At 39.7% G+C, this 144,179-nt stretch overlaps 7 protein-coding genes and 3 long non-coding RNA genes across 12 annotated transcripts; 3 read left to right on the top strand and 7 right to left on the bottom strand.

The window, feature by feature from the left end:
• Positions 1–12,718: 12,718 nt before the first annotated feature.
• Positions 12,719–14,720, bottom strand: fam43a (family with sequence similarity 43 member A). The gene is made up of 2 exons (XM_085383067.1): positions 14,647–14,720; positions 12,719–14,529 (listed from the first exon to the last, which is right to left on the bottom strand). Coding segments are annotated over exons 1-2 (1,071 nt in total). The 5' UTR covers positions 14,648–14,720; the 3' UTR covers positions 12,719–13,459.
• A 5,787-nt stretch (positions 14,721–20,507) lies between these two features.
• On the bottom strand, positions 20,508–21,383 carry LOC146653216 (uncharacterized). The gene is made up of 3 exons (XR_014907734.1): positions 21,044–21,383; positions 20,875–20,931; positions 20,508–20,772 (listed from the first exon to the last, which is right to left on the bottom strand). It is a non-coding gene; the product is annotated as an uncharacterized LOC146653216 (long non-coding RNA).
• Positions 21,384–22,574: 1,191 nt separating this feature from the next.
• Positions 22,575–23,977, bottom strand: LOC146653215 (uncharacterized). The gene is made up of 2 exons (XM_085381321.1): positions 23,902–23,977; positions 22,575–23,182 (listed from the first exon to the last, which is right to left on the bottom strand). Exons 1-2 carry the CDS (start codon positions 23,975–23,977, stop codon positions 22,575–22,577), a joined length of 684 nt encoding a protein of 227 aa, XP_085237447.1.
• A 13,842-nt stretch (positions 23,978–37,819) lies between these two features.
• Positions 37,820–38,695, bottom strand: LOC146653214 (uncharacterized). Its single transcript, XR_014907470.1, has 3 exons — positions 38,356–38,695; positions 38,187–38,243; positions 37,820–38,084 (listed from the first exon to the last, which is right to left on the bottom strand). It is a non-coding gene; the product is annotated as an uncharacterized LOC146653214 (long non-coding RNA).
• A 1,191-nt stretch (positions 38,696–39,886) lies between these two features.
• On the bottom strand, positions 39,887–41,289 carry LOC146653213 (uncharacterized). Its single transcript, XM_085381322.1, has 2 exons — positions 41,214–41,289; positions 39,887–40,494 (listed from the first exon to the last, which is right to left on the bottom strand). Exons 1-2 carry the CDS (start codon positions 41,287–41,289, stop codon positions 39,887–39,889), a joined length of 684 nt encoding a protein of 227 aa, XP_085237448.1.
• Positions 41,290–54,444: 13,155 nt separating this feature from the next.
• On the bottom strand, positions 54,445–55,320 carry LOC146653212 (uncharacterized). The gene is made up of 3 exons (XR_014907729.1): positions 54,981–55,320; positions 54,812–54,868; positions 54,445–54,709 (listed from the first exon to the last, which is right to left on the bottom strand). It is a non-coding gene; the product is annotated as an uncharacterized LOC146653212 (long non-coding RNA).
• Positions 55,321–56,511: 1,191 nt separating this feature from the next.
• Positions 56,512–57,914, bottom strand: LOC146653211 (uncharacterized). Its single transcript, XM_085381262.1, has 2 exons — positions 57,839–57,914; positions 56,512–57,119 (listed from the first exon to the last, which is right to left on the bottom strand). The coding sequence occupies exons 1-2, from the start codon at positions 57,912–57,914 to the stop codon at positions 56,512–56,514; spliced, it is 684 nt and encodes a 227-aa protein (XP_085237388.1).
• A 4,773-nt stretch (positions 57,915–62,687) lies between these two features.
• On the top strand, positions 62,688–71,346 carry lsg1 (large 60S subunit nuclear export GTPase 1). The gene is made up of 14 exons (XM_085382578.1): positions 62,688–63,115; positions 63,625–63,751; positions 65,889–66,009; positions 66,106–66,192; positions 66,349–66,435; positions 66,540–66,600; positions 66,781–66,957; positions 67,130–67,492; positions 67,769–67,870; positions 68,141–68,288; positions 68,383–68,502; positions 68,781–68,860; positions 69,224–69,397; positions 70,756–71,346. The coding sequence occupies exons 1-14, from the start codon at positions 63,017–63,019 to the stop codon at positions 70,933–70,935; spliced, it is 1,926 nt and encodes a 641-aa protein (XP_085238704.1). The 5' UTR covers positions 62,688–63,016; the 3' UTR covers positions 70,936–71,346.
• Positions 71,347–72,940: 1,594 nt separating this feature from the next.
• tmem44 (transmembrane protein 44) lies at positions 72,941–80,052 on the top strand. Of its 2 annotated transcripts, none has more exons than XM_085383192.1 (10): positions 72,941–73,224; positions 73,304–73,430; positions 73,517–73,607; positions 73,863–74,044; positions 74,172–74,258; positions 74,338–74,508; positions 75,216–75,377; positions 75,680–75,748; positions 75,878–76,003; positions 79,810–80,052. In XM_085383192.1, exons 1-10 carry the CDS (start codon positions 73,040–73,042, stop codon positions 80,002–80,004), a joined length of 1,395 nt encoding a protein of 464 aa, XP_085239318.1. In that variant the 5' UTR covers positions 72,941–73,039; the 3' UTR covers positions 80,005–80,052. The 2 variants fall into 2 exon arrangements, with proteins under 2 accessions (XP_085239318.1, XP_085239317.1); XM_085383191.1 differs by having other exon boundaries at positions 75,875–76,003.
• A 13,307-nt stretch (positions 80,053–93,359) lies between these two features.
• Positions 93,360–136,664, top strand: atp13a3 (ATPase 13A3). 2 transcript variants are annotated; one of them, XM_085383362.1, is made up of 34 exons: positions 93,360–93,555; positions 103,400–103,480; positions 111,499–111,585; positions 111,950–112,123; positions 117,949–118,191; positions 118,383–118,453; positions 118,699–118,782; positions 118,982–119,051; positions 119,500–119,634; positions 120,385–120,457; positions 121,269–121,400; positions 121,526–121,708; positions 123,636–123,793; positions 124,123–124,311; positions 124,465–124,526; positions 125,761–125,911; positions 126,365–126,484; positions 126,696–126,713; positions 126,975–127,128; positions 127,498–127,618; positions 127,802–127,926; positions 128,379–128,539; positions 128,974–129,102; positions 129,191–129,270; positions 129,506–129,548; positions 129,640–129,749; positions 130,333–130,429; positions 130,516–130,588; positions 130,681–130,858; positions 131,542–131,720; positions 132,454–132,542; positions 132,779–132,859; positions 133,596–133,688; positions 134,695–136,664. In XM_085383362.1, the coding sequence occupies exons 3-34, from the start codon at positions 111,535–111,537 to the stop codon at positions 134,890–134,892; spliced, it is 3,825 nt and encodes a 1,274-aa protein (XP_085239488.1). In that variant the 5' UTR covers positions 93,360–93,555; positions 103,400–103,480; positions 111,499–111,534; the 3' UTR covers positions 134,893–136,664. The 2 variants fall into 2 exon arrangements, with proteins under 2 accessions (XP_085239488.1, XP_085239489.1); XM_085383363.1 differs by lacking the exon at positions 133,596–133,688.
• Positions 136,665–144,179: the final 7,515 nt, after the last annotated feature.

Raw genomic sequence — 144,179 nt, 5'->3', positions numbered from 1 at the left:
TTGAGGTGGACAGGTGGGTGGAGGCATGTGACTCTTCTGCAGACAGATCGCAACAAGATTTGAGAAAAATTCAAAGAAAACTATCTAAAGATCTCAGTGGGAATTTTTTGAAAAACACCAGAAATAAGCAAAAATGGGACAGAGTGGGGGCTGTATTAACCCCGCCCCTCTTAGTTTGGCCTGGAATAGGACGGGTAAGACGTGTCCCGGGGTGACCTATGAACAATAACAAACTTACTCTAATATTTGGTGCTATATATATAATTATATATATAAACATACATGCATAAACTAGGTCTCATAGCATGCAACAGTAAAATTCTGTCTTTTTTACTATCTTGTTTTACACAAAGACGAACACCAAAAACTGCACCGTGGCATACTTTCACATGTACCCACACACAGAGAACTACAATCCTATTTAATCACAAGAATCCTGACTGGGAGCATTCCTGTCACATGCAGTTAGCACCATTTGCTTATTAGAGCAAACAATGGTACCTGTCAATTTCATTTTCACGAGCTCAGAGATTACAGAGCAATGTGCTTATCCTCTCTATCCAGTTCAGCGCACCGCAGTTTCTCTGCTTTCCCACGTCTAAAGCTGTACGTGAGTTAAGCAAACTGGTTGTCTGACGTTCTGCTGATCTTTCCCACTGAGCGCTGCTGCTACATAAACTTGTCCCTGAAACAACAAAAGAGGTCGTATGTAATCCATCCGCAGAGGACAGTTCTTGTTATTGTTCAGTGGCACTTTGCTTAGCAGCGTCACAACAGGGGGCACTTACTCACATTCATTTATTATTGCTAAGCTATCACAGAGGAGCCTCCATTCTGACCAGCTTTTATAACCCGCTCTACCTGAAAGTCTGCAGGGTTTTTTGCCATTACTAAATATACGCTGACTCAGCTTTGCAAACTCAGTGATCTCACTTGTAAAATGATTAATGACACATAAATGCACAGTATGCTTATGTAAATCAAAAGTTATGTGTAATGTGATTCTAAAACAGTTTGAAAATTTAGTGCAGTTTGCCCGAGCACTGTTTTGAAACTAAAGACACAAATATAAACCCAAAACAAACCGCTTAAAATGTGCTATATATTGTATTTGCATGTCGAGGTGTATCTACGAATATTAATCTGCTGTATATGTAGATCGCCGCTGCAGGGCTGGATTAGAGGGTGCTTACAGCTGTTTCTGTGGAACTCATGCACCTGCATTGTGTTTGTGTGCTTTTGTTTATGTTCAAAAAGCATTTGCATATGTGTGGAGAAAAGGATTGTATGAGCTTGTTTGTGCAGCATCTCAAATTCTTTGTGTGTGTGTGTGTGCATTTCCAGGTGGAGGAAGGAGGGGGCAGTTTGCAGCAGGAGACCAGAGAAAGAAATGAAGGAAACGGGAAGGAAATGACGAAGGCTTGCTCTCTGAAACAGCTAAGCTGCCACTCTCTCTTTATCATCCTGTATGGAAACCTGGAAAAACACACAAACACATAGGGTGTTGTTGTTGACTGCCATACAAAACACAGGATCTCAGGCACAGGATGATAAACAAAGAACATGGAGAGCAAATAGAATTGAAGAGGACACAATCAGAGAGACAACAGGAAAAAAACACTGTTGTGCCGATGGATAACAAGTGGGAAAGAGTCACAAAGAAGGAAGGTAAACAAGAAGTGGTAAATAACTGTTTTGATACTTGTGTTTTCTACACACAACAACCACAACAGCTGATCACTTCAATAATTTCTCCTTTCTTTTATTCAGAGCTCATTTTGTCAAAGTCTGCATCTCATTTTTCAAACAGCTGTCACCTCCTTCTGCAAGTAAGCTCTTGAGCATCAAGAAATTGCCGAATGGGAGGTTATGCACACACACACACACACACACACAGAGAAAAAGAATTGCAAATTTCATAGCTGATCACATGCCAAGGAAATTATTTCTGCGCATTCACTTAGGCAACCGTAGGAAGCCAGTTATTCCACACTGATAACCCGGAGGGCAGCGAGCAGGACTGGCGACATAAATATGGCTGTCGCCGTCAAAACACGACAGGCTGGGATCAAACAGCACCCGGAGATGTTTCCTATTGTTGGCCCGAACAGGCCTATAGCCCGAGATCAACAGTTAGAATTTCTCGTTGACCTTCGTGATCGAGAGAAGGATGATTCATCTGCAGAAGCCGACACAAAAACAAGACAGGAATGCCACAGGAAGGGCAAAGGTCACTGCAAGAATGCCACTGGCTTGTTTGTTATCATACTTTTGCATAAATGTGCTTTACACAACGTTTCTTAAGCAAACACACACACTTGACGGTTTCTGAAATCTGAATAATCTCATTACTTTGTATGTGTTTAAGGTGTGTTAGATCCTGTGCATAAAATGTTGAAATGTTACCCAAGGGTTTATAAAGCCTTTCAGCTTAATGAGTGCTTTAACATACTTAGCAGGAGTGTAAAGTGCCTGTAGCACCTACGACAACTGAGGAAGTTCAGGGTCTCTCCAGTGATCCTCAGGACTTTCTATACAGGCGCTGTGGAGAGCATCCTCACACAGAACATCACATCCTGGTATGGAAACAGCTGTGTCAAGGATAAAAAAAGCTATTCAGAGAGTGATCTGTATGGCAGAACGCTGCTGCAGGACTGTTCTCCCTTCCCTACAGGACATTTACGTCAAGAGATGCTGGACTAGAGCAACTCAGATTTTGAAGGACCCGTCCCATCCCAGCCAGAGAGGCTCAAGAGGAGTTTTTATCCTCAGGCCATTCGTGTGTTGAATCAGTGTGCAGTTAACCAAACAGCAGTTGCGTTATGCGTAGCTGCATTCAGTGTACTCCAAAATAAATATGCACCTGGACCTCGAACAGAGCAGAGAGGTCCAGTTCCTGATGCCATTCAGTAGCCATGCAAAGTTTAAACTATAAAAATGTGCACGGGTGACTCAACGGAGACTGACTTGTCTTTCTAGCCAGCTTTAAGCCACCTGCATTTTTTTCCCGGCTTGCTTGTCTGGTTTGCATGTTTGCATCCTTCAGTCAGGCTGTGTTTTTGTCCTAGGACACAATTATCCTTTTAATCTTCATCTGGGTGTGGCACCAGCTAAACATAGTACATTTTATTCTGTGCTATAATAGCAGTACATTTTCTGCCGCGTGAATTTTTTGGCACACAATAAAAGCCTTTGAATGATAAACTGTAGAGAACAACAAGCATTTTAAATGAGCCCACAGATAAATTGACACCCTATAATGGTATGCGCTGGTTGTCTAATAGTTTTAAAGTGAAAATCTGCTCTCTTCTACCAGTTAATAAAAGACAAAGTTCAACCTTTTCAGAAAGAAAACTTGCTGGTCTAAGCACACAATGTGAGGTTGCTCTTTCACATGAAAAATCCCCTGATGAAGAGGAAGTGATGGAGTTTTGTGTTCTTGGCAGCTACAACAGGTGATAAAATGAAGAAAAAACGTATTCATGGGATGATGAATTACAACCCTGGCTGCCCTTCAGTGTTTCAACAGTAATACTGAAACTGTAGTTATAAAAAACCGTAAAATTTGCGTTTACTGGCAACGTACCCAAGTCAAAGTTCACATTCACGTATTGCGGCTTTAAGGTTTACCTTCAGGCTGGCCAAGCCAAGTGACAAACTGGACATAGCAACAGGCAAGGGCACTGTGCGTTTCCTAGACTGTGTGTGGCTCGTGAGACCTGACGACATGCTAATTCCATGGAGACAGCGTTGTAGGGAGGGGGTGGTGAGATTACCGTCTAGCCATCGAAGTCCAGAAAGGTTGCTCTGCTGTTTCCTGCAGCTCATGGGCTGTCCTAAGAGGTTTTAAGAGGCTTGGAAGAGATGAGCTGCCATCTGGCTAAATCTTGAACGGCTAACCACACGTGGTTGGTTAGGAATATGTCGACACTGCTGATGTGCCGTGATGCAGCAAAGGACTGCTGCTGACTCAAAACGAGGTTTCTTTTACCTGCTAGAAGAATGGAGTCTTCTGAACTAGAATCTAAACAATATATAAAATGTATGAGTTCATATGATGGCTCTTTATTTTTGTTTCCTTCCTATTTATAATAATAGCTGTTCAAAAAAATAAACCAGCTATAAGTACATAGGTAAGCACACTGGTGTTTTGATGATGGTGGAGAGCAATAAGCATACATAATCTCCCAAAGCTGTTAGTTTTAGTAGAGATCTCGAGACTTCAAACACCATACCATATGATTCACATGGATTTCATACACATTTAGTCACTTCCATTTAGTGGCATCTCTTATCCGATGGATCTGGGCATTATTTGTCAGCCTGAAAGAGACTGGTGGGACAGATGGTTTCAAACTATGCCAGAAAATGCCCCCCACAGCTCAGCATAGCTACTACATCCCCTCGCTGTAGGGGTCATGTACACAGTATGAGTTATTTGTAACAAGTAGTCCCTGGAAAGCAGTGCTAATGGGTGTATCTGTGTGATATGAACCACATAATCTGACATCACTCTTTTCTAATGAGCTTTTAATTATGAAAAATAAATAGAAAAGTTAAATTAGTTGTAGTTGACATTACATTGAAGAAATCAATCAATAGAAACTGTGAACCACAAACAGGGAATTTTACTGACAGTGCTGCCAGGTTGCATCATCAGGTTTGTAGGGTTGTGTCTGTTTACAGTTTCACATGTCACATCACTGTCAAGCATGGTCCAAGCCCTGCAGGGAGAGAGAAAGTGAAGGCACGCAGCCTTCACCCTACCAGTCTGCTCACATCTCTCAAAGAACTACGCAGTTTGCAATCACTTCATTTTGTCTTTGCTAAGCTGTTTATTCTGGTTAACAGGTGAAATGATAATATTACTAGGAAAGCTACACCCACACTCTCAGTCAATTTCCTGCCACCAAGGAAAGCAGACTATGAGTCAATTACAGCAATGAGCGCTTTTCTGATGGCTCGATATGTGAAGTCCAAAATCCGTGTGACATTCTGACATCAGCCTTTACAAACCAGCACAGCACAGTTTACAATATCACCTGACTGTTTTGTGGCTTTATGTTGCATTCGACTTGTTTTTATTTCAGTGCAATATTAAGCCAGGCCTGGGCAATTAATTTTCTCAAGACGCTCAAAGAGAAAATGGGCCTATTTTGGAGAGCTCAGCTTAATGATGTGGCCCTCTATACTAGTCCCAGTTTCTCATGTGACTGGTTTCTAGTCAAAGTGACAACAGAGACTCATTGCTGGAGTTTCTGTGAACAAAAGACTCAGTTTTCTGCACTTCCTTCTTGCAGACACATGGTTTGGGCAGTGTGCCCACAGCAGAGATACTTAATGACGCTCTATTCATGAGGTATCTTCTGACCTCTTGATCATGAGAATGGGGTGAAGAGGTTAGTGATTACAAAAGGACTCAACCCCATAAACTTGTGGCATCAAACTGATGCATGTAGGTGAAAGGCAGTTACTTGGAATGTGCTTGTGAGCAAGGCGTTCCTTCCCCCGGTCCCAAGATTGATACTAATGATGACAGTTTACTATATGATGCCAAAAAGTGAAAGTGTGTCTAATATTTTGTCTATAGTCAGTGATGTAAATTGAGTATGCATATATTACCCCTATGCATCAGGTCCTTTATTTATGACACCTTTATCTTGACAGACAATAAACCCATTAGACCTGTGAGCACGCCCAGGCTGTGTATTGATCAGCTTTGAGCTGTCTATAGGATCCTTTTGGATGTCAAATGAAGAGGCAATGATCCCATCTGACAGCCCTTCCCTGTCAATACCTGGTGGCAGCATGCCTTAACACAATGCACTGCAAAGAATTGATCTAAACACAGAGCTCAGGATCTATTAGTGGTGATGGGTATTTACAGATCACATGTAATCAGTTTTGAATGATCAGATTACAAAACATGAGTAACTATACGGGCTAACCATGACACTGAAACTACCTGCCTGTTGCCACTGTACTTTTAAAACAGCTCTAATCCTTCGCACAGGACCAGAGGTGTGTCCTGTGGTATCATGAACAAAGATGCTCCAGCAGATCCTTTGGTTCCTCATGGTGGATAGCAGAACTCCGTGGATCTGGACAACAATCTGCAACACTGCATTGTAAAAAGATGCTGTTATTGTATTTGTCAGGGGCGTAATCATCAGGGTAACTATGTGCTGAACATTGGGGGGGTCAAGATCTCTGTCTAAATAAATAAATAAATCTGGGCAAATTCCCAGATGATTAAACATGCAACTATTTTGCTGGCAATACCTGAAATGAGTAAAGAAAATCAACAGCCTATTTATGCAAGATAATTCATAATTTTATTGGGGGGGGGGGGGGGGGTTATTTTGGTTGGGTCCGATTATTGGGGGGGTCATGACCCCCCTAACCCCCCCTGGAAATTACGCCCCTGGGCTTAATTACCCCAAGATGTGTAACTGGATTTTATTAGCATTAGCAAGAACTAGCTAATTTAATCTGAAGATACTGATATTAGAATAATTTTTTAAACTCAATGGATTGCATCAATAATTACAAATAAATCCCATGTACTGTTTATTCCGACAGGGAGACTTTTTAGAATCTTTTATGTGCAGCTTAAAGAACGAACACCTCAGCACAAAGGGGGCTGGAGCTTTCATAATGAAATGTCAGGTTTTGAGATAACAGGTATTCATAAATATCCAGCTAGGGCTCAGACCTTTACGCTTTGAGGTGAGCGTGAAACATATAAATACATTTATGCACTGTCTTCCACTGATATGGCACTGGTGCCTGAAGAGTTCCTGTCAGCAGATAAAAGCCGAAAAACTCACAGGTGCATGCATCCACACAAAAACACATGTGCGTCCTATGGGACAAAGCCTGAGAACTGATATTTTGGACACTGCACCTGTTTCCTGCTTGGATCTGAAACAGGAAAACTACCCATGTGGATTTCACCATAGTTTCCTCATATTTGGAGAGACCTGAAAAATCGTCTGCAGTATCTGGTGAATAAAGTTTTGCAAAACCTACTCACCATCCTCTTTGTTCAGTGAACATAAAAGAAGAGGAAAGCAAGAGTTCAGTGGGGGGTAGATGTACCTCCCTCCACACAAACCACACTGATGTGTATCTCATTAAAACACCCAAAACACTCACAAATCTCATACTGGATTCTGATTTTCTGCTCTGACAGCGCGCCTGTCTGAGGGTCACCCCGTGATTTTTTTTCTCCCTGTCCTCTGTTATTATTCCATTTCCTCCCTGTGAACGGAAAGACCAAAATAACCCTGCTGAAATCTGTGGCTCTCCAGGGGCAGAGCCTTTGTGTTGGAGCAAGTGGAAAACAAGAGCAGCGGTGGCTGAATGGGACACTGCGAGATCTAGAGTTTCAAGGCCTCCTGGGGCTCGGTGCATAGATACAGACACGGGTCATTACATGATCAGACTGTATGGAGACCAACTGGGAAGTGTCATGCGAGACACTGAGCATGTACAATTCACAGAGGAAACTGTAAGCTGGAATCTTATCTGAGGCTGAATGACAGGGTGCAGATGAAATAATAGTACCTGCAGCAGTGCATGTGGTGAGCAAAGGATGGAGCGGTTAAGATCGTTTCTCAGAGAAATAAATGAGTCACGCAAAATCTTTTCTCCCGTGCAAACAGTGTTTACCACCAAGTATCCAACTATACAACTGAGATCACCATTCCTACACAGTGTTTCACAAATATGACAACAATACCCACACCAAGATTCCCGCCATCCTCAAATGCCCTTTCTGCCTGCAAGCTGGATTTATTGGACATATCTGCATTTCCACTGTGCCAAAGTATTGGCTTGCAGCCTCTGGTTTGCACTAAACTCTAAGTTCAGTCATTGACTTTAGTCAAAAGAAGATTCTTTCCATTTGTGACGCTTGTATGGGTTTGATTTGGTAATTTGCACATGAATATCTAACAAGTTTAAGCTGGGGAGAAAAGCAGCAAGACCCCTCTGCAGAACAGAGCAGCTATTTAAGACTACAATCAAGTCAGGCAGTGTGTAAAGGAGGAGCTGCAGTGGACGTGGGTTGCAAAGCAGCTTGCCGAGACAGTAACTGTAGGTAGGCTAAGGATCTTAAACAGCACAGCTATCAAGTTAATCTCAGATAATCGGATATTTGCATATTTTGCTGAGCATTCAGCTGATGTGGAATGATTTTGAGATCAGCTGTTATCTGCAGCTGGATGAGCTTTAGTGTAAGTGCTTCATCTTGGGCTATATAATCCAAACACACTATAATGCATCCAGGTTCTCAAATATTTATTAAAGCATATCTGTCTTTGCCCCTTCTACACTAAGTCAAAACATAAAGCATTTGTAAATTGGGCAAAGACCAAAAAGTGCTAACTCACTGGGTTAACTTGCATGCATAGGCACACACATCTAAACAGCTCCTGGAGGGTTGCTATCAGAGTCAAACTAATGAGATATGACAATATCATGACAGTAGATTTCTTTCTCTGTTGTTGTCTATCTGTGTCTACCTTTCTAACACACTCAGCCATCATCCTGCACATGCCATGGATGCAATTGGACACTGACTCTATCTGACATTGTCTACCTGTAAATACGGCAGTCAAAACACATCTTGTCCAAAAACAGACCAACAAAGTTTGCCACAACTCTGCCTCAGTGCCCACTGCACCTAATTTTATGTTGTGCTCATCCTGACCTTCAGTAGTGGTTGCTGTAATTGAAGAGTGTGATAATTATACACCCTTGTACTACAAATAGTAATCTCATGCATCCAGATCCCTGTCTCTTGCCTGCAGTTCTTAGATACAGTCTACATGCAACAGCTAAAAATGAGCTGTGGGCATGACGGCTCATGTTCCTCCCTGCCGCAAAAACTTGAGATGTCGTTCATGTGTTTCCACCAGCAAGCAAAGGTCAGCATGGCTCTGCGCTCTGATTCAACCCGTCTGACGTCTCTCACGCCGCTGGTGTAATCAGATCCAGGCCCACTATCTAACAGCGCTGATGCTTTCCCAGCTCTTCTCATGCATTATAGATGAATGGATTTTGTAGCGTGGTTCAAAATTAAGCCGTGTGGCGGTCTGGCATCGGTGGTGATCTGGTACAGGGATGGCCTGCGGTGCCATTCAAATAGCAGATAATTGGGAAGCTCTGCTCTTCTGTGTGTGTTTCAATGCAGACCCAAACTGCCAGATCCATTTATTATTTGTCTGCGAGTAGCTGGGGGTAAAGGTGTAAACATTAAATTATATTATACACGCACTGCATTATCCCAGTAAATTATAGAGTGATCAATTTTGATGAAGGGCTTTCATGTGCTGACTCTACCGCTGCAGAGAGCAATACATGTCATGCACCCACTGAACCCTGTGAGTCACTTCTGGATACAGTGCTGGAAAACAACTTTAGTCAGATATTTGGAAGTTTTGTGCTACTTTGTGGTTCTGCTGTCAGAAATAATGATGTGCTTTTCACTGTGCTACATGGCATTGCATTTACTTTATGCACAAAACTAAATCTGGGTTTATAAAATAAGATTAAACCACCTAACAATGCATAGTATAGCTACGAATAGCTCCACAGCTTCACATCAGTGATAATAATTGTATAAACTGTGTATAATTTACAGTAATATAACACATGTAAGGTTCCCTCTTGTGGGATGCATTCTTGTCTTTTATACTAAAAATCATCTGTTAATTGTTTCATACTTTTACTCAAATTATACTCTGATGCAGACTTGCAAAAAACTGATATTATAATGAGGAAATCTGATTTCACTTGAGTAAATAAGATGAATACTTCAGACAATAAATTGTTGATAAGTCTATTATTCAAACAGTTGATTGACAAAAAAAATTATTTAGATTATTGGAACTATTTAAATTACAATGACCTTGTACTTCTAAAAATTTAACTTTCTTTGTTTTGTGTGATAATAAATGGGATGTTTTTCTATTTTGTACCATTCACCATTCAAATCAAACAATTTGATTACTTTTGGGGTATTTGTAACTAATATTCCAGTATCCTATTACACTTACTGAGATAATGATTGCAGGCTGCAGCCTTAAAAAGGCTCTTTTTTTTTGGTCATTTTGGTCGCAGATATGAGTGGTTAACACTGGTCCCCCACAGAGAGTTTGGGGATTGACCGCAGACAGGCTGTATGTTTGCATGGTCTCTATCTGCTTGTGCTGGTTTCCACTGAGAATCCTGCTTCCCCCACTATCGAAGGGCACGTCAGGTTCATGCTGCTTATCTTGAGGACACCCAGGATTCAAGAGAGGTGCTCTATCTCTACTTTCTGATTAGAAGGCAGCTAATTTCGGCTGCTCTGTTATTCACACAGGGTCAACACAGCAGGTAGCTCTACACATTTGATTTGTTCAAGATTTGTTTTATCCCTGGTGCATTCCCAAAGAGATTTATATCTCCTCCCGGGCTCAAACCAGGGATCTTTTCCTTGTTAGGCAAATGCGTTAACCTCCCCGCTATTAATTCTTGGTTAAACAAAAATGAATCAGTGAATTGAGATAGTTATGTTAAACTGTCTTTAACTGCCTGAGACAGAGTAATGACATTTCAATTATTATAATCATCTGTCCAAAAAAGAACATCAGTCCATGCCTCCATTTTCTTCTGTTTATACTATTATAATAAAATCTGCACATTACAGTATACATGTTTGCATATTGTAACGTGTGAAAAGAACAGCAGCCATTAATCTACTGAGACCCTGCATCCTCATATGTGGACATCACATTTACTCTCAGCATCTCATAATAACGATAATAATAATAATAGTTGGTAGGTCAAACACCTGAGTGCTTGTTCAAAGGAAAAAAGTGGCAAGTGAACATGAAGAAGACTTTTTTGCTAGCTCTCCTCTAAACAATCAGAAGCTCAGCTTTCTCCCTTGGCAGTGTGAAACGTGTCCTACAACCTCTTGCTGTGAACAAAGACTCTCAAGCCTTTAATTGTGCGGAAGGGCTGGCTTCACAAGTGGCTGATTTCCAGGTAACCTGGGAGATTCGGGGAGCACAACTGCTATAAGAGAGATGGAACACAAGAATGGTTGTGTGAGAATGTAGGTCAGAGAGAAACATCCAGACATCCATAAGCAGACTAAGCAGCTGCAAAAGGCAGGAGCGTCAGACAAATGGCCTTTTGCTCCGTCTCGTGTGTTTCTGTGGTCACAACGCTGCGTCTTCTCTAATTACATGACGCTGGGCACATGATGTCATTGTGTCTTTGCAGAGTAACAGGTGATTTCCATGAGAGTGCAGCTGGTGCAAGCAGCCCATCAGATTGCATGAGGAAGAGAAACTAACTATATGGGTTTCTGTACTCTGTTCCTATTTCACCGTTTCACAGACCACAAATAAAGCACCCACAGTCTCAATTTAGTGTGTGTGTGTATTTGTGTCCCCTGAAAGCACATCAATTTATAATGAGACACTGGAAAGCTTGTTTTATGACTCACCAACCACTGACGGAAATACACGAAGCAGTTCTCTCTTTCTTCCTTTATTTGTTTTTCATCTGTATGTTCCTATCTGTCCATATGACAATCGACCACCTCTATACCACGGAGAGCTTGGGTTTTTGCTCCTCGTGTCTCACTCTGTCCCGTTTGTGTTCGCTAACAGTACCAGTGTCATTAGTGAGAATGGAGAGCTGTTCCTCCAGAGCATGCTCCATGGGACTAGAGTGTTCACCCTCACATGCAGGCCCTCAATACCGATGGCATCCGTGCATCAGTATCTGTGCTTCTGAGTTTATATGCCGATCTGGCTAACACTGGGAAGAGCTGTGTGGCATCAGCGTGGGCCTGCTGCTGTCTCTAAAATGAAAGTGACGGTGATATTTAGTAACACATCTTCCACATTTAGAACTGCTGGCCCAGTCATATCCTTCGCTGACCACAGATCACATCAGGTGATTTTGTGTCTTTGCTTCTGTGAGTGTTACATGTTAGGCTGAGTGCTGTGCCTTTAAGAAAAAGATGTGACTCCATCTTTTTATCAGTCACACTTTGATTTAGGTGACACTTTAGCAACACACCAAAGGAACAATGTAGATTATCTGATTTTAGTGAGCTGAGCAAATATGAATGAAATGAACCGGGTGACTCAAACGCATGAGTCTATATACCCGTCACATATTGCAGCATATAAATCTGTAATGCTCTGAATTCTATCTGTTGTCGCTCAATAAAGGCAAACTGATGTAAAAGTAAATACCAGCTAGAATATGCTGCTGAAGAACTTCTGGTGCTACTTCTGCCATGTGATGTTCTCACAGCTTGTGCTACCGGTGACGTCTGTATGTGTGGCCTGCCTTCCCTGAGGCCAGCTACAATGAATGGGCCTTCAGTACCTTAACTAAATAACTTCAACAGCCTGAAAGCAATTTGGGAAAAAAGAAAAAAAAAAAAAAAGGTGGTGGTGGTCGGGGATAAAGATCAATTCAAGGCTATTAAATGAAATACCCATTTACAGTCACACCAATAGCTTGGTGGTAACAGATAATATTGATGTGAAGTTTAGGGTTGTGCTTTTTAAGCCTCCATGTGACTTTTATTCAGCAGTGCAAATCTGACCTCATTTTGAGCCTCCCAAGGTAAACCCGCTCATATCAGACAGTGCTGAAAGAAAAGATGTCCTACTTGTATTTCAGCATTAATTCACATAAAACATTCATTTAATTCCTTTTTTATTGCTAATTCTTTGAATTTCACATAACAAACCACATATATATTTATATTTTAAAAAATAACATATTTATACTTAAAACATCTTACTTTACATCTTAATACATAAAAGGTATTTTTTTCTTTTGCACAGCAAAGATAAGACACTTATGTTTCAGACAACATACCAGCAAACGTATGTACATGGTAGTCAAAATAATACTTCAATGAAGTCGCAACAGTGCAGAAATAAAAAGGTGACGAGCAGGCGCCCTGATGGGGATTGTAAAGGAAGCCTGATGGAAAACAAATCTGCTTTTGTAAATGCTTTTTAAGGAATGTTTGGGAGCTTCTGGATCTTGATGATTGGAGCATGTTACAGAAGAAACATGACATTTTCAAGTGAGGAAAAAAAACGTCAAGTAAACAAGCTCGATGCTACAGCAAATCCTCTTAAACAAAAGAGATGGAATTAGTGCCGTGCGCCCTGAGGCGCGCTGGGAATTTGCCATTAAAGTTGTCTCTCAAATGGGTATGCCTTTTTTTTTCTTTGTTTACACAATCTTTTAACTTAGTTCAGTAGCCTAACTGTCTGTCTGTTTTGCCCCCAAATTACGTTTATGTCTTCTCAATTATTAGTCTCAGTGGCACATGTCAAACAAGCACTTTGTAACTGTTTCTCAAGGAGACATCGTGGCTCAACAGAACGGTGCGCTACAGGTGCCCAGAAATGCGCAAAGTTTTTTAGGCAGTTTCTTGCACCTTTACCTCATCAAAGCCATTGATTAGTGGTGGCGGCTCCTGGTTGCTTTCTATAGAGGATTCGCTCCCTGTGCTCTCACCAGAGAGGAGTCTGGTGACTCTGAGGTCAGCTTTCAGCGTCTGCACGTCGTTTCCTATGCTCATCTCTCCCAAGTCATTAATAATTTGAGTCAACTCTTGTTTGCCATTGGCAACACAATCATTGTCCGTGTCCAGAATGTCCTCACACTCAAAGTGCATTGCTTTCTCCTCCTCTTCCTCCCCCACCAAGTCCTCCGTGATAGAGCCCAATTTTGGTGCACTCCGGCTGCGCTCCACCGGGGGTTTGTAGTAGCACTGTCCGTTCAGCAGCTTCCTGAGAGGCACCAAGGGGATGGTTTGTTCCCCTATGAGCTGCTGCTGCTGGTGCCTGGCATCGTCCCTCCGCTTTAGTCTTTTAAACTCAGCCAGGGCTGTTGCCGAGGTCTGGTACAGCAGCAGCGCCATGGCTTTTGCCTTCTCCGGCTTGGACACCAGCACTGCGTGGCAGCGCAGCATTACGGCCTTGTGCTTCATCTCGTGCCTGTAAATCCAAGCGAAAATCTTGGGTAGCCGCGGGTCCGCGACGCAGTAGGTTATCCGGTGCAGCAAGTACAAGTGTCCCGGTCTCCTGGCCTTGTCATCCACATGCACCATGCGGATGCCCTGGGAGCTGATGGTCAGCCTCATCTTAGTGCCGTTCTTGCCCATCTCGCTTTTGCCCCAGATCTTGCTCACCGCTACGTCCGTGCAGCCGTCTCCTTTGGACTGGATCGTGGTAGCGTTCCCCAGGTAAAGCACCGTGTACGTGGGATCTTCGCTGGTGATCTTCAGCTTTTTCCTCTTTGACTTGAACATGCTGCCCACCCTGTTGAGTGCGCTCTCGGGGCAGGACTTGGCGAAGGAGGTGAGCGCCGAGTAGTTGAGACTCACCGCATAGCCCTTCTGCTTGGACTGCTTGTCTTCCTCAATCAGGTCGAACTTATTCTTCTTCCAAGGCAGCATCTTACTGCTGTTTCCAGTCAACAGCAGCACTGAGAGAGAAAGGAGAACAACTTTTTTTTAATTACTACTAAATCCTAGAAGCGTTCTACTGCCTGTCAGCTCATGTGTGAGCTACTCTACGTGAACTAAACGCAAAGACACCGTACTTCATCTGTCCATCCTCTGAAGTGCTCCTGTCCATCGCAGCATTCCCGTTTTATGTCATTGTAGTGCTGAGTACAATCTGCTGTGACAGCACGAGATTCACCGTTTATATGCAAGGGCAAACCATTTCAGCATGACTGTAGGGGGGACTGAACCAAGTGAAAAGATACAGTTCCTGTTAGTGTAAACTGTTCTTCTTTTCTCGTGGTTTCTTGGTTTCTTGTGCTAAAACACGAATGATTATAAATAAGCGCAAACATCTATAGATATCTAAGTTATACTCAACAATTATGCAACATTTAATAACAGAGCTCTATAAAACTCGGTTTAAGAGTCGTCTGTTAGTATAAACTACAGCTTCATTTTTGCATTAAAGAAGAGTGAAAAGCATTCCTGGAAATTCCTGGAGGAATATATGAATGTAAAGTGAAGATATAAATACATTGTTCTGTTATAAAATGTCAACTGAATGGAAAGAAACAAATCCGCATATTATTTATTGTCCCGTGACTTGTTTTTTTTTTTCTTTCTGGAATTTCTTAAGTTTAAAAAACCTGTTCCTCAACTTTTGAATTTGTTTGCAATGTATGTTTAAATTGATGGATTAACCCATAATTAAGAGTCTCATAGAGGACAGCGGCGTTTAGGATTTGTCAGGTCCAGGTTAGTTTGAGTCACATCAAGTCTCTTTAAAACGTCTGTTACATGCTGCCCCCTTTTGGCTCTGTTCGGAAGTGCGATTTGTTTTTTGGTGTATGGAAGGAGATTTATGTTTTACTTTTATTCATGTATTTTGCTATTTTGTAAAACATAGCACAAATACACACTGACGTTTTTGCTCTTCTTCTTCTTTCATCTGCTCACCTCAGTCAATGGCATGATACAAAGTGATGGCGAAACCTAAAAGACGGTGTCATGTCTGCTCCCTGAAGCAATCTCATAACAGTTTCAATCTATTTCAAGCCAGTTAGCACATTTCTGTTATGAAGTGCAATCATTTTTTGGCAGTAAACTTAAATTCTTTTACTATGAATATCACATTCTCAGATGTTCAAGAGAGACCAGACCAATAGGACAGCAGAAATCACAAAAATAAATAAATAAATAACAGTTTTATAAAGATTAAAACAGTAAAAAAAATAAAGACTGGAATGATTATGATGTATAACACAGAATATGTACAATAACAGAGTTATAAACACACCTAGAACACACGTGATACTTTTATTTCATCTATAACCTCTGTGCAAATTTTGTTGACTGCAAAGTGTTTATGAATATGTTTTTAAAAGCTGGTTATCTGACTGTCAGTTAATAGCAATTAAAAAGAAAGCTGATTTTTATTTAAAAACCTTGAAAACATCACACCTCTGAAGTAACACATTGTGATTCATGTACAAACAACACACAATTATTGTAGATTCTTCAAAGCCTCCTTATATTCAACACTTGGGTAGGTGGTGTTATACATGCCCTCACAGCACCGGCACATCAGTCCTCCTGTTTTCACCTTGTCACCTTCATTAAGCTGCTCTCTTACTACAGAAGGCCCACCGCATGCATGGGGGGGAGAGAGGGGGGGGATACCGTGGGCCAGGGCTGTGGCATCTAATGTCTGGTTGTCAGTGTCCTTTGGAAAAGCAAGTGATTGTCCTCAAATCAGATGTCCCAGCAGATTGATCTAGTTTGCCATGCTGGCAAAAGACCAAGACCAATTTTACTTTTAAGAATTAATTCTGGTCTACTGTTTCCTAATAATGGAGATAACAGTAATAACAACAGCGTAAGACAATATCAACAGTGTCCATTTCAACTCTACAAAATAATTGTTTATATAAGTATTTGTTGTTAACATTCTATATATAAACAAAGAAAAAAGAAAGAAATAATACAAAGAATATATTATTATTTACTATCATGGATAAACAATCACACACTCGATTCCTCTTTGTACCTTGACAATATACATTTTTTGTACCTCGATTTAAACAGATGAATATTTGGACATTGCTTGAGCTCTACATCCATTCTGTTCCAAAGTTTCACTCCACACACAGACACACACAAACCTTTCCTGGTAGTTCTAACTATCTGCCTTTTAAAGTTACTACATCCCCTCAAATTGTAACCTCCTTCTTTATGTGTAAAGAGCTTTTGGATATTTTCTGGCAGTATACCCTTATTTGCCTTATATAGGAGTTGAGCAGTTGAGAATTCAACTAGATCAATCAATTTTAATAGTTTTGACTGCAAAAACAAAATATTAGTGTGACTATAATATCCTACCTTATACATTATTCTTATAGCACATTTTTGTAGTATAGCCAGGTGATGCAGAGAACTTTTGTAATTATTGCCCCACACCTCTACACAATAAGTCAAGTATGGTAGGGCTAGTACACAGTATAACAAAAACATTGCATGGCAGTTTAAGAAGAACTTGGCTCTATTTATGATTGAGATACTTTTGGACACTTTATTTTGTATATGTCTGATGTGTGATTTCCAGCATAATTTGCTATCAATCATTACTCCCAAGAATTTTATTTCTGATACTACATCTATGACTACACCATCTATTTTTATCACAGTATCTTCATTTACATTGTAATTCCCAAAGAACATTACCTTGGTTTTGCTCAAATTTATAGATAATTTGTTAACATCCATCCATATTTTTAATTTCCTTAACTCATTGTTAATGTTAAGTACTAGGTCACTATGGTCGTCGTTAGAATAAAAAATATTGGTGTCGTCAGCAAATATAACTAATTTTAATAACTTTGATACATTAAATATGTCGTTTATATAAAGATTAAATAGAGTTGGTCCCAGAACTGATCCTTGTGGCACTCCACAGCTAATGCCCAAATACCCCGATTCAAATTCGCCCATCTTCACATACTGCTGTCTCTCAGTCAAATAACTTTGGATCCATTTCAAGGCCACTCCCCTAATACCATATCTGTCTAATTTTTTAAATAATCTGCTATGATTAATCGTATCAAATGCTTTCTTCAAGTCAATAAATATCCCTGCTGCATGTCTTTTTCTATCCAGACTGTTGGTTATCTCTTCTATTGCATCAATGATAGCCATTGAAGTTGACCTCCCTGTCCTAAATCCGTACTGACTTTCATTGATTAGTTTATGTTTGTCAATAAATTTACCTAGTCTATTATTATAAAGTTTTTCTAATATTTTAGAAAACTGTGGGAGCAGGGACACTGGTCGATAGTTAGTGAAGATGTGTTTGTTTCCACTTTTATATATGGGTATAACTTTAGCTATTTTCATTTTCTTTGGGCATTTCCCCGTTTGAAATGATAAATTACATATATAAGCTAGAGGTCTGGCAATGCTATGTATGATTCGTTTAACTAATGTCATATCTATACCAAAACAATCAGTAGAGGTCTTGTTCTTACAGTTGTTAACTACATCTAAAATATCTAATTCAGTAACTCCCGACAAGAACATAGTCTTTGAATTTATTTCTATCAGTGACATTTCGCTGTGATTACTTTTTGGAATTGTTGTAGCCAGCTCCGGTCCCACATTTACAAAAAAGCTGTTAAAGCACTCCACCATCTCGTTTAGATTGTAATTGTCACTGTTATTATTAGTGAAATAATCTGGATATGAGCACTTTTTTGTGTTACCTTTAATAATAGTGTTAAGTATTCCCCATATCTCTTTAGTGTTGTTTTTATTTTTATGTATTAAATTAGTATAGTATAATTTCTTACTAGTTCTTAATATTTCCGTTAATTTATTTTTATATTTTTTATATCTATACTCTGCTTCTTCAGTTCTTAACTTAGTGAATTGTCTGTATAAAGAATTTTTCTTCTTACAGGCCTTGTGTAATCCTTTTGTTAACCACGGGCATTTAATATGCATCTGCTTAAATCAAATTCAAGTCAAATGGTTAAAAAATAATTTCACACATACAAAAAAGAGCTACAAAATTCACCACACTGGGAAGGGTGAACTGGGTTGCCCGGCCCTGGCCACGAGGTGTCCCTTATTTATTTTTCAGGGAGTTGGCAACCCTAGTGACAGATGTTTAACTTATTGTTGTTTACTTGTAGTGTACAATAAATAACCAAAAACACAGGATTATTCTGCAATGCTTCATTACTCACTAATGTTAATGAAAGGTAAAAGTGTTCAATAAAATCCTAAATATTGCAAAATGCTGTAAGAACTCTTCTTTCGCTGCTTTAGGACACATCCCATTATATTGACTACTGTACACACACTACTTAATATTTAAGATACAAAAAATACTGGTTTCTGTGCATGCATCTGCAGTGAAGGTGTGTGTTTTGCCATGCAGCTTTTACTTACTTAGCACTCTTCTTCATTTTGACTACCATGAAGTTAAGCCAAAAAAACAAGAAAAGAAAAACGATTTTTCTGGTATCTGAAGTATAACAGTTCCCTGAACTACCTCTGATAGTGTCCTCATCATGATAATATTCCCTTTATTTATGATTAGTTATCTTTATCTTCAGAGGTCTGGGTGACAGTTTTAGTGTTTGCTTTAAAAAACAAAAAACAACAAAAACTTGAAATATATATATTCTATATACATATATAGAGATGCTCACTCCTGATTGGACACTGAGCTGCACCACCTTCTCCTTCACTCCTCCACCTTGCTGTCCTCTGTGCTCTCTCTCCTCCATCTCCAGGGAACAAATCAGAGTCTGAGCACCAAACCTGTGGACTGTTAGTCTGCAGATAAGAAGGAAAACACACAGAATTCTCATGTTTGCCATTTTTCATACCGTATTACTATAGTATATTAGTTTACCAGTCCAACAGATTTATTTTCCCAAATGGATCATTACAGCTTTTGCCACACTGGTCCACTTGATTGTCAAAGTGTATTAGCTCTTTATTATTTCTTTCTTTTCTTTACCTTGAAATTATTACAATCAGAACGGACAGGACTGGGGATGGGAAAGAGAAAGATGAAGAAAAGAGAAGTTGGGAAGATGCTCAACAGAAGGAGATGGAAAGCAAAAAGATAGGAGAAGAGAGACACAGAGAGAGAAGACACTAAAAATCTGTTTGATCACCTGCTGGAAAAATAAAAACAAGCAAAAAGAGAAAAACACAGTAGCGAAACCACAGCAAAAACCAACATAAGCACAAGTTATAGTAAATAATAAATATCTCCACATCCCGGAAGGGCCTGATCGAGCCACAGGGGCCATAAACTGACAGTTTATTTATAACTAGAAATAATAAAGCAGTTGACGTGTTTCAGGCTGTGACTTTTAGTATCTGTTGGTACTTCATCACTTTGAATAAGTGTAAGTCAACACCAGGCCGCACTTTCAGTCTTTCCATTAAACAAATGAACAACAATCCATTGTTTTCACCATTAAACAATAAAATATGCTTCTTGACTCCTTGATGCAGGTGCCCACCTACGACCTGGTTTATTAATACTAAGCTAAAGAGGAAAGCAACTCACTGTAGTTCTCACAGCTCAGGACAAGCAGACACCTGATGTTGAGTGACTGAATGGAACTAAAACAAGAATTCATAATTATGTTTGTCTGCCATGAACATGTGATGATAAAACTCTGCATATGCAGTCAGGAGACTGATGACCTGTGAAATGAGCTGTTAGAAATGTGCAGATATGTGTAAACATTGATCAGCATTTAACATCCAGGATGGAGCAAAACTTCTGACCTGCATGTATGAGAACCTTTAATCACATCATCTTTGTAGTGAAATAGCTGATGACTCATTAAACGTTTCCATGTAATTTATCCACAGTGAAAAATCTTCACTTTGCTGGATCTGAAAATCACGTGTTCATTTCATTAGACACTAGCAATACCATTAAACTGGACCTTATCATTATCATATAGCACTAACTGTGAAACTGTGTCATATAACAATCATATATATGTAATATGTGTTTGCCTGAATCTTCCAGCACAAACAGAAAGACGAGCTGTTGTCTGAGTATCAACACAAGTACACACCAGAAATCGTTCAGTAAAGACAAATTTAATAAATGAAAGCTGGTGAGAGGGCCTTTGATGTTTCTCTTTGGATCATCCTGTTGTTTGTCTCCCAGTGTCGTTACTGCTCCTCTCCTTTCAAAGACAAACACCAAATAACACCAAATGAGAGTGAATCCCTTCAGAAACACTCCTGGTTATTGTGAGCAAACGTCATAACATGATGAATGTATTTACCATTTTACTGAGGGAAAATCTTCTGTGTGGAGTTTCTTCTCATCTTGGCTCTTTTTCCTGACATTTAGAAACAAGAGGCAGAAAAGAAAGAATAAAAGTTAAAACCTCAACAATTTTTTTAATGTTTGGGATATTTTAGAAACAACCTTAAACACTATTTACTTCTTACCACTTTGTTCATTCTTGCTGACGTTCACTCTCCTCATCTTCTCTCTAAAGGACAAATGACAGAAAAGAGGGAATCATTTTAGTAACTTTATCAACCAGGTGAGCAGAATTTTAGATATTTATCAATATTCTGATTAAAAGCAGAGTGAATACTTATCTTTTTACGAGAAAGGGTTCAATCCGTCCTGTCTTAGGTCTTAATGTCACCTTGGCTCCTCTGTTTTCTCTGAAAAACAAAAGACAAATGGGAAGAAAAAAATTAGTAAATGATTTCAGCAACTAGAGGAAGTGTTCACTGAGGAGGAGCTGTCATAATAATATAAAATCAATATATACTTATCTTTTTTTTAATGACAGTTTACAGAGCACGCTGGCTTCGCTCCTCCCTCCGCTCCTCTCTGAAAGTTAACTGGATAAAGGATAATAACAATTAATAACATCATCAAAACAGACAAACCTGAAAGAATTGCTGATCAGAGCTGTGACAGAGTCACAGATTAGTTGGATGTATACTTATCTTTCACAATGAGAGCGTTTGCATAGACGTCTCTTCAGGTCTTTTTATTGTTTTCTTTCTGGAGAGGAAAGTGATGAGACTGATGAGGAAATACCAAATACAAAGACTGACAAAGGGAACTGAAAAAGTCTAACCAAAACCTATACTGGGGGAAAACTGTAGGAAACAGAACTACTGAGGCAAGGAAACACGAGGGGACGGAGACTAACACTCTGACAAGGGACAAAGGGAGACTGACACTATATTTACACACAGGAGGCTGATTATGGGAACTAAGGACACATAGAAACACAGCTGAACCGAATAAGAAATGAACAACAAGTCGAAACAAACTCTAATGACAGTTCAACCAGTTTCTAAACACAACAAATAACTTTCAGGATGTTTCAACAATGTGCAAAAGGAGTTCTTATCTTTTTTTGTGAGAGGGCCTTCAATGTTTCTCTTTGGATCATCCTTCCATCCATTTCTTCTGCTTAACCATTGGAGCCATCCCAGCTGTTATGGGGCCAGAGGCGGGGGTATAACCTGGACAGGTCAGTCTAACACAGAGAAACAGACAACCATTCACACTCACATTCAACCTAACTGCATCTCTCTGGACTGTGGGATGAAGCTGGAGTACCTGGAGGGAACCACAAAGGCGCCAGGACTGTCTTGCTCTCAGATGACGCCCGTTCACGCTGCTCTGAAGACCCTCAGTTGTCTTTGGATCAAATAACACCAAATGAGAGTGAATCACTTCAGAAACACTCCTGGTTATTGTGAGCAAACGTCATAACAAGATGAAAATATTTACCATTTTACTGAGGGAAAATCTTCTGTGTGGTGTTTCTTCGCAGCGTGACTCTTTTGCCTGACTTTTAGAAACAAGAGGCAGAAAAGAAAGAATAAAAGTTAAAACCTCGATGATTTTCAAATATTTTAGGACATTCTTTTAGAAACAACCTTAAGCACTGTTTACTACTTACCACTTTGTTCAGGCTTGCTGACGTTCGACATGCTTCACTGTATATTATAATCTCAAGCGCTTCCTTGCTTGAGTCGGGCTCCGGATGCTGCTCTCTTCCTCCGCCTTCCTCTTAGCACGCTCTGCCGACATATTTAGAAAACGGCAGAGCACCGAAGTGAGAACTCTGCCGTCCGCGCTGTAGTCTGTTACTCTCCAGCGGTTCTTCATCTCAGTGTCCTCTGTTTGGTAAACAGTGGAGATGACTCTGGTGACGGGGAGGCCGTCGACAGTCAGGGTGCGGACACAGTTCCTCCGATCTGCCTTCAGCACAGCAAGATCTGCTTTCTCTGGAAGAACTGGAGTCAGGAAGCGTGGATGAGAGCTGGAGCCCGCAGGCGGCAGCATCATGCCAGCTGGTGAGTCCGTAGGAGGAGAAGGAGTGGTGTTCTCTCTCTGGCTCTGCCTCACATGGACAAATGGTGTCGTCACCAGGTCCCGGTGGAACCATCCTTTAAAAGGTATGCAAGGAAAGTCCTTGGACCCAGTCACCAGGCTATGGTAAAGAGTGAGGACCAGGTGAGACATGGAGTTCAGATGCCTCCTGCTCAGTTCACGGTTCCTCAAGTTAGTGACGACCATCTGAGGTGCAGTGACTGGACTCACCAGATCAGCTACGAGAAAGCAAAGCGTGCGTCTACGTTAATCATGTGATCACACAAATTAAAGCCTGGATTTAAATTGTCCAGACATGGCTTTACATCATCATAAGCTCTTCCACACAAACAGTAAGAAGCTCCCAGCAGAACTCATTGTTTATGAAAGCCTTCACATTTTTCACCTGGTAAAAGTTTCCATGTGGTGTAAGGCTGCGTGGATTTTCACTGAGGTTTTAATACGCATTCACATTAAGGAGTAATATCTTCATATTAGTTGAGCATCGATATTTTGAGGATAAAGCAGCTACATTTAGGTGAGAAACCTCCCACCTCCTTATTGCAGGCACACACTGTTTCAATCTCAAACTCATCCTGCGACTCTGCGAACTTTTAAAACTCCAGCTTCTCCAGCTTTACACATTCACAATCTATGAAACTTTCACGTATAACTCAGCGCCAGCAGCCCAAACATGTCAACTCAAACCCTCTACATGCAAAAACGGCCGCGCGCTGACGTCAGCGTCCTCCAACGCCTTAAGTCGTTAGCAATTAAAAAAAAACATGGCGCCATCTTTATAGTGTACTGGCACATGTTAAAATTGATGTTACTCAAGTATGAAACATCTCATCCTAAATGTTAACACTCATGAAGTCTTACTTCCAAACAATAAAAGACAAAAATCTAAGTTGTATTTGTTTGCTAGCACTCTGACATATTAGCCTGCTGTACTCACCATAGCGTTGATCTAACACCTCCTCAATGAAAAGGGAGAGCAGGTGCGTCTCGCGACTCAAGTCTGAAGAAGTCATTTTGCAAATCCTTCTTGAAGATTTTCAAACGTTAGCTGTAGCTTGAAAAATCCGAGTTTTCACAGCACTAGTGGGAAAAAGCTCCTGTTTGCGCTCAAACGTGAAACCCGAATTCCACTTTTTCCTCCTGCTTTTATACCTGCACTCAAACACGTCATCATCACCATGACACCCAGTGCCACCGAAAATCAATTTTATTTATTTAAAATAAAGTTCGTCTAATTATCATAGATTTTAAAAAATATATATATTTCTCATTTTATTTTACTGTTTTATTCATCCTTTTTAAAAAATATATTGCCAAACTTTGTCGTTTTAATTCTTTAAAAAAATCATTAATTCACCAGTTTACAAAAATGAAGATCGATATCTGAAATTTAAATTAATAAATAAATAATTACAATTGATAATGGGTTTTTAGCATTAAAGAATAGTTTTTCAATGCGCTTTAAATGTTATCAGAGCCGATGTTGTGCCAAAAAGTGATCGCAGTCCAAAAAGTGATTTACGGTATTGAAACGTTTGTTTGTGTCATGACATTTGTAAACAGTTGATGTTTAAGGTGCAGTTCATGTGGAAGCCAGAGGAGGGTGGTGTTGTGCGCATAATACAAAGTGATGGCGAAACCTAAAAGACGGTGTCATGTCTGCTCCCTGAAGCAATCTCATAACAGTTTCAATCTATTTCAAGCCAGTTAGCACATTTCTGTTATGAAGTGCAATCATTTTTTGGCAGTAAACTTAAATCCTTTTATTATGAATATCACATTCTCAGATTTTCAAGAGAGACCAGACCAATAGGACAGCAGAAATCACAAAAATATATAAATAACAGTTTTATAAAGATTAAAACAGTAAAAAAAAGAAGAAGACTGGAATGATTATGATGTATAACACAGAATATGTACAATAACAGAGTTATAAACACACCTAGAACACACGTGATACTTTTATTTCATCTATAACCTCTGTGCAAATTTTGTTGACTGCAAAGTGTTTATGAATATGTTTTTAAAAGCTGGTTATCTGACTGTCAGTTAATAGCAATTAAAAAGAAAGCTGATTTTTATTTAAAAAACCCTGAAAACATCACACATGTACAAACAACACACAATTATTGTAGATTCTTCAAAGCCTCCTTATATTCATCACTTGGGTAGGTGGTGTTATACATGCCCTCACAGCACCGGCACATCAGTCCTCCTGTTTTCACCTTGTCACCTTCATTAAGCTGCTCTCTTACTACAGAAGGCCCACCGCATGCATGGGGGGGGGGAGGGGGGGAGAGAGGGGGGGGGGATACCGTGGGCCAGGGCTGTGGCATCTAATGTCTGGTTGTCAGTGTCCTTTGGAAAAGCAAATGATTGTCCTCAAATCAGATGTCCCAGCAGATTGATCTAGTTTGCCATGCTGGCAAAAGACCAATACACCAAGACAAACAGCCATTTATGCTTTTTACACAGACAGCCCATTTTTTTTCTATTTAACTAGAAGAATTGTTGTACCACACATTAAAGTTTCAAATCAGTGAAAAAGCAATCGTGCCAAAGAAATGTCATGTGTTTGTTTAAGATGACTGCAATCATGGTATTAACAGAAAACACACATCTCTGTCTCTTTTCTTTTCTGTTTAGTGTTTCACTTACCTTCTAAACTCAACAAGTACTTGCACAATCCTGAGGTTTTTAGAAAAGAACATCTCAGATTAAATAAGGAGGAGATACAGACGTTAAAACTAACCTTTATTACTATGATACAAAACAATATTAATGAAGTTGTTAAAAGTGGTACTTCTTACACACACACACACACACTCGGCTCATTACAAGTGTTTAAAAGTTTGAGTTGTCTGAAAAACTAAAGAAAGAAAAAGACAAAAATGTTACAATACAAAAGTTGGAACTTTATTAACACACAGAAATACAAACTGATGGGTTGATAAATATCAAGAAGACAGTGCATTTCACATAAAGACTGTGCATCATTTTAAGATGAAAAAATGCAATATGGGGTCAGCCAGAGGATTAATAATCAAAACTAAGGGATTCTGATATTAATACTGCACCGCCTCCAATCTCACTATAAGTTACATCTGTTGAACTGACTTCTTGCTAGCATTTCCAAGGAAGTCGAGATGAAAAAAATAAAACCTAAAAACAGAGGGTCCAATACATTTAACAGGAATTTGTCAAAAAGAACAACAAAAGTACTGACTGTTAATTTTTTATTTTTGACCCTGTAACTCAGTTATTAGTTTGAAAATAAACGTTTGTATGTCTTCAAAAAATACTGTAAAGCTGTTGACTCTTAGGGAGTCAGGAGCTACATGACAGATGTTATTTTGAATGACTTGGATATTTGCTGTTTACCAACCGTAAGTCTGCACAACAGAAATATTGTTCTGAAACACATTAAAATACACAAGTGAAAGATGATATCTGTAATTAGAGCTGCCACGATTAGTCGAAGACTCACGATTTGTTATTTTATTTTTTTTTAACTTTATTTATCACATTTTAAACATACAGTCAAGTAAAACAGGGATCACATAAAAGATGACATTGTGGTAGTACAATGAGGAACAGAAAGAGTGACAAGGACAGTGAGACAAAAGTGAGTACAAAAAATAAAATAAATTAAGGGGAACATAAATAAACAAAAGTTTGCAAGAGCCAAAATCAAGTTAGCAGTTTCAATCGGATATAGATGTTAACAGTCTTGAGAGCCTTAGTGTTTTTTGATGAGGAGATTGTCCTTATATATTGTGCAAGTTCCATTTTTAATCCAAGAAGTTCAGGCTTTCTGCCGAGGACTTTGCTTTTGTGTATATGAAATTTTGCCAAAAATAAACCCAAATTTATAAAGAAGAAAGCATCATTGTCCTTGTCTTTAAAATTATAATAGCCAAAGATAACATCCTTATAGTATAGTTGAAGATTAGGGAGAACAAAGTCAGTAATAAACTTGTGGAAATCCTTCCAGAATTTACACGTAAATTTACATGACCAAAACAGATGAGAAACTGTTTCAGGTTGCTCTTGACAGAAGGTACAATGTACATTTATTTCAGCCATAAATTTGGACAAATATTGTTTGGTAGGGTAAAACTTATGAATCGACTTAAAGGAAATCTCTTTAATTTTGTTTGTTAAGAAAAACCTTTGTGGTCAAGTCCAAACTTTTTTCCATTCAATATCTGTTACAAAATTGGCCCAATAAAATATGGCTGATGGAACAGAGACCATTGCATCCTGAAAGAGAGATCTTATTTTGGTATTTATAGACTTATGAGAGGAAAAGCAAACATTGCCAAGAGAAGAATGTAACACATCCGGGGGAGTGACCTGTAGTGGAGCACTGTGGGAGCATCTGTGTAACATGGACAGACCAGATGGGATGGCATCGAACACTATTGAGAATTCTTTAGGCGTTATCGGTACATCTCCTGAGGAACTCAGAGTAATTATATAAGAGTCCATCTTCTCTATATAACTGACTAACCAAGATTATTCCATTATTAAACCAGTTATTTAAAAAAAAGAGTTTTATTTTTATAAATAATATTGCAGTTATTCCAAATAAAACAGTTTTGTGGAGAGAAATTGTGTTTGTAAATCAGCGCCCATGCCAAAAGAATTTGTTGATGAAAGTGAGAAAGTTTCAGTGGTATTTTTGGAATACTGTAATTGCAGAGCAGTAGGAAGTTAAGGCCGCCTAAATTAGAGAACACATGATGTGAGATAAAGTTCCAGATAGAAGTGGGATTTCTTAAATACTTTTTAATCCAGTTTATTTTAAAGGTGTTGTTAAGAGCACCGAAATCAATAAAATTTATACCTCCTTTATCATATGAATTTAAAGCTACTGATTTACGCAAGTAGTGAGTTTTATTTTTCCATAAAAAATTGTATAATAATTTGTTAATTGACTTACAGGTTGTATTATCAACATGTAGTGACTGGGCAGCATAGGTTAGACGGGAGATACCTTCAGCCTTCGATAGCAGAACTCTACCCTTCAATGACAGGTCTCGCTGTAGCCAATGATTAAAGATTTTTTGGGATTTATCTATAATAGGAATGAAGTTTGTGGAGCATCTGGATTGCTCATTTTTTATTATTTGAATTCCAAGGTATCTTACAGAGTTTCTTACAGGTATTCCATGAATTGAAGTTGCTAAACAACTTTTAACTGGTAAAAGTTCACATTTATGCAGGTTGAGTGAAAGTCCGGAGGCTTTAGAGAATGGCTGTATATTGTTAATGGCCACTGAAACTTGCGAGGCGTCTCTGAGGAAGAGAGCTGTATCGTCTGCCAGCTGACTTATGAGTATTTCTCTGTTAGCAATGACCAGGCCTTTTAAAGAACTGAGTTTAATGTGTGAATTAAGGAGTTGCACAGAAAGAAGGAATAAATATACGGATAGGGGGCAACCCTGCCTCACTCCACGCTTTAGAGAGAATCTTGGGGAAATACCAGTGGCAAGCTTTATGGAGCTGTTACTATTGGAATACAGTGTCCGAACGGCATTACAGAAGGACTGACCAAACCCAAATTTATTTAAAGCAGTAAAAATAAACTCATGCTCTAAGGAGTCGAACGCCTTGTAGAAATCTAAAAAAAGAATAAGACTATCATCCTGTACAAGTTCTGGGTAATCTATTATGTCTAAAATTAATCTTATGTTGTTTGAGATATGACGATTCTGCATGAAACCAGACTGACTCTCATCAATAACTTGATCTAATACAGGTTTCATTCTATTAGCCAGAATTTGTGCCAATATCTTATAATCATTATTCAGTAAAGAGATTGGTCGCCAATTGTCTAAGAGCAAAGGATCCTGTTTTGAAGGGAGGAAGGTTCAGGGCTGAAGCAATCAGCTTCATGGGCTCATCCGGTTAGAATAAGAAAAGCAGCCATCTAATGCAGGATTATTTTCAGGGTACTCCTTTTATTCTCAAATAAATAAGGCAAAAAAGGAAGGAAACAAAGACACACATGGACTGCCAATGCTGAAAGAAAACAGAGATTTAAGTTACTCAGTACCTTAAACAATACATAAAATAAAAACCCAAACAGAACCTCACCTCAGCTGCCGCCCCGTGTGGAAGTGCGGAAAGAGTGAGCCAAAAGTGAATGCAGTCCTTATATACTGTGTGACATATAATGTGTGACAGGTGAGTGCAATCAAGGACAAGCACCACACCCAATCAAAGGTGAGAGAACTAAACAAGGTGCATCTGGTGAAGTGAGTGGGTGTGCTGGGATGTGCTAAAAGGTGGGTCTCTACAACAGATCCTTTCCTGGTTTTGGAATGAGGGTGATCAAACCTTGACCAACGATGACCAACAGCCTTCGGTGGAGGCACAGTCATCAGCCATGGTTGGAGATATTTCAATGGAGATGGAGCGACGTTCGCTTTGCTATGCCCGGAATCTTGACAGATACAAGGAACATGGCATGCCATGGTTGGTCGATGTACTGAAAAGGCTTCCAAAACAGATCGATCCTGAAACTCAGAAGAAAATTCTCGTTCTGGTGAGTTCAGTTGGCCTCCTGATGAACCGGGATTTCGTATCTTTTGAGAAAATCAAGGATCTGCTACTCGAGCTAAAGGTCAGTCAAGCGGACCTTCAGAAATGTAAGATTCTGTCTACATCTCCATGTCAGCGTACGTTTGGATTCACCCTGTACAAACTGTACTACGACATCCCATATCGTATGGTGATCCAGCCAGTGCATCCAAAGAAGAAGCCTCCAACACTGCAACTGGAGCTTGATCACGTGGAACTTCCCGTCCTGCTGGAGGATGAAGAGCCTCAGGTTGTGAGCACAAGCGCAGTGTTCATCCCTGCCAATGTCAGCAGGCGTTGGTCAGACATAGAGATAGGCTTTGTGAACACGGACCCTTCAGTCAGGGTAAAGAATGCATATGCACAGTATGTGCGGGATTGCAAGGCTGCAGGCTTGTCTGCCCGGTCTTACCAGGCATTTGTCAAGAAAAGACTGCACTCGGTGTCAAAGTTGGACAAATAAAGAATTGGTGTTACAGAATTCACCAATCCAGTGCTTTTTCAAGTTATGATGTGATGAAAAACTTATTGTCTTTTTTTTTTAAACTAAGTTTTGATTTTTTTCCCATGTTACACGAGTGTGATGCCATGTTACGGTTGTAAACATGTTTCCAAAATTGTTAATTTTACCTTGTTTGCTTTGAAAACTTAATTCTTGTAATCAAACAATAAATGTTCGCTTTGTAAATATATCTGATAATTCTGTTTTTGACATCATGTTCTGTTAAAAAATCATTGTTGAGATGAAAATAATATATGTTATTTTTGTAAACATTTGTGAGAGAAAACGAAAAAAAAAAAAGTTAAATTTTCCAAAATCCTACCCCCCCAAAAAAAACAACAACAAAAAAAAAAAACATACCCTCACATGGACTCTGCCTTGACGTGGCGTGAGGGCTTATGTGTCCCTGGGGAACACAACCAAAGAGTCCGGAAGGGCTAGGGAAAACAAGGGGTTAGGGTAAATCAAATTTGGGAGCACGGACCCCGAAGGTCAGGGTTAGGGGTTAGGTTAGGGTTATGGGGAAAAAGCCAGGAGAGGATGGGACAAAAGTGGAATAACTGAAAAAGTAAGAGGTGTAGAGGGACAGCAGAACCAGGCCTTTGGAGCACTGCATCATCTCCTGGTCCACACATGCCTTCAGGATGCACTGTACAAGGGGAGAGCAACGAGTCGTCTGTTGCCACAAACAGTCCAATCGCCTTCTGCGTCTGTCATTGTCTTTCGTTTGTTTTTTAAATACACAGCAAGTGTCACTCTCTCTCTCTCTGTCTGTCACAAACACAGACACACACACAGACAGACAGACACTGTGAGGTCTGCAGTGCAAAATTTGAATTTTAGTGCTTGGTGATTTCTCTCTCTCTCTCTGTCTGTCTCTCTGTCACACACACTTAACTTATTTCTGCACAAACTCGCCTCACCTGGGAGACATGAAAAATATTATCCATCTTCACCTTAATAGGCAGAACCAGCTGAATGGTAACAGGATTTAACTTTGCTTCCGCTGGGAAAGGACCAATAAATCGAGAATATAAACCCTTCATGCTCCTTTCAAGCTCCCCTACCCTGATACTATGTACATTTAAGATAAAGCTTTTTTTGTTTTCAGTATATGTAAAAGTATGGCTTTGTTATTCTATGTAATAATTTCTGAAAAACCTTTAGGTATTTATTTTATAAAGTCCATTTTTTATAATTTCAAGTAACATACTAACAGCTTCACTGTTCACCTTTCGCTCTTATAATCTAGCCAACCTTTATGTACTTGAGTAAGAAAACGGTATCTCACTGTACGGTAACTGATCAGCCAGTATGGTTTTAGGAAATTTTGAATTAGGCAGAATGACATTTTCATTATTGTTTTTATTTTTTATTTATTTATTTATGTATTCATCTTTGCTTTACCACCCTTCTGAAATCTCAGCTGAAAACCATATTCTCCATGGTAATCTGTTGTTACTGGGACAGTGGAGGCTTGGGATGTAATGCCATCTTTGTACAAACTGTCATTTGGTATCTCTCCCTTAATTGCTGGTCATTGATGAGCAACACATCGATGCAGCTATCTGTCCTCCATATGTACAATTATAGAAACATACAGACACACAGACACCTTTTAAGCCCTTGTCCTCTGATCAGGTGTCCATGTAGCATTTACCTGGACCACTGTCACCAAACCATCTGTTTCATAATACATATAATGTTTAATCTGCACTGGTCACTCCACGTTATTGTCATTGATATTTATATTTAAAAGTGCAATACTGTAATTTTCTGCTGCTCATTCCTGTGCAATATCCCATCTGCCCTCCCGTCATATTTCTTTTCAAGATTTTCTTATTTAATCACTAGTGTACATATATTTATATTTATAGATAAATATATATTTAGTCATCTTTTCTCTTTTACCATGTCTCTCTAATATTTTGCTCCTTACTATTTTTATTTTTTCTTATTATTTTATTTTCTTATATTTTCTCCTACTGTATCATGCTGCTGAGTGACTGCTGCTCGTCAAACACATTTCATTGCAATGTTGACCCTGTGCTAACTTGCATATGACAAATAAAACTGAAAACTGAAAACATGTAAGCTAATGGTCCCAACGTGCTTAAAATACATTTTTTAATTATCTGTGTAATTTCTGTTCATATTTAAATTAAGAGGGGGTGGCAGTAAAAACTCTGTAACAGAAATGTCATCAAGTACACTTTCAAACGATTGCGCTGTACGGACTCGCGTACTTGACTACTGAGAAATGACTTTCACGTCAGACTTAGCGGCTCTTATTTATCCAAAGTGCGACACCTGAGCGCAGACCCGGGCTGTTAAACAAATATGAGCAAATGCAGATGTCAGACAGACTGTCTAAAGAATTTTAAAAAGTCAGACAACCTTCAGGGCAATAACTAGAAGAATAAAGTTTGCAATAAAAGTTTGAACAATATTTTGCTATGTGCTATTTGCTATGCTCATCTAACCTGTGCTGCAGGTCAACCAGTTCTATCTTATCAGATTCACTGAGGGTGTCTATTGGTTTGGAAGTAAGGCATATGATCTTTTGTATCACTTGCGTCTCATCAGATCTTCTTTTTTTTGCTAAATCACTGCTATATTTTCTAAAGAATTTTCCAATTTCATATTTCAAAAGTTCCCAGTTACTACAAAATGTATTATTTGTGAGAGCTTTACTCCAATAAAGTTTAATGAATCTCTGAACTTCACAAATCACTTCTTTATGCTCAAGAATGGTACTATTTAACTTCCAGTAAGAGGTTTTAGTGATTAGGGAGGATGACAACGGGATCGATAAGCTAACCATTTTGTGGTCTGAGAGTGGTGTAGGATAAATATCCGTTTTAACTTTTTCTAAATCTTATAAGATAAGCCAAAAATCGATACGTGAGTGTCTGGTTTGAGTCTTATTACACCATGTATAAGCTATCTGAGACGAATGAGAATCCCTCCAAGAATCGACTAAGTTGAATCTTTGTGCAAACAGTCTTATGAATGAGTTAGAGTCTAAACTTCTAGAAGGCCATCTGTCCAAATAGCTGTTAAACACTGTATTAAAGTCTCCACCAAAAATAATAAAAGAATTGGGATATTTCGATAACCAGCGCAGTAGGCGCTCCTCCAACCTATCAAAATATAGTTTATTCTCCCTCTGACAGTTAAAACCATACACATTGACTAAAATATAGATAGAGTGTGCAGCCTCAACTATTAGAAAAATGTAATGACCATCTTTATCTATGTCAGAATTCAAGATTTTACCATTAAATCTTCCTTTAAGTATGCAGACACCAGCAGCATGCTCTGTACCATGGGACATCCACAGATCACCTCCCCATTGCGATCTCCAAAATGTTTTTTCTTGTTCTGTTGAGTGAGACTCTTGTATAAAACAGAAATCTGAATTGAACTGCTTGCAAAACAAAAAAATAGCCTTACGTTTAACATTGTTTCTTAAACCTCTTGCATTTAAAGAAATAACAGACAGAGACATAATGATAGTAACAAAAATTAAAAGTGACAAATAAGAAAAAGCTTAGACCAAGTAAATGAAGAACAGTTGAATTGGGAACCTGGTCACTTAAGAGAGTCCTATATAAGATGAGAACTGCAACCCCTGAGTAAGGAAATTGTGAACTTGAATAATAATAGGAATACAATAGCCTAAAACAATAAAACCAATGTGGTAAAAATAAATAAATAAAATAAATAAACGCTTCACATATGAGCATTGAAAGGGAGCTTAATAGAAATTTTCTTGCTCCATTTAAATAACTAATTATTCAAAAAAAGAATAAAAATAAAAAAAAAATAAAAAGAAGCTTATCCAGCTTGCTCATAACATTTTCAGTAAAAATATTGCAGCCAAACTGAAGACCAATAAACTTATAACAAATAAACTGCATCAGTTTAACTCTGATCGTTTTATGAGTCCAACAACAAAAACAAACAAACAAACAAACAAAAAAAGAACGGCAGTGAAACCAAGTTAATCTTAAGATACTTCAGTTTTCACCTCAAAATACCTTGGATCAAATTATAGGGCTGGAAAAATCTCTTTTCCCTCCACGAACGCACGACCTCCTACGAAGAACGCCAGCTTGTTTTCTTTGCGCGCAGCTTCCACAGACGGCCAGAGTCTGTTTCTTCGGGCGCGGTCGTCAGGGGACAGATCCTCAGCCAGCTTTAGGTTGTTACGTTTCAGGTAGGTGGACTTCTTAGCAGCGCGCCAGACAGCATCGCGGTAGATCCTGGATGTAAACTGAATGATGATTCCCCTGGGTTGGTTGTTGTTGGACCTCTTGGGACCGATGCGGTGGACGGTGTCAACGACGTCGGGGAATTTATCTTGCATCTCCGGTATGACTGATCTACAGACTTTGATTACCTCCTGCCGCACGTCCTGCTTGTCCCTCTCGGTCAGACCGTAGAGCTTCAGATTCCAACGCCGTGAATAGCTCTCCAGGTGAGAGATGCGCTTTTCCTGTGCTTCAGCGATTGCTTTATATTTTTCGAGCTGTGCCTCAACACTGACAACTCTGCTCTTCATATCATTTAACTCAGCACAGACAGCATCAAATGACTCCTTAACAGCTGTGATATGTTCAGTGTTCTCTTGGACAGCTTTTTTCATCTCGGAGATGGCTATGGAGTTGTCACTCACCATTTTTTCAAGTGTCTGAACTCGAGTTAATCAACATGGTAAGTGATGAGAGCTGGGAGAGAACCGTAGATGTCTCCGTATCCGCAACTTTTCTTAGCTTACCAGCGGGAGAGGCACATGGAGTGATAGGGAGAGGGGGAAACTCTTCTTCCATCCGTGAATACTGAAGCGGTTCGGAAACTGCCTCCAAATAGTCGTGCATGGAGTCGATGAGAGTATTTTTAGTGTCGGCGGGCATCTCAGTAGCGAGAGAAGACTGAGCAGCTTGGCTAACATTAGCAAGCTTGCTAACGGAGCCACTGTTAGCATGCAACTTCTTAGATTCGGTCTTTCTCTTCTCGGGTTTGCTCATTTTGGTTCACAAATAGATACCAAAATGAGACGTAAAAGATGACTATTGCGTAGGCGTAAATAAAGTCTCTGTTCACTGTGTGTAATATATATTTTAAAAAAGGCCAGGTTCGCAGAGCTCAGCGATACGTGACTGCTCAGAGCGCCATCTTGGGCTCCCCCCCCCCCTCGAAGAGTCACGATTGCGTTGACTATCAAAAGTCGACGCGTCGTTTGAAGCTTTGTAAGATCCCAAAAGACGCAGGAATAAGTAGCAGGATTTAAGAGTGTAATAACGGACTGAAACAGAAGATGGCAGCACTGCATGTACAAGGATGCCAGCTGCCGTTAAACCCCGAAGAAGAAGAAGTAGCTGTGTCCCAGAATTCATAGCGCAGCCCAGCTCAGTTTCCAACAATGGCGGCAGCTAGTTAGTTTTAGTATTACTCTTATTATTCTTTATAGGTCACAAAATAAACGTTTCACATATTTTCAGGCGAGACTGTAACTGTGTAAACCTCAAATATCTGCTCAGTTTATCAAGACACCACATATTTTCAAAAGCGCTCCGACGTTTTCAGAGACGTCTGTTACCCACTAGCTCGATAGCGAGCCGGGAGCAAGGCTCACTAGAGCTGTGAGAACACCGGACTCCTGGCAAATCGTTTTCAAACCCACCGCAGTCTTTCGCTACTCAGGTTAAACATATATAGGTCACTTAGATAACTTAAAAATGTTATCGTTTGGCTTTTTTTTAGTATTTTATTTGTTCCTGAGTAAATCGGTTTGGCTGAGATTAAAGTTATAGTTTCTGTAAGCAAAGCAAAACTGTTTATGTGAAAAACTGTAAAATATAATTTCAGTGTTCTTTTTACATTTCATAAGAGTAAAATCCTTGTAGGAGTAAATGTATCCAAGCTTCTGACAGATGTGACAGATGTTTAACTTATTGTTGTTTACTTGTAGTGTACAATAAATAATCAAAAACACAGGATTATTCTGCAATGCTTCATTACTCACTAATGTTACAAATGTTGAAAGGTAAAAGTGTTCAATAAAATCCTAAATATTGCAAAATGCTGTAAGAACTCTTCTTTCGCTGCTTTAGGACACATCCCATTATATTGACTACTGTACACACACTACTTAATATTTAAGATACAAAAAATACTGGTTTCTGTGCATGCATCTGCAGTGAAGGTGTGTGTTTTGCCATGCAGCTTTTACTTACTTAGCACTCTTCTTCATTTTGACTACCATGAAGTTAAGCCAAAAAAACAAGAAAAGAAAAACGATTTTTCTGGTATCTGAAGTATAACAGTTCCCTGAACTACCTCTGATAGTGTCCTCATCATGATAATATTCCCTTTATTTATGATTAGTTATCTTTATCTTCAGAGGTCTGGGTGACAGTTTTAGTGTTTGCTTTAAAAAACAAAAAACAACAAAAACTCAAAACAAAAACTTGAAATATATATATTCTATATACATATATAGAGATGCTCACTCCTGATTGGACACTGAGCTGCACCACCTTCTCCTTCACTCCTCCACCTTGCTGTCCTCTGTGCTCTCTCTCCTCCATCTCCAGGGAACAAATCAGAGTCTGAGCACCAAACCTGTGGACTGTTAATCTGCAGATAAGAAGGAAAACACACAGAATTCTCATGTTTGCCATTTTTCATACCGTATTACTATAGTATATTAGTTTACCAGTCCAACAGATTTATTTTCCCAAATGGATCATTACAGCTTTTGCCACACTGGTCCACTTGATTGTCAAAGTGTATTAGCTCTTTATTATTTCTTTCTTTTCTTTACCTTGAAATTATTACAATCAGAACGGACAGGACTGGGGATGGGAAAGAGAAAGATGAAGAAAAGAGAAGTTGGGAAGATGCTCAACAGAAGGAGATGGAAAGCAAAAAGATAGGAGAAGAGAGACACAGAGAGAGAAGACACTAAAAATCTGTTTGATCACCTGCTGGAAAAATAAAAACAAGCAAAAAGAGAAAAACACAGTAGCGAAACCACAGCAAAAACCAACATAAGCACAAGTTATAGTAAATAATAAATATCTCCACATCCCGGAAGGGCCTGATCGAGCCACAAGGGCCATAAACTGACAGTTTATTTATAACTAGAAATAATAAAGCAGTTGACGTGTTTCAGGCTGTGACTTTTAGTATCTGTTGGTACTTCATCACTTTGAATAAGTGTAAGTCAACACCAGGCCGCACTTTCAGTCTTTCCATTAAACAAATGAACAACAATCCATTGTTTTCACCATTAAACAATAAAATATGCTTCTTGACTCCTTGATGCAGGTGCCCACCTACGACCTGGTTTATTAATACTAAGCTAAAGAGGAAAGCAACTCACTGTAGTTCTCACAGCTCAGGACAAGCAGACACCTGATGTTGAGTGACTGAATGGAACTAAAACAAGAATTCATAATTATGTTTGTCTGCCATGAACATGTGATGATAAAACTCTGCATATGCAGTCAGGAGACTGATGACCTGTGAAATGAGCTGTTAGAAATGTGCAGATATGTGTAAACATTGATCAGCATTTAACATCCAGGATGGAGCAAAACTTCTGACCTGCATGTATGAGAACCTTTAATCACATCATCTTTGTAGTGAAATAGCTGATGACTCATTAAACGTTTCCATGTAATTTATCCACAGTGAAAAATCTTCACTTTGCTGGATCTGAAAATCACGTGTTCATTTCATTAGACACTAGCAATACCATTAAACTGGACCTTATCATTATCATATAGCACTAACTGTGAAACTGTGTCATATAACAATCATATATATGTAATATGTGTTTGCCTGAATCTTCCAGCACAAACAGAAAGACGAGCTGTTGTCTGAGTATCAACACAAGTACACACCAGAAATCGTTCAGTAAAGACAAATTTAATAAATGAAAGCTGGTGAGAGGGCCTTTGATGTTTCTCTTTGGATCATCCTGTTGTTTGTCTCCCAGTGTCGTTACTGCTCCTCTCCTTTCAAAGACAAACACCAAATAACACCAAATGAGAGTGAATCACTTCAGAAACACTCCTGGTTATTGTGAGCAAACGTCATAACATGATGAATGTATTTACCATTTTACTGAGGGAAAATCTTCTGTGTGGAGTTTCTTCTCATCTTGGCTCTTTTTCCTGACATTTAGAAACAAGAGGCAGAAAAGAAAGAATAAAAGTTAAAACCTCAACAATTTTTTTAATGTTTGGGATATTTTAGAAACAACCTTAAACACTATTTACTTCTTACCACTTTGTTCATTCTTGCTGACGTTCACTCTCCTCATCTTCTCTCTAAAGGACAAATGACAGAAAAGAGGGAATCATTTTAGTAACTTTATCAACCAGGTGAGCAGAATTTTAGATATTTATCAATATTCTGATTAAAAGCAGAGTGAATACTTATCTTTTTACGAGAAAGGGTTCAATCCGTCCTGTCTTAGGTCTTAATGTCACCTTGGCTCCTCTGTTTTCTCTGAAAAACAAAAGACAAATGGGAAGAAAAAAATTAGTAAATGATTTCAGCAACTAGAGGAAGTGTTCACTGAGGAGGAGCTGTCATAATAATATAAAATCAATATATACTTATCTTTTTTTTAATGACAGTTTACAGAGCACGCTGGCTTCGCTCCTCCCTCCGCTCCTCTCTGAAAGTTAACTGGATAAAGGATAATAACAATTAATAACATCATCAAAACAGACAAACCTGAAAGAATTGCTGATCAGAGCTGTGACAGAGTCACAGATTAGTTGGATGTATACTTATCTTTCACAATGAGAGCGTTTGCATAGACGTCTCTTCAGGTCTTTTTATTGTTTTCTTTCTGGAGAGGAAAGTGATGAGACTGATGAGGAAATACCAAATACAAAGACTGACAAAGGGAACTGAAAAAGTCTAACCAAAACCTATACTGGGGGAAAACTGTAGGAAACAGAACTACTGAGGCAAGGAAACACGAGGGGACGGAGACTAACACTCTGACAAGGGACAAAGGGAGACTGACACTATATTTACACACAGGAGGCTGATTATGGGAACTAAGGACACATAGAAACACAGCTGAACCGAATAAGAAATGAACAACAAGTCGAAACAAACTCTAATGACAGTTCAACCAGTTTCTAAACACAACAAATAACTTTCAGGATGTTTCAACAATGTGCAAAAGGAGTTCTTATCTTTTTTTGTGAGAGGGCCTTCAATGTTTCTCTTTGGATCATCCTTCCATCCATTTCTTCTGCTTAACCATTGGAGCCATCCCAGCTGTTATGGGGCCAGAGGCGGGGGTATAACCTGGACAGGTCAGTCTAACACAGAGAAACAGACAACCATTCACACTCACATTCAACCTAACTGCATCTCTCTGGACTGTGGGATGAAGCTGGAGTACCTGGAGGGAACCACAAAGGCGCCAGGACTGTCTTGCTCTCAGATGACGCCCGTTCACGCTGCTCTGAAGACCCTCAGTTGTCTTTGGATCAAATAACACCAAATGAGAGTGAATCACTTCAGAAACACTCCTGGTTATTGTGAGCAAACGTCATAACAAGATGAAAATATTTACCATTTTACTGAGGGAAAATCTTCTGTGTGGTGTTTCTTCGCAGTGTGACTCTTTTGCCTGACTTTTAGAAACAAGAGGCAGAAAAGAAAGAATAAAAGTTAAAACCTCGACGATTTTCAAATATTTTAGGACATTCTTTTAGAAACAACCTTAAGCACTCTTTACTACTTACCACTTTGTTCAGGCTTGCTGACGTTCGACATGCTTCACTGTATATTATAATCTCAAGCGCTTCCTTGCTTGAGTCGGGCTCCGGATGCTGCTCTCTTCCTCCGCCTTCCTCTTAGCACGCTCTGCCGACATATTTAGAAAACGGCAGAGCACCGAAGTGAGAACTCTGCCGTCCGCGCTGTAGTCTGTTACTCTCCAGCGGTTCTTCATCTCAGTGTCCTCTGTTTGGTAAACAGTGGAGATGACTCTGGTGACGGGGAGGCCGTCGACAGTCAGGGTGCGGACACAGTTCCTCCGATCTGCCTTCAGCACAGCAAGATCTGCTTTCTCTGGAAGAACTGGAGTCAGGAAGCGTGGATGAGAGCTGGAGCCCGCAGGCGGCAGCATCATGCCAGCTGGTGAGTCCGTAGGAGGAGAAGGAGTGGTGTTCTCTCTCTGGCTCTGCCTCACATGGACAAATGGTGTCGTCACCAGGTCCCGGTGGAACCATCCTTTAAAAGGTATGCAAGGAAAGTCCTTGGACCCAGTCACCAGGCTATGGTAAAGAGTGAGGACCAGGTGAGACATGGAGTTCAGATGCCTCCTGCTCAGTTCACGGTTCCTCAAGTTAGTGACGACCATCTGAGGTGCAGTGACTGGACTCACCAGATCAGCTACGAGAAAGCAAAGCGTGCGTCTACGTTAATCATGTGATCACACAAATTAAAGCCTGGATTTAAATTGTCCAGACATGGCTTTACATCATCATAAGCTCTTCCACACAAACAGTAAGAAGCTCCCAGCAGAACTCATTGTTTATGAAAGCCTTCACATTTTTCACCTGGTAAAAGTTTCCATGTGGTGTAAGGCTGCGTGGATTTTCACTGAGGTTTTAATACGCATTCACATTAAGGAGTAATATCTTCATATTAGTTGAGCATCGATATTTTGAGGATAAAGCAGCTACATTTAGGTGAGAAACCTCCCACCTCCTTATTGCAGGCACACACTGTTTCAATCTCAAACTCATCCTGCGACTCTGCGAACTTTTAAAACTCCAGCTTCTCCAGCTTTACACATTCACAATCTATGAAACTTTCACGTATAACTCAGCGCCAGCAGCCCAAACATGTCAACTCAAACCCTCTACATGCAAAAACGGCCGCGCGCTGACGTCAGCGTCCGCCAACGCCTTAAGTCGTTAGCAATTAAAAAAAAACATGGCGCCATCTTTATAGTGTACTGGCACATGTTAAAATTGATGTTACTCAAGTATGAAACATCTCATCCTAAATGTTAACACTCATGAAGTCTTACTTCCAAACAATAAAAGACAAAAATCTAAGTTGTATTTGTTTGCTAGCACTCTGACATATTAGCCTGCTGTACTCACCATAGCGTTGATCTAACACCTCCTCAATGAAAAGGGAGAGCAGGTGCGTCTCGCGACTCAAGTCTGAAGAAGTCATTTTGCAAATCCTTCTTGAAGATTTTCAAACGTTAGCTGTAGCTTGAAAAATCCGAGTTTTCACAGCACTAGTGGGAAAAAGCTCCTGTTTGCGCTCAAACGTGAAACCCGAATTCCACTTTTTCCTCCTGCTTTTATACCTGCACTCAAACACGTCATCATCACCATGACACCCAGTGCCACCGAAAATCAATTTTATTTATTTAAAATAAAGTTCGTCTAATTATCATAGATTTTAAAAAATATATATATTTCTCATTTTATTTTACTGTTTTATTCATCCTTTTTAAAAAATATATTGCCAAACTTTGTCGTTTTAATTCTTTAAAAAATCATTAATTCACCAGTTTACAAAAATGAAGATCGATATCTGAAATTTAAATGAATAAATAAATAATTACAATTGATAATGGGTTTTTAGCATTAAAGAATAGTTTTTCAGTGCGCTTTAAATGTTATCAGAGCCGATGTTGTGCCAAAAAGTGATCGCAGTCCAAAAAGTGATTTACGGTATTGAAACGTTTGTTTGTGTCATGACATTTGTAAACAGTTGATGTTTAAGGTGCAGTTCATGTGGAAGCCAGAGGAGGGTGGTGTTGTGCGCATAATACAAAGTGATGGCGAAACCTAAAAGACGGTGTCATGTCTGCTCCCTGAAGCAATCTCATAACAGTTTCAATCTATTTCAAGCCAGTTAGCACATTTCTGTTATGAAGTGCAATCATTTTTTGGCAGTAAACTTAAATCCTTTTATTATGAATATCACATTCTCAGATTTTCAAGAGAGACCAGACCAATAGGGCAGCAGAAATCACAAAAATATATAAATAACAGTTTTTTAAAGATTAAAACAGTAAAAAAAATGACTGGAATGATTATGATGTATAACACAGAATATGTACAATAACAGAGTTATAAACACACCTAGAACACACGTGATACTTTTATTTCATCTATAACCTCTGTGCAAATTTTGTTGACTGCAAAGTGTTTATGAATATGTTTTTAAAAGCTGGTTATCTGACTGTCAGTTAATAGCAATTAAAAAGAAAGCTGACTTTTATTTAAAAAACCCTGAAAACATCACACATGTACAAACAACACACAATTATTGTAGATTCTTCAAAGCCTCCTTATATTCATCACTTGGGTAGGTGGTGTTATACATGCCCTCACAGCACCGGCACATCAGTCCTCCTGTTTTCACCTTGTCACCTTCATTAAGCTGCTCTCTTACTACAGAAGGCCCACCGCATGCATGGGGGGGAGAGGGGGGGGAGAGAGGGGGGGGATACCGTGGGCCAGGGCTGTGGCATCTAATGTCTGGTTGTCAGTGTCCTTTGGAAAAGCAAGTGATTGTCCTCAAATCAGATGTCCCAGCAGATTGATCTAGTTTGCCATGCTGGCAAAAGACCAATACACCAAGACAAACAGCCATTTATGCTTTTTACACAGACAGCCCATTTTTTTTCTATTTAACTAGAAGAATTGTTGTACCACACATTAAAGTTTCAAATCAGTGAAAAAGCAATCGTGCCAAAGAAATGTCATGTGTTTGTTTAAGATGACTGCAATTATGGTATTAACAGAAAACACACATCTCTGTCTCTTTTCTTTTCTGTTTAGTGTTTCACTTACCTTCTAAACTCAACAAGTACTTGCACAATCCTGAGGTTTTTAGAAAAGAACATCTCAGATTAAATAAGGAGGAGATACAGACGTTAAAACTAACCTTTATTACTATGATACAAAACAATATTAATGAAGTTGTTAAAAGTGGTACTTCTTACACACACACACACACACTCGGCTCATTACAAGTGTTTAAAAGTTTGAGTTGTCTGAAAAACTAAAGAAAGAAAAAGACAAAAATGTTACAATACAAAAGTTGGAACTTTATTAACACACAGAAATACAAACTGATGGGTTGATAAATATCAAGAAGACAGTGCATTTCACATAAAGACTGTGCATCATTTTAAGATGAAAAAATGCAATATGGGGTCAGCCAGAGGATTAATAATCAAAACTAAGGGATTCTGATATTAATACTGCACCGCCTCCAATCTCACTATAAGTTACATCTGTTGAACTGACTTCTTGCTAGCATTTCCAAGGAAGTCAAGATGAAAAAAATAAAACCTAAAAACAGAGGGTCCAATACATTTAACAGGAATTTGTCAAAAAGAACAACAAAAGTACTGACTGTTAATTTTTTATTTTTGACCCTGTAACTCAGTTATTAGTTTGAAAATAAACGTTTGTATGTCTTCAAAAAATACTGTAAAGCTGTTGACTCTTAGGGAGTCAGGAGCTACATGACAGATGTTATTTTGAATGACTTGGATATTTGCTGTTTACCAACCGTAAGTCTGCACAACAGAAATATTGTTCTGAAACACATTAAAATACACAAGTGAAAGATGATATCTGTAATTAGAGCTGCCACGATTAGTCGAAGACTCACGATTTGTTATTTTATTTTTTTTAACTTTATTTATCACATTTTAAACATACAGTCAAGTAAAACAGGGATCACATAAAAGATGACATTGTGGTAGTACAATGAGGAACAGAAAGAGTGACAAGGACAGTGAGACAAAAGTGAGTACAAAAAATAAAATAAATTAAGGGGAACATAAATAAACAAAAGTTTGCAAGAGCCAAAATCAAGTTAGCAGTTTCAATCGGATATAGATGTTAACAGTCTTGAGAGCCTTAGTGTTTTTTGATGAGGAGATTGTCCTTATATATTGTGCAAGTTCCATTTTTAATCCAAGAAGTTCAGGCTTTCTGCCGAGGACTTTGCTTTTGTGTATATGAAATTTTGCCAAAAATAAAACCAAATTTATAAAGAAGAAAGCATCATTGTCCTTGTCTTTAAAATTATAATAGCCAAAGATAACATCCTTATAGTATAGTTGAAGATTAGGGAGAACAAAGTCAGTAATAAACTTGTGGAAATCCTTCCAGAATTTACACGTAAATTTACATGACCAAAACAGATGAGAAACTGTTTCAGGTTGCTCTTGACAGAAGGTACAATGTACATTTATTTCAGCCATAAATTTGGACAAATATTGTTTGGTAGGGTAAAACTTATGAATCGACTTAAAGGAAATCTCTTTAATTTTGTTTGTTAAGAAAAACCTTTGTGGTCAAGTCCAAACTTTTTTCCATTCAATATCTGTTACAAAATTGGCCCAATAAAATATGGCTGATGGAACAGAGACCATTGCATCCTGAAAGAGAGATCTTATTTTGGTATTTATAGACTTATGAGAGGAAAAGCAAACATTGCCAAGAGAAGAATGTAACACATCCGGGGGAGTGACCTGTAGTGGAGCACTGTGGGAGCATCTGTGTAACATGGACAGACCAGATGGGATGGCATCGAACACTATTGAGAATTCTTTAGGCGTTATCGGTACATCTCCTGAGGAACTCAGAGTAATTATATAAGAGTCCATCTTCTCTATATAACTGACTAACCAAGATTATTCCATTATTAAACCAGTTATTTAAAAAAAAGAGTTTTATTTTTATAAATAATATTGCAGTTATTCCAAATAAAACAGTTTTGTGGAGAGAAATTGTGTTTGTAAATCAGCGCCCATGCCAAAAGAATTTGTTGATGAAAGTGAGAAAGTTTCAGTGGTATTTTTGGAATACTGTAATTGCAGAGCAGTAGGAAGTTAAGGCCGCCTAAATTAGAGAACACATGATGTGAGATAAAGTTCCAGATAGAAGTGGGATTTCTTAAATACTTTTTAATCCAGTTTATTTTAAAGGTGTTGTTAAGAGCACCGAAATCAATAAAATTTATACCTCCTTTATCATATGAATTTAAAGCTACTGATTTACGCAAGTAGTGAGTTTTATTTTTCCATAAAAAATTGTATAATAATTTGTTAATTGACTTACAGGTTGTATTATCAACATGTAGTGACTGGGCAGCATAGGTTAGACGGGAGATACCTTCAGCCTTCGATAGCAGAACTCTACCCTTCAATGACAGGTCTCGCTGTAGCCAATGATTAAAGATTTTTTGGGATTTATCTATAATAGGAATGAAGTTTGTGGAGCATCTGGATTGCTCATTTTTTATTATTTGAATTCCAAGGTATCTTACAGAGTTTCTTACAGGTATTCCATGAATTGAAGTTGCTAAACAACTTTTAACTGGTAAAAGTTCACATTTATGCAGGTTGAGTGAAAGTCCGGAGGCTTTAGAGAATGGCTGTATATTGTTAATGGCCACTGAAACTTGCGAGGCGTCTCTGAGGAAGAGAGCTGTATCGTCTGCCAGCTGACTTATGAGTATTTCTCTGTTAGCAATGACCAGGCCTTTTAAAGAACTGAGTTTAATGTGTGAATTAAGGAGTTGCACAGAAAGAAGGAATAAATATACGGATAGGGGGCAACCCTGCCTCACTCCACGCTTTAGAGAGAATCTTGGGGAAATACCAGTGGCAAGCTTTATGGAGCTGTTACTATTGGAATACAGTGTCCGAACGGCATTACAGAAGGACTGACCAAACCCAAATTTATTTAAAGCAGTAAAAATAAACTCATGCTCTAAGGAGTCGAACGCCTTGTAGAAATCTAAAAAAAGAATAAGACTATCATCCTGTACAAGTTCTGGGTAATCTATTATGTCTAAAATTAATCTTATGTTGTTTGAGATATGACGATTCTGCATGAAACCAGACTGACTCTCATCAATAACTTGATCTAATACAGGTTTCATTCTATTAGCCAGAATTTGTGCCAATATCTTATAATCATTATTCAGTAATGAGATTGGTCGCCAATTGTCTAAGAGCAAAGGATCCTTTCCTGGTTTTGGAATGAGGGTGATCAAACCTTGACCAACGATGACCAACAGCCTTCGGTGGAGGCACAGTCATCAGCCATGGTTGGAGATATTTCAATGGAGATGGAGCGACGTTCGCTTTGCTATGCCCGGAATCTTGACAGATACAAGGAACATGGCATGCCATGGTTGGTCGATGTACTGAAAAGGCTTCCAAAACAGATCGATCCTGAAACTCAGAAGAAAATTCTCGTTCTGGTGAGTTCAGTTGGCCTCCTGATGAACCGGGATTTCGTATCTTTTGAGAAAATCAAGGATCTGCTACTCGAGCTAAAGGTCAGTCAAGCGGACCTTCAGAAATGTAAGATTCTGTCTACATCTCCATGTCAGCGTACGTTTGGATTCACCCTGTACAAACTGTACTACGACATCCCATATCGTATGGTGATCCAGCCAGTGCATCCAAAGAAGAAGCCTCCAACACTGCAACTGGAGCTTGATCACGTGGAACTTCCCGTCCTGCTGGAGGATGAAGAGCCTCAGGTTGTGAGCACAAGCGCAGTGTTCATCCCTGCCAATGTCAGCAGGCGTTGGTCAGACATAGAGATAGGCTTTGTGAACACGGACCCTTCAGTCAGGGTAAAGAATGCATATGCACAGTATGTGCGGGATTGCAAGGCTGCAGGCTTGTCTGCCCGGTCTTACCAGGCATTTGTCAAGAAAAGACTGCACTCGGTGTCAAAGTTGGACAAATAAAGAATTGGTGTTACAGAATTCACCAATCCAGTGCTTTTTCAAGTTATGATGTGATGAAAAACTTATTGTCTTTTTTTTTTAAACTAAGTTTTGATTTTTTTCCCATGTTACACGAGTGTGATGCCATGTTACGGTTGTAAACATGTTTCCAAAATTGTTAATTTTACCTTGTTTGCTTTGAAAACTTAATTCTTGTAATCAAACAATAAATGTTCGCTTTGTAAATATATCTGATAATTCTGTTTTTGACATCATGTTCTGTTAAAAAATCATTGTTGAGATGAAAATAATATATGTTATTTTTGTAAACATTTGTGAGAGAAAACGAAAAAAAAAAAAGTTAAATTTTCCAAAATCCTACCCCCCCAAAAAAAACAACAACAAAAAAAAAAAACATACCCTCACATGGACTCTGCCTTGACGTGGCGTGAGGGCTTATGTGTCCCTGGGGAACACAACCAAAGAGTCCGGAAGGGCTAGGGAAAACAAGGGGTTAGGGTAAATCAAATTTGGGAGCACGGACCCCGAAGGTCAGGGTTAGGGGTTAGGTTAGGGTTATGGGGAAAAAGCCAGGAGAGGATGGGACAAAAGTGGAATAACTGAAAAAGTAAGAGGTGTAGAGGGACAGCAGAACCAGGCCTTTGGAGCACTGCATCATCTCCTGGTCCACACATGCCTTCAGGATGCACTGTACAAGGGGAGAGCAACGAGTCGTCTGTTGCCACAAACAGTCCAATCGCCTTCTGCGTCTGTCATTGTCTTTCGTTTGTTTTTTAAATACACAGCAAGTGTCACTCTCTCTCTCTCTGTCTGTCACAAACACAGACACACACACAGACAGACAGACACTGTGAGGTCTGCAGTGCAAAATTTGAATTTTAGTGCTTGGTGATTTCTCTCTCTCTCTCTGTCTGTCTCTCTGTCACACACACTTAACTTATTTCTGCACAAACTCGCCTCACCTGGGAGACATGAAAAATATTATCCATCTTCACCTTAATAGGCAGAACCAGCTGAATGGTAACAGGATTTAACTTTGCTTCCGCTGGGAAAGGACCAATAAATCGAGAATATAAACCCTTCATGCTCCTTTCAAGCTCCCCTACCCTGATACTATGTACATTTAAGATAAAGCTTTTTTTGTTTTCAGTATATGTAAAAGTATGGCTTTGTTATTCTATGTAATAATTTCTGAAAAACCTTTAGGTATTTATTTTATAAAGTCCATTTTTTATAATTTCAAGTAACATACTAACAGCTTCACTGTTCACCTTTCGCTCTTATAATCTAGCCAACCTTTATGTACTTGAGTAAGAAAACGGTATCTCACTGTACGGTAACTGATCAGCCAGTATGGTTTTAGGAAATTTTGAATTAGGCAGAATGACATTTTCATTATTGTTTTTATTTTTTATTTATTTATTTATGTATTCATCTTTGCTTTACCACCCTTCTGAAATCTCAGCTGAAAACCATATTCTCCATGGTAATCTGTTGTTACTGGGACAGTGGAGGCTTGGGATGTAATGCCATCTTTGTACAAACTGTCATTTGGTATCTCTCCCTTAATTGCTGGTCATTGATGAGCAACACATCGATGCAGCTATCTGTCCTCCATATGTACAATTATAGAAACATACAGACACACAGACACCTTTTAAGCCCTTGTCCTCTGATCAGGTGTCCATGTAGCATTTACCTGGACCACTGTCACCAAACCATCTGTTTCATAATACATATAATGTTTAATCTGCACTGGTCACTCCACGTTATTGTCATTGATATTTATATTTAAAAGTGCAATACTGTAATTTTCTGCTGCTCATTCCTGTGCAATATCCCATCTGCCCTCCCGTCATATTTCTTTTCAAGATTTTCTTATTTAATCACTAGTGTACATATATTTATATTTATAGATAAATATATATTTAGTCATCTTTTCTCTTTTACCATGTCTCTCTAATATTTTGCTCCTTACTATTTTTATTTTTTCTTATTATTTTATTTTCTTATATTTTCTCCTACTGTATCATGCTGCTGAGTGACTGCTGCTCGTCAAACACATTTCATTGCAATGTTGACCCTGTGCTAACTTGCATATGACAAATAAAACTGAAAACTGAAAACATGTAAGCTAATGGTCCCAACGTGCTTAAAATACATTTTTTAATTATCTGTGTAATTTCTGTTCATATTTAAATTAAGAGGGGGTGGCAGTAAAAACTCTGTAACAGAAATGTCATCAAGTACACTTTCAAACGATTGCGCTGTACGGACTCGCGTACTTGACTACTGAGAAATGACTTTCACGTCAGACTTAGCGGCTCTTATTTATCCAAAGTGCGACACCTGAGCGCAGACCCGGGCTGTTAAACAAATATGAGCAAATGCAGATGTCAGACAGACTGTCTAAAGAATTTTAAAAAGTCAGACAACCTTCAGGGCAATAACTAGAAGAATAAAGTTTGCAATAAAAGTTTGAACAATATTTTGCTATGTGCTATTTGCTATGCTCATCTAACCTGTGCTGCAGGTCAACCAGTTCTATCTTATCAGATTCACTGAGGGTGTCTATTGGTTTGGAAGTAAGGCATATGATCTTTTGTATCACTTGCGTCTCATCAGATCTTCTTTTTTTTGCTAAATCACTGCTATATTTTCTAAAGAATTTTCCAATTTCATATTTCAAAAGTTCCCAGTTACTACAAAATGTATTATTTGTGAGAGCTTTACTCCAATAAAGTTTAATGAATCTCTGAACTTCACAAATCACTTCTTTATGCTCAAGAATGGTACTATTTAACTTCCAGTAAGAGGTTTTAGTGATTAGGGAGGATGACAACGGGATCGATAAGCTAACCATTTTGTGGTCTGAGAGTGGTGTAGGATAAATATCCGTTTTAACTTTTTCTAAATCTTATAAGATAAGCCAAAAATCGATATGTGAGTGTCTGGTTTGAGTCTTATTACACCATGTATAAGCTATCTGAGACGAATGAGAATCCCTCCAAGAATCGACTAAGTTGAATCTTTGTGCAAACAGTCTTATGAATGAGTTAGAGTCTAAACTTCTAGAAGGCCATCTGTCCAAATAGCTGTTAAACACTGTATTAAAGTCTCCACCAAAAATAATAAAAGAATTGGGATATTTCGATAACCAGCGCAGTAGGCGCTCCTCCAACCTATCAAAATATAGTTTATTCTCCCTCTGACAGTTAAAACCATACACATTGACTAAAATATAGATAGAGTGTGCAGCCTCAACTATTAGAAAAATGTAATGACCATCTTTATCTATGTCAGAATTCAAGATTTTACCATTAAATCTTCCTTTAAGTATGCAGACATCAGCAGCATGCTCTGTACCATGGGACATCCACAGATCATCTCCCCATTGCGATCTCCGAAATGTTTTTTCTTGTTCTGTTGAGTGAGACTCTTGTATAAAACAGAAATCTGAATTGAACTGCTTGCAAAACAAAAAAATAGCCTTACGTTTAACATTGTTTCTTAAACCTCTTGCATTTAAAGAAATAACAGACAGAGACATAATGATAGTAACAAAAATTAAAAGTGACAAATAAGAAAAAGCTTAGACCAAGTAAATGAAGAACAGTTGAACCTGGTCACTTAAGAGAGTCCTATATAAGATGAGAACTGCAACCCCTGAGTAAGGAAATTGTGAACTTGAATAATAATAGGAATACAATAGCCTAAAACAATAAAACCAATGTGGTAAAAATAAATAAATAAATAAATAAATAAATAAAATAAATAAACGCTTCACATATGAGCATTGAAAGGGAGCTTAATAGAAATTTTCTTGCTCCATTTAAATAACTAATTATTCAAAAAAAGAATAAAAATAAAAAAAAATAAAAAGAAGCTTATCCAGCTTGCTCATAACATTTTCAGTAAAAATATTGCAGCCAAACTGAAGACCAATAAACTTATAACAAATAAACTGCATCAGTTTAACTCTGATCGTTTTATGAGTCCAACAACAAAAACAAACAAACAAAAAAAGAACGGCAGTGAAACCAAGTTAATCTTAAGATACTTCAGTTTTCACCTCAAAATACCTTGGATCAAATTATAGGGCTGGAAAAATCTCTTTTCCCTCCACGAACGCACGACCTCCTACGAAGAACGCCAGCTTGTTTTCTTTGCGCGCAGCTTCCACAGACGGCCAGAGTCTGTTTCTTCGGGCGCGGTCGTCAGGGGACAGATCCTCAGCCAGCTTTAGGTTGTTACGTTTCAGGTAGGTGGACTTCTTAGCAGCGCGCCAGACAGCATCGCGGTAGATCCTGGATGTAAACTGAATGATGATTCCCCTGGGTTGGTTGTTGTTGGACCTCTTGGGACCGATGCGGTGGACGGTGTCAACGACGTCGGGGAATTTATCTTGCATCTCCGGTATGACTGATCTACAGACTTTGATTACCTCCTGCCGCACGTCCTGCTTGTCCCTCTCGGTCAGACCGTAGAGCTTCAGATTCCAACGCCGTGAATAGCTCTCCAGGTGAGAGATGCGCTTTTCCTGTGCTTCAGCGATTGCTTTATATTTTTCGAGCTGTGCCTCAACACTGACAACTCTGCTCTTCATATCATTTAACTCAGCACAGACAGCATCAAATGACTCCTTAACAGCTGTGATATGTTCAGTGTTCTCTTGGACAGCTTTTTTCATCTCGGAGATGGCTATGGAGTTGTCACTCACCATTTTTTCAAGTGTCTGAACTCGAGTTAATCAACATGGTAAGTGATGAGAGCTGGGAGAGAACCGTAGATGTCTCCGTATCCGCAACTTTTCTTAGCTTACCAGCGGGAGAGGCACATGGAGTGATAGGGAGAGGGGGAAACTCTTCTTCCATCCGTGAATACTGAAGCGGTTCGGAAACTGCCTCCAAATAGTCGTGCATGGAGTCGATGAGAGTATTTTTAGTGTCGGCGGGCATCTCAGTAGCGAGAGAAGACTGAGCAGCTTGGCTAACATTAGCAAGCTTGCTAACGGAGCCGCTGTTAGCATGCAACTTCTTAGATTCGGTCTTTCTCTTCTCGGGTTTTCTCATTTTGGTTCACAAATAGATACCAAAATGAGACGTAAAAGATGACTATTGCGTAGGCGTAAATAAAGTCTCTGTTCACTGTGTGTAATATATATTTTAAAAAAGGCCAGGTTCGCAGAGCTCAGCGATACGTGACTGCTCAGAGCGCCATCTTGGGCTCCCCCCCTTCCCCTCGAAGAGTCACGATTGCGTTGACTATCAAAAGTCGACGCGTCGTTTGAAGCTTTGTAAGATCCCAAAAGACGCAGGAATAAGTAGCAGGATTTAAGAGTGTAATAACGGACTGAAACAGAAGATGGCAGCACTGCATGTACAAGGATGCCAGCTGCCGTTAAACCCCGAAGAAGAAGTAGCTGTGTCCCAGAATTCATAGCGCAGCCCAGCTCAGTTTCCAACAATGGCGGCAGCTAGTTAGTTTTAGTATTACTCTTATTATTCTTTATAGGTCACAAAATAAACGTTTCACATATTTTCAGGCGAGACTGTAACTGTGTAAACCTCAAATATCTGCTCAATTTATCAAGACACCACATATTTTCAAAAGCGCTCCGACGTTTTCAGAGACGTCTGTTACCCACTAGCTCGATAGCGAGCCGGGGGCTAGGCTCACTAGAGCCGTGAGAACACCGGACTCCTGGCAAATCGTTTTCAAACCCACCGCAGTCTTTCGCTATCCAAGCTTCTGACAGATGTGACAGATGTTTAACTTATTGTTGTTTACTTGTAGTGTACAATAAATAATCAAAAACACAGGATTATTCTGCAATGCTTCATTACTCACTAATGTTACAAATGTTGAAAGGTAAAAGTGTTCAATAAAATCCTAAATATTGCAAAATGCTGTAAGAACTCTTCTTTCGCTGCTTTAGGACACATCCCATTATATTGACTACTGTACACACACTACTTAATATTTAAGATACAAAAAATACTGGTTTCTGTGCATGCATCTGCAGTGAAGGTGTGTGTTTTGCCATGCAGCTTTTACTTACTTAGCACTCTTCTTCATTTTGACTACCATGAAGTTAAGCCAAAAAAACAAGAAAAGAAAAACGATTTTTCTGGTATCTGAAGTATAACAGTTCCCTGAACTACCTCTGATAGTGTCCTCATCATGATAATATTCCCTTTATTTATGATTAGTTATCTTTATCTTCAGAGGTCTGGGTGACAGTTTTAGTGTTTGCTTTAAAAAACAAAAAACAACAAAAACTCAAAACAAAAACTTGAAATATATATATTCTATATACATATATAGAGATGCTCACTCCTGATTGGACACTGAGCTGCACCACCTTCTCTTTCACTCCTCCACCTTGCTGTCCTCTGTGCTCTCTCTCCTCCATCTCCAGGGAACAAATCAGAGTCTGAGCACCAAACCTGTGGACTGTTAGTCTGCAGATAAGAAGGAAAACACACAGAATTCTCATGTTTGCCATTTTTCATACCGTATTACTATAGTATATTAGTTTACCAGTCCAACAGATTTATTTTCCCAAATGGATCATTACAGCTTTTGCCACACTGGTCCACTTGATTGTCAAAGTGTATTAGCTCTTTATTATTTCTTTCTTTTCTTTACCTTGAAATTATTACAATCAGAACGGACAGGACTGGGGATGGGAAAGAGAAAGATGAAGAAAAGAGAAGTTGGGAAGATGCTCAACAGAAGGAGATGGAAAGCAAAAAAATAGGAGAAGAGAGACACAGAGAGAGAAGACACTAAAAATCTGTTTGATCACCTGCTGGAAAAATAAAAACAAGCAAAAAGAGAAAAACACAGTAGCGAAACCACAGCAAAAACCAACATAAGCACAAGTTATAGTAAATAATAAATATCTCCACATCCCGGAAGGGCCTGATCGAGCCACAAGGGCCATAAACTGACAGTTTATTTATAACTAGAAATAATAAAGCAGTTGACGTGTTTCAGGCTGTGACTTTTAGTATCTGTTGGTACTTCATCACTTTGAATAAGTGTAAGTCAACACCAGGCCGCACTTTCAGTCTTTCCATTAAACAAATGAACAACAATCCATTGTTTTCACCATTAAACAATAAAATATGCTTCTTGACTCCTTGATGCAGGTGCCCACCTACGACCTGGTTTATTAATACTAAGCTAAAGAGGAAAGCAACTCACTGTAGTTCTCACAGCTCAGGACAAGCAGACACCTGATGTTGAGTGACTGAATGGAACTAAAACAAGAATTCATAATTATGTTTGTCTGCCATGAACACGTGATGATAAAACTCTGCATATGCAGTCAGGAGACTGATGACCTGTGAAATGAGCTGTTAGAAATGTGCAGATATGTGTAAACATTGATCAGCATTTAACATCCAGGATGGAGCAAAACTTCTGACCTGCATGTATGAGAACCTTTAATCACATCATCTTTGTAGTGAAATAGCTGATGACTCATTAAACGTTTCCATGTAATTTATCCACAGTGAAAAATCTTCACTTTGCTGGATCTGAAAATCACGTGTTCATTTCATTAGACACTAGCAATACCATTAAACTGGACCTTATCATTATCATATAGCACTAACTGTGAAACTGTGTCATATAACAATCATATATATGTAATATGTGTTTGCCTGAATCTTCCAGCACAAACAGAAAGACGAGCTGTTGTCTGAGTATCAACACAAGTACACACCAGAAATCGTTCAGTAAAGACAAATTTAATAAATGAAAGCTGGTGAGAGGGCCTTTGATGTTTCTCTTTGGATCATCCTGTTGTTTGTCTCCCAGTGTCGTTACTGCTCCTCTCCTTTCAAAGACAAACACCAAATAACACCAAATGAGAGTGAATCACTTCAGAAACACTCCTGGTTATTGTGAGCAAACGTCATAACATGATGAATGTATTTACCATTTTACTGAGGGAAAATCTTCTGTGTGGAGTTTCTTCTCATCTTGGCTCTTTTTCCTGACATTTAGAAACAAGAGGCAGAAAAGAAAGAATAAAAGTTAAAACCTCAACAATTTTTTTAATGTTTGGGATATTTTAGAAACAACCTTAAACACTATTTACTTCTTACCACTTTGTTCATTCTTGCTGACGTTCACTCTCCTCATCTTCTCTCTAAAGGACAAATGACAGAAAAGAGGGAATCATTTTAGTAACTTTATCAACCAGGTGAGCAGAATTTTAGATATTTATCAATATTCTGATTAAAAGCAGAGTGAATACTTATCTTTTTACGAGAAAGGGTTCAATCCGTCCTGTCTTAGGTCTTAATGTCACCTTGGCTCCTCTGTTTTCTCTGAAAAACAAAAGACAAATGGGAAGAAAAAAATTAGTAAATGATTTCAGCAACTAGAGGAAGTGTTCACTGAGGAGGAGCTGTCATAATAATATAAAATCAATATATACTTATCTTTTTTTTAATGACAGTTTACAGAGCACGCTGGCTTCGCTCCTCCCTCCGCTCCTCTCTGAAAGTTAACTGGATAAAGGATAATAACAATTAATAACATCATCAAAACAGACAAACCTGAAAGAATTGCTGATCAGAGCTGTGACAGAGTCACAGATTAGTTGGATGTATACTTATCTTTCACAATGAGAGCGTTTGCATAGACGTCTCTTCAGGTCTTTTTATTGTTTTCTTTCTGGAGAGGAAAGTGATGAGACTGATGAGGAAATACCAAATACAAAGACTGACAAAGGGAACTGAAAAAGTCTAACCAAAACCTATACTGGGGGAAAACTGTAGGAAACAGAACTACTGAGGCAAGGAAACACGAGGGGACGGAGACTAACACTCTGACAAGGGACAAAGGGAGACTGACACTATATTTACACACAGGAGGCTGATTATGGGAACTAAGGACACATAGAAACACAGCTGAACCGAATAAGAAATGAACAACAAGTCGAAACAAACTCTAATGACAGTTCAACCAGTTTCTAAACACAACAAATAACTTTCAGGATGTTTCAACAATGTGCAAAAGGAGTTCTTATCTTTTTTTGTGAGAGGGCCTTCAATGTTTCTCTTTGGATCATCCTTCCATCCATTTCTTCTGCTTAACCATTGGAGCCATCCCAGCTGTTATGGGGCCAGAGGCGGGGGTATAACCTGGACAGGTCAGTCTAACACAGAGAAACAGACAACCATTCACACTCACATTCAACCTAACTGCATCTCTCTGGACTGTGGGATGAAGCTGGAGTACCTGGAGGGAACCACAAAGGCGCCAGGACTGTCTTGCTCTCAGATGACGCCCGTTCACGCTGCTCTGAAGACCCTCAGTTGTCTTTGGATCAAATAACACCAAATGAGAGTGAATCACTTCAGAAACACTCCTGGTTATTGTGAGCAAACGTCATAACAAGATGAAAATATTTACCATTTTACTGAGGGAAAATCTTCTGTGTGGTGTTTCTTCGCAGCGTGACTCTTTTGCCTGACTTTTAGAAACAAGAGGCAGAAAAGAAAGAATAAAAGTTAAAACCTCGACGATTTTCAAATATTTTAGGACATTCTTTTAGAAACAACCTTAAGCACTGTTTACTACTTACCACTTTGTTCAGGCTTGCTGACGTTCGACATGCTTCACTGTATATTATAATCTCAAGCGCTTCCTTGCTTGAGTCGGGCTCCGGATGCTGCTCTCTTCCTCCGCCTTCCTCTTAGCACGCTCTGCCGACATATTTAGAAAACGGCAGAGCACCGAAGTGAGAACTCTGCCGTCCGCGCTGTAGTCTGTTACTCTCCAGCGGTTCTTCATCTCAGTGTCCTCTGTTTGGTAAACAGTGGAGATGACTCTGGTGACGGGGAGGCCGTCGACAGTCAGGGTGCGGACACAGTTCCTCCGATCTGCCTTCAGCACAGCAAGATCTGCTTTCTCTGGAAGAACTGGAGTCAGGAAGCGTGGATGAGAGCTGGAGCCCGCAGGCGGCAGCATCATGCCAGCTGGTGAGTCCGTAGGAGGAGAAGGAGTGGTGTTCTCTCTCTGGCTCTGCCTCACATTGACAAATGGTGTCGTCACCAGGTCCCGGTGGAACCATCCTTTAAAAGGTATGCAAGGAAAGTCCTTGGACCCAGTCACCAGGCTATGGTAAAGAGTGAGGACCAGGTGAGACATGGAGTTCAGATGCCTCCTGCTCAGTTCACGGTTCCTCAAGTTAGTGACGACCATCTGAGGTGCAGTGACTGGACTCACCAGATCAGCTACGAGAAAGCAAAGCGTGCGTCTACGTTAATCATGTGATCACACAAATTAAAGCCTGGATTTAAATTGTCCAGACATGGCTTTACATCATCATAAGCTCTTCCACACAAACAGTAAGAAGCTCCCAGCAGAACTCATTGTTTATGAAAGCCTTCACATTTTTCACCTGGTAAAAGTTTCCATGTGGTGTAAGGCTGCGTGGATTTTCACTGAGGTTTTAATACGCATTCACATTAAGGAGTAATATCTTCATATTAGTTGAGCATCGATATTTTGAGGATAAAGCAGCTACATTTAGGTGAGAAACCTCCCACCTCCTTATTGCAGGCACACACTGTTTCAATCTCAAACTCATCCTGCGACTCTGCGAACTTTTAAAACTCCAGCTTCTCCAGCTTTACACATTCACAATCTATGAAACTTTCACGTATAACTCAGCGCCAGCAGCCCAAACATGTCAACTCAAACCCTCTACATGCAAAAACGGCCGCGCGCTGACGTCAGCGTCCTCCAACGCCTTAAGTCGTTAGCAATTAAAAAAAAACATGGCGCCATCTTTATAGTGTACTGGCACATGTTAAAATTGATGTTACTCAAGTATGAAACATCTCATCCTAAATGTTAACACTCATGAAGTCTTACTTCCAAACAATAAAAGACAAAAATCTAAGTTGTATTTGTTTGCTAGCACTCTGACATATTAGCCTGCTGTACTCACCATAGCGTTGATCTAACACCTCCTCAATGAAAAGGGAGAGCAGGTGCGTCTCGCGACTCAAGTCTGAAGAAGTCATTTTGCAAATCCTTCTTGAAGATTTTCAAACGTTAGCTGTAGCTTGAAAAATCCGAGTTTTCACAGCACTAGTGGGAAAAAGCTCCTGTTTGCGCTCAAACGTGAAACCCGAATTCCACTTTTTCCTCCTGCTTTTATACCTGCACTCAAACACGTCATCATCACCATGACACCCAGTGCCACCGAAAATCAATTTTATTTATTTAAAATAAAGTTCGTCTAATTATCATAGATTTTAAAAAATATATATATTTCTCATTTTATTTTACTGTTTTATTCATCCTTTTTAAAAAATATATTGCCAAACTTTGTCGTTTTAATTCTTTAAAAAATCATTAATTCACCAGTTTACAAAAATGAAGATCGATATCTGAAATTTAAATGAATAAATAAATAATTACAATTGATAATGGGTTTTTAGCATTAAAGAATAGTTTTTCAGTGCGCTTTAAATGTTATCAGAGCCGATGTTGTGCCAAAAAGTGATCGCAGTCCAAAAAGTGATTTACGGTATTGAAACGTTTGTTTGTGTCATGACATTTGTAAACAGTTGATGTTTAAGGTGCAGTTCATGTGGAAGCCAGAGGAGGGTGGTGTTGTGCGCATAATACAAAGTGATGGCGAAACCTAAAAGACGGTGTCATGTCTGCTCCCTGAAGCAATCTCATAACAGTTTCAATCTATTTCAAGCCAGTTAGCACATTTCTGTTATGAAGTGCAATCATTTTTTGGCAGTAAACTTAAATCCTTTTATTATGAATATCACATTCTCAGATTTTCAAGAGAGACCAGACCAGGGGCGGAGCGTGGGGGTGGCTTACGGGGCTTAAGCCCGGGTTGTTTTGTCAGAAGCCCGGGGTATTTTGGAGTGTAATTTTTTCATAGTTAGATGCCTGGCTGACAACTGTATAAAACAAAAAGTACACACAATATTCGAAGCACATAGTGCACACTGTGGGAATTTACGACTGTGCGTGAATCCCCCCCTGATATTGGTATGATCCAAGCTCAGGCACTAAGCGACTGAGCGAGGGGGCGGGGCAGCTGCTGCCCGTGAGTACGCTGTTGGAGAGACGGAGCCAGCCATACTAAGGAGAGCTTAAGTTTGACCAGGTACCAAAGCAAATCATTCGTACCGTAAAAATAATGTAAATATGACGGTGCATCACGAAAGATTGATATGAAACTGATCACTTGACCAATATTACGTTACTTGCTCTTCAAGTGAATCAACAAATGGCAAAATGAAAAGCCGAACAAATGCTATTTTTTTAGAGAGTCTTAGCTTACGTGTGTTTATTTCATATTTTCAGTTCTTACCCTCCCCGACTAAATCGGTTTCAGTTATGTACTGAAATATAAGAATGGACATTCGAGGGTTCTTTCAAAGAAAAAACTCAGGTAAATGTTATTTTATATATTATGCTTTGTATGTTGTTCAGTATATTTCTATGCAAAACAAGAGGGATTTCAGTACACAGCAGGATATTCACATTTGTAACCAGATATTTACATACACTTTAGGGAGAAAACATAAAACATTTTTACTGTACAACATCAATTTAGAGTAAACTTTTGTTTTAGATAAATATTGAAATATATTTTGAATTAGTTAAATTTCAGAATAAAGAGAGACAGAGCTATTTTTATCACTTTCATCAAATTTAGGAGTACATGTACACTAAATTTATTGTTAATTAATAAGAAAACTCCAGACGATTCCATTCTGAGCTGAAGAAGCTTCTGATAGGTTAGTAGAGTCCATGTGAGTAAATTGGTGGCACAGCTGTGGATGCATATAAGGCAAAACACAGAGCCTGTTTCTTTGACATGGGAAAATCAAGAGATATCAACCAAAACACCAGGAAAAGAACTGTGGAGCTCCATAAATGTGGCTCAAGTTTGAATACAATTTGGTGCCATTTGCAATTAAGAAATACAGATAGTTTCTCTCTTTACTCTTAAAGTTAACAAATATGTTTTTATATTTATCAATCTAAAAAAATAAACATTTAGTCTGATTTGATGTTACAATTAAAAAAGTGTTTTTATCTGAAGAGTAAATATCTGGTTTCAACTGTATATTTGATGATTGTCAGCACAAAGAGGGAGAGAGAGGAGAACGAGGACAGAACAGATGAACAAGAGCAGGTGAGACACACATGTTAGTCAAATGGTTGTTTACCAAAAGTATCACCGTATCATAGGTCCTCATGTATCTCGTACCTAGTGTTTCTTTTTAGGTTTGTTATTTTTCAAATTCTGTATTTATTAAGTTCTGCAGGCTTGTTTGCACAACAAGGCTAAATAATTATATAAACTTTTCTCAATCTAAATATTGTACTTTGGTAGAATTAAAAAATAAGTGTAGTGCAGGTCTATGATGATTTTTAGTGCTATCATCTAGTTCTGATTCTGGTTCTGTCTTGGTTAAGTCCTCAGTAGTCCTGATTTTGAACTGTTGTAGTCCTGTTTTAATTCTGGATCAGTTCTGGGTCTGGTTGAATTGGGGTTTAGTCCTCGTGTCTTGATACAGCCCTGACCTTGTTCTGCCTTGCTGCTTAATTAAAAAACTAGTTTAAGGTGTCCTGCACATGTGATATATATTTTTCCCTATATGAAGTCATTCTTTTTTGAACAGAGCCTATTAATCTTTTAGTCATTTCTACACCCCCCCCCCCCCCCCCCCCCCCCCAAAAAAAAAAAAAAAAAATCCCACATGCATACTACTCTTTGGGCTAAGCCCCGGGTGTTTCAAATGTCTGGCTCCGCCTCTGGACCAGACCAATAGGGCAGCAGAAATCACAAAAATAAATAAATAAATAACAGTTTTATAAAGATTAAAACAGTAAAAAAAATGACTGGAATGATTATGATGTATAACACAGAATATGTACAATAACAGAGTTATAAACACACCTTGAACACACGTGATACTTTTATTTCATCTATAACCTCTGTGCAAATTTTGTTGACTGCAAAGTGTTTATGAATATGTTTTTAAAAGCTGGTTATCTGACTGTCAGTTAATAGCAATTAAAAAGAAAGCTGATTTTTATCATTTCTAAATGGAAAAAGTCCATTATGAATTTTTGTTATGAATTTCATTCATCAATCCACCTCCTCACTGCTCTTTCCCGGTGCAGCAGCCAGAGCTGGATCAAGCAGCCAGATGGCTTCTGGAGAAAGACTAACTGCAACAAAGGGTCTCTTGGAGGCTGCTCAGGCACAGCAGCTGAAAAATCAAAGATGAAATAAAAACTGGACCTGATCATGGTGCTGGATGAGACAAAAAGTCTAGATGATAAACCAGTGTATGAATTAGTAACACTGATTATGAGGATCATGTTTAGGTGGAAACTAGCGAGCTAACTTCCCGCTAACCTCTAACTCAGCTAAATAGAATAAACTCTGTTTTCATGGATGCCTGGATGTTAAACTTAATTGTTAAACCTGGTAAAGCAGCAACGCTGATCATTTTATTAAAGATGAAAGAAGTTGGACCGTTTTTAGCTCTCAGTGATCCCTCAGTGTTCGTTTGACTTTGGGACCTGAAATGTGGCAGCTTTTCACTTACACATTTTTGAACCACTCATTCATAGAAGTAGTTTCCAGTCAAATATCTGGACAGATCCACCAAGTTCACAGTAGTTTTACAATTTTCTGCAGCGCAGAAAAAAAAACCCCTGAAAACATCGTCGTTTCCTATGCTCATCTCTCCCAAGTCATTAATAATTTGAGTCAACTCTTGTTTGCCATTGGCACCACAATCATTGTCCGTGTCCAGAATGTCCTCACACTCAAAGTGCATTGCTTTCTCCTCCTCTTCCTCCCCCACCAAGTCCTCCGTGATAGAGCCCAATTTTGGTGCACTCCGGCTGCGCTCCACCAGGGGTTTGTAGTAGCACTGTCTGTTCAGCAGCTTCCTGAGAGGCACCAAGGGGATGGTTTGTTCCCCTATGAGCTGCTGCTGCTGCTGGTGCCAGGCATCCTCCCTCCGTTTTAGGAGGTGTCCAAAACATCTCACTCTTGCCCTTCTAACTATACCCCGATCTGAGGGACAGCTCAGATTGAGAGGGCCATATACCCCAGGGGTGGGAGGATCAGTCCAGATATTGATACTGTCAATACCAACACTGATATTGGTATCTAATCAATACTAGGGAGATATGATTGTTACTTTGTTTCTCTCCTCTAAGTTCAGTATGTAGCCCACTGAACTGTGTTAACTGTGTTGTGTTGGTGGTTTTGTTAATGAAAAAATATATCTCAAACATGCACTATGAAAAATGACTGAACCTTTTTGTATTGACTGTCATTTTATTTATAGCCCATAACACATCTAAACAACAGATGCTGACGCAAAGTCCTTTAGAGACATGCACATTTACATTCCATGTCTCCAAAACACCCAATTTCAAAATACAGGATAGTCTGAAAGTTATGTTTTTTTTCTTGCATTAACTAATTATTGTTGACATTAAAAGGTGGTCATTAAAATGTGTTCAGAATGATGAATTATCTCATAAATCACACTGCTTTCTCCCATTTAAGCTGTCTTTATAGGGTAAAACTATGTGTAGTACTGCATTTACGTTGTACTGGAACGATACCAAAGTATGGAAAGCAATTTGCCTTTAGAAGTATCGCACAGTACAGATATACTCTTTTCTGATCTAATTCTAACATCCCGATTACTCCCAAGTGTGACACACGAGGAACTCATGTTGTTTCTGTCGGTGTTTCTTCAGGGCACATTTAACCGCTGAGCGTGTAACCGGAATGTACCACAGCTACTCTCCCGCCTGTATTTATCAGATAAGATAAATTATAAGATAATGTATGTTACTGTTTTAGAGTTTATTTTATTAACAGTATAAAGAATATAAAGGGTAGCTTTTTATAAAATAACATGACTTCTAAAGTCCAACACCAATTTAATTGTCCGGATATGTTAATCGTTTGGTTTGTTCCATCTCCGGTTTTTACGACAACAAGGCTGTAGGTAGTGCACATGGGTCTCTGAAGCGAGTGGCTGGCCGCAGTATTCTTCAGTTTTGTATTCCTCCTGTGTTTTGTGAAGTGACAGCATCGGAGGCTATTATGGGCAAGAAGAAGGCGGGCGGAGGAGCCGTGCTGGGCAGAGCTCTGATCAAGGAGAGGCTCCAGGCAGGCCGGGGAAACAAAAGGGGCGACTCTTGGGTATGACACAGGTTTTTTTTTTTTTAGTTTGTGTTAAACGTATTCAGATAATCACAGATATAGATATGAGACCTTTCGTGATATAGTATCATCCCCTAAGCAGTTGTGACCCCGTTTTTAAATGCCACTCAACTTTTTTAATTCCACTTAGCTGTTAGTATTAGTGTTACGATCACCCCACACGGGCTTACCAGGATGTAAATTTACTGATGCTGTTGTTTTAGAGCAAACGAACTAATGCGCAAGGACTATTACGTAAATAAATGAATGACTGGGGTACGTTTGTAATGGGGATAAACTTTTCTGGGAAATTGTTTTAACAAAATCTCAACTATTTTTAGAACAAGTCAAAGGGTGGTTTTGATGCAAGGATGTGAAAATGATCCGCTATTTGGCGATGATGTCCCAGTCACAGCTGCTTTGTTTAATCTCGACGCTTTTTCACATGCACTTACTGCTGGTCAAGCTACTGAAAGTTTGTTGTCATTGTTTTTTCTTTATATTTTCAGCTCCACACCAGTGAACTGAATGATGGCTACGACTGGGGGCGGCTGAACCTACAGTCAGTGACAGAACAAAGTTCCATGGATGACTTTCTGGCCACAGCTGAACTGGCAGGAACAGAGTTTGTTGCAGGTAAATAACAATTTGATTCACTCATGTTTAGTTTTCAGGTGAATTGTAGGTACAGTGGGGCAAAAAAGTATTTAGTCAGCCACCGATTGTGCAAGTTCCCCCACTTAAAATGATGACAGAGGTCAGTAATTTGCACCAGAGGTACACTTCAACTGTGAGAGACAGAATGTGAAAAAAAAATCCATGAATTCACATGGTAGGATTTGTAAAGAATTTATTCGTAAATTAGGGTGGAAAATAAGTATTTGGTCACCTCAAACAAGGAAAATCTCTGGCTCTCACAGACCTGTAACGTCTTCTGTAAGAAGCTTTTCTGTCCCCCACTCGTTACCTGTATGAATGGCACCTGTTTGAACTCATCATCTGTATAAAAGACACCTGTCCACAGCCTCAAACAGTCACACTCCAAACTCCGCCATGGCCAAGACCAAAGAGCTTTCGAAGGACACCAGGAAAAGTATTGTAGACCTGCACCAGACTGGGAAGAGTGAATCTACAATAGGCAAGCAGCTTGGTGTGAAAAAATCAACTGTGGGAGCAATCATCAGAAAATGGAAGACATACAAGACCACTGATAATCTCCCTCGATCTGGGGCTCCACGCAAGATCTCATCCCGTGGGGTCAAAATGATCATGAGAACGGTGAGCAAAGATCCCAGAACCACACGGGGGGACCTGGTGAATGACCTGCAGAGAGCTGGGACCAAAGTAACAAAGGTCACCATCAGTAACACACTACAACGGCAGGGAATCAAATCCCGCAGTGCCAGACGTGTTCCGCTGCTGAAGCCAGTGCATGTCCAGGCCCGTCTGAAGTTTGCCAGAGAGCACATGGATGATACAGCAGAGGATTGGGAGAATGTCATGTGGTCAGATGAAACCAAAGTAGAACTTTTTGGTATAAACTCAACTCGTCGTGTTTGGAGGACGAAGAATACTGAGTTGCATCCCAAGAACACCATACCTACTGTGAAGCATGGGGGTGGAAACATCATGCTATGGGGCTGTTTTTCTGCCAAGGGGACAGGGCGACTGATCCGTGTTAAGGACAGAATGAATGGGGCCATGTATCGTGAGATTTTGAGCCAAAACCTCCTTCCATCAGTGAGAACTTTGAAGATGAAACGAGGCTGGGTCTTCCAACATGACAATGATCCAAAACACACCGCCCGGGCAACAAAGGAGTGGCTCCGTAAGAAGCATTTGAAAGTCCTGGAGTGGCCTAGCCAGTCTCCAGACCTCAACCCCATAGAAAATCTGTGGCGGGAGTTGAAAGTCCGTGTTGCTCGGCGACAGCCCCAAAACATCACTGCTCTCGAGAAGATCTGCATGGAGGAATGGGCCAAAATACCAGCTACTGTGTGTGCAAACCTGGTAAAGACCTATAGTAAACGTTTGACCTCTGTTATTGCCAACAAAGGTTATGTTACAAAGTATTGAGTTGTATTTTTGTTATTGACCAAATACTTATTTTCCACCCTGATTTACGAATAAATTCTTTACAAATCCTACCATGTGGATTCATGGATTTTTTTTTTCACATTCTGTCTCTCACAGTTGAAGTGTACCTCTGGTGCAAATTACTGACCTCTGTCATCATTTTAAGTGGGGGAACTTGCACAATCAGTGGCTGACTAAATACTTTTTTGCCCCACTGTATGTTTCTTTTTTTTACTTATTAAACATGGGAAACTACAGTGCTCTGAAAAAGTATTTGTCCCATTTCTGAATTCTTATTTTTTTGAATAATTGTCACACTTGCACATTTCAGGACATCAACAAATTAAATGATAAATTAGACAAAGATAATTGTTCAATGATGACATCATTTACTAAGGGAAAAAGACAAATCAAAGCTGCCTGGTTCTATGTGGAAAAGTAATTGTCCCCATAAACCTAGCAACTGGTTGTCCTTGGGTAGCAACAACTGCAATCGAGTGTTTGCGATAACTGGGAATGAGCCTTCCACATCGAATTTTAGTCCACAATATTTACGTGTATAAACCTAACAGAAGTAATTCTTCCTGTGTTTTTAAGTATTTTTTGTCTTAAATATTATGTGATCTCCACTGCAGATCTGCCTTTTTGATTCTGCTTGTTAATCTAATCACTTTCATTCATTTCTGTGTTTTCTTAGAGAAGCTCAATATCAAGTTTGTGCCGGCAGAAGCTCGAGCGGGCTTATTAACAGCTGAGGAGAAAAGCGAACTGATGAAGCTGCACGAAGACAACAAACATTTCCTCAGAATTCCGAGACGGTGATTTGAGTCGACATGTTTTTACAGGTTAATTTGTCTAACGTATAAATAATATGTTGCATTGATAAGATCTGTTGTGTATTTCCTTGTTATAAGACCCCACTGGGATGAAAGCACCAGTCCAGACGAGCTTCAACAGACAGAGAAAGACAGCTTCTTGGAGTGGAGACGAGCACTTGCACAGTATGCAGCTTTTCTGTACTCTGAGTCACTTTTGGTGTTAAGAATCAGTAGTGAAATGCAGGGATAACCATTCAAAATTTTCTAATTAATGACTTATGATACATTTGTGCTGGATTATTGTTGCCTATAATCTAATTACAAGTGTTCTCTTCAAAGGCTGGAAGAGGAGCAGAAGTTAATTCTCACCCCGTTTGAGAGAAACCTTGAATTTTGGAGACAGCTGTGGAGAGTGATTGAGAGGAGGTAGAACCCAAATCAACAGCATATCACATTTCCTGAGGAATCTGTTCTCATTATGTGATGCTGAGGGGGAAAAAAAAACAAATATTTATTTTTTCTTATTTTAGTGACGTCGTTGTTCAAATTGTTGATGCCAGAAATCCTTTGCTGTTCAGATGTCTGGACCTTGTAAGTGCTTTGTTTCAATAGTGGACAGATGATAGAAATCTGGTTTCATATATGAAAATAATTGCACTTTGTTTAATCATTTTGCATATTTCATCTGTCAACATTTGCTTGTATCCATCATTACGTACGTTTAAACTGTACTCCAGTGATTGTAATAATTCTCTGGTTGTGTGGCACCAGGAGTCCTATGTTAAAGAAGTTTCAGAGCATAAGGTGAACATGCTTCTGGTGAACAAAGCTGATCTACTGACCAGGGAGCAGAGGCGAGTCTGGGCCAAATACTTTGAGAAAGAGGGGCTGAGGGCAGTTTTCTGGTCTGCTCTGGCTGAAGGCAACAGGCTGGATGCAGAGGAAAAGGTGAGAGCGCGGAGGCTTGATGAACTTTTCTCTCTTCTCTGAACTGTGATGCATTTGCATTTTTTTTTAGGGAACAGATAATTTATTGTACTGAAGAAAAAGTCACCTTTTGGCGTCATCCTGCCGTCTTTAATCCCAGTGAAAAATAGTGCAGAAACTTGTCCCCTCACAGGGCATGGAGGTGGCCGATCCAGAGTGTGAAGAGAGTGATCCAGAAGAAGGAGGATGGAAAATTAAAGAAGATGTGAGTCAGAAAGGTGCAGATGGAGAGGAAGAGGTAAAGAATAAGGAGGATGAGGACAACGGGGGAGAACAGAGTGACATAGAGGAAGAGCAGGAAGAGGTAAGCGTAGATGAGGAGGACTGGAAGACCTGTTCAGAAGGCGAGGAAGAAGCAGAGGGAGAGACTGCTGGTTCATCTGATGCATCTTTCCACAACTCCAGCCGTCTGCTGCGCAAGGATGAGCTGCTGGAAATGTTCAAGGCTGTTCACAACGGCTCCAGGGTTAAAGAAGGGCAGCTGACAGTGGGACTGGTGAGTAAAAGGACCATCTATCTGTCAGTCTAGCGTAAATTGCATGCTGTAGCCACACCGCCTTTGAATTTTGGGATCGAGTTGTATATTTATATTTAGTAAGAGCATTTGAACCACTTTGCAGAATTCACCAGGAGTGCTTTTTAATGCTTCACTAGAATCGTAGGAACAGGAAACATTTTAATTGGATTCATAGTCGGGGAAGAAGCTCCACACTTTCCTCAGTATGAGTTATTTTAAAGCAATTAAATGTTCATTATGTGGTGGAACCAACAGGTCGGGTATCCTAATGTGGGAAAGAGTTCAACCATCAACACTATTCTGAGGAACAAGAAGGTTTCTGTCTCAGCCACTCCTGGACACACTAAACACTTTCAGGTAGGTACTTACTGCTCAAATGCAGGTTAGGGATTCCACCAGCAAGAAGCTTAATAATAATAATGATAATTATTATAATAATGATGTTAGACCTGCGACAGACTGGCGACCTGTCCAGGGTGTACCCTGCCTCTCGCCCTAACACAGCTGGGATAGGCTCCAGCGCCCCCCCCCCCCCCCCCCCCCCCCCCCCCCGCGCCCCTGAAAAAGGATGGATGGATGATTATGATGGTGTTTTTTGTGTGTTTTTGTTTTTGACATTTATGACAGACGTTATATGTGGAGCCAGGCCTGTGTCTCTGTGACTGCCCAGGACTGGTCATGCCCTCCTTCGTTTCTACCAAAGCTGAGATGATCTGCTCTGGGATTCTGCCCATAGACCAGATGAGAGACCACGTACCTGCGATCTCACTCATATCCTTTACGTGACAGAAAGCTAGACTCTGCCTGTTCTGCTTTATAATTGATTCTGATGCTTACGACACGTAGTTCTTAACAGATTGGTCACATATGTCAGACGATCCCTCGGCACGTGTTAGAAGGCACCTATGGCATCAATATTATCAGACCGCGGGAAGATGAAGACCCTGACAGACCGCCCACTGCGGAAGAGCTGCTGATGGCGTATGGATGTGAGGCTAATAGACATTTATCATGAGTCTGGATAGAATAGATTAACAATAGGTGAAATATGTACAACTCGAGAGAGTAAACCATCTTAGATTCTTTAAAAAAAACTATTTTATAGATTTAATTTTATGTATTGTGTTCCTCCTTGATCAGAGGTCCCTAGCTCAAATTGTGATACTGTCACCTCACTGTGGCACCCTTAGATGCTGCTAGCTGTCTTTCCCCTTGATGTAATTTCTTTGTTTTATAACATAGCCTTTTCTTTTTTTGTCTGTTTCAGATATGAGAGGTTTCATGACGTCGCACGGCCAGCCCGATCAGTCCAGATCGGCCCGTTACGTCCTGAAGGATTATGTGAGCGTAAGTTCACAACTGCAAACTGTTGTGGGTTGGAAAAAACACACAGTTATGTTGCTTGTGTTTACGTTTTAATTTTGGACTGTGGTTGAGTGAGTGTGGGTCATTAATGAAATGTTTAGCCTAACAAAGTGGGAGGAAAAAACAGATGAAAATTCTAGGAGAGATAAATAAGTTATTTTCATCTTGGCTCAGCTCTGTCACCTGCAGCGTTAAACAGTGTAGCTGTAGCACATCTGTGGTTCGGCTATGTGTTTAAGCAGACTGTGGAGGTCTTCAGTCTTTTGTAAGGTGTAGCTGTTCTCTTGTAACGTTATGCATCATGTTTACAACGTCCTTTGCCTAAGATAGCTCTTTTCCTTACAGGGCAAGCTTCTGCACTGCCATCCCCCTCCACATATAAAAGCTGAAGACTTCCAGCCGCAGCACAAAAAGTTTGAGAAGAGAGACTCAGACAGCAGTGACCTCTCCACAGTAATGAACAGACAACACAAAATTAAGAGAATCGAAAACGTGGTTGACAAGAACTTTTTCCATCAGGTAAATTATTCCTGCTGATCTCTTATTTTTGGTCAGTAGATGTTGTAATATAAGCTATATTACCAGAAGTGTTCTGTCACCCATCCCAATCGTTGAATTCAGGTGTTTCAATCACTTCCAGGCCCACAGGTGTGTAAAATCAAGCGCCTAGTCACGCGGACTGCATCAACAAACATTTGTGGAAGAATGGGATGCTCTCAGGAGCTCAGTGAATTCCAGGGATCGAATGCTAGTTGTGAAATTTCCTCACTAATAAATATTCCACACTTAACTCTTAGGCTACGTTCACACTGCAGGTCTTAATGCTCAATTCCGATTTTTTTGATCAAAGCCGATTTTTTTTGTCTGCTTGTTCACACTACAAATAAAATGCGACAGCAAACGCGCTCTAGTGTGAACCAAAGCGGCCGCATGTGCAAAAGAAGATGTCACACACAAGGCGCTCTGTTTAGACCCAGAGCAAACAATATTGTTTGACTGATGGCCCTTAATATAAAGACTTCAGACTTTACGTTTCCCAATTTTTGCTTTAAGTTATTTTGTTATTTACATAATAATGTAAATAACCGAATAATTATGCTTATTGCTGTTTTAGAGGAGCGGTGCTTCAAAGGATAGCTGCAGATTTCTGTCAGAATCTGCAGATTATACAGTACAAATAAAATGTTCACGTTTCTCCAACGTTGTCTTCCCAACAGTTTCACTGACATCTACGCTGGATGGCCAGGAAGCGTTCGCGATGTCTTCTCCGGCGCTTCTCCGGCGCTGATATTTGGCGTCTGTCTTGTGTCAGTGACGTAAAAGACGGATTTAATGCGACATGACCGTTCAAACAGCAGTCGCTTTCTAAAACATCGGATATGTATCGGATTCAGTACCACATACGAAAATGACCCAGATCGGATTTGAAAATATCGGATTTGAGCCTTTCACACTGTCACACCATGATCAGATATGGGTTGCATAGGGTCAAAAAAATCGGATTTGATGCGCTTTCGCCTGTAGTGTGAACGTAGCCTTAGTGGTATTATAACAATGTGGAAGCCACTGGGAATGACAGCAGCTCAGTGGTAATCTCACAAATCCACTTCTGGAAGAATGGTCAAAAATTCCCATAAACACACCTAAACCTTTTGGAAAATCTTCCCACAAGAGTTGAAGCCGTTATAGCTGCAAGGGTTGGATGGACATCATATCAAACTCTATGGATTAAAAATGGGATGTCAGTCAAGTTCACATGAGTGTGAAGGCAGACGAGTGAACACTTTTGGTAATATAAAGTGTGTCTGCAGCAGAGGAGCAGTTTATTATGAAGTTAAATGATTTTTTCTTTTTGTTGATGATGAACCTCTGTTTAGGAGAACGTGCGGGCACTCTCCAAAGGAATTCAGTCTGTGATGGGCTACAAACCAGGCAGTGGACCTGTGGGTCCAGGCAAAGCTGAATCAGAGATGGCAGTGGGCAAACCCTGGAAAAAACACGGCAACAGGAACAAGAAGGAGAAAGTACGGCGGATTACTAAGCATCTGGATGCCTGATTATGATCAGAAAATCTAAGTTAATTTGAGCAACTTAGATCTGTGAACTGTACTTTAGGAAAAACCCTGAAGCACGGTTCATGTGTGATTCCAAGGGAATCAATTCTGAGTGCTTTGTAAAGATGAAGGCCCCCTTTAATCCTGTGAGTGTGGAAAAGTCAGGCCGTCATGACATTAACTAATGAGGTGCATAATCTGTCGGCTCTGGTTTTAACAAAATGGTGCAGTGCACTCCGTCAGGCTGATCACCAGTTAAAGAGCAACCAATCGATTCAACATCCAAAATTGTATTGAAGGAGGACACATAAAGTCTCTATGAATCAGTTAAAATACTGTATGTTGACTTTTATACATTTAAAGCAATGCTCTTTGTAACTTAACCGGGTTACGTAGAATAAACACGTGCTTTCATGTTGGTGTGACACTTTTTTGTCATATTTCCATAACAATATATTACTTAATGCTTCAGTGTAAATACAATATTTTGTATTTGTAATAGAAGACTATGAAATAGCAAGTTTTGTAATCTGAATAAGTTAAACTACCCGAACTCCTTCATGGGATGCATTTTTAATTTCTCCTTGCACTTTGGGCTAATTGGGACCTGATGAATGTAAAAACAAAGAATGATGTGATTTTTATTTTTTTGTGTCAGATTTTTGTTTCTGAGAAAAATGAGATCCACTCATGAGGACATTGGCTTTAAATTTCAATGAAACAGAGGCAGTATAACATCCTCGTAAGTGGATATCAGGCCCTTGTAGAGCAAAATTTGGTATTTTGGTCTAGACAACCCAAAATGTAAAATGGACTGGTTCTTATATAGCGCTTTTCTCCTGGAGTACTCAAAGCACTCTATACAACACGCCACATTAACCCCATACACACCCATTCACACGAGCACTATTATCTATACAGGGAGTGCTTTGTAACTATCATTCATACACATTCATACTCCGATGGATGCATCGTAGAGCAAGTAGGGGTTAGTATCTTGCCCAAGGATATTTGGCATGCAAACTGGGGGAGCCAGCTGCCTGAGCTATAGCCACCCCTATAATATATATAATGTGATGTCCACATATGTGGACGCCAGGTCCTAGGAGGTTAAAGAAGTACATGAGGGTTGTAGGTGTCTAAGAATCTGAGAGCATTTCTAATTCTTACTGAGTATTTATCAACCAGATAATAAATTTGGAGTTGATTTTCTTACCATCACAGAATAGCTACAAGCTACAAAATGTTGTAAACCTGGGAACAAGTGGGAACTCCCATGAGTGTCAAATTAATAATATACAATAAATAATCGCAAACACCCCTGACCTGTGGCAGTGATTTCTGATGTTTCTGTTTTTTTTATGTCTAATGTCTTTGCTTATATTGGTAGATAGACTGAAACCAGCCTGATTTATGAAGGGTTTATGTCTAAAGCAAAGACATTAGCTGTTTTTCGAGTATTTTTATGACTCTGTTATTGTAGCTAATCTGTGTTCTAAATTATAATCGATCCAATCCTTTTTGACCACTTTAAATGTATTGAAAGAACAGCTGTATGTGATATTTGGTGAGATTTCTGCTGAGACTTGGATAAATAAAGGATATATATAAAAGTCAATTTGCCAAAAACTGACTGCAGCTTCTACATTTGTGACAGGAACGTGCTTTGTGGCTCAAAATCACTTGTTATCATTCATGAGAGATATGCTTGACAGATCATAGCCCAACAACTCATTGACAACAATTTGTAGTCGTTTTTTGGCAAGCGGTCACTGTGATCAAGCGTAAGATTCCTGAAACGGACTAAGGTACGCGCAATGCTCCTGATCGTAGCTACAAATGAACGCGCCTCTTTAAATAAATGGATGATGATTTATTTTTTGGCATCTCTAAACACAGAAAGAGCGTAAAATCCACATTTTCACTTGTGCCTTTGAACGTATTTCCATATATGACAGGTGGCACAGGTAAGCCCCTCCCTGCCGCGTGCGGGCCGTTTGGAGAGCTGCCGCTGTGCTTTTGATGAGCAAGAAGTCAAATGTGCACTAGGAGCATGGCTCAGTTTCTGATCGGTTCTGCGGATTGTCGCTGAGCATTTGCGCTTAAAATGAAGAAAAGTGCGCACATCGCGGATGGTCAAGTCGGGGAACGATCAGACTATTTCCTGACTAGTTTGGTTGATTTTTGCGTGGATTCAGTTAACACCTGTTTGTCCCGTGACGCAGACACACTTTGCGTCCCTGTTGGTCTCACCTTTCTTTCTGCGCTGCTTTTGCTGCTATCATGTCTCCTGTAAGTAGATTATCATTAATCACCCACCGGCCCCATTCATTTAATACATATCTAACATTGACCTGTGGTAACTGTGAAGGTTCGTGTATCAGAGGTGCAAAATTCGGGGAGAAAATCCGGGAGAAACCGCGGTTTTCTTCTACTGCTTCATCGGTAACCTGTGCAGTACAACTGGAGCCATCCTGTCCAGGCAGCTGCATATACAGGTAACACAGTTCTACGTGTAACCAAGTATTTTCACTCTATTTATGCATTAAAATACCGTAACTCCTTATCGCTGCCCTCTCTGCAGATTTTAATGGGTGCTTTTGCTGCCGCTGTGGATTTTGTGAACTGTATTTTGTGGTGCTTTCCAGTGTTCCTGTGTTGGAATTCGAAAGCAGGTATGATTAAGAAAATTCCTTATCTTAATAATGCAAACCTTATCATTCCCAAACAATTTAGCAATTGTGCATTATTCAAAGTGCAGCAGCAAGGTAGCACAGGTGTTTAAATATTGTCATCCAGCCGACCAAACCCTTTTGGCAAAACAGTAGGTACAATTATCAGAGAGGCGCTACAGATAACCATACAAATGAACAGGGGACCTATTGAAATGCTTTCTAACTGTAACCGTCCTCTCTGGTGTTCTCTCTCAGAAAAAAGGCTGAGGATGATGAAGAGGAGGAGGAGACAGCATCTCCTAGCAGTGTGTGTCTTGATGGTAGTTGCAGGAGGTTTTCTGAAGTCCAGGGTCTCCCATACTTCAGCACTGCAGCCCGTCAAAGGGAGGACGCTGCTGCATGTTGTCCTTCAAGTCTCCAGCTGGAGTTCTTCAATGGTGTGGTTACACAAACAGACACATGTGTATGAGTGCTGTCACCTGGGTTGTTTTGTTGTTTTTGAATTGCCATTTTGCAGCTACTCTAAATGTCCTTCTGCTGCATCGTAAAACCGTCTGTCTGTAGGACAACACTGAAATCGTGGGTTACCTACTGGGGCTGCTGTCTTTTGTCATAGCCTGTACCTCCAGGATCCCCAAACTCTACAGAGTAGTAAGTGACAAACCATTCACTTAAAATCATGTTACTGTTCTAATAAAGTTCCTAGTGTTATTTGTATTCTTCCTTTTAGTGCAATGGACATAAAGTGACCCACACTGCCATTTTCTCTGGACTGTTGTGCTCACTGGCTGGTGCCCTCTACACTGCAGCCATACTCCTCTGTGACACTCAGTTTAGATTTCTTATGAGAGCGATGCCATGGCTTCTGTCATCAGCAGGCTGTGTGACTCTAGACCTTCTTGTATCCTTACACAGTAAGTGTGACCACGCATCACTCAAACTGTGTAGAGATTCACAACTCACTTTGCTAGTATGGGGTCGGGCCTCATTTTGCCTTCAGAGCTTTGTGTCATAGATTCGACAAGGTGCTGGAAACATTCCTCAGACGTTTGAGTCCATATTGATGTGATTGCATCACACAGTTACTGCAGAGTTGTCAGCCCTACATCCATGATGTGAAGCTTTTGTTCCACCACATTCCAAAGCTACTGTGCATTCAGAGATCCTCTTCTGCTTGCCTAGACTGTGACAACTGACTGTTATTTGAGTCACTGTTTATTTCTCTGATCATTCTCTGTAAACCAGAATGTTTGGGAAACTCCTGGTAGATCAGCAGTTTCTGAAATACTCAGACCACCCCATCTGGCACCAACCATGCCACATTCAAAGTGACTTAAATCGCCTTCCTTTCCCATCCTGATGCTCAGTCTGAACTTCAGCAGGTCATTTTGACCATGTGTAAATGCATGAAGTTGCTGCTGTGATTGGTTGATTAGATACTTCCAATAACAAGTGGCTGAACATGTGTACCTAACAAAATTGATGGTGAGTGTGGATTCTCACTAAAACCGGGGCTACTATCCATTACATCTAGATCTAGGTGATTTGCTTGAGTCTGTGCCAGTCATGCTGTGGTGTGGTTTGTTGACCTTTAACCTGTCATGTCAGATTGTAATTACTCATTGGTGCAAGAGAGGCTCCAGCAAGAAGGCTATGAGACTTTTTGCAGATACAGAGCGCCTTTTAGGTGGTTCACGGCGCCCTGCAAAGAATAACACTGCCATGAAGAGACAGACAAAAGAGCAAATTCCTTCATCAGCACAAACAAAAGTAAGCTTGTTTTGTTTAATCATACCACTTTTTTGTTATTGTGTGTGCAAGGCTGCTTCTCGGATTTCTCAGAGTGAATTTAATAGCTTGTTTTCAATCAGACTTCCATAATAAACATGCTTTTTACTGTAATACTGATAATATTGGATTTTTACTTACTGCTTTCTTGTGTGGATTAAGTTATTTGGAAGTAGCACTATGCAGGCATCGTTCTGCAACAAACACTATTAGCATTGTTCTTCTAATAGTGTTTGTTTACTAAAGCCTTGGTGTGACTATAATAGTATTCTTTTTCTTCAAAGATAAAAAATCTCCAGAAGATGAGAGAGGTGGGCCAATACATGGATGTCAACAGTCAACCTGTGAGAAAAGTAAGCAAAGAATCTGTTGTGACACTACATTTTTACAACAGCAGTTTGTTTGATAGGAACTCTTCACTGCACACCGTTATTCTTCAAATACTAGATGTGCTTTCATTTTTGAAAATGCCCCTCGAGAAGGTGACGTCACCCAGGGGAGACGTGGGAAGCGAGCCTCCCAGCAGGAGGGTTGGGGCGACCAGAGCCGACGGCTTCTGCTCCACAGACACATCCTGTGACTCCTCGCCGGTCAGCTCGGATCTGGAGGTGACTTGGACTACTTGGATACAATCACTTAAATTAAGAAATGAATCAAATTTATCACTAAATAAACATTTCTCCCCCTCTCTCTAAAGCTATATATTTTCAAAAAGCTGGTAATCTTAATACATCAAATGTCAGTTCTCACCGTGTAAAGCAGGGGTGGGCAACTCCGGGCCTTGAGGGCTGGTGTCCCTGCAGGTTTTAGATGTGTCCTTGAACCAACACTGCTGATTTAAATGGCTAAATTAGCTCCTGCAGTTCTTCAGAGGCCTGGTAATGAACTAATCATGTGATTCAGGTGTGTTGACCCAAGGTGAGATCTAAAACCTGCAGGACACCAGCCCTCGGGGCCTGGAATTGCCCACCCCTGGTGTAAAGGATAGCTATAATATGTAGTTATTCCAAAGTGCCACTAGGTGGTGACAGCATGTTTGTATGCTGGATAGTGTGCATGGCTGTTATAAAAATATGAATGAACATAACCCTTTGTGTAACGCCACCTTACATGAAATGCTGTGATGACCTGATTCTGTTAGTATGAGTCTTTTTATGAGTTTAAGCTATTGAGTCATTTGCACAACAGCAGTGGTGAAGTTCCTAAAGAGGTAATGACTTCATGACTCATTATCATAAGACAGGGGGTCTGGAGTCAGCTTGTGGAAATGGTGAATAAGAATGGCACTGACAAAACTGCCTATGTTTTAGTGCCACTTTAGGATTGAGATCCTTTATTATAAAGGAATGGTATTGACTGTCTGCGTATGAAAATATGAAAATGCAGTAAGAAGAATTCATAAGTAGACGTAATAGTGCAACTATGCTTAGTGCTTTGCACATGTGACTTTGGGGGAAGTAAGTCAGAAGACAGCCCTCAGACGTTCTTATAAGGAGACAATAGTCAGCATGTTCTTATTGGACAGACAAGTTGAAGTCTATGGAGAGATGTGCATGTGGTTTTCTGAGTGCAAGCTCAGTGTTTTGTATTTTAGTTTTCTGCAGTGTATAGCTGAGCCAGTATCAAATCTTCACTAGTCTTATTTTAGAGAACAGTTCATATTTATATAGTTTTCTCTTTTTTGAAAAACACAGTCTGAGTTTGCAAGAGGATTCAAATTCCAAGTGTTTTTTTTTCTTTGTCAGGCCTTTATGCTCATAAAAACTCCCTTACTAGAAAGCCAGGCTATGGAGGATGTCATTTAATCAGAAACAAAGGCAAATGGTGCAAGCACAAACAATCGCAGGTTGATACTGTTCACCAAACAGGAAAAAACAAAAGACATGAATGCCCTTTTAGCACAGTTGGTTTGTTCGAGAAGTAAAGGCGAGTTGGAAAAGTGTAAGTTTATGCTGAATGTGACAAAGTATAACTTTGTTTGGCTGTGAACACTCAGCTTAATCTTCACAAAGACAACAGGAGGCAATTTAAAGTTTAGCCGGGCCGTTTCTGTCTGATGCACTTGGAATTTACTGATGCTCTTTACTCGATCTTACAAAGAATGATTCTTTCCAAGATGACTTTGTGTCTAATGTTTAATCCTGATTACAAAGAGCTCCAGAGGAGTTCAGGTCTATCAGTGAATCTTTTACTTTTTATTTGGTTACCTAACTTCCTAACAGCCTTAAAGCAAACTGGGAACTAAAACAAAGATTACAGAGCATTTTTTGAAGTATTTAAATGAGTGGCTTTTCCTACTTTACATGTGATCCTGATAATTGGACAGTCGCCTCAGCCGGCAGCTTGAAACCTCCATTGTGCTGTGTTTCACGCACATTACTGCTGAGTTCTGGTTCTTGGCTGAGCTGAGGCTTAGGGCTACAGTGATGGGTGGAATTGTTTGAGATTTGCCATGTGGTCCAATTGTTCTGCTGTAAAGGATCTTTGATTAAAGACCAACAGTGGGCTGGGTCTGTCTGCCTAGGAAGTGGTGCAAAATGGTTGCCTTGTCTATAGGGGGCCAGTACCCTCTGCTATTTTGGGAGATGTTTATAGTCTGTTGTTTGACTCTCGCTGGCCAGGAATGTCACTGTGTGAACAATACAAGACCTGTGTTGTAGGTGTCGAGTTGACGCTCTCATGGGGCATGATCCAACACGACCACCATTGATGAGCCCCCCTAGAAAACTAAGGAACACTTAGTGTAGAGCAGGGCGATATGGCCAAAAATATTTATCACGATATATATTTGAAAATTTGCGATAACGATATAACCGACGATATAATTGATGCGAGACAAAATACAACTCCACAACATTACTAGTGCAAAAAGACAACCTTCCATTTATTTTCACTTAAACAAGAAGCTGGTTTTTATGTACATTAAAGCTTTATAAAAATGTAACAGTGCAAATGCAAATTCCTTGCTGAAAGTTTAACCAAAAGGCATTTCCAGTAGAAATGGGCTGACATATCCTGAGCATAACCATGTATAATATCCACTGAAGTTAAAAAGAGGTGCTTTGCAACATTAAACTGCAGTGTGCAGTACACATTTTTCGGACCATAAGGTGCACGGGATTATAAGGCACATTAAGCGAAACAAAGCAGTCAGATAAATCAAACTTGATTAAACTCATTCTTCTTGCTTCCTCCACTTCTGTACCATTGATTCATTAGTGTTGAATTCTCTGGCAGCTGCTCTATTCCCATGTTGTTGCAGTATATTAATAACTAACCTCGTATTGTGGATGGATTATCTCAGTTGTTCTCCTGACTGAAGTTTGGTCCGTTTACAGCATCCTGCCATGCGATTGCATTTGTCTCTAACCATGAAGAACCTTCACATTAACTTTTATAAGTGGAAAAGTGTTAGTGTTCGTCCTCCAGCTTCACTGCTTATGTTATGCTAACATAGCTGTGTCGCTAGCGATCACGTAGCACATCATTATATACCAGCTAGCCCAACTTCAGTAACCCTACAAACGTCACTGCTGTTTAGTTTCCTGTCTTCATTTATGTTGGAAGTGATAGCAGAGCTGTACGTTTGATTTTTTTTTCAGAAATCTCTCAGTCAGAACATGCTATATCATGCTTAGGTAACTAGCGAAACTAGCGAGCTAACTTCCGCTAGCTTCTTGCTAACTTCTAACTCCGTTAAATGTAATAACTTTTGTTTTCATGGATGCCTGGAAGTTAAACTTTATAGTTACACCTGGTAAAGCAGCAATGCTGATCGTTTTATTAAAGATGAAAGAATTTAGACAGTTTTTAACTCTAAGTGATGCTGCAGTGTTGTTTGACCTGAAATATACGGAGTTTAGGACCCAGATTACTCCCAGATTTAAGCGCATCTTAGTCCGACAAATACGACAATAACGATGGCCGCTTGCATGTTCTGCAAAAAAAATGTGCTTTGTTGTGTATCTGACGGACAAACACCAAACCAGTTCCACATCACGGAAGTTGCACCATTTTTACAAACCAATTCTGGTTCATCTGTTTCACTCAACGACCGGCCATGTGCGTATGAAAACAAAGGCACTGCGCATGCGCGTTTTACTCCCATTCTATCGCGATATTTCATTTTCCTATCGTTGCCTAACATTATACCGGTATTATCGTGAACGGTATAATATGGCCCAGCCCTAACTTAGTGTATGGTACACTTCTGAGCTGCCTCCCAATTCATCAATACATACTTTGTTTGTATTTTAAATCAACATTAGGGTGCATTAATATATCATATGTGCCATGTGATTATCGCCAAATGCTTTTATAGCATAGCAGACACATTAGTCTCAGAATATTAGCTGTTTATATGACTTTGCTATAATTCTTTGTACGATTACTTTGACATGTTCTTATTTTCTAGTGGGATTTTGAAGCAGCAAATACACACTGGAGCAAAGCAACAGCAAAACAACAGGAGGGTGACGAGTTTCCCCTGCAAGAGTGGCCGACAAACCCCGAACCGTTTAACATCTGCGCCCGTTCCCCGTCTGGACTCGCACAGAAAGCTCTATCTGGTACGGAAGAGTGTGGCTCTGTTGTAAGCTTAGCTAAGTGAAGTTCACACATGCTGAGTGCAGTAATTTGTGAATAAAAAATAAATAAAAGTGCAAAAATAAATCTGTCATCTGTCTTGTTTTACAACAAAAATTACTGATTGTTTTTGGTTTAGTTATTTCGAGTACCTTTTTTTGTTTCTAATACTGTAGGGAAGCACAAACGTCAAGCTCCTGAAGACGTTCGGCCTTTTAGAAAGGTTTACAGAAAAGACCTTCCCTAATAAAACACTATTACTCCCCTGCTGCCATTCAAGGTTACTGGGTCATATCCTGTATTTTGCTTGTCGACCTGGGTTATCGGGGCTGGACTGGGAAAAGAGCCGGCAGAGCAGATAAGAACCAGACTAGACGCCCGGAGCTTGTCTGTCCTCTCCATCATTCAGCAGACCTCCGTCCATCTGCCTGCTGTGAAGCTTTATGAAATAAAAGTTACTAGAGGCATTTTTAACTAAAGGGACTTCCTAAGGCCTGATTATGGAACAATTACATTTTTACTCCTCCCTGTTACATTTCCTCAAGTGACAGGTCTCAGACTAATGACTGGGAAACAACTAATGAGATGTAACAAAGCAATTGCTGATATCAGCAGTGGATATTAATGTCCTCAACAACTGGCTCTGTCTGTGGAAATGGCTGGGAAATGTTTATTGAATTTTATTTGATCTGACAGTGTTGATGTTCAGGCCATGTGATTTATCTACTTTGTTGTTTGTTTTTTAATAATAATGAAGGTAATAATATTGTAATAATAATAATATTGTAAACGACCCTATTGCTCAGCTATACTGATGCTAGTATTCATGATTACACAAGTGCTAAATATGCTAATGCTAAATATACACTCACTGGCTGACTTATTAGGTACACTTTGCTTGTGCTTTTGCTTTAATTCTTTGTGGCATAGATTCAACAAGGTGCTGAAAACATTGATCAGACATTTTGATCCATGTGATGACATCATACAGTTGCTGCACATTTGTCAGCTGTACATCAATGATGAGTCTCCCACTCCACCACATCCCAAAAGTGGATTAACTGTGGAGGCCACTTGAGGACAGCATATTTTATGTCACGTTTTAAGAAACCAGCTTGGCAGGATCTGAGCTTTTTGGCATGGTGCCTTATCCAGCTGGAAGCATCCACTAGAAGATTGGTACAGTTGATCACAAAGGGATGAGTATGGTAAGCAACAGTATTCAGGTAGGCTGTGATGTTTAAACAATGCTCAGTTGGTATTAATTGTCCCAAAATGTGCCACACCATTACTCCCAGCCCACCAGCCTGAACCACTGATGTAAGGTACATTTTTCCACTCTTCTATTGCCCATGACAATTCTAGACTCAGTTTCCTCATGCTAGCTGACAGGAGGAGAACCTGGTGTGGTCCTCTGCTGCTGTAGCTCATCTACTTAAAGGTTCAGCGATAACTTGGTTTTAACAAGTGGTTACTTGAGGTAAAGTTGCCTTACTTTCAGCTTGAAACACCCTGGCCACTCTCCTCTTGCTTCTGGCATAAACAAGTCATTTTCATCTGCAGAGCTGGCTATTTTCTCTTTTTCAGACTATTCTCTGTGAACCATAGAGATTGTTGTGGGGGAAAGTGCCCCCACAATCATTCCAGAATTTCTACAAATGCTCAGACCAGTTCATCTTGCAGCAACAACTGTGCCACGTTTGAAGTCACTTAAATTATTTTATCTCCATTCTGTTGCTCAGTTTGAACTCGAGCAGGTTGTCTTGACTGTGTCTACATGCCTACATGCATTGATTTGCTGCCATGTGATTGGCTGATTAACGAAGATTTAAGCAGGTGTGCTTAAGAAGATGGTTTATGCATTTATATTAGAGATGGCACGATACCACTTTTTTATCAGCAATTTCCTAATGTTGTAAACCTGCTCAACATTTGGCAATAAACCCCTTTCTGATTCTGATTCTGATTATGTCCGATACCGATATCATAAATTTGGATATCTGCCGATACCGATATGAATCCGATATAGTGGTTTTTAATCAATAAAACTGTTTTTTTTAATATCTTGCTGCTTTTTGTACAAGTTCATACTCAAGTTAAAAAAAACAAAAACACTAAAGCTATTCTGTTATACCTGTATGTAAAAAAAAAAAAAAAAAAAAAAAAAAAAAAAATACACTGCACCCAAAATATTTCATAGTTCAGCAATACTGATCAATCTAATAAACTTAAACCTACTCCATCCTCCCTATTCTGGTATTTTAAAGAGTACTTAGCAGAAATATTAAGCAACCTAACTAATAGGGCTCTAAAACTCCCAGCAAGAAAAAAAAAAAAAAAAAAAACTAGGGAACCACCCCGCACCCTCCACCTCGTGATGCTTAATCGACGTAATCAACTTTAATTTGATGCAGTGTGAAAAAAATGCACAAAAATAAATTATTTTTCAAGAATAATTAAATAGATTCAACAGAATTGCAGACTGCACAGATGGTATCTTCCCAAAGGAAAAAGTACTATAGCTTACTAGGGTATATTAGACCTAATAGTTACTATATACAGTAATGGACTTCTATACATTTTACATCAGATTAAAACTTTGGGTGTAAGATTCGGATAATTTTTTATTAAAAGCTAGACATTTAAAATGAGAATAAGAAAGAAAAGTATGTCTTTGTGCCCCCTTTTCCCTGTTAATGCCCTATCGGCCCCCCTGACTAAACTTTGCTAGATCCGCCCCTGCACAGTTACCAGCCATCAGCTGCATAGAAAAAGATCCTGGTGTAGAAAGTAATATTAAATAAGTTCTAACAACAGCTGATCAAGGTTAAAAGTGCTGCTGTTGTTCAGCCGCTGGTTTCCTCTTTCTGGCGCAAAGTGGGCCAAAAACAAAGAAGAGAGACGGACTAGCGACAGAAAAGCCGATCAGCTGATCATTGATCAGTTTCATGATTGAAGTAGCAGCAGGAGAGGCAGTCGCTCCATATATCGGTTGTTAAGCTTAACGCGGGAATGCTTTACAAACATTCAGAGATGAACTTACACACTTGCTTTACTTCTCTCTGGGATCACTTCCTCGGAGATGAAATGCTGGTTTGGTAGCGAGGCTACAAATCAGAGGCGGAGCCAGACATTTGAAACACCCGGGGCTTAGCCCTAAAGGGTAGTATGCATGTGGGATTTTTTTTTTTTTTGGGGGGGGTGTTTAGAAATGACTGAAAGATTAATAGGCTCTGTTTTGAGTTTTGTTCAATAATGAATGACTTCATATAGGGAAAAATATATATCACATGTGCAGGACACCTTAAACTAGTTTTTTAATTAAGCAGCAAGGCAGAACAAAGTCGGGGGTGTATCAAGACACGAAGACTAAACCCCAATTCAACCAGACCCAGAACTGATCCGGAATTAAAACAGGACTACAAGAGTTCAAAATCAGGACTACTTAGGACTTAACAAAGACAGAACCAGAATCAGAACTAGATGATAGTAGCACTAAAAATCATCATAGACCTGCACTACACTTATTTTTTTAATTCTACCAAAGTCCACTATTTAGATTGAGAAAAGTTTATATAATTATTTAGCCTTGTTGTGCAAAAAAGCCTGCATAACTTAATAAATATAGAATTTGAAAAATAACAAACCTAAAAAGAAACACTAGGTACGAGATACACGAGTACCTATGATACGGTGATACTTTTGGTAAACAACCATTTGACTAACATGTATGTCTCACCTGCTCTTCTTCATCTCTGTTCTGTCCTCATTCTCCATCTCCCTCTCTGTTCCTCTCTCTCCCTCTTTGTGCTGACAATCATCAAATATACAGTTGAAACCACATATTTATGTACTCTTCAGATCAAAACACAAACACTTTTTTAATTGTAAGATCAAATCAAACTAAATGTTTATTTTTTTAGATTGATAAATATAAAAAACATATTTGTTAACTTTAAGGGTAAAGAGAGAAACTATCTGTATTTCTTAATTGCAAATGGCACCAAATTGTATTCAAACTTGAGCCACATTTATGGAGCTCCACAATTCTTTTCCTGGTGTTTTGGTTGACATCTCTTGATTTTCCCATTTCAAAGAAACAGGCTCTGTGTTTTGCCTTATATGCATCCACAGGTGTGCCACCAATTTACTCACATGGACTCTACTAACCTATCAGAAGCTTCTTCAGCTCAGAATGGAATCGTCTGGAGTTTCTTATTAATTAACAAACTTAGTGTACATGTACTCCTAAATTGGATCAAAGTGATAAAAAAACAGAAAGCTCTGTCTCTCTTTATTCTGACATTAAACTAATTCAAAAGATATTTCAATATTTATCTAACAAAAGTTTACTCTAAATTGATGTTGTACAGTAAAAAAAATTTCTCCCTAAAGTGTATGTAAATATCTGGTTACAAATGTGAATATCCTGCTGTGTACTGAAACCCCTCTTGTTTTGCATAGAAATATACTGAACAACATACAAAGCATAATATATAAAATAACATTTACCAGAGTTTTTTCTTTGAAAGAACCCTCTAATGTCCATTCTTATATTTCAGTACATAACTGAAACCGATTTAGTCGGGGAGGGTAAGAACTGAAAATATGAAATAAACACATGTAAGCTAAGACTCTTAAAAAAATTGCATTTGTTCGCTTTTCAGTTCGCCATTTGTTGATTCACTTGAAGAGCAAGTAACGTAATATGGGTCAAGTGATCAGTTTGATATCAATCTTTCGTGATTCACCGTCATATTTACATTATTTATACGGTACGAATGATTTGCTTTGGTACCTGGTCAAACTTAAGCTCTCCTTAGTATGGCTGGCTCAGTTTCTCCAACAGCGCACTCACGGGCAGCAGCTGCCCCGCCCCCTCGCTCAGTCGCTTAGTGCCTGAGCTTGGATCATACCAATATCAGGGGGGGATTCACGCACAGTCGTAAATTCCCACAGTGTGCACTATGTGCTTCGAATATTGTGTGTACTTTTTCTTTTATACAGTTGTCAGCCAGACATCTAACTATGAAAAATTACACTCCAAAAGACCCCGGGCTTCTGACAAAACAACCCGGGCTTAAGCCCAGTAAGCCACCCCCAGGCTCCGCCCCTGCTACAAATACACACAGCCGCTCTATCATGTGACCACACTGCTGCAACGTGCTACGGTTATGAGCCGAGTTACGCCATGTCACAAGTTTTGTGAGGTGCTTTTTTGATATTTAATGGATCGATTACATTTTTTATTTGTCTCCGATATCCGATCCAGTAATTTACGTCAGTATCAGACCGATACGTAATATCAGATCGGTCCATCTCTAATTTATATATCTGCAATAGATTTGTCTTAACTACCTTTGAAAAGTGAATGCACAAAAGCTTATCGAATGTTGATGAATATGGAGATATCCCATGTATGTAGCTGTATAAGTCTTCAGATCAGTCATTGCAACCATAGTAACAGATTGACTTTAATTCTATATTGAAAAAAATCTGTCCTGAACCTTTCTGTTGGAGACTTGGCAATTAAAACTTTTTACCATCTTAAAAATAGACCCAAAGACAAATTGTCATTTAGGGGTCTGATGCCATTACAAATGCTGAGCTAGCATGGCTTGATCTGGGCCTCATGTCAGTCCCTTCTGAGGCCAAAAGAAAACAACCCGTGTGTCCCATATAAAAAGGTGGAATTTTGTTTGCAAAAGTGATGAAGAGCCTGGATTAGCACATCTGAAGCTGCAGTGGGGAGAGGATCTTTCTGTTTTTCTTGGCCCTTTGTCAGCGACCACTCCACTGCAGAGCATGCAAGGCACTGAGTGATTCGATCCTGCAGAACATTTTGTTCTTTGAGAGGTAAAATAATTTCTTTCTCATCACATAAAAAGAAAAAAGAAAACAAAAATATTCAGGAATTAGAAAAAAACATCAAATCACTAGAAGAAGCCTACGCGTCCCACCAAGATCAGGAAACATTGAACAAAATACGCAAAACTAAACTAGAATTAAATGAGATAATTGATAAAAAAAACAAAATTCTTAGTACAAAGACTACGCCTACAAAATTATGAACATGGTAATAAATCCGGTCAATTTCTAGCAAACCAGCTAAAAATAAATAAAGAAAAAACAACTATATGTGCTGTTCTAGATTCATCTGGGAACACAATATATGATCCGATACAAATAAACAACATTTTCAGGGATTTCTATAAAACGTTGTATTCACCACAAATAAACCCATCTAAAAAAGAAATTGATCAGTTTTTGGACAACATAACTCTTCCAAAATTATTGGACACTCAAGCAATGGCACTGGATTCACCACTGACACCAGGTGAACTCCAGGAAGCCCTGATAAGTATGCCCAATAATAAGGCTCCAGGTCCAGACGGCTTTCCTGCAGAATTCTACAAAGAATTCTGGTCGATTCTAGCACCAGTTTTCTACAGAACGTTGTTGGAAATTAAAGAAAAGGGCAGACTTCCATCAAATATGAATTCTGCAAACATTAATCTCCTGCTAAAACCAGGCAAAGACCCTGTATATCCCTCAAGCTATCGTCCAATATCCCTTATAAATGTAGACCTTAAAATAATCTGCAAAGCTCTCTCAAAGAGACTGGAGAAAATAACCCCCCTCTTAATTCATCCTGACCAAACTGGTTTCATAAAAGGTAGGCACTCATCAACAAATACACGTAGATTACTTAATTTGATAGACTACTCATACAGTAAAAACCTAGAAACTACAATATTCTCTTTAGACGCAGAAAAAGCATTTGACAGAGTTAACTGGAAATTTCTATTTGCAACTTTACACAAATTTGGTTTTGGATCCTCTTTCATAAACTGGTTAAAAATATTACATAATTCCCCAACAGCTTGTGTTAGAACAAATGACCAGACATCCTCCAGCTTCTGTCTCTTGAGGGGCACCAGGCAGGGATGCCCACTCTCCCCTTCACTGTTTGCAATTTTTATTGAACCACTAGCAGCAGCAATTAGACAGAATTCAGTAATTAAGGGCATAAAATGCAAGAACGTGGAACATAAAATCAGCCTTTATGCGGATGATGTGTTACTCTTTCTCCAAAATTCACAAACCAATATCTCTGGGGTGATTGAATTGATAAACTCTTTTGCAAGAATATCAGATTACTCAATTAACTGGTCAAAATCTACAGTCCTACCGATTAATAGCTCCTTCCATAATTCCTCTTCTACACCACTGCAATCGGGAAATATAAAATATTTAGGTATTAATGTTTCTCCCAAGCTTGCAGATCTAACTAAATTAAACCATATCCCACTTTTAAAGAAGGTAGAAGATGATCTGGCTAGATGGAAATGTCTACCCATATCACTCATAGGAAGGGTTGCCGCTATAAAAATGATGGTCTTACCAAAAATAAATTATTTATTCTCAGTGATCCCAACTAAACCGCCACAAGATTGGTTCAGATCTCTAGATTCATGTATGTCCAAATTCCTTTGGAAAAATAAACCCCCACGTATAAGCTTAAAAACACTACAAAAGACCAAGGATAGAGGAGGATTAGAACTACCTAACTTTCAGCACTACTTCTTAGCCAACAGGCTTCAGTTTATCTCAGGATGGCTAAAACATACCCTCTTAGATGAACCTTGGCTAGATGTAGAACAAGCACTCTGCAATAATCTAGAGATCTCAGACCTACCATTTATCAGCTCAAACATCCAACGACATGAATGCTTTAAAAGCATCAACATCAGCTCTTCTCTGACAGCATGGTGGGAGTTTCTAAAATTGACGGCGTCTTCATTAATCCCATGCAAACGTACACCTATCTGGAACAACCCTGACATATTACAAAACAATAATATGATAAACTTTTCAGATTGGAGTGATAAAGGAATCAAATATTTAGAACATATACTAGAAGGAACAGAATTTATTTCATTTGACGGACTAGTTACACAATATGGGATCAACAAGAAAAGATTTTTAGAATATCAACAAATTAAATCCATAGTAAAAAAGAAATTTAAACCGGGTCAAGTTGAACTACAAACACCACCAAGTGTGGTTCAATTTCTTACTCTTAAAACCCCCAAATTACTATCCAAAATATACAGAATGCTTTCTAAAACAGACGAATCAATATCACTTCCTCTTGCAAAATGGGAAGCGGATTTATCAGTTAACTTAGACCTAAACTTCTGGTCTCAGATTTGCTTAAAAACCTTTCATCTAATCAGAAATCCCAGTCTTCAATTAATTCAATACAAAATATTACATAGAGTGCACTATACAGGTCATCGGATGTTCAAGATGGGCTTTACGTCTACCAACAACTGCTCACACTGCCAAACCAATTCACCGGACAATTATATCCACGCTCTTTGGTTCTGTCCACCAGTTCAGAAGTTTTGGCGCGAGATATGTGAAGACTTATCGAAGTGTCTGAAATGTAACATTCCAACTTCCCCCTTAGTGTGTTTGTTGGGCAGCTTAGATAATGTCACTTCAGAAAAGAATATCGCCCATATGGTTTTCACTGCCCTATGCATAGCCAAGAAAACAGTCCTCATGAACTGGAAAAATAAAAATAATCTTAATTCTAACCAGTATAGAAATTATCTATTAGATTACATCAGTCTTGATACAGCCTCTGCCACCACATCAGATCAATTGCTCTGGGCTCCTTTGATCAGCTCCATCACCTAGTGGGGGTGGGGGGTCATAGTTTGGTCCCGCCTTCACTGTTGTGATTGGTGTGGGGGTAGGGACAGGCTTAGGGCGTCGGGGGGTTCCCCGGAGGCATCTTCCTTGGGGGGCTCAACCCGGGGTAGCGGACATGTCCGGTTAGGGGCTCTGTTGGCTCTCAGGTGACTGTTTCCTCGTGGCCGCGTGCAGCGGGGCTAGGGGAGGGTCTGTGCTGACGGACGTGGGTTACTGACCTGGTAGCCTGGCTGCCCCTGGGTGGGTCCGGGATGGGCGTGAGGTTCTGGGGGCGCTCCGTCTCTGGGCTGGGACCCGGGCCGGGCCTCGGGGGCTTGGGTCCTGGTTGGTGTGTTGCCGGGGTTGTGGGCGGGTGGGTGCATGGGGGCCCAGCCCTGGAGCAGGGTGCCGCCGGTGCATCGAGCCACCTGGGGGGCTCTTCAACTGGTGGGGGAGATTGTCACAGCTTTCCTCTCCTCAGGAGCTCCCTCTGCAGGAGGGGGAGATACAGGAGAGGTGGAGGAAGATCTCAGCCTGGGTGTTTATTGTCTTATGTAGTCTGGAAGATGAGTGGATGGTGGGGTGGGTGCAGTTTTCTCTGTGGTGGGGTTGGGTGGACTGTCCCGGGCTCTGTGGGGCCAGGAGGCGCTGCTGCACTGGGCCCCGGTCTGGATGGGCCTGGGCCCCCTTTCCCTGGCGGGTCGCGGAGTATGGGGGTGCCTACTGGGGTCAGCGGGGGAGCTGACCCCCTCCCCATCTCCAGCTGCCTCCCTCTTCCCGCTCCACCACAACCACCCACACATGCAGGACCTTGGAGTAGGGGTATGTCACCAGGGTGCAGAGGAGGCTACCCCCCCCCCCCCCCCCCCCCCGCCCTCTGTCCCCTTCTGGCTGCCTCTGCCTCAATTTTATCCCACAACTTAGACATTCACATTACTCACACTCTCATTACACATACATATAGGATCTTGGGGGTGGGCACGATACACGGAATCCAAAGTACCATCAGGGTGTACACCTCACCCCTGGCGTTGTTGCCCACCTCTCAATTTTGAATACACGTAGACATTGAGGGCTAGCAGGAGGGACTATGCGCTTACCTGCTGCTCTCTGGCAGGTAGCTCCATGCCCCCCTGGGTTTTAAATGCACCTTAGAACACCCATGCATCAACACTACATATGAGCGGGTGGAGGGAGGTTTGGAGTCTTCTCTCACCCCCATTCTCTGCGACCTGCTGGAGCGGGGGGGCTAGGAGGAGGAGTTGGCCGTCCGACTGCGGTCTGGAGTGTGGGGCCTTCCTGCTGCTGCGGAGTCGGGGCGGTCTGCCTCCCCCCACCGCAGGGAAAAGGGTAACACCACCTGGGTCTGGGTGCAGTTCCCCCCTCCAGGGGCGGGGGTACCTAGACCCGGTTTGTAGAGTACGCTTGGGGAGTGTGATCGTGTGTACAGCGTCTCTTTATGTCTGTCTCCACGTTGGTTGAGTGTGGAGTGAGTGCATATGAGAGCATGAGGGTGGGAATGGATGTTTGTGTTTGTGTGTGCCTGTATGTCTGTGTCTATATGTCAGGTTGGGTGTCAGGCGCCACCTCTCTGGGGACATCTCAGGCCCTCCAAGGTTTGGAGGCCTATCTCCCCCTACCACCACTTCCCCTGCCAGTGGCGGACTCCCTCAGACATCGGTGCGTTGGTGGTTCTTTGTGTCCGGGGATGGGCGTCCAGGTAAACACCGGCTCACTCCTTGGCGGGGCCTGGAGCCTGGGGCTCGCTCGGGCCACTTCGGAGGTGGGGTGCCCCCGGCCTCTCGGCCTGGGGCTCGGTCACTCAGGCACGGCTGGCTGCCGGCGGAGCTCACGGGCGCGTCACTGCAACCCCCCCTGGCTTCTGCTCCGCGGCTGCTGAGTGACCCCTCATCTGGGACTCTCCTCAGCTCTTTCTGGGACAGTGGCGCGGATGCCCCTCTGTTGGTCTTCCTTGGTCTCTTGTGTTCTGGGGGCCTCTGGATGTCTGGAGTTTTGATCTCCTCCATACCTGCTTCATGCCCTGGAGGACGGGGCTGTGGCCCCCCCACACCCTCTAGCAGATCATTAGATGAAGGAACCTTTTTAAAAACAAGCGCGTCCATGCTCACAGGTGTACACAAGGGTGATCACACCCACAAACTACACCCTTTTTGGCTCCTACCTCAAAGCACACTGTGTTCTGTTGATCTTATGTGCTGCACAATAATGTTTAATATTCGGTATTTACTGTCATATTCCCATATATCATTGTGATGTTGTTTATTCTATTACTCTTGTTCTCTTCTGCTTGCTTTCTTTTTTCTTTCTCAGCAGGTGATCCAGGTGATTGATATATGCATTTTTTTTCTCTGCCCGTTCTGTTGGTTTTTGTCTTTTGCCCTTCTCCCCGTCCCTCTTCTCAGCTGTTTCTTTCCCTCTTTCTTTCTCCCCTTCTTTCTACCAGTCAAGTCTGTCCCGTATTCAGTAAGTGAAAATAAAATAAACAATAAAAGGTCAATCAAATGGACCATTACGGCAAGGCTGGGATGGTCAATTTGGTAAAGTAAATCCGTTAGGCATCTTTGTTTGCCTTTAGACAACAATTCTGATGGCAAAAGAGCCAAACGGGACAGACAAAAAAAAAAAAAAAAGAACATTTTTTTTACCTTGAAATTTGGCTAGCAAAGGGGGGAGGTGAATTGCACAGGAGTGACACAATAGTTGAAGTGCACAAGTGAGGAATAAATCAGAAACTAAATCTTCACTCATGAATACATGGTTGTTACTGAATAAAGGATTATATAATCGTGGGTTGCTGAATTTCTTTGTCAAAGGAGCAACTGATTTGGTATGTGTTTTACAAATGGGGTATATGAACTTAAGTTGTGTGTTCACTGCTTTTGGCAGGAGAAAGAATTATCTAGTTTTTATGAAGCTTGGCTGAATTAGGGATTAAATATGTCAAGTTTGGATATCTTAATTTCTTTTGATCAGTTCTTTGTAAGCCCCCAAGATTTATGAAGTTGCAAAAAGCAGAAAGCATTCAACATGTGCTCAATAAACACAGTGAAATAACTATATTTGTGGCTCTCACCTGGTTTAGTGTGCGCTACTATTCATGACAATATCATGGTGAAGTTTAGTGCTAGACTAAAGTGTTAATGCTATCTTATTTTAATAAACAACACTGCCACACTGTCATATGCGAAAAACTAGGGTGGCACTAGGGGTGGCACATGCCACCCCACGCCACCCCACACTGTCATATGCAAAACTAGGGTGGCACATGTCACCCCACGCCACCCCACAATGCAAAACTAGGGTGGCACTTGCCACCCCATGCCACCCCTTTAGATCCGCCCCTGATCCACAGAGCCTTTATACTCTCTTCTTACTCAAAACTGACCAAAGCAAAAATACTTTAAACAATGAAAGCTGGAATAAGCAAACCTGCTCTGAAAACTATGTAGAACGTAAAACAAACAAGCAAAAAATACAACGAAAAAGGACGATGAACAGCTGACAGAGCAGATATTTGATACCCCGAATCTCGGGAAACTCTAAAACTCTTACTCTATTTAGCAATAAAGCGTTTGATGGTGTTGGGATTCAGAGATTCTTTTATTGCTACCATATAATTTGCCTTATGAAGAATGTATTAATAAAATGTTTCACAGTATCATTTATCAGTAATATCTCTTACAGGGTTTATATTGCATTGAATATGTCTGTCATCACATTGACCTTTCTATTTTTACAGGTTGAGTTCATTTTATACACAATGCATAAATGTGCTTGGTTAAGAGTTGATGTTCCATTCTAGAAGGTTTTAAGCTTCACTGGTGAGAGTGTCCAGATGATACATGTTGAGAGAAGATGAGAACATAGCAGGTTAATTGCATGCATGCTTACAATACACATATTAATCTAGTAGCAGGTTTGAGTGAAGGCCTAAGCGTCTTCTACTTCAGTTTGAGACTGGCTGCAAAAGTACTCTACTTAGGGATTAATGACGAGGGTCCATTATTAGCTCTCAGAAATGCTAAGACCTGAAGTTATTACCTTGAAAGGCAAGTAATGTAGAAAGGAGAAGTTATATGTCGGTGTAAGGTTATATGTACGTGATGAACCCTTGTCTGCACGAATTGAACTTTTGCCCGTCTGTCACCATGTATTTTTGAACTGTATTGACGTAGGTGTGATATTTTGTCCTATAAAACCAGAACCCAATGTATTCTTGTCAGAGCAACCCATTCCGTATGCTGACGGTTGGTTGTTCTCCTGTGATAATAAAACTCATCGTTTGATTGCACTTTTCCGGAGCCTCCGTCGTTTGTTGTCTGGTCTAAAGTTGATCGATCTCGCAACAATGGCTTTCGTCATCGCTTCTTCTTGAGAAACTCTAAAACATTTTCGTAAATAACCAATAAAAAATCTGTACTTCCTCCTTACACTGATATTGTGCGTACACTGTGCTGTGTTAGAGGCATCACTGACTCCTTGCTAGCCCAGCATTATTTTATTTATTTATTTATTGCGTTCAAGGCTATAGCATGAGGCAGCGTTCCCTTTGCAGCTGTTATAATATTTTCTCTAAGGGAAAAGTGCTCGTCGCTTACTTACGTGACGTCACGCGAAAAGATGGACGTCACTTCCTGCAGTCAGACAGCCAGTTCAGGCCAGTTCATCGTTGCTGTAGTACTCGGTCTATCCCATTGAGCTGTCAACACACTGCAAGCCTCCTCTGCCGCGACAACATTTTTCTAATCAACTTAGCCCGTTTTCTCCGTCAGCGACGTTTTTCATCAGATAACAGCTACTTTCTTCTCAATATGACTCGAAGGTGATCTTCAGCGTGTCCAGGTGGTTCTGGGTGAGTGTCTTATAATGAAATATCTGTGCGGTTTTGCCTTCATCGCTGTCACCACCATCATCATCATCACCCATGTGTCTTTCGTTATCAAGCGCGGCTAAATGCTAAAAGCGGTATGGTTCTAGCTGATGCGTGTGGAGACGTCAGCCTCATCCTTCTAGCAGCACGGGTGGAGAATCACCACGGTTGCCTCTGAGATACAGTTTTCCTTTTGGCAGCGATTAAATTGGGAAAACAGCTCAACAGTGGAGGATACCTGGACGTTGTTTTTAAGCTAGTCAGGCTAACAATGCAACTTGGCTAATGTTAGCCAGCTAGCAAACATTCAATCATGTCTTCTTATCTGCCCAGACCCACCTAAGTGGATACCTGGGATTGTAGCCAGGATTGTTCCCCCGGAGTAATTTTTCCATTTTTAATGCAGATCAGTTTTGCTGGACAGCATCCGGTCATATCCTTTATGATACTGACAGTACGTAGTGACAGAAAATCAAGAATTTTCACCCTTCAAGTTGTAAACATGTGCATGCCAGTTGCGCAGTTGTGATGAGCCTTTTGATCTGCAGAAGGCTTTTTTTCTTATCCAGTTATCATTTCGTTGGCATAAAAAGTAAATCTGAAGACGCTTTAAACTGTTGGGCGTACAGTTTAATCTAACACACCTGCTACATTTCATCCTCGAGTAATTTGTAGGCTTGGAAAAGTTAATACACCTGCAATAACTACAGCGTATGAAAACATGCTAATAAAATAACTTTGACTAATGTTTGATAGCATTTAATCACAGGTCTTGTGAAAGGCTTCTCGTGGTAGCTGCATTGAGTAATATATATATATATATATATATATATATATATATATATATATATATACATATATAGACTATTCAGAGAAAGCCAAATGGAAGTGAGCTATATTTGATATTTGTCAAAGATCAGGTTGTAAATTTTCCTAAATTATTTTGTTTGAAATGTGCAAATTGTTCACTGGCATCTCCACGCTGTAACATAAAGCTTTTGTGACTGATTCAATCAGTCATGAAGTAGCAGGACTGGCACCCCTGTGACGGACAGGCCTGTTCACAATGACAAGTGTCATCTATTTGGATTTAGGGCACGTGGTATTTTAGTTGTATCAGAAATCTATGCAAATGTTTCCCCCTTTTTTGTCAGCTTTCACTAAACCCACTCTTTTACTTGTGTGCATGTTGTGGTAATTTGCAAAGCTGGCCTCGGACACTCTTGTGCCCCACATGAAGAGAGGTTTTTAAGTTCTGCCACAAATTCTCAGTGTGATTGCGAAGTGGACTCTGGACTTTCCACATGCCCTCTGGCAAACATTAGCACCAGAGCTTCTTCTTGTGGCTCCTACAGCCGTGCCTTAGCCCTGTTGACCTGAGTACAGGTTTGAGGCCTTATATCTGTGATGCTTTCCATTTTGGATTTTCACTGCCTTTGATTTTGTGTGTGTGTGCGTGCATGCACGCGCGCCCTTTGCTAATCTGTCATTTTCACTGACATTTTGCAGATTCGTTTGAAACACTGTTTCATCTTCGTGATGCAGGTGTTTCATCTTCGTGATGCGGGTGTTTCATCTTCGTGATGCGGGTGTTTCATCTTCGTGATGCAGGTGTTTCATCTTCATGATGCAGGTGTTGCCAGATAATTGACTTGCCAACTGTTGGGTATATAAATAACCTCGTCTAACTGATAAGATGTGGACTGTTGGCATAAGACTGTCTTAAACTAGTAACCTGTACACTCAAAATGGCAAGTTTTGATGGAGATTTGGATCATGCAGAAACGTGTAAGGGTTTGGTTCTTTCGCTGAATGGATTTAAAGAGCGACAAAGAATATGTTTACATTAGGGCTGCCACAAATGATTATTTTGATAGTCGACTAGTCACCGATTATTTTGGCGATTAGTCGACTAATCAGATCATCATCCATTGGACGTAAAACGTACAGCTTATTGCACCAGCAGCATCTGCTCTTATATAACTATCATTAGCTTACAGCTTTAAGTGTTTAAGGTCTGTGCTAACTAAAAATAAAGACAGGATGATAGTTTATTAAATTTTAATGAAATTTGCAGATTGTTTCGGTGAAGTTTAATAAACTCCTTGCTATCTAAACTATAACAGCATCTCACACTTCTGATAATCAGCTGTCTGCTTGACGTTTATTCAGCTGTGTAAAAACTATAACTTTAATCTCAGCCAAACCGATTTACTCAGGAACAAATAAAATACTAAAAAAAAAAAAAAAAAAAAGGCAAAACAATAACATTTTTAAGTTATCTAAGTGACTTATATATCACGTTTAACCTGAGGAGCGAAAGACGGCGGTGGGTTTGAAAACTATTTGCCGGGAGTCCGGTGTTCTCACAGCTCTAGTGAGCCTAGCCCCCGGCTAGCTATCGAGCTAGTGGGTAACAGACGTCTCCGAAAACGTCGGAGCGCTTTTGAAAATATGTGGTGTCTTGATAAACTGAGCAGATATTTGAGGTTTACACAGTTACAGTCTCGCCTGAAAATATGTGAAACGTTTATTTTGTGACCCAGAAAGAATAATAAGAGTAATATTAAAACTAACTAGCTGCCGCCATTGTTGGAAACTGAGCTGGGCCGCGCTATGAATTCTGGGACACAGCTTCTTCTTCTTCGGGGTTTAACGGCAGCTGGCATCCTTGTACATGCAGTGCTGCCATCTTCTGTTTCAGTCCGTTATTACACTCTTAAATCCTGCTACTTATTTCTGCGTCTTTTGGATCTTACAAAGCTTCAAACGACACGTCGACTATTAAATCAGTCGTCGACGATTTTGATAGTCGACGTAATCGTGACTAGTCGACTAATCGTGGCAGCCCTAGTTTACATTTGTGATCTATCAGGGGCATCCTTGCATTTCTGTTCACAAATTCTACCAAAAAAGTTTTTAAACTGTTGTAGAGAAAAGTCTGTGATTCTCAGAGAATCACATAATTAAGGTGTAATTATACAAAGATATCATCCTTTTAGCTTGAAAAAATTGTGTCAAAGTAAAAAGAATATAAACCTGTCAAAATGTGTTTTTTCATTTGTAATTCATTTAGATCAATTTCAGAAGATTAGTTTTATTGAGTAAAGATTCTTCCAGCACAGTTAGGTGTAAATTGCTTTTTGGATTTCTGTATTGCAGATGTACCAATCCTGTATTTGGATTAGGTAGCACTAACTTGGGACTTTGTAAATACACGATCAACTGTGCAGTAATGAGTGAATTCAAATAAATTAGGTAAACAACAAATGTATTTTTTAAATTTAATTTATGGTCTGGTTCTCGTGTTTTTTTTTGTTTTTGTTTTTTTAATGTATAAATTCTTTTAATTGCTAACAAATACTTCAGTCAAGATATTAGTGTTGAAGCTAAACTCATACAGAAGAGTGATTCCCAGCTTTTTAATTTAACACTGGCACTGAAACTGCAATGAAGCTATATTTGGTATTGATAGATACCCCAGGCCAGGGTATCGGTATTGTCAGTGCTGTAGATGGTGTATATTTCAATAATTCAGACTGCAGGCTGCTATTTATATACATATATAAGTGATAGGACTTACATATGACTTGGGTCCAAAAAAGGCTTCAGTAGTGGAAGGATGAGAAAGTTGTTTGGCTTTACTGAGCCAGCAAAACATGTCCTGTTAAAGTTCCAGTTTCTTTGTGTCTCAGTAGATAATATATTTGTAAATATTTGATGTCTTTTCACTTTAACAGAGCCAGTGTTATCTTCAGTATCACTACAGTTAGTGACAATATGAACGTTGAGTTGAGTGGAGTAATATCCATTCCTCTAGATCTTCTTTCACGTGAGACCTTGAGCAATATGGGATTCAGATGTAAGATGAATTGCATTTATTCATAAAATTTGACACTATTGGTCCAGTCTGTAAATAAGATAGGTCTGTTCAGCACTTAAAACTATTTTTTGTTTTAAACTGGATAAAGAAGAATTGAAGAACTAAGAAGCTAACTTGCCCTTTTACCCTTGGACTTGGCTCTTCTCTGTGAGGGAGCTTGAGGTCTTGTCGAGCTGAGCTCTTGAAAGCGGTTTAAATTAAGAAGTTTGGTGCCAGTATTCCACTGTCCTTTGAGCCAGTGCCTGTAGGGCTTTTACAGGTGAGCTTGAACACATCAACCTGTGATGGAAGGCCTGCCAGTGTTAATTCAGAGCAGAGATGTCAAATATCCTGACATGGTAAAAGTCCTCTCAGCAGCCCAGCGCTGTTTGATGTGGGAGCCTCGGAGCAGTGTGATAGAGAAACGCAGCTTTCTACTGCTGGTATCACAGTTTGCCTTCAGTAAGACCAGAACACTCAAGTTCTCAGCAAAAGTGAGAATGCTTTCAATGAAAATAGGAACAACTGCAAAATTTAACAGACCAGTGCAAACCTGAGATTGCAGTGTCATGTTGATTAAGACTTTTTAAGGCTTTAGGTAGCAAAGTGAGGTCATAAAAACACCGAAAACATCTTGACAAACATGCGCTGTACGACCTTAGAGCATTGTTTATCAGGTGTTATTAGGCTTATATGGCAGAGCTTATTTGCAGATCGTGACTGTTGCTTGCTCTTATCAGCACCCGTCGGGCTCTTTCAGCATAATCAATTGTTACAAGTGATATGAGTGGAATCTAGATACAGTCTAGTAGAGTAGGTCTTCTACTAAGTTATAAGTTGCTCTTTGATGCATCTATTGGAGTATGAATGTGTGTGAATGTTAGATAAAAAGCACTTGACTGAGTTGAGTAAACCATAGATAAAAGTGCTTGTATGAATCGGTGTGAATGGGTAATGAGGGAAGTTATATAAAGCACTTTGATTACTCAGAGTAGAATAGCTCTATAAAAGAACCAGTCTGTTTATTCAAGAGGCATCTTCTAATGATAATTAGATCATTGGTTATATTAAAAGAATATATAAACTTTTTTTTTTAACTTTCCTTATACCGGGTTAAAATACGTAATGCATGTTAACAGCACAGTTGTACCACTAATCCACCTTGCAGTAGCGGAGCCACGCACTTATATTGACACAGGGGAAGTTTTGGGTTTCCTAAACTGATGTTTCATAATAAGAAACAACTGCTGAAGTCGAGCTTTACTACCATTACATGGATGAAATGCTGAATGACACTTGGCTCCTTTGCTGCTGACACACTGTAGCTTTAAAAATGACCTGTAATTCTACCTTTTACTCTGTTAGCTTGTAGCATGTAATCAGAGTACCTACCGAATATACCAGACGTTGGCAGTCCAGCCCTGTGACTTGGCAGACTGTGGCTACTGTTTGGGTTATTTTCCTCACTCGTTTCTCATATGAGGATAGGAAAGTGTAAAAAAGCTGTCTTGGTGTTACGACCGTGTTGAAAAAGTTAATACCTAATTGAAATTGTGTACTAGTACACACCTCTGTAAAGTGAAAAGCACAGTTTCAAACAATTTTCCTGTTAATCCAAGATCATGCGGTCAGACTTGAACTTTAGCATACTTTTGATCTTGAGGATTAAAGTTTTTCCCAGGCTTTTCCCTCTAGTATTTTCTTTCCATAGGAAAGGAAACCAAGCTCTCTGTCTTCTTTTCTTTTTTGTCTTTCACCGTCTGGAGTCATCCCTTGAAGTCCGTTTTCACCTGACACAGATGACGATGGCACATCATTTCAGCAGCTCTCTTCACAGTTTTGTGTTTTTGTTATATTTGTTTCTGCAGTAAGGTGCAAGAGTATATGATGTAAGGTGATCTCACCTTTAACTACCTTTAAACTAAGCCAGTTTTCCTAGTTTGTCTTGAGACCAGTTTTTCAAGCTCCTCGGCTGGACGTTTCTTCGAATAACATGGAGAAGTTGTAACAGTTCCTCTGTGAGTTTTAGGTTCTGTGACTTAGGTAATTCCTGACAGAATTCATGATGTTGAGATAAACAGATACCATCTTTTGCAGGACTTTTTTTCATGTATTTTTTAAAACAACTTAAGCTGTGTGTTTCTGGTTGATGTCTTGCAGCTGAATAAATTTGACATGGCTTTCTGGTGTGATTGCTGCGATTATAACTATAACTAATGTTTGGATTTCTTCAGATTCCTTACACAGCTATCATTATTAATTCTGTTGTTCATACATGGGGAGACTCCTGATCTTTCTTTAATCGCATTAAAATTGAATATGAGCACGGCAGGTATGAGATAGAAGAGTTACTGTTAACATTTTGCAACTAGTGATCAGAGTTGGTGTTACTGTGTCGTGGTTATACTGATGCCTTTATACGTGCCGATGAACACACTGAAATCATTTCAAGATTTGTATTGAATAAATGAAGCATTTAACCACTCAAATCCTTCTTATTTTCGATAAGTTTTAGCTTCAGCACTTCAGACAAATTGGATTCCCGTTCTTAATTGCATGTCGGCCCACGTTTGAGAGTCCGAGTTTCTTTTTAACCTTCCTGCCTTCTTGGGACCTTTTTGTGCCACTGCTATGTGTTAAATGGCTGCCATTTCCACTGTGTTCAGTGGAATATAACCAAACTTGCCACAGGATAGTTTTTACCTGTCAATGTTAATATTCCAGTGTGAATTCCTTAAATCAGCCTAAAATGGCTGAGCAGCAGAAATCCCCACACCCATCACCCTGGGGACCATTTTCTGCCCATTGACTTCCATTATAAACGCTATTTTTCATCCCCAAATTATCATCATATGATTTTATTTTTTCTTCTTTTCTTGGATGTCAATGAAGACTCAGGGCCTTGAAGTTTTAATTTTTAAATTGCAAAAAAAATGCAAAAAAAATAATGGCAGGTCAAAATGTATGTTGGTGCCAATCTTTGGTCCATCTAAAGGCCTACTTATAATGACAATCACATATTACTTCAACTGGTTTTTTGTGGAAATATTTAGTTTCGTTTTTTGGTTTTTGGGGCTTATAACACAGGGCGCTCATGTAATAACACTGGGATTTGAAGGGTTAAAACAACGAAAATATAATTAAAACTTTACATGAATATTTCAGGGAGAAGTAGTTTTACAAGGTTGGCTAATTTAAAGTGGAATAAAATATGGATATATGGTCTTTTTATGGCGTGGCTGAGAATGGTCCCTAGGGTGATGGGTGTGAGTTTTTTAAAGGATGGCAGGAGGGTTAAAGGTCGGGTTTAAAGATTTGAAGATTGGAATGCTCAACACAGCCTCAGCCTTGCAGTTCTTTCTTATTTTCTGTTTGTGTAGGTTTAGGGTTCATGTGGTTTGTGGTTGTGCGTTATAATCGTTATGCCATTGTGATGCTCCCCCAGATTGACAAAATATATCGGATGACAACTTTGTCTATCGTTTTATGTTATACTCTATTGTTTATTTCATGCTGCAGGAAATGCACTGTTTACTGCAATAGTTTTTTTGTTGCTTTAGGTGACAGTTTGCAACAGTCACCGTGGCATCCCAGAGAGACCAGCCAAAACAAGTTGAGGCGCTTGTTCCTAAATTTGGGGCTACCTCTGTAACAAAGTCTGACACCGACTTTGTCAGATGTAAAAAAATAAATAAATAGTACTTCCCATGTGATGATTACATAAATTATTCACTGAATTTACAGAAAAAGTGTTTAGATTGTTTGTTTGTTTTTATCCCAATAACAATATATATCACAAACTGATTAACTATAACCAACAAGTCAACACTTTACATCATTGTTTTTTTTTTTTCATATCTGTGTATGTACCTAAACCCAAAGGATGCAGTAGATGCTCTATGTGCATGAATGGAACATACATTTTAGGTAAAACAAGCAAGTTAAAATTGTATTCAGTTATTTATAAACTTATGTTATGTGGTGGAGAACTTTGAAGGCTGTCTCAGGAACTCATTTTAGTCTACACAGGCGAGGAAGGGCAGGTAGTTAAAAGATTTTATTTATTTATTTTTTAAAGTGAACCCAGAAGCTATAATGATAAACAACATGACTGGCTCATGATGGGAAACATAGTTTGGCTTTAATACCCAATGAGTAGGAGGGGAAGTGATAAAGAAAGCGCATTGAGTTCAGAGTATGATGGCAACAAAACACTTTTTCCTCCAAATGCTTCCATGAATTATAGACTTATGTCATTAGGTCATGGCTCATTGTTCACTTTTTCCTTTTTGTCTTGTGTGTTGTAGAACAGGACAGAAAGGGAAAGGAGTATATGTCTACTCTCATTATTTATTTGTCTCTTTGCTAAGATAAAAATCTACAAAGTGCCCGAGCATTATGTGCAAGCAGTATTTTTAATTAAATCCCACATGCTAAGTGAATCTTTGACCGCTAATCATTTGTTATTGTTAAAAAAAGAAAAGAATGGAGAACAAGAACGGTTCTCTGGACGCTTCTTGTATGCCGTGTAAATTTTATGTAAGTGGATATACTTGCATCAAAGAATTTTGATGACATATTTTAGTGTTTTCTAACAATTTTTGTAGTTGGTACAGTAACTAAAAAATATTTCACAGAATAAAAATCCAGAAACATTGGTAGCCCACTTTGGTAGAATTTGTTTCCATACTGGCCATATGTAATGTTCCACTTGCTGACTTTAATGATTGTTTGTATATTAAAGCCATAAACTCCGCAATCAAATACATGCTGACAATATTGTGGTTATATAAGGCACTGGGCTGTGTAAAAGCTGTACAGGATCATAGATGCTTTAGGACTCAAATAGGTGTTCATGATTGAGCCTCTGAGGTTTTATAAATTTATATTAAGTGGATTTTTTTTTTCATCTTACAGAGTTTTTGCAGGAACTCGGATGATTGCAATGTTTTCTCTTGTTTGGGGAAAAAAGATCAACAGCTGCTTAATGTTTTATTTTTTCCCCAAGCAAACATTGCTTATTAATGGCAGATTGATTAGTCTAAGGCCACATTGTTGTCTCTTATTTGATTAGATAAGAGACAACAATGTGGCCTTAGGCTGGGCTCAAGCGATCTATAAATATCTGTGAAGTCATGTTGGCTCCTGGAGGCCTCACACAAGGTCCTCAGTGTTCCAGTGTGAATACTAGTTCCTCCTGTCACTCTTGTATTCAAAGCAGGAGGCATACCTTATCTGCTGAGCAATTGGCTGGTGTAATTCTAAACTTTGGAGTGAAGTGGAAACAATTTCTTATCATCTTGGCACCTGAAGTACTGAGATTCTGAAGTCCCTGGGAAGATGTAAAACTGGAACCTGTTTCATCCTCAACATTTAGTTTGGAGGCCACAACATGCTTGTATATTCTCAGTAATGAATAAATAACAAAACCAAATGAACAGTTTGTCACACAGTAAATCTTTTAATAATTTCAGGTGTAAAATAGGTCAAAAGCTTTTATTAAGATAGGTACAACATCATAATGAATAATTTAAGTTTTGAAACCCAACAGATCCATCTTATATGAACAGACTTCTTATTCCACAGTGGTGCCAGTTTAGGTTTTGGACTAAACTCACATTTAACCCATTTTTATTTATTTATTTATTTAATTCTTTAGATACTTAACTTTAAAAAAAAAGAAGAAGAAGAAGAATTGAAGTGTTGTTGGAAAAGGTGGCAATAGGACCAAATCAAATGATCAACTACAATCAAATTCTGAAGCAATCTTTCTGTATCTTGATGAAGTGACAATTAAGGAGAAACTCTGAACAGTTTTGGCTATTTGGTAATATTGGTTTGTAAATGTGTATCCTCAGTTAACCTTCAACCTACCTAAGACTCAGAATATTTGGAAATCAATTGTAATGTAGATTGTGTGATGTAATTTTTAATGTTTTTTTTCTCTTGGATTTTTCCATCCAGGGTTCCAGGTTAGTGTGGTTAGAGAGCAAGCTAACTGTGGGGAAGAGGACCGCCTGGGGCATTTTGTCCCTGGCTCTCAAGGTAGGTGCACAGAAACCTTCAAAAAACATAATTTTGTTAAAAGACTTGTGATATACTCACTCAGTTATGTTGCTGAAATCTGCCGAGGCATGCTTTAATATTAGTCAGTTGAACATTCACGTTAAGCAGTAATTTAGTTATGTTCAACTGTTTGTGGTTTTCAATATCTAATTTATCCACATATCTGAAAAAAATCTTCATTTTAATTACCAGACAAGCAAAGTGTTAATAATTTCCCCTAGGGATCAATAAAGTATTCTGATTCTGATTAATCCCCAAGGGGTCAATTGCACAGCAAATATGATGGCCAGCTGCTGTTTTACTTCATGAATTAAGTAAAAGGAAGGCAACAACGAATACTATATTTTTCTTCTCTCTGTTATGATGCAAAATGTTCTATTGTTACGGCATTTTAGCAAACTTTTAACCATACCCAATTTTCTTATTATGTTGCAATATTTCCATACACCTTATTTATTTACTTTGTAACCATTCCTAACCTGGCAGATAGGAAAAAAAATTTGACTCGACTTTTTCTTAGCTTCAGTTAAGTTGTCACATAGTGGTACTTGAATCATAAATGGGGTCATAAGTCTGGTAAGGTTTCAACTGCTGTTGTCTGTTTGGAACCTGTAATTAGAGGTCACCACCCTCTGTTATCTGGATAGACTACGTAACAGTCTTGGTTTCAGTAACCACATAAACTTGATACTCTGTAATCCTTTTTAGCTGCAATTTATATTTGGATGTTGTGTCATGTAGGGCTGCTCGATTATGGCAAAAATGATAATCACGATTATTTTCACTGAAATTGAGATCTCGATTATTTGACGATATTTATTTAACCCTTTAAGACCTACCATAGAACCAAGTCCGCCAGAGCTTATATTATTTTTTTTACATGTTGTAGTGCCATTTTTGGGAGCATTTCAAGTTGCTATACATCAATACAACTGTTATAGCCCATATTTTAATAATATGTATGCATTAAGTCCATAGTAATTACATTAATTGCAAAAAAGTGCAATAAACTACAAAAAAAATTGAAAATCTTTTTTTTTTTTTTTTTTACATATATTTCTACTTGGGGAAATTTAAGAGGCTTATCCCTCAAAACTTTAAATACAAAAAAGTTGCAAAAAATAGTTTCCCACCACAGGAAATTTATTTTGAGTGTCTTCATAGTTTTATTTTGGAGATACAGCAATTTTTATATACTGCAGGAAAAACAAAAAACAATCCTATGATGCAAATTTGCAAAGAAAACAGCATGTGCATCAAAATAAACTATTTCCAGCAGTGCAATTCGAGTTCCAAGCATCCCAGAAACTATTCAGAAAAGTATAGAGTCAAACATGACTTATAAAATCACCAGTATAGGCTTTTAAGGCCTACAAGTAAAAAACTACATTTTCCACGAAAATGACGTCACTTCCGGTTTCGGACAGGAAATGGCGGACATGCGATAGTTCGCGTTGACGTCTTTTTCAATGTGGGAAGTGTTACGAACAGCTGATAGGAACGGCAAAGCGTGTTTCTGGAATATTATGTTTTTGTTCCTGCAAGCGCTTTATATGCAATTTTTGCAAAGCTTTATGTGGAAGGAAACCGTGACCGAGGACAAGCTGATGGCATAAGATGTAATTACAACTCCTCCGGTTTCATATGCAAAACAAATTATTGCGCTAGCTTACACGGTTCCGGTTCTACAGGGATTTAAAGGGTTAACAATAACAATGTATTGAATAAAGACTAAAAAATAATATAAAATAGTGTGCAAATACTGGTAATAGTGCAAATGTTTGCAATATAAAAAATAAATGAAAAATGTAAACATCTACTTTTAGTGAACTTTGCAGTGTTGCTCTGTGGTGCAGCTATGCTATGACACCGTAGCAAAGTTTACACACTATGTCTACTTGATCCACGTCTGACTCCGCGAACCCATAATGTTTCCACACCACTGAAGTTTTTTTTTTTTTTTTTTTACCTCTCTTTTCAACCAACGGCAGTCACTCTCCTCTCCAAATAACTTCTGCATAGCTTTCCGAGCTTCCCTCGGGTCCTCTTAATTGTTGTGACGCGTGTTCGAAATGCAGAGAGGTGCGCTCGATTTGCCACACGGAGCAGCGCGAGAGTAAAGCACGAGGGAGGGGCTAATAATCGGCTCAGTCATTTTTAATGATCGTTGAAAGCCCAGATCGTAATCGTGATTAAAATTCGATTAATTGAGCAGCCCTAGTGTCATGTTATGTCATTGAGGTCATTTTTAACATAGTACTCTATTTTAAAATGTGTCATTTATTTGTCATTCTTCTGTTTGGGGTACAAAACAGTACCTGATTATATTTAGTCATTGATCTAAGGCTTTTGATACTCTTTATCGTGACTGTCTTATGAGGCATCTTTTTTTGGTTTTGGTGGCAAATTGTCTCAGCTGTGTTATACAAGCTGTGGGGTCTGATGGCTTACAGTCCAGCCTCATTAGTGTCAACAGAGGTGTGCCACAGGGTTCTATTGTAGTACCACTTTAATACAAAATAGTTAATGACTCAGGTGTAACCTTTAACAGTCCAAAGCATATAACATCACTCTCTGTTACCAGAGTTTTATGTACAAAAATCTTTGATTAACCTTAAATTGTTGTCAAGCTAAATGCATTAAATAGTTTTAATGCATTCCATTTCCATAAATAGTTTTATGGAAAGATTGCCAAGCATGCTTTCTGCCTATAAATCCTCCTTGATGCTAACTATTGTCACATTAATTTCTTTTTTCCATTTATTTCAAACTTTGTCTTGGCAAATTTTCTGGGTGTCTCATGAGTATTTTTTTCCCCACTGTATACATCTTCACCTACACCAGATCCCAAGACTGTTTGGTCCTTGAAGAGAAGGATGTTAATACTGAAATGGGAAAAATGGCTTGTAATTATTAAGCTGTATGTGGGAGAATCTGTACAAGCTTTTAAAATAAGATGAAATGATTCCCGTTAATAAATTAAAATCCATTTGGTCCATGGTAATCACTGGAACTAATTACCTGAGCTTTTTCAAGTCAAGTCAAGTCGGCTTTATTGTCACTTCAACCATATACAGTTAGTACACAGTGAAGCGAAACAACGTTCCTCCAGGACCAAGGTGGTACATGCAACATAAATTTACAACATAAATTAACAGAAAACACTAAACTAGCTAACTAAGAGGCCTAGTTAGCTGGCTAGCAGAGACAAGACAGACTGACCTAACATAAATGACAACATAAATTAACAAAATCTAACTATCTAAAGAAGACTTTTTTTTTTTTTTGTTAACAGACAGCAGACAACAAAGTGCACGTGCAAATGTGCGAACAAGAGCAACAAAGTGACAGTGTGAGAAAAAAACACAACGTAACATAATAATAAGGTTTTGTGATGATGAGTTGAGGTAGTGGAGGAACAGTAAACATTCCTTAGTGTAGCAGCAAAAATTAGGAAGTAAAGAAGTTAGTGCAAAAAGTCCAGTAATAATATTGTGCAAAAGAGCATTTACAGGTTGGTGTGTACGATAGTTTGGTGGTGTAGGTCAGTGTGTTTGCGCTTGTGTTGATTAGTCAGTCCAGTCTCAATGTTTTGAGTAGTTGAGTTAAGCTGAGTGATTTGTGTGTGTGTGTGTGTGTGTGTGTGTGTGTGTGTGTGTGTGTTTATCAGTCCAGTCCCTTTAGCTTAAATGTTTCTGTAATGCAATCGGGTTGTGCTTGTGCCTTCCCAATGCATTTCTGGACAGTCATGTGGGTGCTTGTGTCCATGATGTACTTGGGTTGGCATTTCCAGTTATAGCAGAAATTTAGGAGGGAATGTTCTTGTTGTTATGCAGCCACCGCTGAGCGCTGGCTAGGGGGGCTGCTATTGAAAAATACAAGGAAGGGCTTGGTCCTAAGCAAAATATCCCGCAGTATGCCAGAGAAAAAGTCCACCCGGGTGCAGCAGGCAAGATAAGATCTGAGTGTGCGAGGCAGTGATATAGGATAATTGGGTTATACAGGGCGTTGGATGCAGTAGAAGGGTGGCCCTATTGGCACTCTGTCTTGACATATCATACCAGAACTCTCCAGTGATAATTGCTGTCAGAGAGGGTATCCTAACCATTTGCCTGACTTAATACCTCGTTGGATTTGCTTATCTTTGTGTGTACTGATGTATTTTGCTATTTAATATTCAGGCTTGTAACCTGAGTCTAACTTCAGTTAACTTTGACTCCTGTCTATACTGACCTGTATAAGGCTAGCACAGTGGAAGGTAAAGGTCAAGCACTCCTTGGTTTTTCTTGACTTGTTTTTCTTGACTTTCAGAGCTACACCTTCAGTTACTCCACACCCCACCAGTGGTGCCTGATGTAATCAGAGAAGCTGGATTCTCTGATTTCTCAGATTTCTTTTTTACTTTCTCTTGTCTTTTGTGTAATGTAGAAATGGTCAAATGCGGCACTGTTTTAATGTCTGGGCCTTACTTCTTTAAACATTAATTTGCATCTTTGTGTGCCATGTTTCCCCAAGTAGCCCCATTTAGCCCCTCTGGAGTGAACCTGATCAACTGTCTGTAATATTACTTAGTGACGGTTTGCTGGGGTTTTAAGTAAAAAGTGAAACTGTCTATAGCCTAACTTGTGTTTACAAGCACCTTAGGAATCATTTGACAAAGATTGTTCAGTGGATAATACAGCAAAATTCACATGCACGTCCAAACACACTGGCAATTTTCCTTCTGTACGGGATGTGTAGTCCTCTTGGGAATTGAGAGAGGAATGGAGCAACAAGTTTGATATGGACTGGAGTAATGCATGAGTTTGATGAGTCATTCAGACTGTGTGGGTGTATTGACTTAAGAGATAGTCTCAGGTGTACTAAGGTTGAGCAGCTTTTTGGGAAGTGCTGTTCATTGCTGCTGGGCCATGTTTTGTGTGCTACAGTCTACATCTGAATTTGTATAATTTGCTAAAATCTCTTTAACCCAATGTAAATGCTGCACGACTGTATGTGGACAGAGATAGGAAAAACAAAACGGTTCACTAATGTATCCATAGACATGTTCTTAACTTTATGTCCATAATGTTTTAATTTATATTTTATTCCAATTTTATCCTTACCAAGTGAAATTAGTTAATGGGAACTATTCTAAACTGACTGGCACATGCCTGCAGTTTACAATTGGCATACGGCGATGCTTTCATTTACATTTGTCTAAAGTGTATTCTGCCACAAAGTGATTCATAATAAGAGAGAGCCACAGAAATAAAGACAGTATTGTTTGAAGTGGCAGCCAGAAAAGAATAGAATAGAATAGAATTCAACTTTATTGTCATTGCACATGTCACAGGTACAGGGCAACGACATGTAGTTTGCATCCATCCAGAAGTGCTTTAGCCATGATATAGATATATTACAATATATATTAGCAATAATATAGATATGTAAGTATATTACAGAAATGGGTCTATTACGGTATGTTATAATGTACACGGTATGAAGTATGTTATGAATATGCTATAACTATAAGTATGTACAGGCTGTTGTGAGTACAAGCTATGAATAGGATATATATATGAAAAAAACTATACAGAATATGAAATAATGAACTTTACAGAAATATGAGATATACACTTATACAGAAATGGGAACTATGCAAGTTGCGAACAGTTATAGAATTAAAAATTATCGTATGATTATTTACACAGAACTATACAGTAGTGCAGTTAAGAGGCTATATAAAGTGCTAGTGGTTGTGAGTGGTGGTTCAGTCCATGTTATTATTGTGTGTTTGAGGGTACAGTTGTCCTGTGTGTGTGTGTGTGTGTGTGTGTGTGTGTGTGTGTGGTTGTGGGTGGTTGTGTGTGTGTGTGTATGTCCAGTCCGTGAGTTTAACGTGGGTCAGATGTCAGGAGGCAGAGTTCAGGAGTCTGACAGCTGTGGGGAAGAAGCTGTTCCGGTACCTGGTGGTCTTAGTCCGGAGGCTCCTGTAGCGCCTCCCAGAGGGCAGGAGGGTGAAGAGTCCATGTGATGGGTGACTGGGGTCTTTGATGATTTTCCCAGCCCTTTTCAGACACCGCTTCCTGTAGATGTCTTTTATGGCAGGAAGTGGTGCTCTGGCAATGCGCTGGGCAGTTTTCACGACCCTCTGCAACGCCTTCCGGTCCGAGGCAGAGCAGTTCCCGTACCAGACTGTTATACAGTTGGTCAGGATGCTCTCGATGGTGCAGCGATAGAAGTTCACCAGGATGTCTGAGGACAGGTGGTTCTTCCTCAGAGTCCTCAAGAAGAAGAGGCGCTGGTGAGCCTTCTTGACCAGCTTGGAGCAGTTGGTCGTCCAGGTGAGATCCTCGGAGATGTGGACTCCCAGGAACTTGAAGCTGCTCACACGCTCCACAGCCGTCCCCTTAATGTGGATGGGTGGATGTGGATCAGCATTCCTCCTGTAGTCCACGATGAGCTCCTTGGTCTTCTCGGTGTTAAGCAGCAGGTTGTTTCTGTCGCACCACTCAGCCAGACGATCCACCTCCTCCCTGTAGGCGGCCTCATCGTTGTCACTGATGAGGCCAATCACCGTGGTGTCATCTGCAAACTTAATGATGGTGTTGGAACCATCAGCAGGTCTGCAGTCGTGGGTGAAGAGGGAGGTGGGGGGGTGAGGATTTGTCACTTCAAACTTTATTGGGGGGAAAAAAATCCACAAGTGAGATTTCTTTCAAGAAATCTAAAAATTAAATATATAGCATGCTCGCAGGGTTAGCAAGTATAACATGTGTATGATATGCTAGCTAAAAATATATATTCTATAGATTATATGTGTGACTATATGTGTTATAGATTAAAACCCTCCTGTAGTTGCCGTTACTTCCACTGGTCCAAACCTCTTTGGCTTAAAGTGCATACTTTGAGTGCTGGTAAATGTTTTTTTGATCTTGTGAATGATGCAGAAAATCAGCTTCCTTCCTAAGCAATATCCGACCTGCCACGTGGAGCTTAAATACAAAATCCCTGGTCACTTCAGTCAAGAAGATTGCGTTAAGAATATTGATTAAAAAGACAGAAACTTGCTTTCCAAAGTTGTAATTTGCTTTTGACATTTGTCTTTGACATTTGACATTGTTAAGCACTTTACAGGGCTTTGATTAATCAATCTTTAATTTAAACAAATAATGTGGTGTTATCTTGTGACTTGTTCCGACACTGTGCTGTTGAGCTCTCGGTTTCAAAGCCTGCTGTGAAGCTTAAGCTGGGCAGAGACTGTGTGATTTTTTTTTTTCAGTCGCGCGATTCAGCTCCTGCTCAAACTGTACGATTGACTCGCAGGGGTTAGAAGTTCATAGGTCACGATGCAGGGTCTCACACTATACGGCCCGATGCTCTGATGCGACCCGAGTGCTCACACTGTGCGTCCATAAAATGAAGGTTATAACAGAAATTCTGTCGCTCGCTCTCCCTCTCTCTTTCACACACAGACACGCACACCACCGCCATCAACTTTGCTAAATTGCTAAAAACATTGATCAGGCAGCTGTGATTGAGCAGCAATGTAGATCCAACTATTTTCACGGTTGTTGTGGTCGTGATAATTTTGTGAGGCCACATCGAAAAGGCTCGGATCAGCTTACCATAGTTCTACAAGTTGTGCCTCCGTCGCTTGTGTCCAGATCACACGCTGCACTGCCGTGCTGCGCCGTCTTTTTCGCTGACATTTGTGTTTGCGCGTGCGCAGTGTGAGAAACTGCGGTGACACCCTCACGACGGTCGCGAGGATTTCAAACGACCAAGCGATTGATGATCGGGAGCTGGTCGTGAGGTGTTAATCGCGTCTCGTTACCCCACGTATACTACACGATGCACGACGCACGATGAAGGCCAAAATCGGGCCGATCGCCAAAACGGTCGCACGACTCAAAAATCGGCTCAAAATGGGCCAAAAAATCGCACAGTGTAAGCCCAGCATTAAATGTTTCCCGCACTGTTCACCGTTGACATTTTGTCTGATCTGTTTGCAGTGACTAAGGAAGGGGCTTGGCAAACTGTTCTGCAGCATGGAGAAGGAAGACCTCAAGATTGTCAACAAGGGGGAAGAGGAGGAGATGGTATTTTTCATTTCACATATACGCATATTGAAAAAATACCAGAATTGACGTGATCCTGAAGGATCCAGAATCTAATGTGCCCATCAGTGACTTCTTGATGGCTTGCAATTTCTTCTCACTGCTTACTGAGTGTTTCCCTAATGGTACCATAACCACCCTGGCTGTGAAACTGGAGTCTGTTCCCAGCCTGAACCCCAGTGAGCTCACGCTGCTCGACCCGACCTGCGGTCCAGTCTACAGTGATGACCGCTACGCTTACTTTGTCTTCACTGCTAACTCCTGTGGGACTACCAGAAAGTTACATACTGTGTTACCTAACGTGCCATACTGTGCTCCTGTTTTCTCTTTTTTTTTTTTTGTTAAGGAGCTGCAGGGCTACCGTCTGTGTCGTTGGCGGCTGGCCCTGGTGGGCCTCGGGGTGCTGTGTACAGGGGGCTTCCTTCTCCTGGTGCTCTACTGGATGCCAGAATGGTGCGTCAAGTCCACCTGCACTCGTACCACAGCCCGTGAGGCCAAAGTGGTGTTGCTGCGCTCCACGGTAGGTAGCAAGTAAAGCAGCAGTGAGTCATTATTATTCAAAAAAGAGAAAAATTATTTACTTAGAAAATAAGTTTTTCTATTTTTTTCTCTCTTTCTTCGTATTAAATGGGTTTTTAATATTTGGTTGGAAAAAATCTAATCAAGAAAGGAAGTGGTGGATTTTAGAGATTAAACATTTTATCAACAAACTAATCAAAACATATTAAAACAATTTTGGCTTCTTTTTTATTTATTATTTGGTGTTGCCAATTCATGAAAAAAATGGTAAAGACGTAAATAGAAGTAACTATTTTGAAGACTAGTAAATAATAATAATAATAATTAACATTTAATTTTAATATGTGCAAACACAGTTGTGGGCTTTTTCTTTGTTGTTTTTTTTGTTGATTTCTGTCTGTCTACATTATTATTAGGGCCCGAGCACTAAAAGTGCGAAGGCCCTTTTGTATCTGCTCCGTTTCTTCTTCTTCTTATTATTATTATTCAGGCAAAACAAGGGCCTTTTTGAGGGCCTAAACATGCTCAAAAACTCATGAAATTTTGCACACATGCCAGGTCTGGTGAAAAATTTTGTATTTTAATGGTTTTACATATGAGCACTGGGAAATGGCTCTACAGCGCCACCTATGCCTTGTTAAATGCAGCCCTACGACCACATCATTTCAGCTACATGTATGAAATTTGACACACCTGTGTTACCATGCCAAGACGAACAAAAAAAGTCTGTGGGCACATTGACGCAAACCCAACAGGAAGTCCGGCATTTGGACGTGAAGGTGACATTTTGGCTCTAATTTTGCCATTTCCATGCCTCAAACTTTTTCGAACTCCTCCTTGGGATTTGGTCGTATAAGCTTCATCTTTGGTCAGTGTCAACTACACACCTGGGCCATGTTAAATTGTGGAGCTTTTGAATTTTCGTGATACGGTGAGGCCGTGGCGCCACGGCGAATTTCGATGACTCGCCATGAAAATCTTATAGCCTCTCATTCTGTCATACATTGTCCGATCTGGACCAAAGAGCACATATATGAGCCTCCACCCCTGAACATATTTCAACTGCCACATTTGACATCAAGGACAGCGCCACCTAGTGGGAACAGGAAATGTCATGTTTTACACTTTGGGGTACAGTATAGTGATGGGTGACATCTGCAGCCTCAAATTTCTCCTGGAAAGCCTTAAGGAGTTGGTCTTGGGTTACAGTGAAAGGGTGTGACCCCGAGAGCATGGCGAACTTTGATGTCTCACCACGAAGAAACAAATTAGTATAACTCAATGAAATCCAGTCTGATCAGTACCAGACATGATGTCATACCTGCCCTGAATAGATTGATATTCCCATTAGGGCTGCTCGATTATGGCAAAAATGATAATCACGATTATTTTCACTGAAATTGAGATCTCGATTATTTGACGATATTTATTTAACCCTTTAAGACCTACTATAGAACCAAGTCCACCAGAGCTTATATTATTTTTTTTACATGCTGTAGTGCCATTTGTGGGAGCATTTCAAGTTGCTATACATCAATACAACTGTTATAGCCCATATTTTAATAATATGTATGCATTAAGTCCATAGTAATTACATAAATTGCAAAAAAGTGCAATAAACTACAAAAAAAATTGAAAATTGCTTTTGTTTTGTTTACATATATTTCTACTTGGAGAAATTTAAGAGGTTTATCCCTCAAAACTTTAAATACAATAAAGTTGCAAAAAATAGTTTCCCACCACAGGAAATTTATTTTGAGTGTCTTCATAGTTTTATTTTGGAGATACAGCAATTTTTATATACTGCAGGAAAAACAAAAAACAATCCTATGATGCAAATTTGCAAAGAAAACAGCATGTGCATCATTTCACTGTGGGAAGTGTTACGAACAGCTGATAGGAACGGCAAAGCGTGTTTCTGGAATATTATGTTTTTGTTCCTGCAAGCGCTTTTTATGCAATTTTTGCAAAGCTATATGTGGAAGGAAACCGTGACCGAGGACAAGCTGATGGCATCAGATGTAAGTACAACTCCTCCGGTTTCATATGCAAAACAAATTATTGCGCTAGCTTACACGGTTCCGGTTCTACAGGGATTTAAAAATAGTTACGCAAAACGGAGCGTGCTGCTCTGACCGGCTTTAAAGGGTTAACAATGACTTTAAAAAAATAATATAAAATAGTGTGCAACACCACTGAAGTTTTTTTTTTTTAAAACTCTCTTTTCAACCAACGGCAGTCACTCTCCAAATAACTTCTGCTTAGCTTTCCGAGCTTCCCTCGGGTCCTCTTAATCAGCGGTCTCCAACCTTTTTTGCGCCACGGACCGGTTTATGCCCGACAATATTTTCACGGACCGGCCTTTAAGGTGTCGCGGATAAATGAAGGAGGGGCTAATAATCGGCTCAGTCATTTTTAATGATCGTTGAAAGCCCAGATCGTAATCGTGATTAAAATTCGATTAATTGAGCAGCCCTAATTCCCATTGTCAGGAATACGCAGCGCGCCACCTAGTGGCAACAGGAAATGTCATGTGTACTTTGTTGTACTGATTTTCACAGGTTCATCGTGGACACCTCAAAAGCGGTGAATATCACCATCAGTCCCTCATGATGCTTCAGTGCGAAAACTGTGACTTTAAACTCAACGGCGCACCCTGGTGGCAGCGCGGTTCACCATTAACAATGAAGTGGCTTTTGAGGGGCTTGGAAAGTTTAAAAAGTCTTGAAATTTGGCCCACACCTCCAATGTGATGAATGCTTTGTTATGTGATCACTTTCCTTGAATAGCGCAAAATGGCTCCACAGCACCCCCTACAAAATTTCAAATCATCAGCCCCTGCTCTGTGTTTTATCTATGAGTCTGAAACCTGATAAGCTTGTAGAAGATATCAAGATGTAAAAAAAAGTCTCTTGGAGCAATATCCCAAATCCAACAGAAAGTCAACCATTTTAAGAACTCTCTGCCTGGGAGGGATGTGAGGTGGGCAAATGAACTGAATCATTTCTTCAACAGATTTGATTCAGCCATGAGGCAGTCTGCAACATCGGCTGCAGACTCACCCACCCCCACTGCTGCTGTTCCACCTCAGACACTTCACACCTCCTCTATTCACCCTGCTCACTCCCCCCCACCCCCAACAACAGCATCCAATACACACTCAACACAAGGCTCCAGCCTGTCTCTCTCAACCACCCAGGTTAGGAGGGAACTGAGGAGGATTAATGGCAAGAAGGCAGCGGGTCCAGATGGCATCAGCTCGAGGGTCATCAGGTCCTGCGCGGACCAACTGTGTGGGGTGATGGAGCACCTCTTCAACCTGAGCCTGAGGTTGGGAAGAGTCCCACAGCTCTGGAAAACCTCCTGTGTTGTACCAGTGCCAAAGACTTCACGCCCCAAGGACCTCAACAGCTACAGGCCGGTGGCTCTGACATCCCACCTGATGAAGACCCTGGAGCGGTTGGTCCTGGCTCAGCTTCGGCGCCTAATAAGCTCATCACTGGACCCACTTCAGTTTGCCTACCAGCCTGGCATTGGAGCGGATGATGCCGTCATTCACCTCCTACATCGTTCCCTCGCTCACCTGGAGACCGCTGGAAGCACTGTGAGAATCATGTTCTTTGATTTCTCCAGTGCCTTCAACACCATTCTTCCCTCGGTTCTAAAGGACAAGCTGGTGAACTCTGGAGTGGACCATCACCTCACTACCTGGATCCTGGACTACCTCACCGACCGACCACAGTATGTGAGGACTCAGGGCTGTGTGTCGGACAGGGTCGTCTGCAGTACGGGGGCCCCACAGGGAACGGTTCTGGCTCCGTTCCTCTTCACCATCTACACTGCAGACTTCTCCCACAATTCCACCCAGTGCTTCCTGCAGAAGTTCTCTGATGACTCTGCAATAGTCGGCCTCATCACTGATGGGGACGACAAGGAGTACAGAGGTCTGACCCAAGACTTTGTGGACTGGTGCCAGCTGAACTACCTCCAGATCAACGCCAGTAAAACCAAGGAACTGGTGGTAGACTTCCGCAGGCACAAGCATTCTCCACTGCAACCACTGAACATCCAAGGTATGGACATTGAGGCTGTGGACAGCTACAGGTACCTTGGTGTTCATCTGAACAATAGACTGGACTGGACTCATAACTCAGACGCCCTCTACAGGAAAGGGCAGAGCAGGCTGTACCTGCTGCGGAGACTCAGGTCGTTTGGAGTGGAGGGCCCACTCCTGAAGAAATTCTATGACTCTGTTGTGGCTTCTGCTATCTTTTATGGCGTGGTCTGCTGGGGCGGCAGCATCTCTGCTGGGGACAGGAAGAGACTGAACAGGGTGATCCGAAGGGCCAGCTCTGTTCTAGGATGCCCTCTGGACCCAGTGGAGGTGGTGAGTGACAGGAGAACGGCGGCTAAGCTGTCATCCCTGATGGACAACATCTCCCACCCCATGCAGCAGACTGTGACAGCACTGAGCAGCTCCTTCAGTGGGAGACTGCGGCACCCACGGTGTGGGACGGAGAGATTTCGCAGGTCTTTCCTCCCCACTGCTGTCAGACTCCATAATAAAGACTTTAACTGATCAAGCACACACATCCATACATATGCAATAATACCAAGTGCAATAATCCTTTCTGTCATCGTTGTATTTTTACTCAGTTGTATATAGTATTTGTATTCTATTTTTATCTTATTGTATATTTATTTTATTTTATTCTACTGTATATAGTATTTTATTTTATTCTATTCTGTACAGTTGTGTACTGTATTTATTCTTATTGTATTCTAATTTTTGCCTCATAACTTTTGCACTGTCCACTTCCTGCTGTGACAAAACAAATTTCCCACGTGTGGGACTAATAAAGGTTATCTTATCTTATCTTATCTTATCTTAATTTTCGCGACATTTTCCCCTCTTTTCAGGCTCCGTACTTTGACGAACTCCTCCAAAGATTTTCATCAGATTGACGTGATCTGCAGTGCGTGGAATCTGAAGACCTTCGTGATGTTAAATTGCGAAGCTTTTTACGTTGAGGGAAACGGGGTGGTCATGGCGGCACGTAGAGTTTCAAACACTCGCCAAAAAGCAGTAATCTGCTGTCACTCAAAAACACAATGTCCAATCTCACACAAAGGTCGCAGGCATGATGAGACTCGAGCTCAGAAATAGTTGTTGTTATGCCATTTGTCAGTAATGTTTAGAGCGCCACCTAGTGGGACGACTATAATCATGATCGAATGAGATGAAATGTTAGCTGGGCAGGGATAGCTCAGTAGGTAGAGTGGTGGCCCCATGATCGGAAGGTCGGTGGTTCGACTCCACTGAACGCTACCCTGAGGTACCCCTGAGCAAGGTACCGTCTCTACACACTGCTTCCCGGGCGCTGCATTGGTGGCTGCCCACTGCTTCACTGGGTGAATGGGTTAAATGCAGAGGAACTATTTCCCTACGGGGACTAACATGCACACTTTACTTTACTGGTGGTTAAATGCATGAATTCCATCAATTTGACATCAGATCGGACGTGCTGGTTGTAGGTGTTGGGCGTGGCTCGACGTGCCGGGGTGCGAGGGCCCTCATAACGCTGCTTGCAGCTTTAATTATTATTATTATTTTAGTAAAAAATTTCACATCTGTATTTTTCCGTTATATTAATGGAAATATAGTTATGAGCTCTCACCCCACTTCCCAGTGACTAAAAATGGAGACTGACATATAGAATAATGTTGTTCCTCCTCATAAACGTTGCACTTAATAGGGGGAAATTTGTTGTTACTTATTGAAGCTTCTCAGAAATTCACTAGATTAACTTTGTTTGGGTGGTTTAGGATGAGTTCCGGCGCTGGTTCCTGGCCAGGGTGCGAGTGATGCTTGCCCCAGGGAGAAACCCCTTCCACAGCCTGGAGACCCAGACCACCTCCCCCTCCTCCCCTTCCTCTCCTTCCTCCCTCTCCTACCCCTTCTCCTCCTCTGCTTCCCCACCTCAGGCCAACGGACACACCATTCATCCCTCCGATGGCAGCCCTGCTCAGGAGCTCATCAGGAAATTTGCAGACTACCAGCCCACGCAGGTAGGCACAACACTTGTCTCAACATAAATCTGTAGTATAAACTGGAAATGCACTAAGCACATAAATGAATGTGACTGTCGTTTTTCAAAGTTCATAGAAGGGTTGTTTTATGGACAACAATACAAATATGATTACTTTTGCCAAATAAATCTGTCTCTTATTTTGGTCCCTTTGCTCTTTTTTCCCCTCAGATTCGCTACTTTACCTTTCATAGCACAAAGTATTATTGGAACGACGAGAAGCAGAACTTTGAGGTTTTAACGTAAGCATTCTTTTATAACTATATAACTTTCAATTTTCACTGCAGAATCCTCTTAAGTAAACTCTTCAAAGGTTGCACACAGCAGTAATGACAAGTAAATATATGACTCTTGCTCTGTATGTTGACTAACAAAAAAAACTTGAGGGGGAGAAGATTTTCATTTTATAGCAACTTGCATGCTTGTTTTGCTTTTGCTGTTGCGGTTATGTGGAATTAAAGTATCTCCTCCAATGTTCCTATTACAGTGGCCTGGAGGATCTGCAGGTCAGCTGCTCCACCCTCCACTCGGAGCACAGCACAGGCCTGACTATGAACCAGCAGGAGTACAGGTAACATTCAATCAAAAGACAAAGTCACTCAAGTTTGTACGGCACTGTAGGTGCAAGGAGTTGTTGTTGTTCAGTTGTTGGGGTTAAAAACTATAAGCCCTGATATTGTAACTGGAGTTAATGAACAGTGGAGGAGGAATATCCACAGTCTTTGGTATTTACACACAAACTAAATACAATTTTTCTTCCTGTCTTTTAGGAGACTGTTCTTCGGAGTGAATGAAATTGCAGTGAAAGTGCCTTCTGTTTTCAAGCTGCTTATCAAAGAGGTAAAAGCAAAGTTTGAGTTTCTGTATGCAGCATGAATGTGTGTGAGACATCTTTTCATCTTGTGGGTTTATTGACACCTTGCACCAAATATTAGTGAATTAGTTTATTGTGTGGCACACGTATAATAATTTGAGAACAGAAATCCTTTTCTTCTGTCAGAACAGAGTCGTGCTTATGTACTGCTGTCTTGCTACTTTTTCATGTTAATGCGATTAGCTGAAGTAGGTTTTTAATCATTTCAGTGCATTATGAATGAAACTGTGTTTAAAATTTTTCTTTTCTTTTTTTTTATATTTAAGGAAATTGTACTGGTTCAACATTTTCAAATATTTCTGTTTTCTTGTGATTTCTGGATCTTTCTCCGTTTTTCTCTCTTTGTTTTGTTTTGTTTTATTTTATTTGACCTCTTTGCTTGCCATACCGATTCCTCTCTAAATCCTTCTGCAGGTCCTCAACCCTTTCTACATCTTCCAACTCTTCAGTGTGATCCTGTGGAGTGCCGATGAGTATTACTACTATGCTGCGGCCATTGTTTTAATGTCGGTCATATCCATAGCTACCTCTTTGTACACCATCAAAAAGGTGAGCTCTACAACATCATGAGATTGAATTGAACTCGTATTTCTGTCAGGAGCAATTTTAAGTCAGTGGATTGAAAATTAGTTCACTTTGTTTTTCTGTAATACTTAGATTTTGTTTAATGAAACTAAATTTTAGCACAGAGCTCTATTAATACAGAATTAATCAGCAAATGTGTGAAAGAAGAAACAGGTTGATTCTTTTTTTCTAATATAAACACTTGTTTTGAAAATCTTCAGCATCCTTGGAATAACTTAAACTATTCAAGTATTTATGTCATATCAGCCACTGATAACGTATCCTTAGATTTACTTATTGTATCATTATGTCAAAACACAATGATGACGGCTTACTTAGCTTTTGCTTTTTTCCCACCTCATTAGCAATGGGGCCTAAGCCCGGTTTGTCCAGCTGTGTTTTTGCCTGATGGCGTTCCCACGATTGTTTTTGTTTTCAGTCTCAGATAAACGTCTTCAAAGGCTGACTCATTTATATGGAACATTACATTAAGTACCACAGAATCAGACGACTGCCTGTTGAAGACCTTTTTCCCCTTCTTATTTCCTTCTACCATTATGATTTATACCAGTGACTAAACTGAGTATCTAATCTAGCGTTTTCAGTCCAACGCATGCACGTGGTTTACTGGCTCATGGTTGACTAACTCAAATGAAAACATCCTTGCAATTCACAGATGTTCATGGGAATTAAAAAGGTTTTTTAATCATTGTTATTTTTCTTCTCTTTCTCCAGCAATACGTCATGCTTCATGACATGGTGGCAGCTCACAGTATTGTTCGTGTGTCCGTATGCCGAGCCAATAATGGTTTGTAAAACTTTTTCTTTGATTTTATCTTTTGTTTGAGATTCAAAAATTATTTTCATAGGAAAAATGCATCAGGTATTCTATATTCAGCTAGTTTCAAAAAGGGATTTCCAATCCAAATCTGACAACGGGGATTTTTCTGCATTTATGCCGAGCCAGACCCTGCACTGGCTGCCCTCTAAATGTCCTCTGCTGTGAAACACTGCAACGTTAGAGTCTATATGACAATAAGGATGGACAGTTTGGTCTGTTATTCTGCACAAAAGGTTCTGTTTGTGTTTGCAGAAGTGATGACAATACCATCACCATCTCAAAATGCATGTCATTAGTTGTCCAAAGGAGGGTGGTTGAACTTGGGTTTAGAGTTGTCAGACATAGCTGTGGGGGCACATAAGCTGTAAGGTACTGCTTATGATGCCTCAGCTTTTTCCACTGCTGCGTAGAGAGGCATTATTAATGAGAGAAGTGCTGAACAAGACTATGAGGCTCTTAAACACAAAATATCTCTGTGGCGGGGCTGCTGCCAGTGCTGCTGCAGGGGAGGCGGACACACCTGCACGGCATCTGCAACTCTGTGCTGACTGACTGTTGTTGTTGTGTGTGTCTGTAAAGGACGACAACAATATGTTGAAAAGAATGAGCGAGTGGTCGGGTCTGCCTTGTGTTTATTACAATCTCCTCATCCCTGTTGCCTATCATGTCCACTGTCTACACTTGGAATACATTTCTCACCTCTCCTATTTTAGGTATGATGTCTGTATCTGATTGCACACATTCACTCACTTTGTTTCTACCACATATTTCCTGGCAGATATCGAGGAAATTTTGTCTACTGATCTGGTGCCCGGTGACGTGATAGTCATCCCCAGCAATGGGACCATCATGCCATGTGACGCCGTGTTGGTCAGTGGCACCTGTATCGTCAATGAAAGCATGCTTACAGGTTGGTAGAGAAGCACATGTAAAGACTTGTTTCTTCAAATTTTATGTCTTTGCAAGTTCCAAACAGTCTGGTTTTCCTCTTATGTATTTCTGGACGCAGTGCTAATGTCTTTTAATCTTCATTAGGTGAGAGCGTTCCAGTGACAAAGACCAACCTCCCAAACCCAGTGCCAGGGGACAGGGGGGAGGAGGCTGGTAGTGCCTACAACACAGAGGAGCATAAGAGACACACACTCTTCTGTGGCACCAATGTAATCCAGACCCGCTTCTACACAGGCGAACTGGTCAAGGCTGTAGTGGTGCGCACAGGTTAGTTTGGGGGTCTGGATTCAAGTGCTTTAATGATTAATGTGATTGTAATAATCCAGATCTTTTAAAATGAAATGGGGTACTGTTACAGTATAACAGTGAGATTTAGCCTATATGGAGCGATCGTGGCTCAAGAGTTGGCAGTTCGTCTTGTAATCGGAAGGTTGCTGGTTCGAGCTCCGACAGTCTCGGTCGTTGTGTCCTTGGGCAAGACTCTTCACCCGTTGCCTACTGGTGGTGGTCAGAGACCCCGGTGGCGCCAGTGTCCGGCAGCCTCGCCTCTGTCAGTGCGCCCCAGGGTGGCTGTGGCTACAATGTAGCTGCCATCACCAGTGTGTGAATGTGTGTGTGAATGGGTGAATGACTGGATGTAGTGTAAAGCGCTTTGGGGTCCATAGGGACTAAGTAAAGCACTATACAAATACAGGACATTTACCATTTACCATATGTTTAAGTTAGTGACATAGTCTCTAATGAAATCCTTTACTTTACTGCAAAGTGGGAGCTTGATAAAGTTGGCTGGAATAAAATGGTTTGTCAATTTAGAACAACAAGCTTGCTGTTTGATCTATAAAAGTCCGTTTGGTCAGAACATTTTGCCTCAGTTCAAATGACAGAATGAAAGAAAGTAAGGGCCTGTCTCAATATGCGTACTTGCGTTCTCGTGTACTCGTGATACGTCATCAGTCGGAGAGCAAGTACTGTTCCAATTCAAAGTACGCATCAAGCCGAGAAAGCGAAAAATTCCCGGATGTGTTCTCGCTCCGCCCGTTTTATCGCGCATGCATTGGGGCGACCGTGGCTCAGGGGGTTGGGAAGCGTATCTGTAACCGGAAGGTCGCCGGTTCGATCCCCGGGCTCTCTGTCCTGGTCGTTGTGTCCTTGGGCAAGACACTTTACCCTACTTGCCTACTGGTGTTGGCCAGAGGGGCCGATGGCGCGATATGGCAGCCTCGCTTCTGTCAGTCTGCCCCAGGGCAGCTGTGGCTACAACTGTAGCTGCCTCCACCAGTGTGTGAATGTGAGAGTGAATGAATAGTGGCATTGTAAAGCGCTTTGGGTGCCTTGAAAAGCGCTATATAAATCCAATCCATTATTATTATTATTATTGTGTGGACTTGGTACAGCTAAATAACCCAGAATGCATTTCGTCCAAAACGCAGCAATGGCGGACGAGCGCGGCTAAAAACTTTTAAATATTACTCTTTCTGGGTCACAAAATAAACTTTTAAGTTATTTTCAAGCGAGAATGTAGCTGTGTAAACTTCAAATATCTGCTCGATTTATCAAGATATTATATATTTCCAAACGTGCTCTGACGTTTTCGGAGACGTCTGTGACCCGCCAGCTCCATAGCAGACCGCGAGGTCGAGGATCACTAGAGCCGGCGAGAACAGCGGACTCCCGGCACATCGTTTTCAACCCCCCCGCGGTCTTTTCGCTACTCAGGTTAAACAAACCCCAGCAGCTGTCTATTGTATTGAGTGTCCACTAAAATAAAAATAAAAACATTCTAACATCTCACCTGCTTGTTTTTATTAAGTCACACATGTACACTATTTTTATTAATAGAGATTTCGCTACTGAGGTTAAACATGATATATAAGTCACTTCGTTCACTTCTAAATGTTAATGTTTGGTTTATTTCAGTGTTTTATTTGTTCCTGAGTAAACCGGTTTGGCTGTGATTAAAGTTAAGCTTCATAACATATTACTCACAGCTAAATTAAGAGGGGACGGCAGTAAAAACTCCGGACCTGTGACATCATCAAGCACGCTGGTGTTCCAGTTGTACAAATCGCGAGTCCGTGCTTGCATTCTCGGCAAGTCCGGACTCGCCGAGAACGCGAGCACGGACTCGCGTACTTGAGAATTGAGAAAGGGCCTAAGACTTAAAAATGACCAAAGATTAATTTTCTTCACTCAGGTTTCAGCACAGCTAAAGGCCAGCTGGTGCGCTCCATCCTTTATCCCAAACCCACCGACTTCAAGCTGTACCGCGATGCCTACCTCTTCCTGTTGTGTCTGGTGGCTGTGGCTGGAATCGGCTTTGTTTACTCCATTGTACTCAGTATCATGAACGAGGTAATGCAGAAAGTTAAAGGAGAATGATCGGTCTCCTCTTTCAGTTTTTCTTTTTCTCCAAAAAATCTTGTAAGATGATTACGTTTTCAGATGGTTTCCCTTTTTAATGCAATACAATTTAATCGGGTTGGTTGAAATGCCTGAGGCAGCTGTTCTAAGAGTGAGTCATCCTCTGTGGCCAGTAGAAACAAATATTTTGTTCTCCAGAAAACTGACAGTCTTCTCATACATTTGTGTATCTCTTAGCACTGAAGAACATGGGCTCTTTGTGAGTTGTCGAGAATCAGGGTTGTCAAACATGCAAACATCTGCAGTTTTTTGTTTGTTAGGTGCCAGCTAAGACCATCATCATTGAGTCCCTGGACATTGTCACCATAACAGTACCACCAGCGCTGCCAGCCGCTATGACAGCCGGCATTGTGTATGCACAGCGACGCCTAAAACGTATTGGCATTTTCTGCATCAGCCCACAGAGAATTAATATCTGCGGCCAGATCAATCTGGTGTGCTTTGACAAAGTGAGTCTCTAATTTACTCAGATTATCAGTTGTAAAAGACGGTGCTTAAGTCACTCTGTAGAATTTTAGTGCCATGTCATATGTAGAAGCAACTGGTAGCAAAGATCACCCCGTGTTGATTCAGTTGAATTTCATTATCTTTTATCTTTAAAGACTGGAACTCTGACAGAAGATGGGTTAGACCTGTGGGGAGTCCAGAGGGTTGAGAATGGCAGGTAAGATGCTCTGTGCCCTAAATTAGTAAACGTGAGCCTATTTTACTGCATGTTGTAGCCTAAAGAAACTAAAAATCTGAAGGTGTCATTTATTTCAGCCACTGATAAACTGTTAAAAAGAGCTTAGAATATACTGGAGTGTATCTGTGTAACATTTCATATCCCTCTAAATCAGGGATGTCAGACTCATTTTACATTGTGGGCCACATGCTGCCCACTTTGATCTTAAATGGGTCAGAACAGTAAAACTCTGATAAATGTGTAAAATTCAGTAACTACAAAATATAAAGTTTTCATTTCATTTTTCAAAGATTTCCAGTGGGCTGGAGTGGAGTCTTTGCTGGGCTGATTCTGGCTCCCAGACCTTATGTTTGACACAGTTGCTGTAAATGCACAAATTACACTGAGGATCTGGGGTGTTAACATTAAATTACATAGACATTTACTAGTCTTTTAATCAACTCGGATGTGTTGTTCCTGTCATGGTTGTTTCAAACAGCTCAGAAGAAATTTGGATACGAGCAGAAACCAAGAAATCTGCTTGTCTCTGAGATTCCCAGTGATGCCTAAAACTGATCATGCATTGTAATAAGCAGTGGCTGGATGATATGTCTTTTTTCTAGTACTAAGGTTATCGTTAGAAAACTGAATTGTAATAGCTCTGAATTTTAAAGGCCTAATCATTTATTTACCAGATAGATTAAAAGTTTTTATCTTGCAAATGCTCATTTCTCAATCAATTTCTTGCACGATCTGATATCCTCGTGTTGGTGTTGTTCCCACATCATCATAATAAATGTTGTTCCAGGTTCAACATTGCAAGTGACCAATCACATTGTTGTGACGTCATACTGTTGCGACTTCGGAAAAAAAACAGCCGTGAAAAGAAAAGTACTTAACTTGCGAGAAACCCCCTCTGTCCTCCGATCCAGCGATTTGAATTCTTTGCACTTCAGGATACTGTTCTTTAATGAACGGTAAGCATTATACATATTGTTCTTGCAACATTGGAATTTCATAATTGAACGAATCGCTTGGCTTGCAGAAGTGTTATGTCACAAGAAGGTGATTGGTCACTTGCAATGTTGAACCTGGAACAACATTTATTATGATGATGTGGGAACAACACCAACACGACGATATCAGATCATCCCAATTTCTTATGACTCCCACAATGTAGTTAAAGGAGTATAATTTAATCTCTCTTCACCGCCCACTTCTTCTGCCTCTCCAGCTTCCACCTGTCAGAAGAAAATGCCTACAAGGAAAATCTTGTCAAGTCCCAGTTTGTGGCTTGCATGGCCACATGCCACTCACTTACCAAAATAGAAGGCCAGCTGTCTGGGGACCCGCTGGACCTCAAAATGTTTGAGGCTACAGGCTGGGTGAGTTCATCTGTATCTATCCACGAGCTAAATGTTTGTAAGGGCAGGCTAGAGTTATGAGACTCATGAATCCATTTTGTGATGCAGTGTCCCCTTTATTCTCCCTTCTGTCAGTATTTAGGCTGGGTACAATTTTGCTAAACTGGGCATTAACGCATTATTGCTTTATAACCTGCCACAAAAACATCTGCATGATTCCAATCATGTTGATGGCTCGAGATTAGAAAGGTCCTCTTCTTTTGTACTAATCTAGTGTACGAGTTTTAGATTATATACAAAAGCTGCGCTGTTCTGATTTTTAGTATGTCTTTGGCATGTCTGGATAAGATTATTCAAAGTAAATGTTACCTCTGCCTAAAAGACATGTAAGCATTATTTCAATGTCTTAATGTTGCACATCTAAAAAGCTTCTTGGTATGAAATGTAAACATTTACTTATATTTACCTGCCCAGATCCTGGAAGAGGCTACCGAGGAGGAAACGTCTCTTCATAATCGTATCATGCCCACTGTCGTTCGACCGCCTAAGCAGCTGTTGCCCCCGGAGCCTGCTGTAACACCAGAGCAGGACATGGTATGTACAGCAACCCGGTTGTTAGCAGGACACCACAGGCCTTCAGAGTCTAGAAAAAGTATAAAATTATATGAATATATCTGTCCAGCATCTAAACGTGCATTTTTTTGTGTGTGTGTCCATGTTATTATAACATTAAAAAGAACAGTGTATTTTTACTCTTAATGACTGGTTTATTTGTTGTTGTGTGTTTTTGTTTTTGTTTTTATAGGAACTCTATGAGCTCTCGGTAAGTAGTAGTTGTATTTCTTTTCATGCCTGTCAAAGTTAACTGTTCATTTCAGTTTATTTATTTATTTATTTTAAAAGAATAATTTAGTAATGTGAGTATTTGTTTCATTTTTTTGTCTTTATAAAACAGAGATTCCCTCATTTCTATTGTGCCTTTGTGTATAACTGGTATACTTTTAACTCGATTTTAGCATTTCATCTTTCTCTTTCTAATAAACAAATAATTTTATTTTGTTTGTCTTTACGTGTGCATATGCAGGCAGCCTATGAGATTGGTATTGTGCGCCAGTTCCCTTTTTCTTCAGCGCTCCAGAGAATGAGTGTAGTAGCTCGTCTCCTCGGGGAGAAACGTATGGATGCCTACATGAAAGGTGCACCAGAGGTTGTGACTAGTCTCTGCAGAAGAGAGACGGGTGAGGTGTCCAAAATGTAGAGATGTGCATGTTGTCTTACAATTTGTTTTATTTTTTCTTTTATACATTTTTCTACAAATGTATCTTTGACCTGGTATATCCATGATTTTGTCCCAAAAGTAGATTCTGTTCATCTGGAAACTGTTTTCTGATGAGCAGAATCAACTTTTTGGGACTTTCTTCCCTGGATGATTGAGCATACTTCAAGATAATGATTTTGTTGCTCCAAAATTAGTATTTAGTGTTGTTGTTAGTGTTGGTGCTTGCACTGTGAATCTATAATTCTTGGGTTTCTGTCTTCTTTTCTTGCTGTTTGTTACTGATGAATCACTGATTGGCTCTCTTGTTATTGTATTCATTTCTTTGCAGTGCCAGAAAACTTTGCAGCGGTTTTGGAAGGCTACACGAAGCAGGGTTTCAGAGTCATTGCTCTCGCTCATCGGCGGCTCGAATCAAAACTTACTTGGCACAAGGTCCAGAACATCAACAGGTAGTGTACTTTGCATTGATGTAATACATGCATTCTGTGATCTGAATAAGAAAATAAAGGGAAGTGGCTCTGTGTGGAACAAAAAAATATTTTAATGAGAGATAATTTACTGGGAAGAAATGTATGTTTAATATGGGGATTTTGTTAGACACAAACACATTCATATGTCTTTCGTTGAATTAGGGATCACATAGAAGCAAACATGGAGTTCCTGGGTCTCATCATCATGCAGAACAAGCTGAAGCCAGAAACTCCAGGGGTGCTGCAGGACCTTCATCAAGCCAACATTCGCACAGTCATGGTTACTGGTGAGAACATGCTGGTATTTTCCATCATTGCATAACAAATGAGAGGTCACAGGTATGCCAGCAATAGTTTACTCTGCGTGTATACTTTAACCAGGTGTTCCTGTCTAGACTCACTGTACTTGGCTGTGAATCAAATTCAACTTTGAGCCTTAAAAAGAATTGATTGTTTCACAATTGATCCATGGTTTGCACGTACTCTGGCTCACTTTTAACCTGTTTTTTGCAAGCTCATCCATCTCCATTAGCCCCCAAACTCTACTGTGGTGTCACTTAGGGTGAGGTGACACTGAGCTTGTATTTCATCATTCATAATTCATCATCTATCATCAGTCACAGCCAAGCAAACCCTTGGGTAACTTATTTATAACCCAAGGCTGAAGATGAAAACATGACAAGCAAATGACTGAATTGTGGGATGTTATAGCAAAATTAATATCGTAATCACTTTGCAGGTGACAACATGCTGACGGCCATCTCTGTGGCCCGCGACTGCGGAATGATCCCTCCCCAGGACACAGTCATAATTGCCGATGCCCTCCCTCCACACGATGGACAAGCCGCCAAGATCACCTGGAGATACGCTGACAAACCTCGCAGTGCATCCCGACTTCAGGTGAATCGATGGGTCTAATTCTAACACTGGTACAACACACAGGCAGCTGAACATACTTCAGCTAAACATAGCTCGTAATGTCACATATAAATTGAGCAGTATCTTGTCTACTAAAGGAAATGTAAAGGTTTTTAGCAGATCAAATACAAAACAAAGGTGTGTGATCAGATCATCCAAAACCCATTACCTGTTATTTGATTAACATCGATTACAAGTTATAGAAGTTATTTATTGATTAGATAAAATGCAGCAGATTTTAACATTCAATAGTGAATTTCTGTGTGGGTTCAGAACCTTTGTTAAATAATATAAAGATGTCTTTGTTGATTGTTAAAACAGTTCAAAGACTTGGTTTTTAGTAATTATTGAATGTTCCTGTTTTTGTTTTTTTAAATCTCGATGCATTTCTTAAAATTTCTCATACTTTGGAACAGGAAGTGAACATAAGCCTGGAGGATGTCTGTCACATAGATGATCCCAAAAGCCAAGAGCTCTACCACTTTGCTATGAACGGAAAATCATTTGCTGTAATCGATGAACATTTCCCAGATATGCTTCAAAAGGTAAGAAACTGCTCAAACGAAAATGGAACAGAAGTTGCATCAAATACGTCTTTGTTTCTGACTCCTGATTGTGTGCTCTGCTTTATAGCTCGTGTTGCGCGGCACAGTGTTTGCCAGAATGGCACCTGACCAGAAAACCCAGCTGATTGAGACGCTGCAGGGTGTCGAGTGAGTATTTAGTCAAATATGGGATGTAGCTTTGAACTTGTCAAAAATGAGATTTCAACATTCTGTTATTTAACATTCCCATCGTGTGCTGCTGGACAGTTTGTCATTAATGAGCAGCAGAATCAGCTTTTAAGTCAAAACTGAAAGTTTGTGGCATCGTAGCTTTGATCTTGCAACGACTTTAAAAAGCATTACACTGAGTAAAGATTTACTGTTTGTTCTCATGTGCTCGCAGCTACTTTGTTGGAATGTGTGGCGATGGCGCGAATGACTGTGGGGTATGTACACCTTCATCATTTGGACAACAGCTCTCTGTAATGGACACAATCTGACAGCAGTATGTATATAATGCTAACTTATCTCACCCAGGCTTTGAAGAGGGCTCATAGTGGGATCTCTCTGTCAGAGCTCGAAGCCTCAGTAGCATCTCCCTTCACCTCAAGGACCCCCAACATCTCCTGTGTCCCTAACCTCATCAGGTCTGTATTTTTATTTACATGCTGATCCATAAATGAATAAAACGGTATTAAGAATAAGTATCTTATAGGCTGAATTTGCAGTCTGGCAAATATACACAGTGTTGCGACTTTCATCCGTAAATAAAGCCACGGCCGGCTGAGTTGGTTGTGTCCCTGTGACGCGCCTCCAATAATCCATAATGAGTCGAACTTGTACTTTGCGCATTTATTTTAAGAACAAAACAAAAATAAACATTTGCGCTTTCAATCAATTTACAACTAGCGCATGGATTAACTGGTGTGCCAAAAAATGACGTTCAACAGAAAAGTTTGCCGACAAACCACTCACCCAACACACCTGCTGCGTACACCGACATCAGGTAAATAGACTGTGACCACACCCACATACCATCACCTGAGACGCAGGTAAAGCTATACACCTGTGCCACCAGAACAAAAAAGGAAAAACATAAACATTGACTTTGGCTCTTACACACAGTGTCACACTATTATTCAAATGTTTTGAGGAGTTGAATTTGTTGTTCCGGGAGCAATTTTTTCCCCCAGTTATGTTGTTAAGACACAGTTTGCTTTGTTTTTGCAGGGAGGGCCGTGCTGCTCTTATCACCTCCTTCTGTGTGTTTAAGTTTATGGCCCTCTACAGCATCATCCAGTACATCAGCGTCACTCTCCTCTACTCTGTACGTAAAACTGCCTGCTTAGTTAGATGAGAAATCCAGTGAATTCAGATTTTTGTCATCTGTACCGTGTTGTTTTTGGTTTTTAGATTTTAAGTAACCTTGGCGATTTCCAGTTCCTCTTCATCGACATTGCTATCATCCTCCTCATTGTCTTTACCAGTAAGTACAACTAAAGTATCAAGGATAAGCGATATGTGTGTTTATTTGTTCTGAATGTAATAATCCTCACTATTCACTCTGCCCCTTATCAGTGAGTCTGAACCCAGCGTGGAAAGAGCTGGTGTCCCGTCGTCCTCCATCAGGTCTGATCTCAGGGCCTCTGCTGTTCTCTGTGCTGACCCAGATCCTCATCTGCTTGGGCTTCCAGATCTGGACATTCCTTTGGGTCAAACAGCAGCCCTGGTACAAAGTTTGGACGCCACTTACCGAGTGAGCACTGACTATTACTTCTAATGTGTAGCAGACAAATACCCAAATCAAATAATAACTTGGTTTCATTATAAGTTTTAAACGTTGTCATGTTATCGTGTTCCACATTTTGTTACATGATGGATTAAATTCTGCACACAATAGAATTTAATCCACCACGATGAAATTCTTGCAAATGTATTAAAAATCGAAACAAATATATAACCTGTGCATAAGTATTCACAGCCTTTCCCGTGACACTCAGAATTGATCTTATTGTTTCCACTGATCATGTGAGATGATCTTCAACTTGATTGAAGGCCACTTGTGGCGAATTCAGTTGATTGGGGATGATTTGGAAAGGCACACATGTCAATTAATAAGATCCCATGTGTCAAAGCGCAAAGCAAGCCAGGATGTCCGAGGAATTGTCTGTAGACCTCTGAGATGGGATTGTATCAACTTTGAACCACCAGGGCCTTAGTCAGGGAGGTGACCAGATTTGCACGAATTTCAAGTAACGTTTTTTACTTTGTAACTGTGGGATTTGTGTGTATAATTTTTGTGTTGAAAAATGAATTTAATCCATTTTGGAAAAGGCTATAAGATTCTGAACATGTGAAGCGCTGTGATTACTTTCTAGATGCAGTATAAAAGGACCACAGAGTGAAAATGTTCTTAATGACTTCTCTGTCTTCACACAGTGTCTGCAACCTCACATCACACATTGAAATGGACTTTGAAAATGAGACAGAAGAGGACGAGCACAACATCCAAAACTATGAGAACACCAGCCTCTTCTACGTCTCTTCCTTCCAGTATCTCATTGTTGCTATTGTTTTCTCCAAAGGCAAACCTTTCAGGCAGCCGAGCTATAAGAATTGTAAGAAACTTTTCCCTAACGTGTGTGTGTGTGTGTGTGTGTGTGTGTGTGTGTGTGTGTGTGTGTGTGTGTGTGTGTGTGTGTGTGTGTGTGTGTGTGTGTGTGTGTGTGTGTGTGTGTGTGCTTTTTCCATCAGCTTTTTCCATCAGGCCATCAGACTGCTGAACACGTCATAGACACCTCAGCTTCACTACTGGAACTTCAACATTATGCACTCCACACTGTATATAAATGCCACTTGTTTTGCACATATTCAACTCTGTATATTTTATATATTTTATTATTATTATTATTATTATTATTATTATTTTATTTTATTTTTTTACTATTTAATTTGTAAAAATGTGTATACACACACACACACACACACACACACACACACACACACACACACACACACACACACACACACGTAGGAAAATATTTAGTATACACATCCAGAAATGCATACACTATTATATATTGTACATATATTTATTAGTTTCAGGTTGGCCATTCTTGTATTTTGCTCGTTTGTGTTGTTGTGTTTGCACATCTCTGTTGCTTGTGGGGCTCGCACACAAGAATTTCACTCGCATGTGCTGTGCCAGTGTGCCTGCACATGTGATGTGACAATAAAAAGTGATTTGATTTGATTTGATTTGTGTGTGTGTGTACGTGTGTGTGTGTGTACACATATATATATGCCCTAAAAAGTAAACTCTACAATTTTATTTGCGTGTTTTCTTCACAGGGCCTTTTGTGCTGTCTGCTGGGAGTTTATATGTTTTCCTGCTGTTCATCTTGTTCTACCGAGTAGACGTCATTAATGGGTTTATGGAGGTGGGAAGACATTAAATGCACACTTTATATTCTTTAATGTAGGATACAGCTTTATTTATCACCTCAGGCTCCATCTTTTCTTGGTATTTATTCATGTAAATGGAGATTCTGACTTTGTTTTTGACTTACTGTAGTATTGCGCGTGCATAAAGCTTTAAGGCAGGGCTGTCTTGGTAAGACTAACTTTATAACTTTTTCTTGTCGCTTCATTGACGAGTGTTTCTCTGTCTGTGTAGATTGTTTGCATCCCGTTTGAATGGAGGCTAAAACTTTTCCTCATCATCTTAGTCAATGCTGCTGTGTCTGTTTTGGTGGAGGTAAGATCCACACGTTCACACTTGGGTAACAGCTGATGTTTTCCCCATGTTCAGATTTTGTTTTCTCATGCAGTGTGCTCATCTTTATCTCGTTTAACTGGACAGCAAGATCAGTTTTGTGTTGTAAAGCAGAAACGGAAAGAAGCAAAGTGTGAGGTTTTTAATAGTTAACCGTTTAAAGAATGTGACTTTATTTTGTTACAATATGTGCATTTGTGGGTATTTTACTCCACATGTTTGTCTAATTAAGGATGCTTTTCAGAATTTATTTCTGTAAACCTTCACGACACTGGATTATTAATGCCTGTCTGCTGACTCGCTGGAGCAGTATCACTGTTTCTGCCCTCCTTTTAGATGGCTGCCCTTGCATTCACGTACTGCTTAGTATGCCCCCGTAGATGGAGCCTTTTCCTAAACTAACAGTGCAGTTTCCCTTCATCTTTGAAGTGAATTGGAGGGACAAAAACACAGCAAGCAGATTCAGTTTCATCAAGAGCTTGCAGTATTTTTTTTAGACGACAATAACCATGCACGGCCTTCTTACTAATAAGCTTAATTTTAACCTCACATGCAATGATTAACACTCAGTTTCATGGAAGGAAAGAAAACTGCTATACTTGGTACTTTAAAGCAGTGTGGCACTAAAAATCAGTTGCGCACCTCTATAACAGGAGCTTTGTGAAATCAAACCAGACTCTCTGTAATTCTTTCCCCTGCCCACTGCACCATCCCATAGACCATCATCCTTGACATCGTCTTACGGAAGCTTGTGTTCAGCCGAGACAAACAGGGCAACTTTGGCGTCACTCCTGCCGCCCCGGCACCACAGGTTGGAAATATCTGACACCTTTTTCTCTAGCCCTTTCTTTTTACTCTTGTGTGGTGTTCTCTCTCTCTCTCTGTTCCCACTTTTTTCTTCTAATGTAACTGCTAACCACGTGCATGTGCAAAACCTCAGTCTTCTGATCTGTACGCTCCTCCCTTTGTCCCTCTAACGGGCACTCTGGTCAGGGCTTAAAAACGTGGTAACTCAGTTTTATTCAGGCTGAGCCACATGACATCAAATGTTGAAACTATTGCTGGATGTCATAGATTGTTGCTATTGAAGCAGCGCTGGCCTTCGGTGAAGTAAACCCATAATCTCATCATATCTAATGTGTGTAGTTTTAATGTTTTTCTGTACTGTAGGTCATTTAAATAAGTGATATGCTTCCATGCAATAGACATGCAGAATGCTGAGCAAAACATTCATCTACTCTTATTAATAATAACAACAATAATAATAATACATATTTCCCATTGCCTAGCAAGTATGACACACACCCCTCCCCCCCACCGCTCCACCCCCTGTGGTAGTCTGCAGGCCCTCTGCTTGCTGCCCTTCTTAGCATCACTCAACATTGTCACTGGATCTCATCAAGTGTAGTATGTTTGTATTTGAATAGTGAGACCTTAAATGTCTTTGTCAGTGTGTGGTTTCTAAGTTACCCTTTTGTCTATGTTTGTAATGTAAAGATCCTTTGTCTGTTTGTTCTTTGAATCCATGAGCTTGTTTTTAAGGAGAAGGCTCAGTCTTTAAGCTGTCTGTAGACCAGAATCATGCTGAATTTTGTTTTAATCTGCATGCACGCACAGTTGCTATAGTTTATCAGTGTCAAGAAATATCCATATTACAACTTTGACACTATATGAGCATATTTATATTTTGCATGTAGCAGTTTTGTTTGATTTGGCTGTTCAAGTATTCATTAAAAAACACACACAAACTTTGTCTGTCAGGGAACCTTTCTGCAGTTTTACTTATTTGATTATTTTTCATGTTGTGGTATTCACAGGGAGCCAATGATCTGTATGGACACAAGTGTCTGTCCTGCCAGTGTTGCCCCCGCAAGATGAGACCCAAAGCTCGCTACATGCACCTTGCCCAGGAGCTCAGTGTGGACCCTGACTGGCCTCCGAAGCCCACCACTACCACTGAAGCCAAGCCACGCCCAGAAAATGGCTCTGCCTATCAAATCATAATCAACTCCTAGCACCCCACAGCCTGTACTAGCTTATTCAGCTTCTACCTTTCATACAGGAAACATGCATATGAGGTGTGTTCAGTAAATTTCAATGGAACTGTCATGGGATAACTGCTTGCCTTCACTGTTCGTGCTCTAATGCTGTATAGTTTCAGATACTGTATTATTGCGCAAAAAAAATCTATGACACACATCTACCAAATGAATTTACATTGAACTTCGCTCAGTACTCTTGCTCTCTTTGGTTCACCCCCACACACGCTCTCAGGTCGCTTCTTATTTATCGTTAAAGGTGCAATATGTTGAACACCTTACTCTCGAAAAGGTCAGTGTTGTTTTGCAGGGTCATGCAGCAGCTCCTCTGGAAGTAGTGCTGCTTTTACTTTGCTTTTCATTTGCAAAGAAGGATAAGTGCAGCAAACAGCACAAGGCTTAAACTGACCATAGCAGGTTGGGCTCCACTGTTTTACTCCTTATAAAAGAAAAAGCAATCTCTGGGAAGAGCTCTTCCTTCCTTCATGTTAGACTGACGCAGGCTTTATGCAACAGTGACTCAGTGTCTCACCTTGAGATACAGTGCGGTATTACACTTCAGTACGGGCTGGCGCTACCTCGTTATCATCCTTACTTCAGTAGCTGTCATACAATCTTCTGATAATTTGTAAATTTTTAAGCAGTTTTAAGCTACCAGTCTTGTATGTTTCACCTTTAAATGTCACAAATTGAAATCCTCCTTTATTACAGTGTCTTTACTGAAACTAAGCAGTATTCAACTCAGTCTAGAAGAACCATTGAAAAGCCATCAAAATGGTGCATTGGCCCCTTCAAATCAACGTTCAACACAGGTTCAGCATAACCTCGCTTTGTGTGTGTGCAAGGGGGTGGAAAAGAGAGGCCGGGGCCCACTACACTCCAGAGCTAGCCTCTCACATACGTGTTCTGTCAGAAATCTCAGTTAAGGTGTTTAATCCTAATTAAGTTATTCCTTTTATATGATTGTCATAAATAACAAGGTCTGCAGATTACAATATTGACCACAATACTAGAGTTTTGATTAAGAGTGGAATGGGATGTGTAGGTGTTTCAGAGAATGGAGAAGTACGGCGTTGGATAGGATGTGTTTCTCAACAGACATTTGCACATATCTTAGCTGATGTGAATATTGCAAGCTCTAATTGCTACTGTGTAGTGCTCTTTTGCAGCTAATGTAGATACATAGAATTTCAGTCAGCTGTGGGGAGGTTTGCAATTGTATACTGGCTGCATTTAGTGCTTTGTGCAGTTACACACCCATAAGGGGAAGTACCTTTATATTCCTGCTTTGAAGTAAAGACACACTCATATCTAATTGGCTATCGGAGATCATGTTAAACATCTGAAGAATACAGAATTATTTTTTAAATCTACCATCAGATAAATTTGTTCCATGATTTGTTGACCTGCTATAATTAGATGTGACCTGTTTCAAAATCAGTCTGTTCTCGGGAACTTCTCATTTCCATGGTTAGGAAGGTTAGGGAGAGTGTTTTTTTACAAATTGATTGAAATTAAGTGTAATTTATGCCAAGTTTCAGTCAACTTTCAGTCAGGCCATTATGGCTTGGTAAATAATAGGGGGGGAACCTTGATGCTGCAGAAGGATATGATTATGTTTAAAAAAACAAACAAAAAACAGTGAATATTTGATGTACTTCCATTATGGGTTTTTTTGTTTGTTTTGTCCAAACATGCTACCTCTAAAACAAATGACTGAATTCTCATCTATCTTAACAGTACTGGCATTAATGTTAATATATCATACTAATAGAATTTACATAGAATATTGCATCTTTTATAATAATTGTCAGGATCATATGCTGTTAACGCTGACTGGGAACAGCAATGCCTCCGTTTGGCACCTCCCTATCCATCTATACCAGCGGTCCCCAACCTTTTTTGCGCCACGGACCGGTTTATGCCCAACAATATTTTCACGGACCGGCCGTTAAGGTGTCGCGGATAAATACAACAAATTTAAACTAGTACCGGTACTGAAAAAAAAGAAGATTTATTCATAACACACGTGAAAAGACCCAGGAAAACAGAGTTAATGATAAAAACGATAACAAAATAACGCTGAAAACCGATAAAACCCCTGAAAACCATAAATTTCACACCTGAGCCTCAACTCTCGCGGCCCGGGTTGGGGACCGCTGATCTATACTGCTTTGGCCTTCTAGTGCTGAAAATCTAGCAAAGTCGCCTCTACTTACTGTGCTTCTCTCTACTCTTTCAAATTGTTTTCTAGTGTGTAATAAGCTTTATAGAATTATGGGCTGCTAGTGGAACTTTAAATCATAAATATTTTGTTTGCATCTACTGTATGAGCCATGTCCTGTCTGCAGAAAACATGGAAAAACATGCATGAAACCAGCTCTCTATGGCCACGCTCTGAAGATAGTTGATGGTTGCAATGCTAGAAATAGCACTTCAGTTACAAAGCTTAACTATAGAATTAAGAAAGATTAACATTACATTTATGTATTACAAAAAAGGAAAGAATCTACATCAGAAACGGCATGAATCTGTCTGATTATTGTGGACAGCTAACCACATGCATGATACCATATGAATCTAAGCATCTGCATATTCAAAGCCTTTTTAGAGTGGCTCCAAAAAGGCAGAAGTACATGCTTACATTTTCAGTTTTAAAAGGAGATTTCTTCCTATGGAAGACTGATTACAATACTGTACTACATTATAGCAGCTGTGCAACTGATCCACTCGCTGTTTTAAAGCAATCATGAAATGACAAAACCTGTACAAGATGGATGTTTACGCAGCCAAATTTCTATATTACACGTAGCCTGATTGCAAAGAGTCAAGAGCTGTATTTATGCTCACTCCTCTTTATTTGGCATTTACAGTAATACTCCATGAAATGTCTTTCAGACTCACCCCACTAGATTTTGAAGGAGCTGTAAATGATTGAAGGCTCTCCCTAATAAAATCTAATGGGGAAAGTTCAGTCTTTTAAAATGGGTTTCAGTCATTACTGACCAAACAGATGGATGAGAAAGATGAGCATTCTCATATGAAAGAGTATGAAGATTTTTTTTACATTGTGCATTTATAGCCATGGACGTGGAGAAATGGGCAAACTTCTTTACAGGCAGATTAAAAACCAGTATAGGAAGACTGTAGTATCACTTTAAACCAACTTGCACAAATCAGGTTAACTGTATCAGTGTAAGTGTAAAGCACAGCAGGTTGCCTTTCATGAATTGTAGTGGTTCGGTTTCTTCAGAGTGCTCATTAGAGATTATGTGACGCCGTACAGAAAGAAAAACGATTAAAAAGAAACTTGATTCCTCCAGGGGAAAATGGAGCAAATGAATTCTCAGACATCCTAACAGCGCTGTTATTGTCTGACTCTTCTTCAAGTATTTATCTGGTTCACTGATTGTTTTTCTATACAGTGGAAATTGTCATATTAGTAATAATAATGTAAGGTTGCTCCAGTGCTAAAAGCCATTTCAGCAGTGTCTATTCAGATGCATTCATGTGAAAGTTGGGCTCCATGTTGCATAAACCTTTCCTTGGATGCATTGTTCATTATTACTTTGTGCGTAAAGAAGGCTCTATAGATGGGATGCAGATGTGATGATTTGTATTCATGCGAATTCAAAGCATGGCTCACATTGGCATTTTTGTGCTCATTAGCAGAATGGTTAAAGTGTGTCGTCATGTTGACTGAAAGCGATTTGGCATGTGTGCTCTGACACTGGTCACATCCGTCACACGACTTTCTCGCTTTTCTATATTAATTATATATTTTTTTTTCTAGGTGACCTGTGAGGTTAAGAATGAATGTAATGCAAAAAAACCTACAAAATTTAATCCAATGCAATATTACAATTATTGATATTTCCAAAGACTTTTCATCACACTTTTTTCTTTCCAAAAAAAGACTGAGTGAAAGAGAGAGGTTTCATCTGTCCTGTGTCAGTTTCAACAAAGCAAAAGACGGTTTTTAGTGGTGATAATGTTAATAATGTTAGAGGTTGGATCATATATGAGATGTACATTTCTAGTGTGTGCAGAAGAGTCGAAAGTTATAAAAACAATTATGGTTTTTGAATTATCAAAGGGCTGGTGTGTCTTTTTCTACTTTTTTTGGTACTGTGTTACAATCATTTGTCTATTTTTGGATTATGGATTAATCTGTACTTTCACTTTTGTTATGGAGTTGCATTATCTTTGTTTTGGGGGCATAAATCCTGGGCATTTATTTCATAGTTTGAATCGAGTTTTGCAAAGTATGATTAGGGCACTTGGATTAATATCATTTGGGCAAAAACGTGTTATAAACTTCATCCAAACCTTTAGAGTTTGGATGAAGTGAAATGTTCACCATCGTAATTTCAAAGATTTCTCTTTAAAAAAAAAAAAAAAAAAAAGAAGAAGAAGAAAAAAAAGATCGGTTTCTGTTTTGTTTTTCACTTTTTCTTTGGTTTCTCTTGTGTGTAAACTATGAATTAAATTCTGTCACAAAAAGGGAATTCAGCTGCAGTAGGTTAGGCATCTCTGCTTAGCTCATTCAGAATATGAGCATCATCTGACAATCTTTGTCCTGATCGTCATGTGTATGTATTTTACTTTTTTCTTTTTGTCTAGAGTTTTTTAAACACTTCCATGTAAAGTGTAAATGTAATTTAGCAGAATGTGCATTGTTGTTCAACATCAGAGGCCTGTTGTCATACATACATAGCTGCTTAGGAGCAAAATGTTTCAGTCTCAGCTGCATCATCACTGTGCACTTCAACACAAACAGTTCCACCTATAGATGTGCAAAGTGTGAGTACTGCTATTGCTTTTCCCTGTACTCGGGTTTTGCCTTTTACTGTAACAACTGTATAGAAGCAGTGGATCTTATGCTGAAACCTCTATGCTCTTAAACAGGTACAGGACACCAACTGTTCAGTTAGCATTGGCCTCTTATTTAAACCATGTATTTAAAACACACCACCGAATGGCATTTAGATTAAATCTAAATTTAATCTGAATTAAATCTGAGTGAATGAACACTCGTGGATGTCGTTTCCTCAGGGAACTGGGTCTATTTGATCATGTATTTGTTACGAATTAAGAAATAAAAGGTGAAACCCAAACTGAATGGGGGGAAAAAAACCCAGTTGATTTAATAACTTTATCACAGCCAATCTGGGTTTTTTGTTTTTGTTTTTTCTTTCAGGGCAATTTATTTGCTGTGCTTATTATTTGCAGGTCCCTTACCTCAGCAAGAGGGTATATGTATTTACTTTTTAGCAGAGATGTAAATTGTTTTTAAAGAATTTTGTACTTTATAATTTATTTCTTATTTATGTTAAGTTCTTTTTCCCTGAGGATTGTATTTCAAATTTATCTTGATTTCTTTCTTTTCAATAAATGTTTTTTAAAGCAACCTTGATGATAATAGTAATTTTCGTGAATAGGATAATGTGAGGGTTGAAATGCTACAGAAAATGAAGTGGAAGAAGATTTAACAAGAATCAACCTGAGCAGAAAATACATTAGCTTGCCTATTTACAGAATTGAACCCCCAAACTGGGATATGGGTTATTTGCATGTAAAATTAAAACATTTTAAAATATATTACTTTTGTTAGTGTTGTGTGAAAGTCTTGAGTCACCTCTCATAACCTATATTATGTTTCCAAGGAGCCAGACTTTCTTTATAATGGGCTATGACTGATTAAAGCATAAAAAGACACTTAACTCAAAGGGTAAAGCAATGCTGTCTGCTTGTAACAGACAACTTGGTAAAGAACCAAATTAAAATGGTCGTTTTAGGCAAGGTGCAAGCAGCCCATCGCATTTTTCTACCTTCTTTTTAGTTGAATCTACGTAAAATGCCGGAGATAATAATTTGCGAGGCATGAAACCGTACTTTTGCATTAACAGGCAATTTCTCCAGAAAATATCTCAGCGTAAAGTGCAGTGTTGGAAAGAGTTTCAGGCCTGTTACTTCTTTTTTCCTCGACTTGTCCTATCTACATCACATAGACCGTATGCATTTTTTTTTAAAAATAGGGAAAAATCCAACAAAAACCTGAGATCCGTGTGAGCCACTGTTCATTGAAGCTTCATCTGAAATGGGCAAAGGCTGGTTATCAAGAAGCCATCCTTAAGGAAGGGAAATGGAGACGAAAGCCTGAGGTATTTGAAAAGTTACGCTTTCTGTGCATCTTGTGAATGTAATGACTAAAGAAGGAAGTCATCTAGGATGGTCAAACTTATACTATAGGTGCATGCTCTAGTAGCCTCCGGGGCACCTGTTGTTGTCAATTGACATTACATAAATAACATTGAATTATATTGAACTATAGAGACATTTAAAAATCGAAAAAACACAGTATAAAAAGAAGAAATAATGGCAGCTTTATTTCCTAAACATATGTAGTGCACATTGTTATGGTTATCCCTAAAAACCCCGACACAGATGACGAGGGTGTCATTTGAAAAGAGATATTATTATTATTATTATTTTTTTTTTTAACTTTATTTAACAAACAATGAGTATACAACATACGAACAGATGAAGTATACAAAACAACAGAACATTAACACAAAAAGCCAAGGGAAAAGAAAAAGGTAACAATTATAAGGATACGCGCAAAAATTCACATACATATATTGTTTTGAGAGCCTTTTTGTTGGTGCAGTCTGATATTGATTGTATGTACATTTCCACATCCTTAAAATAATGACAGAAATATGGTGTTTTGTTAGTAAACATTTATCATACTTCTTGGGGAACTTAAAGAAACAGAATAAAACATTTTCCCATCGTAAAGAAAACTCCCTTAAAATATGGACAATAACAAAGCTGCTAAATTCTTCCAGAATCTCTGTGTAAAAGAACAGTACCAAAAAAGATGTCTCACAGTTTCTGGATGATCCCCACAGAAAGTACAATTAGTATTAATTTCCCTTTTAAATTTTACCATGTAGTGACTGGCTGGATAACATTTATGTAGAATTTTAAATGAGACTTCTTTCACCTTATTTACAATCAAATATTTATGGGGGACCATCCAGACTGTCTTCCACTTGATATCTGGAACATATCGGTTCCAATAAGATATTATATATGGGAGAGAGACGATATCTTCTTGGAATAAACGACGTATTTTCTTATTACTGTTACCAAGTTCCTGTGAAAAGCAGATTTTTCCTATTGGTGACTCAGCTGGATCAGGGAGAGTGACTGAGGTAGAGATTGAGCTGTCAGTGTTTTTATATAACATTAAAGTCCCTGAGGGTATGGCACCAAGCACCATTGAGAATTCCTGAACACTGATTGGAAAATTATATAGTGCAATAAAGTCGTTGTAAGTAAGTAGTTGTCCCTCTTTATTAACCAGCTGAGCCACCAATAGGATCCCATTTTGGACCCAAGTTTCCAGGAAAAGTGATTTATTTTTATATAAAATATCTCTGTTGTTCCAGATAAGGTATTTGTGAGGTGAGAAGTTGTGTTTATAAATGAGGGTCCACGCTAAGAAGAAGAAGAAGAAGAGACTGAACAGGGTGATCCGAAGGGCCAGCTCTGTTCTAGGATGCCCTCTGGACCCAGTGGAGGTGGTGAGTGACAGGAGAACGGCGGCTAAGCTGTCATCCCTGTTGGACAACGTCTCCCACCCCATGCAGCAGACTGTGACAGCACTGAGCAGCTCCTTCAGTGGGAGACTGCGGCACCCACGGTGTGGAACGGAGAGATTTCGCAGGTCTTTCCTCCCCACTGCTGTCAGACTCCACAACAAAGACTTTAACTGATCAAGCACACACATCCACACATGTGCAATAACACTAAGTGCAATAATCTTTTCTGGCATCGTTGTATTTTTACTCAGTTGTATATAGCATTCGTATTCTATTTTTATCTTATTGTATATTTTTATTCTATTTTATTCTACTGTATATAGTATTTTATTTTATTCTATTCTGTACAGTTGTGTACTGTATTTATTCTTATTGTATTCTAATTTTTGCGTCATAACTTTTGCACTGTCCACTTCCTGCTGTGACAAAACAAATTTCCCACGTGTGGGACTAATAAAGGTTATCTTATCTTATCTTATCTTATCTTATCTTAAGAGGACCTGCTTATGGAAGGATGAAAGCTTTACAGGGAGTTTCTCAACATTGTAATTACAATTTAAAGTAAAATTAAAGCCACCAAAACGAGAGAAAATATAATATGGTATAAAGTTCCAGATAGAGGTAGGGTTTTTAAGAAAATGTTTAGCCCAATTAATTTTGAAAGTGTTATTTAAAGTAGAAAAGTCTAAGACGTTAAGCCCACCTGATTCATATTTATTCATCACAACAGTTTTTCTAATATAATGCGTACGGTTTTTCCATATAAAATTAAAGAGCATACGGTCAATATCTTTACTAATTTTCTTATCCAGATGTAAGGAGAGAGCAGCATATGTTAATCGGGATATCCCTTCAGCTTTAGTAATTAACACTCTACCTTTCAAAGACAAGTCCCTTTGCAGCCACTGGTTGAACTTTTTTAGGGTTTTCTGTACAATTGGAGTGAAGTTTGAAGAGCATCTTGATTTTTAGTCTTTGGATATTAACAGTCCCAAGTATGTGACTTCTTATTTAACAGCGATATTACAGATAGTATTTGCAGGGCAGTCTTTAATTGCTAGTAACTCACACTTTTTTAGATTTAGGCATAAACCAGAGGCCTCAGAGAAATCACTAATCACAGTAAGAGCTGGAGGGATTTGGTTTGCATTCTTCGAGAAGAGTGTGGTGTCATCGGCTAACTGGCTGATGACGAGCTCCTTATCAGCTATGGTGATTCCTTGTACAACACTGTTTGAAATATTAGTTGCAAGAATTTGTGTACAAAGTAAAAATAAATATGGTGAAATAGGACATCCTTGGTGAATACCACGTTTCAGGTCAAATCTCGGGGTGGAGCCGTTAATCATTTTAATAGAACCATTGCCATTTGTGTATAAGGTTTTGACAGCTTTACAGAAAAACTTGCCAAAGCCAAATTTTTCCAAAGAGTGGAAAATAAATTGATGTTCAATTGTATCAAAAGCCTTATAAAAATCCAGGAAGAGAATGAAGCTATTGTCAGGTACCAGATCAGAGTAATCAAGTAAATCCAAAACCAGTCTAATGTTATTAGAAATGTGTCTGTTTCTCATAAAGCCTGATTGTGTCTCATCAGTAATTGTTTCCAAGACCTCTTTAATTCTGTTAGCAAGTATTAAAGCCATAATCTTA

The sequence above is a fragment of the Rhamphochromis longiceps genome, linkage group LG15 (genome assembly GCF_057381845.1).
Source record: "Rhamphochromis longiceps isolate RC_006_pf linkage group LG15, R_longiceps_female_GT1.1, whole genome shotgun sequence".
Lineage (NCBI taxonomy): Eukaryota > Metazoa > Chordata > Actinopteri > Cichliformes > Cichlidae > Rhamphochromis > Rhamphochromis longiceps.
This window is presented reverse-complemented; position numbering and strand designations above follow the sequence as displayed.

Bases quoted from the DNA above. Each gene is read 5' to 3' on its own strand.
- lsg1 (XM_085382578.1), top strand. From the start codon at position 63,017: ATGGGCAAGAAGAAGGCGGGCGGAGGAGCCGTGCTGGGCAGAGCTCTG. The intron at 68,861-69,223 runs GTAAGTTCACAA...TTTTCCTTACAG, and splicing joins TCCTGAAGGATTATGTGAGC to GGCAAGCTTCTGCACTGCCA. The intron at 69,398-70,755 runs GTAAATTATTCC...ACCTCTGTTTAG, and splicing joins ACAAGAACTTTTTCCATCAG to GAGAACGTGCGGGCACTCTC.
- LOC146653215 (XM_085381321.1), bottom strand. From the start codon at position 23,977: ATGACTTCTTCAGACTTGAGTCGCGAGACGCACCTGCTCTCCCTTTTC. The intron at 23,183-23,901 runs GTGAGTACAGCA...GCTTTCTCGTAG, and splicing joins GGTGTTAGATCAACGCTATG to CTGATCTGGTGAGTCCAGTC.
- LOC146653213 (XM_085381322.1), bottom strand. From the start codon at position 41,289: ATGACTTCTTCAGACTTGAGTCGCGAGACGCACCTGCTCTCCCTTTTC. The intron at 40,495-41,213 runs GTGAGTACAGCA...GCTTTCTCGTAG, and splicing joins GGTGTTAGATCAACGCTATG to CTGATCTGGTGAGTCCAGTC.
- LOC146653211 (XM_085381262.1), bottom strand. From the start codon at position 57,914: ATGACTTCTTCAGACTTGAGTCGCGAGACGCACCTGCTCTCCCTTTTC. The intron at 57,120-57,838 runs GTGAGTACAGCA...GCTTTCTCGTAG, and splicing joins GGTGTTAGATCAACGCTATG to CTGATCTGGTGAGTCCAGTC.
- atp13a3 (XM_085383362.1), top strand. From the start codon at position 111,535: ATGGAGAAGGAAGACCTCAAGATTGTCAACAAGGGGGAAGAGGAGGAG. The intron at 119,052-119,499 runs GTAAAAGCAAAG...ATCCTTCTGCAG, and splicing joins TCAAGCTGCTTATCAAAGAG to GTCCTCAACCCTTTCTACAT. The intron at 120,458-121,268 runs GTTTGTAAAACT...ATTTCCTGGCAG, and splicing joins CGTATGCCGAGCCAATAATG to ATATCGAGGAAATTTTGTCT.
- tmem44 (XM_085383191.1), top strand. From the start codon at position 73,040: ATGAAGAAAAGTGCGCACATCGCGGATGGTCAAGTCGGGGAACGATCA. The intron at 75,749-75,874 runs GTAAGCAAAGAA...ATGCCCCTCGAG, and splicing joins ACAGTCAACCTGTGAGAAAA to AAGGTGACGTCACCCAGGGG. The intron at 76,004-79,809 runs GTGACTTGGACT...CTTATTTTCTAG, and splicing joins CGGTCAGCTCGGATCTGGAG to TGGGATTTTGAAGCAGCAAA.